This window comes from Pipra filicauda, unplaced genomic scaffold (genome assembly GCF_003945595.2).
Source record: "Pipra filicauda isolate LSUMZ 115617 unplaced genomic scaffold, ASM394559v2 scaffold2_size9829703_pilon, whole genome shotgun sequence".
Taxonomy (NCBI): Eukaryota; Metazoa; Chordata; class Aves; order Passeriformes; family Pipridae; genus Pipra; species Pipra filicauda.
In genome coordinates, this window is record NW_024104421.1 from 9,723,904 (window position 1) to 9,829,276 (window position 105,373).

Sequence of the window (105,373 nt, forward strand, 5' to 3'; positions counted from 1 at the left end):
TGGTATAAGAGCAAATTCTATTTGGTTTTGGTTCCTTATACCACATTCTTCGTTGTGGTGTCTGAGTACAAGGCAAAAATTTCCAGTTATTATATAGTAACTTAAAATGTATAAATATTTTAATATATACTTTTTTTGTAAAGAAATGATTTTTTCTACTATTTGTAACAAATATCTTAATCTTGAAAGATATCCCCCGAAAATTTAAAAGGAAAAAGAGAAACTTATCCATTGCTCTTATTACAAAAAACATAAATTCAATGTAAATGCACTACTAATATTTAGAATTATCCTTTTGTAGTTGTACAAATCTTGAACTTGTAAATACCAATGTTTACAAGAGACCTTTCTGGTCTTGTATGAAAACTTCCATGAGATTCATTCTTTTTTTTTTTTTTTTTTTTTTTTTAATAAATCCATATGCTTTGCTTTTAGCATATGCTTGCTTTTTGCACTAATAATAACTTACCTCATTCCTGTGTTTGTAATCACTTGTGTTGCTTCCATAATGTTTCTGTAAAACTTCAATCTGAAAATTTTAACCAAAGTTTAGAATACATGGTAAGCAATTTTGCACATATTATATGGCAACTTTCAACATATTTATTCCAGTTAATCTTCTTAAGTGCTTGTTTGCTTTACCAATATATTCTACCAATCAAGTTCAGTATCTCCCTTTTACTATGCATCATTTTACATTAACTAGCTAGCTGATAAAATCAACAAGCATTACTTCTAGGAATAGGTTGATCCATTCCTATGCTAAAAGAAAAAATTTGTTCACAGTAGTGAAATAAAGGTAAACATTTTAAATGCTATTTATATATCTATATGTAAACCTGTGTTTACCAAAGTGTAGAGGAAAATGGCTGAGTTGGACAAGGTCACTAGGTGAATAGATTGAGGCACTTAAATAAGATTTATTTTAAAATAAAATCTAAATTATTTACTGTGCAATGAAGTTTATACTTTGCACTTTAATTTTGCCCCAAATGCCAAAAGACTATACATCAAGGTAGAATTTCTTGCCTCTTCCAGTTAAATTTGTCTTAAGAGCTTTTGTAAATATATAAACTAAAATAAATTATGTGCCTGGTTTGGTGGGAGAAGTATCACTAAAATATTAGAGATTTAACAGCTCAAGTATCCCAGAGCAGATTTAATAGCCAAGTTTTGGCTACCCTGAAAATCAGGGTTATAACGAAAGTGCTGGTACAGCCTTAATTATCGCAACACATCACATGCCACAATAGCATATGAGAAGTGCTGGGGACCATAAATCACTCTGACAGTGTTAATTGTGGCACAGGAGTAATACGTGTGGTTTGACTCCAGAGGAAAACCGTGTGTTTGTGATAATAACAGATATCCCAGATTCACTTTAAACAGTGTTTATAGTATGAATGTATAGGACTTTTCCTGAAGTTAACTGGCTTTAAGATATTTGTGTTTTAATGGTCCATTTTGTCAGGTATGATCTCACTACCAATACTGTCTGATAACTAAAATATCATACACAGGAACTGTTAACTAGAAGAGTAGAACTTGGTTTTTCTTATTAGTACTGTGAAAGAAGCCTTTAGAGAAAACATTTGTGGCTTTGATTTTGTTGGTTGATAGCTGTGATTGTAGAGTCGTTATTTAAGAATAAAACCTGTTGGGTATGTCTGGGTGGAGTTTTTTTGCACTTGGTTTCACCTGCTTTGCACAATTTCTTTTTCAGTGGGTATGTCACAACTACCAAAGGGTAAAACTGTGGCGTTTTCAATGAAAGTGTAATTTCCTTGTAAGTGTGCTTTCTTCAGCTGACTTGACATAAGATGTCACTTTCTCTTTTTGTCCAAGTTGGGTGATGTTGAATAGTGACCATAAGCAAACCTTCAGTTCCTCACAGTTTTACTTTAACCTGAGATTGTGGTACACACTGTAAAATACACTTTGTGGTCTGTTTTTAGAACTGTATTTATAATGTCTAAATCCCACCTGTTTGCCTATCAACTAGATATCAGACAAATATTGATTGTTCAATTTTAAATTTGTTTAGAAGACTGTTGACACCAGCTCTTTGAGAATTCATGTTATACATTTATTTCAGATACCGCTAAAGGAGATGTAACAGAAACTGAAATCTATCAGATGACAGTATCCATATTGTAGAAATGTCTAGGTTTACTAAACTCCTTAGGGAGGTTGTGACTGTGTAAGTATAGGACAGTCGTGCCATTTATGGCCGACACTGCTACAGCTTCACCTTAAGAATGTTCTTGTGAAAGTGGAAATGAAATGAACAATAACCTATACTTTGTGTTTTCAAAGTAATTATAGCAATATCTTTTGAATGTAGTTTGGAGTAGAGCACATGATCATGCCATAAACTCTGAAGATATAATAAGTATTACTGTTGTTATCTGATATTTCAGGATAGCGAATTTGACGTGAACTTAGTCTTACAGCCTGTTACTTAATGACCTCTACAAGGAAACTGACATTTTGTACAATTGAAGTTGATTAGTCTTATTTCAAAGCATTGTTTGTTCTTTGTAATAAAGTGGTTGTCCTATCAAATGCATTGTAAACACCGTGTGGGGCTGTTTTTTCAAAGGTGTACGTGTACAAACTTCAAATTTCTGATACAGAGAAGAGAATGAGTGTGTTTGTCAAGGCAGGGAAGAGGATTTAATGATAATGTAATACTATCCCTGTTTCAGGTTACTTCTTGGTTACCTTGTGAGCTTTTTCCTTAGTGGAGGCTCTCCACTTTCCTTGCCCCACCTTCTCCTACAGTTGCTGTGCCCTCACCATTACTCTTGCCCTTCCTTGCCTTTGTGCCATGCAGCTTGCAGGCTGTGGTCTCTGAAGTGAAATTTTGAAATTACTTCCCCTGCCTATACACTAGCCATGCTGTTCAAAATGAGTGACAAAGAGTTTGGTATTGCTTTGTTACAGTTTGTTAAAAACATGTGTCAGTACTTAGTGTGCTCAGAAGGCTTCTGGTAAGGACATGAATTGCATTCGTGTCCAGCTCTGCTCAAAATGACATCATCTTGGGCAAGCTGGTAAACTTTTATGGCAGTTGACTATGGGGAACTACTGAGGAAACAAGCAATACATGTGGCCAGAAGCAGGGGAGCAGAGACAAGCAAGTGAACTGGAAGGTCTGGATTGTTTCTAGACCTCCTTAAGAGACTTCATACAAGAAACTGCTAAAAGCTGTCTGCTCCAGATTTATTCCTTCCTTGTGTTCCTAGCTATTTTAATAACTGTTATTATTTTGTTATTTGTGATTCCTTGCATTAGTGGAAAACAAATGGGAAAACCTAAACAATCAGTGAAGAATTCCCTCATGCTGTTTTCTTTCTGTTAATAAGATTCTCAGAGTAGGAGTTATTTTCTCTTGAAGGCAAATTTGAATTTGCTGTATGAATTTATCTTAAAAACAACTCAGGCTTGTTTTTCTTTATGGCATTAGCTGGTCCTCTGTGTATTTTTATATTTTCTAATGAGCTAAACATCAGGGGTTTTATTCTGTGGCTTCCAGTTCTGACACTGAAGCATTCCAGATTCCCAGGGCAGGGGTGGAGCACACTGTGTGCAGTGGGCGTGTTCCTCCTCCTGTTAGTAGCTGTGAAATCTTCGTTTTGGTGTGTTTTGCACTGATCTGGAAGTGGAGATCTCCTTTATTTATCCAGAAGTTAGCTGAAAGGTATCTGGACGATGAGCTTAAAATGAATTCTCTTGTTCCATGAATGAGTCTGTAGGATACTGCATCTCCAGCACTGCCCCCAGAGAGGGGAAACCCCCAGGGCGTGCTGGGAGGCAGGTGGGGGTAGGTTGGGCATCCAGCCAGATCGTAGAATTTGTGTCTTGCACCTGCAGCCCCCTGGAGGGAGGATGGCAGGAAGGCCCAAGAGATCTCTGTAAGCTTGCGGGCCCGTTTGTCTAACTCCATCCTTATGTGCCTAAAGGTATCTGGTAAAAATCTGGCATCTATAAAGCTGCTAAATGAAGCCTTGGTCTGTTCCCTAAATCCTTCAAAAGCCTGAAGCATTTTACAGTACTTGTTGGACTTACAGCCCTGACAGTAACAACAAAAATGTCTACCAAATTGGGGCTGGGCATAGTTTGCTGTCATTGTTTTTTTTCAAGGGGGTTCTTGCCTCTCACAAGCATCTGCTTTTAATATATGACATAATTGCTAAGTTGGTACAGCAGCTCCTTAAAATGAAAACTAAGGCTTGGATGTGGTATCTTCAAAGGGAAAAAGAGACGAAGCATTTCAGTGTGTCCTGGTGTTCAGAGAGTTATTTCTGTATCTGTTTAAATTACGAAATATTGTTATCCACACATGGAAGTTATCAATATAGTTATTTCCAAGTGATTCTTAAAAGAGGCACACTGGGTATAACACCATTTTAGAAGGTTCAAAAGCAATATTTCCTTAGTTTTGATTGCATCCTCTTTTTTTGTCTGCATTCACTAATTTAAATGTTTATTGTCTAGGGCTCTTAACTGCCTTTTAGAGTAACCATCACTCTCTTACGTAGAGTGCTGATAGTTCTCCTTTAACAAAAAATTATTTAGTACAAGTAGCACCTTGCAACTTTGAGCAGTATTAAGAAATATCCCAAATTTTCCTTTTTAGTAGCAGCTTTGCAATTATTTCTTCATTGTACTTTGCCTGACTAGAGAAGAGACTTTTATGTCGACCTTAAATGCTGTCTGCTACATAAGGAAAATGGGAGTCTGGGAGCAACTCTCTGAAATAACTGTCTTGAAAAAAAAAAGGCTTGAAATATCAACGTAATAGTTTGAGGTTTCACCTATTTATGTTACAGCGTAAATGTTTTAGTGTAAATGCAGGATATTTATGTAGTTATTATTGAAAGATTACCGAAGAAAGTTAGGAAGATGAAGTTGCTGTAGAAAAGTGCTGCTGAGTCATCTGAAGCAATGTGGGAGCTGTCAAGCCAGACGAAATGGCCATTTATTGTTATTATTTCTTTTTCTGATGGGTACAGAACTTGATCCCACTGCATCCACCCCAGAGACATTTGGGATGAGTTTCAGCTGCTTGGCTTGTGAAATGTGGCTGTTGCTCATGGTTTTCAATGGAGTGAGAGTGGACTCATCCTCTGATGCAACACTCCCCAGGCCCTGTTTTCTCATCACAAAGTGATGGAGCCTGTTTCCCTGTAGCAGAAATGTTCTCCAGCTGGCTGGAGGTGAGATTTTTGGATCCTTTCTTTCTCCCTCAGTGCTTAGCCTTTCCTCTTAGCTGGCTCTGGGCATCTCCCTGCTCATCGGGTTGCTTTTCCTGGTATGTTACATTACACAGGGAACTTGGGTGTTTGGCTGGCTTTGGATTTCATGGCTGGGGCCAAGGAGTTGGATGCTGCAGAAACAAACCTGTGCATCCCAGCACCCTTTATTTGTGCTGTGTTGCTCTCGACAGTGATGGGACATAAGCTTTTCTGGGGTTGACTGTTTGTCTTCCCACAGGGTGCAGAGAGAAGTGAAAATATTATATACTCTTCCTAATTTGCTGTTGCATAAAATGGTGGCCATGCTCTAGCTGCAGCTGTATTTTGAGTGACACAGCACTTACACCTGAACTGTGAGTCTCAGGTGGGCTGTTGGGAGGTGGTTTTATTTGCTGTTCATGTTACTGTGTGGGCTGTGCCAGATTAAGTGTAAGGCACACACAGATCAGATTAGCAGCCCCAAGGATGCTCCTCTGCCCAGCAGATTTAAACCCTCAATAGTTTTCTTTCATACAAACACAAATCAGGTGCCATTGCTCCCAATAAACAGATCCCCTGGCCAACTGTGCTGCAGTAAAATATTCCAGGAAATGACCCTGGAGATTTGCCTGGAAGATTTCTTATACAAGGGTAGCTGACTCAGTCTGAGCTGCTGTGCACAGCCTCACCTCTGGCCCTGCCTCCACAGCCATCCTTGGAGACTCTGATTTAATAAACTCTGCAGCTGGCACCAATTTGGAGACCATTGTGCACAGGAGCAAGCTGCCCTCACTCCCAAGAGCACGTGGCCTCGGATGTCACCACAAGCTGAACTGGCAGTTTCCAGAGAGCTTCCCATTAAACTTTTACATACCGAGGGTCAGAGGTGACGTTGCATTCCATTATCATCCCACTTTCACAAATCAATAGGTAAATGGATCAATATTTGGTTGCTTGAATGTATTTTTTCAGCCTTTTAAAGGACAAAAGTGTGAATTATTTTGCCAGAACAGCATATCTGATTTTTGAAAGGGAGAAATTGGTTTGTATTTTCAACAAGGTATATTTAAAGTGTACCACATCCAAAAGGCATCCTACCACTGCTCCTTCCACCAAACCACTCTGACAGGAGAACAGTAAGAACCATGGTCCACATTATCAATATTTAACTTCTTCCTCTAGGGCTGCTTGGGCCCTGTATAAAATATAGTTTTCCTATAGTGTTATTAATCTTAGAATCTACATACAGGGGTGTGGTTTTTTCATCTATAGGCACAAGAAAATTCACTTCAAATTTAGGTGAAAATCTTCCTTTCTTTTACTTTACTTGGTACAAATCAAAACTGAAAAACTCAAGCCTGCACCATTTGGGAGTACAGTGACTTAAAAGCAAGTTGTCTTATTGCTGTAAATGTAACTGAAGCAGCGAGCCTACGTGACAACTAGAACATTAATCACATTCAGAGCTCTGCAAAATGAGGAACATTATAGCTATAAGCAAGGCTGCTGCCAACTCTTATCATGACAGCAAGGTGCTGGGGAAAATACTAGCCCTTGGCTCTCCCCCTTGCTTTGCACTGAGGAATCTCCTCTGTGTGTGCAGTTGCCCATATGCTTCCTCTCCTGCCAAAGGCAAGAGAGAAATCACCTATATATGCTTGCAACATCTTAATGAGCATCATCCTGAAACTGCAATAGGGATCATCTACTAATCTGACATGATTCACAGCATATCAGGGTGCAGTTCAAGGAGGACAGCTATTTGAAGTACAGCCCACATAATTCAGGCTGATTTTTACCTACAGGCAGATAAGCATGGGTCAGTAGATATTTAGAATGTACCACCTCATGCCAGGACTCCATCTGTGTTCTGGCTACATCATCCAGCCACATATTTTAGCATTCAGTAGAGATCAGAAGAGAGGAATAAATAAAATAGTAAAAAATGCATATGTACATCAACAAAACTGGTAAAGGCAGAGCCTCAGCTCCCATTAAGCCTGTAATGAAAAGGGGATGTAGAAGAGCACCACCTAAATCAGCTTTTCTCATAACTGCAGTTTGACCAGAGATAACAGCAATTCTGTGCTTTTAAAGACACCACAAGCACTCTATAAAGAAATGTCAGAAGGATCAAGTTACACAGAAATTCATTTTAAAAAAATCACTGTGGTAAAATTTGCTTGTGTCATGAAAAGACACCTAAAAAAAAGTCACTGTGCTTGGAAACAGATCTTTGAACATCACTGCTGTTGCAAGCAGCCTTTCTCCAAGTCTCAGCACAGGCTGCCACAGCTGTCTCGAGCACAAGCTCAATTTGGGGTTATGTCAGTTCAAACAAAACATTCAGAGAACCAAACACAGCAGTTTTGTAGGAGCACATGGGATGCAGCAGGAATGGTCATTCTTGCTTTGGGTCTAAGCTACTTGTAAACTTGGAATACTTAAAAAGTGAGAACATGCATCAGCAGTTGTTAAACAAAACTAAAGGCTCTGCAGTGGTTGTGCTACTCCTAATATAAATTAGGCAAGTATTTTTTCAGACTTTATTAGAATGGTTTCAAAGAGAGATGGAACAAAGTGTTGCACTATTACTTCTGTTTATGCAGTTTCAGAAGTGAATGAGCAAGTTGGTTGCAGTTTTGTGCCTGGACCTCAGGGGGTGAGGAAGAGAAGAAAGAAAAAAGAAAAACACTCCTTTGCTCACATGATGGTGTATAAACCACAAACTCAAAATACTTTAACCTAAACTCACAGAAGAGGGGGCAGACTGAAAAATGTTGCTTGTTTCAAGCAAATGTGTGGAGCGGGATGACCTCAGCCCCCTTCCTGCACTTCCAACTGCCAAATCTCTCTTAGCTTCTCCTTAGCTGGTATCACAGCTTTTTTCCATTGCAGATCTGGGAACATCAAGAACAGGGTATGCTGCCCTGAAATAAATGGAATACAAACAGAAGGGGCTCATGTAGGGATTGTGTTATTCATTTTTACATTTAATGAAAAACTCCATTTGTTCAGTCATAGCTGCTGAAGAATGACAGGCTGCCACAAAACCCAGAACATCCATCCAGACTGCCACAGAATACACTGGATCACCTCCAAAGGCTCTGCCAGCATGATGTTGACATGTAAGAAACGCTGTTTAAATCTGCACATACATAACATTTTTGTTTAGCAAAGAACTGCCTATTTCAGGCTTCCAGGATGTCTTAGTTTAAGCTATTTTCCCCAATACTGAACTGTTACTTTTTTTTTCCTTTTTTTTTCTTTCTTTTTTTTCAGAAAAGACAAAACCAGCAAGAAATTATATGGCAACAGTTGCAAGGTGCGGTTTGCTTAAATTAATGACACGTAGGTGGAAAGATAATTATTATATTACATTGCAGTCCACTGCAAACAGTAAAAATATCAAAGGTCCCAAAATTCAGTCTGAGTAAGATATATTACTGAAACCCCACCATTACCCTAACAGGCTAAGACATGGCAACAAAATTACCCACCCAATTATTAAAGAAACAGAAATGTTACCAAGAACAGCTCACTAAATATACAGCACTACATTACCCAGGAAGAGTTTATTGCAAAACCAGGAAAGAGACAGCAAACTAGAAGTCTGTCTTCCATTTCAGGTTTGTATCACTTGTTCAAGTTTCAGCCACTCCTGCACACACACACACACACACACACACACACACAGAGGCAGCCTGCACACAGAGTCACTAACACATTTGAGTTCCCACAGTCTCACAAGAAACCTTAAAACATTTCAGTAAAAAGTTAAAATGAGATCTTTTACCACAAGGACTATAAAATCCCCCCCTCCCCCACTAGCCTTGGATTTCTAAGTTTTGGATTCTAAAAACCATAGATAAAAATGAAGGCAGAAAGACCACCTTAAAAATATCAAAGTAAGTTAAAGGAGAGTTAATGCAACTAAAAAAAAACCTGCATCACACACAGTCAGTGCTTTCAACACTGTTGATAAGCTCTAAGCCCCTAAATGTAGTAGAGCATTCATTGGTTTTGATTAACTTTTAATTCAGAAGTTACATTAAAAAACAGTTGTAGCAATTCTTTTGAGCTGCTCATTTCATGAGGAAAAAGTCCCTTTCAAAATTTCAATAAATATGCTGACATGTAAAGTTAGTTGAGGTTGTCATGCAAGACAAGTTACATAACCAAGACCAACTCAATCTTTATAATAAAGGCAACTTGCATTCAAAAATGAACTTTACCCTTACAATTCAAAGGGTAAACATGAATTAACCCAGCTGTTTACCTGAATTACAAAAGTAACATGATTCAATATGAAAATAAGAAACTGTCTACAAATCTCTGACAGTAATAAATTGCAATATACAATGCATACAGGAGTTATACAGAGCAACAAACTCTTGTACAAAACAAAAATACTTTAATACCTTTAAAATCCAATTATTTTTTTTAAAATCATCATGAAAAAGATTTGAGTCAGAACTCACACCTCAATTAGTCAAGCTTCTGGTAGCTACATTACAGCTATTTAATATACAAAGAGAGAAATCTCTTCACCAGTCATTAAAACTGCCTCTTCATTAGAGTTGCACAGGTTTTCCGTCTCATGTTCCCAGATAAAAAGTTTTCTTCAAAATCATGAGAACTGAATTTGTTGAACACCGGAGATCTAGAGAAAGAAAATGCAAGTTTACATTCAAATGCACCTTTTCTGAAACTGCATTGCAGCAGCAGCAGCCGTGAACTGTCGTGGTGTTGAAATGGCAGCACAGCCACCACCAAAGGACTAAATGAAATCCATTCTTTCAGAACAGAGCAGCTGAATCAGTGCTTGAGTTTTAGCAGCAGAAAGGGAGAGTAGGGGATGGGATACAGTACCTGTTGATATGATGTTGTGTAGACCATAACATTCTGCTGTTGGCCATCTGTGGTTATTAAGCCTGCTGGCAACTGGTTAGCTGAAAGAAAGAGTATTTTAAAAAAGTTAGACAGGAGCTGCTGGATATACAGAGCCTTGTGTCCATTAAATAACCTTTGTGTTCCACTCCATGGCTACAGAGCCATTCATCTCCTGACAGCTACCATCCCACACTGCATATAGACACACTTGTTACCCAAGTGTTATAAGTAAACAAGTTTCTTCCCATTAAGAAGAAACACTTAAGAAACAAAATTCAACTTAAATTTGCATCAGATAACCTAAAAGACAGCACCTTGTTTTTGCCCTGCACGTGTCTGAAGCAGAACATACCCAGCGGTACCCTGGCAAATGGAGCACAGTGGCCATCCTGACCACTGAAAAAGCAATCTCCAGCATTTGATATCCCAAGAAACGTGGGAAATTCAACTGGGTTTGGTTAGCACTTGAGCATACCCATGTGTGAGGAACTCAATGAAATGGTTATGCTGCTTTATAAAACAGAATCCATCAGGAACTCCATAATATGGAAGCCTCCTGGGAGGCAGCAGAGATGAACAGAGACAGGCAATGGCAAAAAATAAAAGGCACTGCCAGAGCCTGACGTTACACTGGTTGACTTCGGCATGTCCTTCAGGGTATGCACAAGAGCTCTGAATTTCACACAGGAGAGAGGAGGCCAACAAAAAGAGTAAAAAGTATTTCTGAAATACAGAGAGAAGACATGGGGAGCGATGCTATAACAAACCTTCACAATAACATGTACACTGAGCTCTGTGAGGAAGTAGGTATGTTACAACTGCTACTTGGCAGCAAAGTAGCAGAACTCTTAAACTGTAAGTTGAGTCACTGTAACATAACATTTTCCTCTAGGATGCAAACAATGGGGCTTTGTTTTCAGTCATTAAATATAGACAAGATCTATAACCAACAAAAAATTTTGAAAACACAGTATAATCCTTAACAGTTTTCATTTGAAAGCTGACACTTGATGGCTTCGTAATTGGATTTTTGGTTGGTTGGGGGTTTTGTCACCTTTTTTTTTAATTTCCTCCTTGGTTGTACAAGTTTTCAGTTACTTCAGTTGCAACTTAAGAGCTGCATTAAGATCATAGTGAGAGTGGCTCTGGCAGGTCTAAAATTTACTGCCCTTCAATCTGCATGTTTCACATCCAACACAGCTTAATGGCAAGACTCTGACCCAGCCCTGATGTGAGGCTAAAACAAATAGCTGAGGGTTGTGCCACAGCAGCACAGCAGTCACTGCTACTGCTGCAGTGAGACCATCATTCTGGACAGATCTGTAGCTGCCCCTCGGGAGAGAAATACCTGCAGCACTTGACATGGTCAGCTATTTCACATAAATCTTTTCTACCTTCTTCTACTACTGCAACATCTCCTTTGCATCTTGCCAGGACTTAATATTACTTTTAAAGTTGCTCTTTTCAAATCACACCAAATTGAGGTTTATTTCATAGAGTATTCTGAGGCTCTTAAGCCTGAGATATTTGAACAAGAACTAGGAGCAGCCCTTCAGCCTTCTGAAGCTTAACAGATCACATCAAATCTGGGAGGGGGACAGAGGATCCATAGAGTAAGTTGATTTCTTGATTCCAGTTTCTATTTTCTGGTGAGCATTGTACTCGGGGCTAAGCAGCCCATGAGCATCAAGAGGAGAAACTTTTTGTGAATTTGCCTCTTTGCCCTATAAAACAAGACAGTGGACACAGACACAATGAGAAGTTTCCAACTACATATTCCCCCTCAATTCCTGAACAGCAGTTTAAATGCTTGAAGCAAAAATCAGAATATACACAAATACAAATCAGTATTTACATGAAATAAACCTTTTAGAACAATTTCTATATATTGATTCAACACACTTCCAAACTGGACAGACTCCAAACAGCTGCAATGTAGAAACCATTAGCAACATACCCAAGGTAAAACAAGTAGGGCCCATAGTTGTGACAGTCCCTTACTACTTCAGAACAAACAGAGCTATTACCTATGAGTGACTACAGATAAGATTTTACTATTTGTATTGCCTAATCTTTAATTATAAAATTAAAAGGGTCATATTAAAAAAAATAAAGCTTTCTATAAGTCCACTGCAATATTTAAATTTTGATTCTTAGTTTTGAGCCAGTTTTACAAGCTTATCTTCCAGGCTGGAAGAGACCTGAAGAATCTGTATTAGGTATCCAAAGTCATCAAACTGGGAGCAAAGTGTGTTTCTGACCCTGAATAGTTCGTTTTGGTCCTCGGGCTTTGAATTTTTACTAGTTCAGCAGTGACTTTAAACAGAATATTTATCAGATACTTGAAAAACTAAATCTTATCAGTAGATATGACTAGAGCTGCGCTTCCTAATTCTTCTTGTATCAGCTTCAACATTACCAGCCCCTAACATTTGAAAGCCAAGGTAAAGACTACATGCAGGAATCCCACATCAACAAAACCAGTGCAAATCCCTACAACTGTTACGCTTTAATTCACAGTATAGGAAAGAAGAACTACAGTGAATTCACACGATGCTCCTTGCCCTATACCTTTTATTTGCCAATCTGTGTATTCTTTCAAATGTAAGAAATACTAAGTATTTTAGAATTATATGAAGATGACGTTCTTCTCTGCCTCAAAGATGAGCTCCTCAAGTCCCTTTTTTCCCCCCACAGTCTGGCAAGTAGAACAAATTTGGCCTAAACATGTAGCTGCTAGGGAAAAAGAAAAAAAAAAAAGAAAGTGTAGAGAAAAATACTAGCACTAATATATGCATTTAAAAATCATCCACAGTTGATATTAGCTATTACTGGAGTGTTATCATTTACCACTATATGACTTCTGACCAAAACCCTACTCAATGGTAGGAGTTTATCTCAGCACAGGTTATCCTCCAGATATCTCAAACAAAAATCTCAGTGGATTACAGGCATAACATGTGGCCAGTCCAGGATATATTCCTCAAGTAAGAATTCTGATATCTAAAGGAACTGCTGTTTTTATGAAAGCTGTAGTAATAATATAATAAATTAAAAATTATTACTTACTAAATGCTTCCTCTGTGAGCTCCTCACTTAGACCGTCTCCAGTTGTAACTGTTCCCGCAATTCCCTTTTCTCCTTTCATTGCCTACAGAGAGAGATAGCACAAAAAAACAACAACAAAAAAAAAAAGCTTGAGATTTTTTCAAAGCCCCACAAGCTCTAGCCAACATTTGGAACTTGCAGAAGAGTCACTGTGCAGCAACTGGAGCTTGACATCTAAGACCTGTAAACTCTATTGGATTTGATAACATGCATACTACAAGTGTCTTTCATCTTAGCCATACTCCTGAAACCAAAACCTGACAAACTAGGACTGTGTAGTTCTAAGAAAGGCTTTTCAACTTCTGCAGAAAGCCAAAGATCTGTGGTAATCCAAACAGAGCTGTTAAGAGCATTTACAAGAAATCACAGAATCTCAGAACTACCAAGAATGTGCAACATTTGCTTACCAACCACACACAGGCGCCATCATCATACAACTATAAGAACTGACATTTAAAACCAAGATATTGAATTTCTCTTCCCACATCAAGGACTACAGCCAGAAAGGCTATTGGCACAGAAAGCCAAGGCCTCCAGTCATCTGCATGCAGGTTTACAAGTATGAAGTTCAATGCTTTATGCTATTACATAAAAACAGCTAAGAAAATAATATGGGCATAAAAAGTATTCTCTGCAAGTGCTTGCTGCAGACTAAATACTCAGTTACAAAACAGAAATATTTCATTGTATATGGTACCCTGAAGACACTCTAGCTGGAATGGAGATTTAAAACTGATGAGCAAAGCTATCTGATTCACCCATCCAATTAAAACCCAATCCAACTACTCTGCTACCACAGCATATAAAATCTGCAAAAACAGTCAATTAAGAATGAAAGTAGCATAGACCCACTTCAGACTTCTTCAGTAGTACTGAAACTAGCTAGGCAATATTTGCATTTTTAATTAAAGCACATACAGCACTATCACAGCATGTGCAACTGCTACACAGCACTGGAAAAAGACAGTACACAGCAGTACTTCAACTTTTAGATTACCCCTCCTGTTACTCAGTTATCACAGTAAATGACCTTCTGGGAAGGGGAAGCTTTAAGTGCTGTCAGCAAATCAAATATCATTAGCGAGTCTGACCCCATTAATTAAAAAAACCTTAGGTCTACAAAACAAAGTCTGAAGAGCATACTCATCTATAGCAATGCCAATTTAGATGGAGGAGGCAGAACAGAACAAAACACTCAAGCAGAAGCAACTTCCTTTTTCAAAAAGTCTAAATTGCTGAAAGGAAAACACTTACTTTCTGCTAGAGAAGGGATAAATTAAACTACTATGTATCAAAAGCAAACCGAGTGACAGGCTAAAAAAAATAATTAAAAAACCCATTGAAGCAGATAGGTTTCCATGTGAATCATTATTCTAGCACGAGAAAAACAATTTTTCTTTTGCAGATCTGAAGTCCAGACAAACAAAAGGCATTAGGCTACTTCCACAGAGGATGTAGACAAGCACAGTTTTATTGACTGAACCCAAAGAGCAAATCCAACATTCTTAATAGGCACCTTTAAAGAACAGAGCAATTTACTACCACGAATATATTAGATAATTTATTCAGTTGAAAGCTTTACTCTGAATCAGCAAGTCTAATCAAAATGCTTACTTCCTCCTTTTTCTCTTGATATCCTCTGAAGGCTTTTAAACATAACATTACTCCCTGCCTAGTGACTGTGAGATACTGTGCAAGTTACCTGTTACATAATTACAATGACAGAGAGCTAAACACAACTAGGTTAAATAAGTGAGGAAATACCCAAGCATATACCAACCTCTCTGAATTTTTGGAGGTATAACTTCAAAGGTTCAACATAGCTATCAAACCCCAACGTAGACATGGCAAAGAGAATATCCTCTCCATTGATGGTCTTTCTCTTCTCTTGGTGACACCTCTCACTTGCTTCTGATGTTATAAAGCTGATGAATTCACTTACACACTCTTGTACACATTCCTTTGCATCCTTAGCAATCTAGTAAGGAAAAAGTATCATAAAATTATTAATTAAGATGCAAGATTTAAAAAAAAACACCACAAAAAACTCAGGGAATACACCAGATAATAAAGGAAACATCCCAAAACCTAATGATAATACCAATTCAGGCAACGCTGCATAGGGAATCACTGGATGTCATCACTGCTCTTTGTAAGAACAGCTGCAACATGACTTTACCTATGTTTCACTATTTCAAGCAGCCTGTACAGACAACTATCAGGATCTCCTGAAGTCCTAACTATGTTCTGTACAAGCTTTTACACACAGAAGCACCTCAGTACTGCTTCCTTTGCTTACCTATGTCTCTTTAAATCTGTTCATTACAGTGTCATAGCCCACTTCCATCTTCCTTTTAAGAGACCCAGCAGTTCCAACCCCACTGCAGTATGTTCCCACAAATTCAGCAATGACAAGTATTTTTATCCTGAACAGATTCAGGGACTAGAATATATGCCTAGCAGGAAGCCTTTCTAATGCTTTAATATTCTGGTATAAATTTTCCAAATGAGAATTCAAATGAAGAAACATATGCCCCTGGCAAGAACGAAATAAGTAAATGTGATTATTGTTTTCAGCTGGACAAAAGTAATTTTCATGACTTAAAATTACAGCAAGCATTACTCATGATTACTTGGGAAGATTTTAATAATTAAGATCCTGATTCTTCACATGAGAAGAACCTTATTTGTATTTAAAAAAAAAAAAAGATGCAGTAATCATATGCAGAATCTTCACCAGTTCCTCTGATATTTTCAGACACATAGGGCGAGATTTTCAGAAGTCACCAGCCAGCAACTTCCTTTGCAGTTTTTCACAAAAAACCAGCCTGACTTTTCAAGATAGCTCTACATCCCATATGCTAAATTCTTGAGAAAAATCTCATCTTGATCACTAAAAATTTATGACAATATGGACTAGGGTAGAGTTTTTCACAGCAAAGTTATAAATGTAACACCCAGATCTCCAGAAAGCCCTTGAAAGTACAAGCAGATGCAAGTGAATTATGTCTTCCTTCTATTTAGAGTGATCCCAAAAAAACCCATCCCAGTTTTAGCTAGGCTGGAATTGGAATACAATAGAGAAACAGCAAGTAATAGGAGCCCTGCAAAGGTTTAAGATAAACAGGTAGAACAATCAAATAATTATACAACCACCAGCTCAGCAGAATGGATTAAAAAGTCTATTCTTAGAAGTAAGAAATAAAAACAGGGTTTCAATATCTGGCCTTATCTGCTACATGGTATAAGGCAGACTTCCTAGGTCACTTTGGCATGTGGGTATGTAAAAATCAGGGTGATGGAAGGCTAACCACTCTCTTTCCTTCAGGATGAGGATCAGATTTTTATTTCATCCAAAATGGTTCACTTATTCAAAATGTTATGCACCTCAATAAAAGTAGATTAAGTCTCTTGAGAGAATTGCATAGAAAATATTTTTAGTGATACAGGATTGTCACCAAGTCTCATCCTTTACAACAGTTTCAGAGAACACATCTTGGAAAAAGAAAGCTCTTGAAAGCCCTATGAAGAACACTGTTCTGGATGCTCTAATTATAGTGGTTACTCAAAGCTTCCAGAAACCTAACAAAAATGGACTTGGTCTCAATTACCTCCTGCTCCTATTTTTTTTCCTTTTCTTTTATAAGGTTTTTATCCAATAAACCGGCATCACTTGGAAAAATATACCAGCTCAAGTTCACCAAAAGGAAGGAATAAAACTCATTAACACATTTTCTTTAACAGACAAGGGTATTACCTTTCCTGTTTGGGGTATGGCATTTTTCATTATTCTTGCCACATTTGCAATTGGAAGATATATATCTTGTTCTCTGAAACTCTCTTTTGAGCCATTTGTATCTTCATGATCATTCATGCTGTCCTCTGTGTCTAATGAAATAAAGAAAAGTTAACAGAAATGGTATTTGATAGACAGCAGGCAATAATTAAAGTCAGTTTAAAATCTTACACTGAAGGACGAAGTCCTTTGAAAGCACAGTGCATTAACACCATCAAAATAATTAAAAAAACAGATGCAACATCAGGGTACCTTTATAAACATATAATCTTTATCTCATTATGCACAGAAATGTACATGGCTGCTGATCACCAGGCATTCTTAATGTCATGGCAAAATACAAACTGTTTCCTAGGAAATCAATTTTTTTTGTCATCACCTCAAGGTCTCGGTGCCAACATTGAAAAATCCAACCTCCACCCTTCAGAATGCAGAAAAAATGCTTTATATCTGAATACATTATGAATACAAACAACTGCAAATTCTTAGCTTGAGAAAAGATAGCAGAGAACTATACAAGAACTGGAAAGAAAAAAAATTATATATATCTATATATATACTCACAGAGAAATAGTACATTTACTATAACATTTCTTACCATCATGAGGCTGTATCACATAGTGACTGCCACCAATGTAATCTCCAGCAATTCCTAACTGAGAGGCATCTGTCGTGGAGCTATCACCATCCATCTACAACCAGAGGAAGGAAACCTTTCAGGTATGATTGTTACACTGTTAAGTACAGCTGCTACTGAAAACCAGCACATTAATCAACTTAAAACTGTTAGACCAATTTCTGCAAAGCATAAATACTTTGTCATTTGAGAACAGCATCCCCACCTTTGTTACTGAGCTTTACAGTCAGTGGAAATAGAGAAACTGTTTTGTAAGGCTTCCCCAGGAGCTCAGCCAGAGGCACAGGCCGTGCACAGAACCATTTGGTTCATGCAGCACATACACAGCAACCTTGTGTTCCCAGGAGGGCCTGACCAGAACAGGTCAAGGCGTTTGTTTCTCTGAACAACGCTCAAAACCTATACCAGGGCCCTGCTCACTGAATGCTTTTTCTACTTATTACCACAGAGTGCATCCTTCACTCACCTTTACGCTCCACACAAACAGCTTTGGTCAAGCCCACTGACAAACTTCTAGCCAGACCTCAGGACCAGCTCTGCATCTTCCTCCTCCTTGAGGCACCACTCACCCCTGTGTGCCTTCTGAGTTGTTTCCCTTTGCATTCCCTGGTCCTGCCCTGCCTCACCCCTCTGGGCATCCTTCAATGCTCCTCTCTCAATGTTCTGACAGGGTGGCCAACAAGAAGACTTCTTCTTGAGGCTTTGGAGATGGGGTCGCAGTCCAATAGTTTGAATGCCAGGAGAAACAGGGATGCCTAAAGAGCCAGTACTGCCCTCCTTTTTACTGACAAGCTGTGCACAGAGGCCCCAGGAAGGCAGAACTCGGCTGGATTCACTCTCTGTCCTACACCAACTGTACAGGTCCCTGGTGTCTTTGGAGAACAACCTTTGCCCCAAAGGGTCATGTGGTCATTGCCAATGAGACCACACAGCTCACTTATTTCCACAAACATTAGCCTGGAGAGGGAGAGGCAGGAAGAAGCAATGTGGTGTTATTTTTATACCTACCCAGAAATATGAGCATTTAACCTCTCTCTAATCTGCACTTTGCCTGTGGCAACAAGGCTGAGTTCTGCTTTCAAACCTTCAGGCAACGTCCGGTGTTGCACTTGGCCACAGATGCACAAGTAACCCGAGCACTGCTCACATTTCAGGCAATACTACAACAGCTGGATGTAGCCTTAGGAGCTGCTCAAGAGAAAAACCAACCCTTCTACGTCTTCTTTACTGTAGAGTATTACATACACACACACACACACACACACACACACACACACACACACACACACACACAGAGACTTTTTTAAAGAACTACTGGTCCCTTTTGATAGGCTTTTGTAGAACAGTTTCACTTCTTACACAGCATCTCTGCCCAAAGGAAAGGTAGTGTTTTAGGCATTAGCCTTCTATGTGCCAACTTTCACATAAATTCATTTCATCTGCATTTTGCAGATACTTTGTTGGGAGATTTAACTTTGCTTTTCAATTTTCCAAAGGATCTGCTGTTTGCTTACTCAGCTCACTGTAACGACAATGCAAGGATATCATAGTCCTGCACGTCAAGATTACCAAAACTGACATCACACAACATTAAGAGAGTTGTGTCCCTCTCTTCCTTCTGCAATTTGAAACAATTAACATTCTGCAGTCTGGTAAATCCCCAAAGCTACCTCCAAAGTTAAGTTAGGATTTTCTGGCAGTCTCATTCTCAGTTTCAGCTCTCTGATCCATACCAGAATTTAACACAGGATCTCAACAGTCTTTAAGCATTGAGTTTACTCAGCCCCAGGACCATTTTAAATACCTTGATCTTTCTTTCCCCCTCCTTCTTTAGTCTCCTATGAAACATATCTTCTAAAATATTTCCTTCCTTTATGATTGCAATATTCTTCAAATTTCTTCACTGGTTTCTGCTCACCCCTCCTGCAGGCTACCCCATCTGAACCTTTATTGCCAAGACCCATCAATATCATTTAAGAAACCATCTTGCTTTCATTAGCCCAGCCCACCTTCAAAAGACAATTTCTGCTTGAATCTCTTTTAAACCTCTGCTGCATCTGCAGACAGTTTTGGCCACATTAGACTAATACATCCTCAAGGTACCATCTTTGCTTCTATTCTTTTATGTGTGCACATTTCCAGATCTACTTACAGTGTTTATTATTTCACCATTAATGGGAATTTGTGTGAATGTTTATCAACATTATGAATCTAAAACAGTGATTAGCAAAATTGACAGGAAAAGGCTTGCAACAGAAGAAGGCAGATCTGACTCAGATAAAGAAAACAGGCACTGACAGCTTAATATCAACTGAAATTACTTCTGTCAGCATTACTTTAAGAAAGATTTTTAGCTGCCAGGACAACCTTGGGACAGGAGATTATGGACAGCGTAACACCCTTCTGCATAACCAGGCCCTAATCCAGGATCACAGGATAATTCAGGTTGGAAGGGGCCTCAGGAGGTCTCTGTACTTCCACTGCTGCTCAAAGCAGGGTCAGCTGCAAGCTCAGAGCAGATTGCCCAGGGCATTATCCATCTTGAAGACCCCCACAGCCAGAGCCTGCCCAGCTACCCCATGAGCCCCCTCCACAGCCTGTCTGGCCTCACAGTGAGAAAAGGAGCCGTATCCCTGCACACCACTTCAATCCAAGTAAGTTGATGGAAGAACTTCAGCCACATTTGTCATTTAATTCAAATCTAGACCTAGGCATCTGAATATAGCAACTGTAATTAATATACCATCTAGTCACCCTACTAGTATTTCTTTGAGCCTGATGGATGACACAAACATGACCTTGCAGAAAGCTGTGGCCACTGCTATCCTGGTCATCTCATAATCAACACACTTACACGCTCATGTACTACAGTTTTAATTTCAGATGTTCAAAACAAGTCAATCACATTATCTGATTGTCAAGCTCAGCACAAGGTCTGTAGTACACACAACAGGGCGCAGAAAACGAGAAAACACTGCTCTCAATACACTGTTGCTAATTAATCCCATTCCTTTAAACAAAGAGGCAAAAAACCCTCCAAAGCCACAAAATACACTAAACTTTGTGTCCCTGAAGTTACTCTAGAAAGGCAACGGTCCAATGTAACATACAAACAACACCCTGCCTACACTAACTGCAGTCACTGAGAGACTAAAAAGACAACAGTTCTTATGCTGGTACGTTTAGTAGGAAGAGCTACCACTTTGGATGGAAATAGATGCTAAATTTCATGAACAGGAGATCTCCTGGGAGATCTAATCCTAAAAGGTCCAGATGGGCAAGAACTCCCCACTCAGATTTTGCTTTAACCCCTGGAGCTGTTACAACTTGCTTCAAAAACAAGTACCCGTTTGCAGATTATACATGCCATTTGCATGGCAGTTTCAGCAGACACTGCAGTGTCTTTTAATACAAGACACTTTTAATCCTAGCCCTGTGTGGCCACTGAATTGCACGAGGGAGGAGGCTTCCAGCACCTGGTCTCAGAGCACATACTGTGTACACCTGCAAGAAGTACTTACTACATGTTGGACATTATCCTCTGCCTCCAGTACTAGGAAAACACTGAAGCTCCTCCATGCATACACATGGACTGAATCAAGACTGAGAGCTAAGCATATCCGAAGTGACATGTCAGTCTCTAAAATGACCATGCCACTATCTGATTTTTATCAACAATCAGGAAGAGAAATCAAGGAAGTACAGGACACAACCATTTAGTGCTACACTAAAAAAAAAAAAAAAATCTGAATACAGAGCAGCAGCACAAAGTTTTCTGCTAGTGGTTTTCTGTTCAATTTTGGTTTTTTTCATCTTTAATGAAAAAGAATATTACTAGGAATATATAAATTACTTGATGCATAGAAATTAACCTGAGAAATACGTTAAAAGAGAAACACTTCAGACATCAAAGAAAATTCAGTGATAAGATGCAAGTGAATGAACATACAGGTTTAGTCTGACATCTGGTATAAATATTTTGAAGGGTGCTTAAAAAAACATGCTCCTGTCAGCTGCCCACAACTCAGACTGTTCCTATAACATGTCTATACTAAACTAATAAAATCTCAGTATCTCAAAGTAAATCTTGCATCCTGTTTAATCTTATGAGCTCTCTTAAGAGACCAGTACCTGTGGCTCAACTAAATGATAACTGAAGAAGAATGCAAGCCCAGACCTGTTAGCATTGAGGGGGCAAAGGGACTAAAGCTTAGATCAGTATAAAAGGAAAAAAAAATTAAAACGAATCAAAGAAACATGATTTTTATCTTCAGAATGGGGAAGTTATCTGGCAATGATTTGCAAAACTGATCTCTTGACGGGGAACCAAAGGCCTCTTGCGATTTAAGTACTTCATGTGGTATTTATTCATCCCGTCTCCCAAACTGCTACCCTACAAGAGGGACAGCAGAAAATTATATGCAATGAACTGAAGCACTTGACACACATACCACACAGTTGTTTCTGCCAAAGAAGCAGGACAGAAATGATAATAAACTGTAGGTAGTAATCACATCAGTCACTGTAGATTAATTTTGCCACACCTTGTCACAAGATGTAAAGCTCTGAAGCAGTACATAACAGCACAGACACAACATGTTTTTTGAGCTTTCTGCACCCTCATTTGCTAAAAAGAAAAATTTTTCAATTGAAAATACAACTTTAGTTTCCTTTTATTTTTCAGTGACTCCTGGGGAACCTAACTCCCCACTGAATTCTCACCTGGCAGTGTCTCCTGCAGCAGGAAATGCCAGCTGGTGAATGCATTCATGAGACATTGCTCCAGCAGACACACAAAAGCATAAAGTTAAAATCCCTTAGCACATGCCTACAACACAAATACATCCTGTTCTCTCTCTCTCTCTCTCCATCTCAGGCTTCTCTAATCTCTCACAAAGTGTTTTCCCCCACAGGAGAATAACATTAGGAGAAGCAGACTGATCCTTAGAGAACCCCACAGCATCACTAAGGCTCATCAGCATTTCAGCTGTACCGGGTTCCCTCCCTTGGACCACAAACAGGGCATTGCTACCTTTCCACCTTCCCCCTCCTCGTAACAGCCTATCAACTTTACATCTTATGAGCCCCAATGTCACTGGCCCAAGTCCCCTCCACATGGATCCAGCTATGCTAGAGCACATGGTGGCTCCTTCCCAGGCTGGCTAACGTCCACAAGCACAGCTCCAATACATATGGGTGGACTAACAACACATGTATTTTCACATCAAGTAGGAGTGGATCAGGGATATGGAGCAAGCAGTTCCGAGTTTCCATGCATTCTCCTTTTTGGCAGCAGAAGAGAGAAGCTGGAGGGGAAAATAAACAAGATGAACAGAGGAACGGAGGCAGTTTTGTTGCTTTTGCATAAGCTGGAAGAGGGCAGCAGTGCTGAACAGACTGCACCAGCACCTCCTTCCTCCTGCAACCTGACTGAAATCCCCATATTACCTTTCAGTATTAAGTTTTTGATACTTTTCTAGCAATTTTTGTGAAAAACTAAGCTGTTCTGTTTATTAAATCAGCAGTCCACAAATCCTGCCTTTTTCTTTTGTAAGTTGGTTATGTTTTTCCTTCATTGCAGTAGTACCTCAAGTGTGCCAAGAAACTTTTTCCTCTCAAGCAACAGGACAAGCAAAAGTTTCGCTACTTCAGACCAGGCCAGTATTTTCAGCCAAATTGAATTTGCTGATACTTTCTTTTATTCTACTGATGTTATTTAGCAGGCATACATATAGTCATGTTTTGCCCTTTTTACAAGTATCCTGCCACTCAAACAGCAATTTCCAAATACTGTGTTTCTCCAAAGTACTATTGCAAAACTCAGTCAAACTCCTTTCTAAGCAAAATTTTAAAGGCAGAGTGACATTAGAGATCTGCATTTGAAAGCACCAAAGGAAGAGCCTTGCAAACCTTTTTTAAATGCCGACAAAACAAGGTATCAGACTTCAAAAATTTCAGTGTTTAATGTTACCTATCTTCACAGTATCTTGAACAATCTTTTTTATTCCACTTCTGAATGTTGCCTCCCTTCACGTAGTTATTACCACAAATAAGAGTTAAGCTTTGAACTGCTGTAACTGTCAAATACTGAAGTGTAAAGAGTAATATCCAGTGTTCTTGACTTCTCTCAAATATAATGTCATAGCTGTAAATGCTGGCTGCCAAGGCCATAAATAATCACCCACTCAATGCAGAGCTCAAGCGACTCAGGCAGACCTCATAATGATTCAGACTGAACCATCCTGGATGTCCTAGACAATTACAGATGGATCCTCCCTTAACATTGTAACTGTCATGCCACAGGCCACATAACCAAAGAGAAAATGAAAGCAATCACTAGCTCATTGTTTAGAAACACTATGCTAATGATTATGTATAAACACCATTTCTCCATTCCTGCAAATCCTGTGAATAATGCCTGAAGTGGCTTCTCCCATTTTACTTTTTGCTACCATTTTGCCAAAGCTTCTTTTGAGAAAGCTACAATTATTTTTTTTAATTGACAATAACTTCCATCTATCAGGATGACAAGCAAAGGTTACTGCATGTGACAGAATCCATTCAAAGGTTGAACCTCAAATTTCTATGTTCCTCACTGCCTAGAAATGTTCAGGTCATTGTTATCAATAATTTTGCACTCCCAAAAGCAATTCAAGCACAGTAGGTAGCTTTTACATGACAGTTCTTTGCAGAACAAAATATTTTTGGTTAAGCCTTGAAGAAATTGGTAAAGCTAGTTGTTGATTTTCTATTGCTGCTGTATTGCAGCAGGACCCACGAAGGGGATAAGTAATGTTATCTTTATAGCTGCAGAAACATTACCAGAACATACCAAATTTTTTTCCAATACGACTGTCTGTGAATAACCTATACAATAACTCTTCGGGATCGCCAACTACATAATTCCGGAGAGACAGAACAGTGGCTGGCACACACAGGTCTGCCTCAAAACACCTGCCGAACACACCCGAGTTGTGTGGACATTGATAATGGCAGGGTCCTGTCTCTCCCCGGCCTGCCACGTGTGTTTCAGGACAAGCGTCGATGCCACCCGGCTGTGTCTGTGCCAGCCGATCGATCCCACTTCCCGATTTCATGCCCTTCAATGATGCAAACGCAGCCAGCGCAGGGGCACGGGGGGGAATCTTCCCACCTATACCCACAGCCTCCAAGCCTTCCCGACACCTGGCTCGCATCTGTTCGATAGGCAACTCGTCTGTCGTGACCCCTTGTTTACAAATCGAACAAGACGAGAGTCCGCAGTTAATCAGCAACTTTATTGTTGGTCACCTTGGATGTGACTCCCGCGCTGGCCGCACCTGCGGGGCCGAGGGGCCGCTCACCCGCACTGCCCGGGCCCCCTGCAGCCAGCCCGGCCTCGTATTCCCGCCCGCACCGCCACCCGGGTACTCGCACATCCCGGGGCCTCGCCCTCCGCTCCTTATCCCTGCAAAACGCCGCCAAACCTTCCAGGAAATTTCTGTCCCGACAACGGCGCGGGGGGCACCGGGAGGCGCGGCCGGGCCACTGCCCGGGTCCCGGCCCGGGGCCGTGGGCGTGGTGGGGGTCCCGACCCTCGCCCCCGCGGCGAAGGGAGGGGGCTCGGCCGGGCGGACACAAAAGAGCGCGGAGTCCCCTCCGCCCGGCGCGGCCGCCACAAAGCCGCGGGAGCGGCGGCCCCGGGGCACAGCGAGCGCGGCCGGCGGGGACATCGCACACCGCCGTGGCGGGGCCGCGGGAGGCCGCGAGCCCCGGAGCGCCCGCCGCCCCTCAGCGGGCCGTGCGGGTGCCGGGCGGCCGCGGGGCAGCCCCGCCTGCTGCCCTCACCCCCGCCTAGGCCGCAAAATGGAGCCGGAGCGGGGGGGTGGGGGGCCCGCGCAGAGAGCGGGACACCGGCGGGGTCAGCGCCCCGCCGCCCCTGCCGCCGCCCCCCGCCGCCGCCGCCTCCCTCCGTCCCTGCCCGCCCGCTCCGCGCCCTCCTCGGCCGCCCGCCCCGCTCCGCTCCCCGGCCGCGCGGCCCCCGCGGCTCCGGCCGCACAAAGCGGCGCGCGGCCGGTGCGGGGCCCGGGGCGGCCGCCCCGCACTTCCTGGTGCCCGCGGCGGCGGCGCGGCGGCAGCGCCGGGGCCCGGGGAGGGAGACGGACATTTCATTCGAGCCTGCAGTGGAACCGGTTACCAATCATTGGCCGGAGCCAGGCACAAACCTCCAGTGCGGCCCTGGTTGGCTCCCTCCGCAAATCGGCTGTTTGGTTGGACGGAAAATGGCTGCGAAGGAACCAGTCCCAGCGCGGAGCCCCGCTTCCCGCAGCCGGGCTGCCCTCCCTCCGCGCCGCCTCCCCGGCACTCGCGCCGGCTCTTCCCTCAGCGCGCTCCCTCCCGCCGGGCCGGCCCTGCCCTCCTCCTTTATGGAGGCGCCCGGCCCGGGGGGCGCCGGACCCGCCTCCCCCGCGGCTGGGCCCGGGTACGGCCGGCGGCTGGGGCTGCCCGCGGGGTCCGGGCTGACAACAAGGGCTGTCCCCACCAGAAGGGCTCAGTCCGGCAGGGCTGCTGCTGGTGGCGGTGCTTGTGTAGCACAGTCTCCGACCAGGCACAGCTCTTCCCCGGGGCCGCGGTATCACAGAATCAAAGAATGGGTCAGGTTGGAAGGGACCACAGTGGGTCTTCTGGTCCAGCCTCCCAGCACAAGGCAGGGTCATCCTAGAGCATAGTGCACAGGATTGCAGCCAGATGGTTCTGGAATACCTCCAGCAAGGGAGACTCCACAGCCTCTCTGGGCAACCTGTTCCAGTGCACGGTCACCTTCACAGTAAAGAAGTTCTTCCTCATATTCAGGTGGAACTTCCCATGCATCAGTTTCTACCCATTGCCTCTTGTCCTGTTGCTTGGCACCACTGAGAGGAGCCTGGCTCCATTCTCTTGACATCCTCCCTTCAGACACTGATAGACACTGATGAGGGCCCCTTCGCAATTGTCTGTTCTCAAGGCTGAACAGGCCCAACTTCCCCAGCCTTTCCTTGTAAGAGAGATGCTCCAGTCCCCCAGTCATCCTCAATGCCCTGGGAGGTGGGCACCAGGGGAAAGAGTGCCCTTCCAGGCAATGTCCTGCTCACCTTGTCCCTGTCCTCACCCCTCATCACCTCAGTGGACAGTGCCTGCTGTTACCGGGGCAGACAAGGTTTTTATAGAGGTTTCTCAGCTCTATTCCAAGCTTCATCAGTTGAGAGGAGAACAGGTTACATCCCCCAGTGACTTCCTACATTTTGCACAGCCTTCATCAGAAGCTGATGAAGAGGAGTAGGTCGATGAAGGAGAAAGATGGCTCCTGGGATCCCGGCCCAACAAGGCATTTGGTGGGACAGAACCTTGGGGAGGGATCTGTGGGTCTGTGTTACTCCTTCCCTCTACAGAAGTAAAATCTCACTGTAGACCTGAAAAGATCATTTCCCTCTGGTGATATAGGGCCTAAAGAGCACGTTTTCCTTCTGCTTTTAAGCTTTGTTCTGAAGAAATACGGGCTGCTGAGTGAAGATGATAGTTGGACTGACTTCTCCACTGAGATTTATAAACCTCTCTTATGAAATATTTATATGAAACACTTCATAATCCACCAGTCCTGCCAATTTACCAGAATTGGAAAGAAGGATTTTCCTTCTAGGTGAAGGCAGCCAAAGACATTCCACACATCTGCCATCAACACATGTACGCGCAATCTCCACAACAGAGGTAACAAGAATATTTTTGTTTTGTGCAGTTCTTCATAACCTGTAGTCGTTCTTCATTACATGAGATTCTTAAGTATTTTAACTAAACTAGTGTGAAACTTGTGTTTCACAATAACCTCTGCTAGCATCCTCCTCTGATAAATACAGTACACTCCTTTCCTTGCTTTCTTCTGGTATTGGGATTTAAACCAAGAGAAACTCAATAAAGTTTACACACTTCCACATGGTTTCACGTAACAACATTAGTTTCATATGTTTTGGTATATCACAAAGATTTAGATACATACACTCATCGTCCATGTATTCAGATTTTTGAGTTTTGAGTTTAAACTGAAACATCAAGTGAGAAGAATTTTTCATGGCCACAGGTTTTTACTGCAAATGCTATTATGCAGCTTGATTCTGCCTCCTGGGTACCATAAGCAGTAATAAGTTATTTTTTTTTAAATGGCCAGAAGATGTCAAGTAATGCAAGAACACTAAGTTTGGGGCCTTGGGGAATGTATTTTCCCCTTTATCTATTTTATAGCTTTTGCTCACTAAATGCAATACCATGACAATGCTATTCATCTTACTGTGGAGTCTTAAGATCTTTGGATGAATTCTGTCATGTCAGCTCAGAATTTCACAAGTGAGTAGAAAGATGAACACTGACCAGTGTGCAGGTTCTTCAGGGCTCAGAGTAGACAATGCCCTTTTTTCGAGCCACTAGTCGATATTTTGAATCTCCTTGATAACACGGCCCTCAAATCTTTCAAACTTGAAACAAAAATATTGTTTCTCCCATGCTGTTTTTGCTGACATTTATCAATGTTGTTTTGATGGAAAAACTACTTATCCACTTGTTTTACTCAGTGCTTTTCTTTAGGACAGCACAGTAGGAACAAGCGTTCACTGTTATTGGAGACAGTGGTTAAACTTCTCAGCCAGCTGGGGCCAGGGAGTCCAAGCCAGGATTTCCCTTCACATACATTTTATTTTGTGTTCCTCCATAAGTAACAGTTTCTGTCACACATTTATCACTCATTCTTTAATTGGATTATTGTTTTATTCCTATCCTAAGTAAATTCTCAAATTCCATATTTCATGAGGTCGTGACCTATTTCCTGAGGCTGTCATTTTGTGTCTGAAATTTTCAGTAAGGAAATGAAAATCTTCAGATATCTTCTGTTCTATTTAGTAGATGTTAGCTAAGAAAGCTGTCAAAGGTGAGCAAGTATGCTTCTTTAAACAAGAACAGATATATCAGCTTGCTTCAGAATGTGCCTTCCTTGTGCTCTGGCCTCTGTGATTTGGAAAAGTATGTGTTTGAAATGAGAAATTACAATTTTTGTAGAAATAGCAGTGGATGTGTGTGTGTGTGTGTGTGTTATTCTTCTAACATTCTCCAAAGTTCTCAAAACTGTGAAATTCTTAGTGTAACAGATTGGAAATAGGTCTGTCCTAAAACTATGAACTCCATGGTGCTTCAGGATCTTATATTCATTCTTGATAGTGGTCTTTCTAATGCTTGTTATCATCCCTGTTGTTTTTTTTTTTTAGATTATGGAATTCTTATTTATATTAGACAATCCTAATTAAAAAATACTTGAAAGCTTCTACAGAGCCAAGCAATGCTATGTGAAAAAGACTGAATGCAGAAATCCAGAAGAAATTATCTACAGGTAATTAACCAAGTCACAGTAGGATGAGACCAGATGGAATTAAATCAATTTCAAGATATTTTTATTTTTCCAAGGATCACTATCTTTCTGTGGTGTTGAAAAATTCTTCAGCTACGTAAGTGTGCCTTCCTTTTAGATAGTATTCCCCCTTTAGCACTAAAATTCCTGCTACCCTTGGAAGGAAGCGGTTGCTCAGGTGACCTTCGTATTGTGCCACCCCAGAGCTGTGAAGGGGAGTCATGAACAGGGCCTGCACTGTGACAGTGCACCTGAGAGGCAGACCTATAAGAGTAGTCAGCTTTAACACCCACACCATGAGGGCCAAAGGATGTGTTTATTCACAGCAGACTGGTACCCAGCCAAAGAGGGGGCTGGGCAGGTGCAATTCTGAAATTACTACATCCCATTTAGAAAGTATGGTCCAAAGAGTGAGGTGCAAGCTTGGATTCATTTCCCAGGTCTACCACATGCTTCTTGTATGACTTTGGGCAAAGGACTGTAAATCCAAGCCATCAGATTTCAACAGAGAGGTGTTTAAATACCTGTGAAAGTCTGAATTTTAATTATATTGTGCCTCCATTCCCCATCTGCTGAATCAGTAGCAGTATCACTTTCCTACCTTGAGCTGAACTGTGAATGGCTTAGATACTGGGAAAGCAAGAGAGGTAAGAGGAAAGAAATGACAAGTGAGGCCACTTCCTGACAGCTTCTTGAGACCGAGCTCCTATAAGCAATCCCTTAGAAGAACTGAACTCATTTTTGAGCCTTTTCCTCACTACTACTTAAATTCTAGCCTTTCTTTCACAGGATGCACAGAAATGTAGCATGTTGAGACATATTCCACTAAGTAAATCTGATTAAAATTGACCAACATTTTGAAAATTACTGGGGGGAGGTAAGGCACGTAGCTGGTGCATAAATGCCTAAGTCTTGTTCCTTTAGAGAAAAGGAAAACCAACTTATTGCTTTTACCACAGGAACAGGTAGTTAAGCAAGTCAATATAAATATATCGCTGGAAGTGTAGCTGTCCTAGTTAATCTCAACCTGGTGGGGTTAAATGTGGCTGGCAGCAATCCCTTTGAAAGGTACCTGGAGCAGAACTGACTTGTAATCAGGTAATTTATATGTTAAAACATGTCTCAAACATCAAATATAAACATTCCACAAGAGCAACAGAGAACTTCAAAGTACACGTTCGAGATGTTGGTCCGGACAGAACCATTTGAAGGACTAGAAGAGATTTTGACAGAAGCCTCTAACGTGTCTATGAGTAATACAGCAACAGGTGGAGGTAAAACTATAACAATATCTCCTCTGCTTTGTTTTCAGCAGAGCAATGACAGAGTTTTGAGATGCAATCTGAGAAGGACTTGCTTTGCAACTGTGCCATTACAGCCTCCTGGATAAAACCATTTGCATTGGTTTTGGCTCTTTTGAAAACACAGGAGAAAAAAAATCAATTCTCAATTTAAATAGCAAAGGATGAAACCATTTAGCTTTTTCAAACCTTATGACAAGTAATATAAAGTATAAAATGGAAGGGCTAAGTAGCTCTGGTAAAACTTTATTTTTTTGTAGCTAAATTTATCACAAATTTCCCAAGTGTCATTCACGTGGGTTTGTTTGATATCATTGGCATTCAACTGCATTCTATGGATATTTTTTGGATTTTCTCCCTGTTATCAGCTACATGTGGGATTGAAATTTCTTAGTAGAACAAGTATGGTGAAAGATGCCTTATTTAATTCTACTGTGCAAGAGGACAAGCTGCTTAATGGTTATGCAGTGAAACCCTACATCTCCCAGGGGTGGGGATTCTGGCTTCCATTACGTCTCTGTTTTGGGTACTGCAGAGGGAGCTCAAAAGGCAGCTCAGATGAAGATGGAAAGTGTGGGCTTTTGCTCAGTCCAGTTCCGATGGCAAAGTTAGAGTTACAAAAACCCAGAGGCTGTTGGCCCTGACATAGTGGACTTAGGGAGTACGGACTCTGGAGGGCTACAGAACTAGATTTTGCTCTGTATCATGAAAATTTATCTTTATAAAGCCCATATTCTCACACTGTGTCCATATGGCTGATTTGCAAAATAGATAATAGGTTGATCTCTTCTTTTTGCTTGGCACGTGTCATGGTTTAACCCCAGCCAGCAAGTACCACACAGCTGCTCGCTCACTCGCCCCACCTCAGCAGGGAGGAGAATCACAACAAAAAAGTAAACCTCATGGATTGAGATAATAGCAGTTTAATGATTAAAATAAAATACCATGGTATTACTACTACTACTAGTAGTAGTAGTAGTAGAAAAAAAGAGAGAGAAGACTAGAACTCAAGAAAAACAAGTGATGCATGGCACAGTTGCTCACCACCCACTGACTCATGCCCAGCCTGTCCCCAAACAGCAATCAGCAGCTTCTGGACAACTCCCCTCAGTTTGTTTTCTGAACATAACATTCTATGGTATGGATTATCCATTCGGCAAGTTCAGATCAGCTGTCCTGGCTGTGTGCTTCCCCAGCTTCTTGTGCACCTGCTTCCTGGCAGAGCATGAGTAGATGAAAAGTCCTTGATTTAGAGTAAACACCACTTAGCAAGAACTAAAACATCAGTGTGTTATCAACATTATTCTCATACTAAATCCAAAACACAACACTGTGCCAGCTACTAGGGAGAAAATTAACTCAATCGCAGCCAAAACTAGGACAGCGTGAATGTAGGAATTCAGGACTTTCCTAGAAGAATCAGAGGTTTCCAGGGACTGTGGCAATTGGGAGTGTTTGTAGTTTTCTTCCTGTAGACATGGGATCCCAAACTGCACTGATTCAAAGGTCTGTGTACATTACCATTGTGTCATCAGCATCACAAAACCAAAATTTTCCCCCTAGAATCTGTCACACAGGTGAGATCTTAGCAGTGCCCCTTCACTGTCACTAACATACTGACTGACAGTATCGCATTTGCAGTGTAGGCAGAGACATAGATTTCTTCTGTCAATTTAAACATGAAAACTGGAATTCTTCTCACTTGAATTTGTCCAAAGTTAGGACTAGGGAGAGGCTCACTCTTTAGAAGTACCTGGCTCCAGAAGGATGAGTTACCATCTGAACATGCCTGTCTTTCTCTGTCAGCTACAGAAGGAGCTCAGATCCAGAGCTTGTACAAGAGGCCAAATGTTGAGGTGACTGATCTAAGGTAAGAAAATGAATCTAAGCTTGAAAAAATGACCAGTGGTATTTCAATTACATTAATATTCTGAAAATGCAAGGACTGTGTCAGCTAATATTTAGGTGATTTTGCATTCAGCACCGAGAATATTGTCCTTTATAAGAAGGTGGCACTGTGGGCTCTTCATTTACTGAGACAGCCTTCCTCCCAGTTTATATATAGAAAGAATATACAGAAATCTTTGTGGGAACAGAAATTCTAATATTATTTTAATGATCACTCTTATAATAGTCACAGGGAACTGGGAATCAATTATCTCAGAAACGACTGAGGGATTGGTCCCATTGATGCACTGTTTAGATAATCACAGCTCTGTCACAGATTCTTCAGTAGCAATCAAGCACCAAATACATTTGCTATAAAATGTCTTTATCGAGATTTCAAGACAGAGCAAAACACCTTATATTTCATCTTTGTGAAGAACATTATCAGTGACTATCTTAATGTAATTACTATTTTTATTAGTCCTTCCAGTATCTTATGGACTTTTTATGCATTAGTTGAATTTATCATGGGCAATCTCTTAATCCCAGCACTGGCAGTTCATGCAGTCTATGCCTTATAATAGTCCAATACTGAAAACAGGATGTACATGACAGATTTTCAGCACAGATATTTCTAATGAGACAGTCCTTGCTGTCCTGCTTCTTAACAAAGCAGTTCTGAAGATCTGCACTAAATTTTCGTGTAGGTAGAACTAACAGAAAAACAGACAAACCCACACAATCACAGAATGGGGCAGGTTGGAAGGACCACAGTGGATCATCTGGTCACACCTCCTTGCTCACACAGGGTCATCCTGGAGCACATGGCACAGGATTGTGTACTTGAATATTTTCAACAGTATTTCCACAACCTTTCTGGGCAATCTGTTCCAGTGCGCGGTCACCTACACAGTAAAGTTTTCCTCATGTTCAGGTGGAACTTCCTGTGCATCAGTTTCTGCCCATTTTGTCTTGTCCTATTGCTTGGCACCACCCAAAGATTTGGTACCAAACTGAAAGAGGGCTTCAGTCTCCTGGTGACTTCAGTAGACAGACTTACCTCTGACCCTCAAGAGGGGTTTGAATTGGTATCTGTGTCAGGGAGATACTACAGAGTGCCCTTCACCTGTATGCTCCTGAAGACTGCTCTCCAGTGCGTGTCCTTATGACTGGAAAAGGACAGCACGAAGATTATTTATGAGGAGGACAGCAGCAGAAATTTAAATATCAAGTGTTTTCTAAAGAGGAAGGAAGATACAGTCTCTCTCCCAAAGAGTCTAAATAGTGAGAAAAAGACAAAGACGGACAAAAATATGTGTAACATGTGGACAAGGCATCAGATCACATTATTAATAACTGGAATATACTGCATTTTTCTTCCATCCTCTTCCTTCCACTTTCCATTATTCTTATCATCATATTCTGCTTACATTTCAGGGGTCCAGCACAGGACCTCATGTATATGTGTAGTTCAGTCAACTAAGAATAATTTAAAAGATAAATGAATGTACTCAACTTTTCTTAAGCCTCATAAAAAGTGTAATTTCTAGGCAAAATTTAAATAGAAAGAGGGCAGATACTTTTTGAATGTGGCCAGAAAAAAAGATTTAATTTGGAGAACACTGAGAGAGCAAACAATAGGCCTCTGTGGAGAAGGATGTAAAGAAGTAGGTAAAACTGGAGAAATTATGATCTGACACAATAATAAATCACCCAAAAAAAAAAGTTTAATTGGTCCTTGGAGTTGATCACAACCTGTGATTCAGGAGAAAGCATGAAGCCTGTGGAAAACAACAAAGAGGAGTTATGAGTCCAAGATCAGTAATAGTCTGACTAAAATAAGAGTTAAGGAACATTAATTCTCCAGCTGTACTTTGAATGGCCTGAGGGAAGTGTTTGTGAGAAGGTTGTAACAACTTGTGTTAGAGTAACACTGCAGGAAGCAACCGATTAAGAGGAGTGGGGTAAAGAGGTGAAAATGTGTGCTAGTGTTTGGGTCAAGATCAACAGCATCAAGATTCTGTTCTGCAGCGAGACTCCTTGGTTATAAGTGACCTTGGATAATTCTGATTTTTTGATGCACTGGTTTTCAAACTTACAAAACATCTCAAATGTAGAACTTCATTTTTACCATTACTTCAGTGGATCTTCACCACAGCAATGTAAGACCTTTTTCTTTTCTTAATAAAAGGAAATATGGTTAGAACATAATTGCAAAAGAATAAGCAAAATGAAACACCGTGAATGAGGAACAGCACTCCAAGGTGGTTTTTTAAATTTGATTTTTTTTCTCAAATTGGCTGAATTGCCAGCTGGTAGTTCTCATTTAACGAAAATATTGAGATGAGGTTTGGTGGAATAGAGTTCCTTCTCTAAGCTTGTTCAGCAAATTATTTTAATAACTATGTTTTTGAAGCTGTAATAATTCCTGAATGCCCATAACAGTTATTATCCTCATTATCATAATAATTTTTGTTGCTATAGAGATCTATATTGAAGACATAATTTCTAAAATCATAGTGGTCATTCCCACAGTAAGTTCAGAGACTTTTTTCCACTTAACAGTCGTAAGTATAGTTGTGTGGTTTTTGGTATTTGAAACCCCAGCTGACACTGGAGATATCACTGCAGAGTAGAAGAGTAATACAGGAATACAAATAGGAATTGATTAAGTGTTCTGTGCAGAAAAGCTGAGGACGGGGAGGCAATGCCTCTTAAACATCAAGATTCAAAGTTACTATTCTGTTCTCTTTTTTCCCTTTGTTGTCGTTCACTATTACTCTTGTAGCAGAGTACTGAGAGCTGACATGATTGGAGTCCTGCACTGAAAGATAATCACAACTCTGGAAGGTTATAGGATAAATAGATGTGATGTTTACATTTTACACTGGGGGACTCTTAGGACTTACGCAGGACGACAGAGCAACTCAATGGTCACTGATACTAAGAGCTCCTCAGTCTATAGCATTCATTTCATTGCCGTGTGTTGCATCACAGCATCCTTCAGGTTTGCTCAGCCCCAGAGCCCAGCAGTCAATCTGAAATAGAGAGCCCAGCAGTCAATTAGCCCAGCAACTAAGAAGATCCATTGAACAACACCACTGATGATTGGTTTTGCATCCTTTTAAATCTTTTAAAACAAATGTCAGTATTTGAATGCCGATCAGATAAGTTGCTGTGTTTGGTGTAACAAGTCACGTGCTTCTTTTCATACGAAGAGTGAAAAAAGCTCAAATTGGACTGATAGCGAAGAAAGCTCAAAGTGGACCAACAATAACAGCAGATATTTGTGTGCAAGTTTGGTGGTGGTTTACAGGGTCACAGCTTTCATCTTGCCCTGTCCAGCTTCTCGGCCGATGCCAGAAATCCTTGGCAGGCTCTCCTCTTGCCAATTCACTTGAAAGCCACTACGATGGGGCTGCAGCCTCGGCAGCCCTGTGAGACAATGGTGACAAATTATGTCCTGAACCCAGACAAGAGAGCACGATAAGCCTCCTCAGGCTTCGTGCCTCACACAGTTAACGGTTCAGTTAGAGTGTTTTTTCTATACATATGTTTCTTAACATGAACCATCAAGTGTGGGGAAAAAACCCCGTTCCTGAAGCACGTCCTGAGTGCCCGCCTGTCGCCAGCATCGCACAGGAGGGAGAGCTCCGGGGAGAGCCCATCCCGCCGCCAGGGGGCGCCACAGCCCCGGGCTGGCTCCGGCGCGTCCGTCGCCATCGCGACGGGGCCGGGCCGGGGCGGCGCGGCCGCCAGGGGGCGCTGCCGGGGCGGGGGGGCGGCCGCGGAGCTGCGCGGGGACCCGATCCCGGCCCGGCCCGGCCCGGCCCATTCCATCCCATCCCATCCGACCCGCGCCATGGGCAACGCTCTGCGGAAGAGCCAGGCGGTGCGGCAGGCGCCCGGCGGCGCGCCCCCGGAGCGGCGGCGCCCGGCAGGTAGGCGGGCGGGCGGGGGGCACCTGCCTGTCAGCGCCTCGCACCTGGAGGGCTCCAGGCGCGGCTGGACGGGGGGGCGGGCGGGTAGAGAAACTGGCTCCAGCTTCCCGGAGAAACACCCGGGAGGGTTCCCTCTCTTGCTGCCCCCTCCCTCCGCTGTAGAACAACTTTGCTGTGCCTTTAGCAGGAGTGACCGCGGTCCGACCGCCGGTGCTGGTTACCTGTGCCCAAACACAGCCTGGCTGTCTCTTGGCTGGCTTTATTGAGGCCAGCGGGGCTGGGCAGGCTGTGCCATTGTCCCGCTCACGGGAGCTCGGGGGGATGCAGGGAGCGGGGCCCCGGCCCTCGAAATATGTAGGGAGCAGGACCCTGGCCCTGGGGAGTGCGGGCAACAGTGCTGGGTGACGGTCTCTAGCACACACCGTGACCTGAAGGGAGCCTGTGCTGGGGACCTGGAGTTAGACGGGAGCTAATGACCCTCTGGTCCATGGAGATGTTTTCTGTCTACCAGGACTGAGGCATGTTCGCACGACAGCATTGGGGAAATTTGTGTTTCAGCTGTCTGATTTGTCCCTCTTGTGAGTCAGAATTTCACCCTGAGATCCTCCTTGGACATAGCATTTACCGTGCTCTCACTGGGTCTATAAAAATCTGATGAAAGAAGAAAAATAATGGGCTTGATGTAATGAATGCCTGAAAATGAACCGATGCTTACATCTGGCACTGAACAGCAGTTCTGCTTAAATGAAAAAGCACTCTTAGGATGTAGTACTTCATTGAGCATCTACTACTGAAGGAGTTTTTTCAGCTCCACCACATCCTTGGGAAAGGGGACTGTTTTTAAAGATGTGTAATGATTTGAGAACATTGACACTAAAACACCTCGGGAGTTTTAAGGTATTATATAATATTTTAAGTCTTATTATGCATATGGAAATTGTCAGATACTTGGCAAACAAAGAATAAAGATGCCTGTGCAGAAGAATTTGCGTAAGGCACAGCAGGAGCTGGCAAATACAAAGATGGGGTTTATAGCAGTTAAAACTCTGGAGATAGGCTTATTGTTATGGCTCAATATTGCTTAGTATCTTTCAATTATACCAACACAAAATCCTCCAGTCTGAGTCAAAAGCCTGGCATTGGAAGCACTGGGTGTTCCTTGATCCTAAGAAGAAGGACTAGGAAAAAAAAGGAAACTCTCAAACCACTGTCAGGAAAGTCCGGTTGCCCTTGTACTTTCAGAACAGTGCAGTGACCTGATACCAGTTAGGGTTAACCCTCAACAGTTCCCTTACCTAATGCTGCCACTACCATGTTATGATTTAGAAATACCCAGTTTAGTTTTAAATCAGATACTGAAAGCTATGCAGGTGTGGTAGCACAGAGCCTGGGACAGAGTAAACTGCTGTGGAGTTATACCCAAACCTGGTTCCTCTAGCCAACAATATATCTGCTGACACAAACGCAGAAATGAAGCCTGCATCTTAACAAGCTTTTTCAGCCTTGTGAAGCTGACTCATTTAGGGTAAATGACTTAAAAGAACATATTGTTTGTGCTTTGGCTTATATGCTCTGCTGTATCTTAGGTTTTTCGATTTAAGACTTTCTGCTGCCTGTTCTACAACTCTGGCAGCATCTTAAAGTAATTCTCCAGGAAGGCTGGTTTAAAATGTGACATCAAGGTTTATATTTCAGCATGAAGGCAGCTTTGCTTCTGGGATAGTTGCACACAAGTAGATTATTATCTGAAACCCAACATCCATTTCCCAAAGGAACACGTCAAAATTTTTAATGTCTACCAAGGACAAGAGATGAGGGAAGTTGTGGGTGCTGTTGAAGAGGTTAAATAGAAGATTAAAACAAAAAAAAATAACAGAAATGTGAATAATTTACTTTAAAACGGAAACATAATTCAAATAAGCTAATTACTCATTGTTTGACTCTAAAACACAAGCAATCTAAAATTAACCCCTTTCTATAGTTAGTCATAACAGGCAGTAGTGTTTTAATATCTCCATACATCCCTTGGACAAAATATATCTAAACTTATGGACAAAATATATCTAAACTTATGTGTGTTGTAGGAGGATGAAATTGGGACATTGGTAGCTGTAAGAATTTCTTAATGGCTCTCTGGATTTTTTCCCACCCTTCCATCATTTTTTCAATGGCAATAATAAATTTAGTTATTAATTCACTGTAAGATCTAAAGATGTTTAAAAAAATAAACAGTGGGAAACTGGCAGTGAGCAAATCTGGCAAGAAAAATGGTGACTAGCACAGGAAAAAGTAAAAATGTTAAGATAAAGTGCTTATATATGGTTTGCATAAGGTAACTAACTATTAAATACATTCTCTTGTCCTTAGCTTGTGCTTTCAAAAAGGTTATTCTCAATCTTCAAATACCATTCAGTTTACTTCATCAATTGAGTTTTACACGTGCAGTGTTTATGGCATTTTGTGGATATAAAGGTATGAAAATTGGAAATAACTCAGAAGAGAGTGCTTTTCCTGATTTTTTTGTTGTCTCCACATCTTTTTAGCTTTCTGTATTATAAACAGGCATTTTACTGCAGAAAGAATTAAGGATAAAATTCAGAGCTATACAATAAGGGTCTAAACTTACACATCTCAGAATTAAGGTAGCCTGAATTGCAGCTTTTGCTTTATAAAATATATTGTTTGTTTCTGTTGGATTGTACCTTGGCATAGCCTCAAGTGCTGCTTTTTCTCTCCCAGACCCTCATGCTAGTTTGAATTTTGTGAGCAGCTGTGTTTCAGTTCAGTTTGACTTTGACATAAGTTGAAGTTGCTCAGCTTCTTTTAGGACTGGGCACTCAGGACACAACACATGCTTGCTGGTGGGCCTGGAAAGTTACAGTAGACGTGGAATGAAATTTGGGCTGGATTCTGCAAAGGGATTTAATAAAGTAGTGTTAAATTAATTGTTCCTCATTGCTAGTGCTAATCTGAGAGCCCCTGAATGCAGCATAACTGTGAGATGGAATAACAGGGGATCCACTTTGGTGGTCCTAGTTCTGTGCTGGAGTACAACACCAACAGTGATTAAGTTGCATTAACATTTACATGTGGTGAGTGTCTGAGTAATGAGGCCCCAAATATTTTTACTTTTGCAGTATTTCCTGGAAATGCCTTGACCATATAATTTACATGTGAGCTGCTCAGGTAACAATAACAGATGTGTCATAGAACTCTTTATGGAGAAGAGTAGAGTAGACTCAAATGCTTAATGTGGCTTAATGCCCAGGTACTTCCTCTGCCCTTGTTAATAGTTATGCCACCCCCTTGATTTCCACTGTGAACGGAAACAGTGCTTGGCCCTCAACAATGTATGGTACTTGTCTTCTTTTTTCCAGTCCTTTTTTATGGTTTCTCTATTTTCAAAACTCTACCACTTGTTCCTATCTGAAAGTTGTTCCTTCATTAAGCTCATCTTGGACACCCTTTGGTAGGGTGTCTTGTTATTGTTTGGATTGTGCCTGTAGAAAACAAATCAAATACCAGATAGAATCATGCACATTATGCCAAATTGGTAACTCATTATCCTTTTTCTTTATCACTGCTATCTCCTGAGAATGTTCTATCTTCAATGTCTTGCCTATTTTTGATACCTACCTGTTGCAATGCAACTGCCTTCCAGTTTGTAGTATCTTGACTCATTTTTTTCAAGTACTTGGTTATTTTTTCCTCATTCCTACTTTTCAGTGCCTTCCATTTTGAATGTGGTGTCACATTGTAAGTCTTCATCACAGAACTCGATTATATTTGATGGCATCTCTTTTTCCTTATCTTTGGTTTGGTTTTACCCTCTATTTTTCTTCCAAAAAGCTCACAGCTGTTGCTTTTCTTAGCATATTGCCTTTTCTATCTGTACCCTTTGTGCCTTATACTATTGAGTATGTAGTTGGACTCATTTATAGTAAACCCTGTCGAGTTGTGTGACCTCCTGTAATTTTTTGGCTCTTACAACCCTATCTGACCCAGCACTTTCATTTGCATAAAAGAGATATAAATGCAAAGGGAGGAAGTACGTAAAGCATGCAAATACTTTTATTTCCATAGAAAATAATGGTAGGTTAGTCTAGTCCTAGCTTTTCTTAAGAATCTGCTAATGAACTGGTTTTGCATAGTGAACCGAGATAGCGTCTCATTTAATCTTCTGTTCTAGTGAAGTTGCCTGTTTTGCTTGTCGAGTCAGCTGCTCGGGGAAGAAAGTGCTGTTTGACATGGTCACCTCACCTGCGTCCTGGCCTTGCATCCCCAGTAGAGTGAGAAGGAAACTCTCCACTTCCTTATCTCCTCCGCTGTATGCACAGCCTGACACAAAGCAAGCACGTCTCTGTAATTCTGGCTTACGAGTGTAACGTGTTTGTTGTTTTACACCCACCTTTCACAACCGTTTCCAGCCAGAGCTTTGTTAGAGCCTGTGTGCATCAGATTGGTTATGTCATATCACTTAGTTGGCAAGAGAGTTTGCAGGGCAGTGACCTGTTAGACTGTGCTGCTTCACTCACCTCACAGAAATGCTGTGTCACTGCTTGCTGGGCTGCTACAAGAAGGATTAAATTGTTCCACCCAAGTCCTTTTGTTTTTCAGAGACAAAAAACTTTGATTACTCTGAATTGCAATAAGTGGGGTTTCTTTCCCCCACCTATTAAAAAAGAAAAAAAATCACAGTTTCTTGAGCCAAATATCTAAGTACTATCCATGGTATAGTATAGTACCTCCTTAAACTACATGCCCTTTCTGGGACATCACCTACAAATAACTTTTTTTCCTTTAACAATGTTCACTTTTAATACTGGCTCTTTTGACAATTAACCTGATTTTGTGTGAGCTGTTTTCCACCATATTTTTTATGTTCTCCATGACTCAAATGCAAGCTTGATTACAAAGAGGTGTGTGGGGTTGAATTAAATGGCTTTAGTTGTGGTAGAGACAATAAAGGCATGGCTGGGGGCAGTAGGGATAATGAATGGCACCGGCACCTGGGAGATCCTGTTCCAGCCCTGCTGAGTATTGTTTTACCTCTCTGTGCCTCAGGTACCACTCTTGAATAAGTGTGGCTGGTGATGCTTCCTCCTCCTGTCAGAGAGTTATTTATTTACTGACCAGGAAAAAAAAAAGGGTAGCATGAGAGTATTAATCACAGTTTGTGGGAACCACAGGTTTGTGTTGGCCACACATTGGAATTTCAAGAAGAAAAGTCAGGAAGTTCAGCTTTTTCAGGTCATCTCAAATAAAGAGTGAGCCAGTATGGATGGCACTGTGAGCATGATACACCTACAGGTAGTCATACCAGAAATCAGCTTCCTTTGCTTTGATTTGGATTAGACAAAGCTTTATACTAATATGGGTAAATCCAAAAGCAACAGTGACTTTTGAAGGGAATAGACAAAAATCCATATTAAAATTACCAGTATTATAAGGTTATATTTTCCATAATGATTGCATATAAATCATTAAATGAGATGATGTAGCTTTTAGCACAGTTCCAGGGGCAGAGAAGCTTTATCTTAAGTTTTTCAAAGCCTAGTTAATTTAGTTCACAATGAAATAAAGTGGAAGATGGAAGTGGTCAAAAATACATAATTAATTTAGGATTGCTTTTCTTTTACTGAGGAAGACATAATCTGAAATTTACCATTTTTAAATTTATATAGCTTGTTCTGTTAGAGCTAACAGAGTTTGTATTGGAGATGTTCTAGAAATACGTGAGACCAGCATGTGATGTTATGCTCACAGAAAACATCCCTGTTCGTGCTAATTAGAGCAACCTGGCTAATTCCTGTATGGTTTGCTGTAAACAATTACATAAGAAATGAGGAATGGCTGAAGACTTTCAAGGGCAAGTACCCACTGTCTGATACTGCTCAGGACTTTGGTGTCAGAGAGCACTACTGAGAAAGTCTGTGAGAAAGCCCAGGTCTTGTTGGAGTGGGGTTTAAAGTTCCAAACTTATTATAGCAGAAACATGTCTTCCAGGGCTTTTCATGAAAAAACAAAGAGTACAACTGAACTGTTGAAATCAGTGAAGTAAAGTACTTTTTCATATCACATGGATACTTAAAAAAGCAAAAGAAAAACAAATGCCTGGAAGGAGGAAATTACTACTTCTGCTAGGAACTAGGAACTGAAACCAGTTTCAGAAGCCCTTTTGCAGACTATCAGGATGTGACAGGTATGAACTTGAGTGGTTGGTTGTTAGAGGCTGACAAATAGGTATTTTAGTGTTGAGTTTCTTGCCTTGGGTTAACAGCTCTTCACATTCTTCTGGGCTTTCAAAGGTGGTGGATTACAGCCTTCAAAACACAATGCTGACCTATCTTGAGTGAAAAGCAGATTGGATGATGTTGCTGAGTCAGTCCCCAGATGTTCATTAGAAAACTGAGCTGAAAATGGTGAATTTTGTCATTTAAGGGCTTTGTTTGAGTGGGAACTTTTCTGTTGTATATAGAGAGCTTTGAATCAGGCCCTCAGATAGATGTCACTTGAAAGTTAGTATTTTGTTTTATCTGGCATTCGTCATTCCTCTGTCAGTATTTCTTCTTTGGCTTGTCTTGGTTTTGTAATTCCTGCCCTGCTCTGTAGAGATTAGATTAACAGTTCTCAGTAGATTTTTATTGTCCTTTGAGAAAACAGTGCTGTTAAGCTTTCTGCCATTTTCTGCCTTTTTCATATGTTAACTGCATTTATTTTGCTGAGAATGATGAGGATTTTTTCTGCTCCACCTTAGGGAACTGAACACTTAGGTTACCAAGCTCCCAAAAGAAAGTTTGTATCTACATGTTTTGCTACTTTATGGAAATTATTTTAAAGGCCTTTTATACTCAAATAGTTGTGGTGAAGAAAGAATTTATGTTTTGAAGAAAGAGATGGGTGTTTTGGAGTAATACTGTGTACTACAGTCAGGATTCTGCTAACAGAAATCTGTGACAAAGTAGACTCCCTGCTTCAAGTAGATGGAAAGTTCAGTTATTCCACATTATGCCTTGATCATGATCCCATCCAACCTATCTGTTATTTAAATGGGAGAAGTTTTAAGCCTTTAGATATGAAAAGCATATTAACAAGAATACAATTAAAATTAAAGGACTTTGCAGCAACACACTGAATAAATATAAGCAAAAACAGTTCGAAGAACTTCTGATTTCTTAGGAAAATGCACTTTACTCTTTTGCTTGTCAGTCTCGAAGCTTGCTCGGTTTCGGATTTGAGAATGTCGTAATTTAAGCCCAACTGGCAGCTCAGCCCCACACAGCTGCTCACTCCCTCCTCCCTGGTGGGATGGGAGAGAGAATCGGAAGTGTGAATGTGAGAAAACTCGTGTATGAGATAAAGGCAGTTTAATAGGTAAAGCAAAAGACGTGCATGCCAGCAAAGCCCTAGGCTTCAACTTTTTTTCAGTTTTGTCAGATCAGCTGATTGCAAGGCATCCTGTCAGTGTGGATTTGTGATATGATCCAGGCTGGAGGTGTGTATTTTAAAGGCTTGTTGTTTTTCCCCTTGTCATCTGAATGATGTAATGGCTCTGTTCCCACCAATACCAAATGTTCGAGGTTACGCAAAGGAGGAGGTAGTGACCTGTGTTGACAGTGTGGAGATGAGCAAACCTAGAAGAGGGAAAACCTGAAAATTTCTCAACCTAAAAGGTTCACTTGGACATAAGGTAAATGTTCATCGTTGTATGAAATGACCTGTACTTCTCAGATGCCTGAAGAAAGGGCTGTAAAGCGAGTTACATGCTTATTTGGAAACATTACAAATTTAAAGTCATCTTCTGAACTATTGGAGTAGGGGCAGCTATTTTTAAAATTATAGTTTGTCAAAAATGTGAAGTTTATTCTTTTTGATAATGTTCTTCTGTGTGATACAGAAAATCTAGGTAAATAAGTGAAGACTTTTGCCTTGAAGTGCCACTTCCAGATCTTCACAGTGAGTAGTTGAAGCATGAGTGCTTTCCATGAGTCTCCACATCGTGCCTCAGCAGCCCATGGGATCCCTGGTTGTACACTTCTGCAGAATAAGGTGGTTCTTATCCTGCAGCAGTTCTGCTTATGAGATTACACAACCAACAGTCAAAAGTTCAGAGGTCTCAGTACCAGGAAGGACTTTGGTTTGTGTGGAAGCTCACTCCCAATAAGGAAGGATATGGATTAAAAATACCATAGTTGCTTGACTGTGTTTTTTTCCCCTCTGCTTGAGAAGTGAGGCTTAAAAGGTTGGGTTTTTTTCTGGTTCAACAAGCCACTGAGCAAAACTGGCAGTTTTGCTGCTACCAGTGAGGGAAATGTTGCTGCCCCCTCTTCGTCCCTGCCAATCTGTACAGATATGCCTTCTGCCTGGCACCAGCTGTGGTGCTTAGGGGATCCTTCCCTGGGCCGGCTGAGCTTGTTGGACTGGTGGGAAACTGTCCACAACTTTTCTTCTCCTGGGTTAATTTTCTCCTGGGTTAGTGAGTTGATTTAGCTCATGCAAAGGTCTGATGTCTGCCAGGGCTGGTGCCAAGTATGCAGACAGCAAGAAGAAAAAAACAGTGTGGTGAAAGAGAATAGACTTGTCCCATTTGATAGTATTGATTTGTGAGATCAATTCACACATGAAGAAGCACTTGGAGGGTCATAAGGTAGGTAGCACTCAACAGCCACCATCTAGACTGGGACTAACAAAAAACAAAGATGGTGGTAGCACTGGGCAAGAGCCTCACTGGATCTTTCTTTAGTTGCTGTGAGTTGCTACAAACTTGCTGAAGTAACACTGATACTTCAAAAGAGAGTCCTTCTCATCCTCACCACTATATCTCTGAGAGTTATCCAGAGCAGATCCGTGATTCAGGTTCCCCTTATCAGTCTCACTCTGCAAAAGGTGTCCGCTGATTCATTTTTTGAAAGTATTGATTCACAAGGACCATAGGTTATTGTAACTGCTGTTAAAGGATGGAATTTTATGGAGAACAAGCAGGTGACGCACAGAGCACTTTCTGCTTTGTCATCCTGCCTGTGGCAGGTTGCCCAAACCAACAAGGGAGAGGCCCCCAGCAGCAGAGGCAGCCAACATACAGAGTCTCTGCCAGAGGTTATGGTTGCCTTTGGGTTTTGGGGCTATTGCTAAAGCTTTGCACCTCTGGCACAGATCTACCTGAAAATAATTAGAGATGTTTATATAAATGCCTGTGTTGTCTAATGACTAGATTTTTATCTCATTGAAGATACGGTTTTAGGTGAACATTCCTGAGGTTGTTCAAACTTGTTGTAAGAATAAAGTATTCCTTCAGTTGCTTCAGATATACACTGAATTGTAATTTGATAATATATTGAAGCAAAAAATTATCCCTTGTGAAGTTTGTGAAGTTATTCTTTGTGAAGGCTGTTCAAAACCTGTGTTCTTGCTTTTGTCTTTTTACATTTGTATGTTCCCCAACTAGAAAAGGAAAAGTATTATCCATCACTAATATTACTATTAACTATTACATAACAATTCTGATCCTTAAATCCCTTTACCACCATCAGCAAAGTAATGTTCCCAATTCCTTTGTGAGATAAAGGAATTCTATCACCAAGTTTCAGAGAAGAAATCAGAGATGACAAGGTTATAAACCAGTTTTCAATGACTGCCTTTTTTCGTTTGTGTCTCTGTGTGTGAATGCTTTTCAGGTTTGTGGGCTCAGTGCCCAAGGAATGTATACATAGCATTCAGTATGGCTGTTTTTCTAAGTATGGGCACGTGTCAGGGTTTGCTAATTAATGCTGGTTGTGCAGTGCAAAGTGTGTGATTAAGTACAAACAAGTGTGTACTGACCCATTTATTGGAAATTAAGCTTAACATAACTCAGTTCTGTGCAGGAAGGTAGAGCTAATAATGGATTCCAATCAAGTATTACATTTTCCCTTGTTGTGTTTTTTGATGCCACATCAAATAAAGTTTCACCATGTGTAAATATGTTATTTTTTTCCTTTTCACTAATATGCTTAAACTTTAAATAGGATATATATATATTTAAAATCAGTTATGACCAGTGGGCAAGCTGATCTTTTTCAGACTTTGGAATATGTTTATTTAGAGGATTTCATAGTCTGAGCAGTGCCATGTGTCAGAAATTACTGGGGGGTGGGGGGAAGAAATTGCATGGAAAAAACCAATTATATCAATACTTCAAACTGAAAGAAGTTTCCAGACAACTAATTGCAGGAGAAAGATAAGAACCTGTAATTCAGTTTAAAATAGTAAATTCTTAAAAAAAAAAAAAAAAAAAGAAAAAGAGCACATCAGAATAAGAATGTCACTTTCTGGGCAAGAAAGCTGAAAATCATAATTTTCCCTTAAGACTGAAGTTTCAGGCTTAGCCACAGCAAACATGATTTCCTTGCTTTGTTACAAGCATATTGTTAGATTGGCAAAAAGCACTGAAATCTCAGCCAACTCTCATATGGGATTTTATTCAAGAGAAAAATATAGCAAGTCATCCTAACGTTGCAAATGACTCATCGGCCGCCTTAGGAAACGCTGCCCTGGGACAGGCATGCCGCTGATGAGGAAGCAATGAGGCTGCCAGGCCACTCCCCCAGACAATTTCCCTGGAGGAGCACAGCCTTCATAAAGGACGTCTCTCCAGACAATACGTTATTTTACTCTTTATTTCACAGAGGGAGCCCCAAAGCTGCGAGAAGGGCAGCGCGAAGTAGCAGCAGAAACTTCACGGCCAGTTTTTGTACAGGAGAAGCCGATAGGAGATCATGAGAAAACTTTAAAGGTAGGGGGAGATACATTTTAAAGTCTGTAATTTAGTTTTGCCATTGAAAAGTAATCAGCATGTAGGCTTTCTTGTAAAAATTGCAGTTCATGGAAGAAGAATGGAGGAGATCCGTTCCCAGGATGGATCATGGTCATGAACAAGTTCCCCTGGTAAATGGGACATAGAGCTTGTCAAGATCCTGGCTGCTTTGGAGCGAGGTTCTAGGAGGTGGCTTCAGAGGGAGGTTGTAATCTACTTTGTCTGATCTCAGCTTTTAGTATGTTTTCATACAGAATTATTGTGAAGAAGTAATGAAAGATGAACCAAACAGGATGGAATAAAAGCTGAAGATTTTTAATCCATGTGAAAACATAAAGCATTTTTCAAAAGTAGCATTATATAAGCAGTGATCTAATCAAATTTCATGAGTAGTTTTTGTGGTTTCTTTGCATGCATCATAAAGATACCGTTCTTGGTAGCTGGGTTTGATGACTGTGTAGGAGTTAGTCCGCCCTTAGGCTTCACACCATCCCGTTGCCACTAAGGAAACAAGAAGTTGTGCTTTGGTAAAGAATGGCACCCTTTCTCTAGTTTTACATCCTTAAATAGAAATAAAGTGAAGCTGCATATCATAATACAATATATGCCCCTTTTCCACTGTTACTCTGATTGCAGTAGGAAGTTTGAGCCTGGCTAGTGGCTGTGTTAGAAAAATAGTAATAAGGGAAGCGGGTGCAAAGTACATTTAGTGTTAGGGGTGAATGTTGGGATTGCAGAGAGGAGGAAAAAGAACGAGGTGTTTTTGGTTGCCTTCACAGCAGCCACAGGTGGTTTCTAGGTTTTGTTTCTACTGTTAACAGGCTTATGAAATACTATTAAAATCTAACTTTCTACAGGCAGATGCACAGCCTGAATTTCTGCTGACATTGCTGTGTAATTTTTCTGAGGGATAGGGTACTTTTGTCAGTGATATCTCTGCTGGCAGCCATCAGTAGAGTAGACATAGTTATAGAGAGGGACTAATGAAACCTCAGAGAAAGGTGACAGTAGAATGGTTTGAGTACAAAGGGCTGCTTAATGCAAAATGAAATTAAAATGAAAAGAAAAGGGAAACTTCTCTGGGCTTTTTTCTTTCCTTTGATTTGCCACTACTATTCCAGTAGTACTGAATCAAGTCCTATCTAGTCAGGCGCATGGAAACACTTGAATAAAAGTGAGCAGATTCATAAAGTGACAAAGCATGGGTTTCTTAATTTTTGGTCTTTAAAGTTTTTCCATGACTTTTGTTGATACTGATTTACATCAGCTGAGTCAATCCCAATCTTGTCCTGGATTCGAGAGTCATTTGAGGATTTTCTCAGCAACTCCAAAGACATGAAGGTTTGAAGCCCTGATAATCTGCAGCATCATGAATTAAGTACAAAGGCTCATTTTAGAAAGAGAGTGCTATGATCTTTGTGGCATACAGCTGTCAAAATGCATTTTAGGATTTATGGATTGTTTTTCTGTGGTAGTAGTTATGATAAAAAAAAAATCTCTTGTGAAACCATAGTGGCCATACTTGATCCTTTTGATGCCGAAGTTAAAGCGCTAAACTGGAGCAATAATATATACATACATGTTACAAAAATGTAGTTTTCAGAAATTTTTTTCTTAATTCAGTTCTGTTCATTCTGTTGGCAAGGCTGGGAATTACTGTGGATTGTTGCAATGTTGTATAGGGTTGTTGTATTTTCCTACTAATATATGCAAGAGGAGGGGAAAAATACTAATTAGGAAAGTCCAGGGCAGATGAAAAGAATAAAATAAATTAATGGAAAGCTTATGTCAGCAGTTATGTATCTCATCCTGGAGTGCAGTATGAGGAGGCACTGTGGTTGTATTTTCATGGAAAACTAAGCTCTGCAAGGAAACTCTGGGCTCCAACAAACAAGAAAATTCATAGTTCAGTATTTAACAGGTACTGAGCTATTCAAGGATGGATTAAGAACTTGAAATTAAAAAAAGCTAATTACAAGCAGAGCTCAGAGAATTCAGATGCAATTATGTTCTCTTATCACAATATTTGCTGCTGAAAATACTAATTTTTGAATGCTGCAGTAATGTTTCAATATTCCCTAATACTTTTTTTTCCTCTGTTCAGACACATAAGGAAGATAAGCCTCAGAAAGCGATGGAAATGAACGGGCTCGCGCCGGTGCCAGATTCCTATGACTATGATCTCATTGTCATTGGTGGAGGCTCAGGTGGTCTGGCAGCTGCCAAGGTATGAGAGGGAAAATACAGATTCTTATTTTCCTTGTAAGTAAGTGGGTGACATCCTCAGCATCTTGGATTTGGGTATCTTTAAGACACTGTGGGGGCATAACATTTCTGCCTGATCAGTGATATTTGTTTTGAGGTTAGTGCCAGATATACAATGTTCTTTTCTTTTTGTTCTGAAGAAGAAAAACATAAAAATCTCATGGTACACTCCCTAGTAGAATGAAACTTGGTTCCCACTAATGGGAGATAATGCTGCTGGAAAACAGCAGGTAGATACCTTAATCGTGTTTTTTAGTAGTTGAATTAAAACCTAACTCATAAATGAAAAGGTTTTTAAAATTATTTAAAATTAACATCAGGAGGCATCTAGTTTTATATAAAAATACTGCCTCTTCAGAAATAGTTGTGTATCTTTTTTTAAGTCTTGAAAATGGAAGAGATTTTGTGGTTTGTGAGCTTATATAGTTGCATAAATGGAGATTTTGCCTAGACTTAGGCAGAGTTAGGGTCTTGCCCTTGTGGTGGTGGGTTGACCCAATACAGCTCTTCATTTCTAGGCTGTGGTGTTTCCTGCCTGTAGCCAGATAAATTATGGGGTGTGTTGAGGATATTGCTTTTAGAGGCATATCTACAATTAATTAAAAGAATCCACAGTGGTACAAAATATACCAGCTCTTAGAATTGTCATTATCCCAAATATTTGAAACTTGCTGAAATTTAATGTAGGCCAGTAGCTCTCCTTCACATCAGTAGTCAGGCACATTTGGATTCTTCTGGCTTTGGTAAGATTAACTATTTATAAGTGAATTGAGAATTCACAGAAATAAAAGTGTTTTGTTGCGCAAGACCTGGAGCTGGATTATTCCTCTAAACAGAAGGGATCTCTTTTGTTCTCAGAAAGTGGAGAGGTCATTTAAGAGTGAAAGAAAATAAGGAGAAAATATTTCAGCATGACATTGGATTCACACTGAACCTTGGTCCCTTTGAAGTACTTCTGTTGTAATGGAATTGTACAGGGCTGAGTTGTGGATTGTACATCCGTAACTTATTTTGGTAATTTACTGCTTTCCTGTCAATAGAGGCACTATTGTCATGGCATAGGATTGAAAGTAAGATCTACAAAAATTCTGAGAATCACAAAGAGAAGCAAACACTGGTTTTCAGAGGATGAGGATGAACAGAAGAGAGTAACAAGAGTAAAATGGAACTTGCAGTAATGCAAAAACAGTTTTTAGTAATAAAAAGCCATCTGTTGAAGTTTCCATAAGGAGACTGGCTGCTTTGTTGTATACATATGCTATGTTGTGAAGCTACAGCAGTGATGTTTGTTGCATCATTTTTCAGTTGCGTGACAGAAAACATGGCAGCTGGGAAGATAAATTGCCTTATTCCTTCAAGTCAGTGTATATTGATTCTTAGTGTTTTCAAATGATTGTAGAGTAGAGCAGAAGATGGTAGATCAATGAAGTCATCAGTAGTTATCAGTAGTAAAGTGTATTTCATATCAGTTTCATGAAGTTGAAAAAAAACCTTTAAAAAATTTAAAAACAGCTTTTTAAAAAAAAGCTTTAAAAAAACCCAAAACAAAACAGAAAAAATCCCCAACTACACAGCTCTTAAACCAAGTTCCAGATATCTACAATCACGTTTGCAGTAGTTTAACTAGATTGGCTAAATGTGTGCCTTTCACTACGACACATGCAGCTTTGTGTGCACATCTTCCTCTCTATATTGTGCTCAGAGCTTGTTAATTTGGAGGCACGTCTCCACAGTGAGTGCAAACGCTGCCAAGTTGACTTTGTGCAACCCAACTGCAGATTCAGACCAAGGTGCCAGGCCCCTACTGTCAGTTCACACAGAACACCTCCAGCCTTGCTGTGTTTGTGGGGCACTGCACTGAGCCCAGCAGGGTTTGGAAGCCTACAGGGCAGGTTTTGTGGCTGTGCACATCACTCTGCAGAAGTGGTTTTATCTGTTTGTGATCTCTGCTGAAGTAGCAGTGGAATGCTCTGCTGTATTACATGAGTATACAGCTGAGTGTGAGCTTGGGAATCCATGCCTTCTACTTAGTTAACACTAGTAAAGCTGTTTTGAGTGGTGTTTAAGAGTTGTCATTGTAGAGGAGCTTTAATGACACATCTCAGTCCCTAAGCACCTTCCTGAGGAACCTTCTCAGAGGTACTGCTAACGGATAGAAATTAGCTTCTTGGACAACCTAGATCTTTATTGGAAGTGGAAATCCATTACCTCAGTATTTTCCAAAGGTGTCTACAGACTGCGTTGTTTGAATTATCATTTGCATTTTGCATGAAGCACGATACATTTAAAATTGAAATTCTTATTGTCAACTATTTGGTTTAACAAGTATTACTGGTAACATAAGGCTGAAGACTGTCCAGCTCCTCCCAAATAAAACCCAAGGCCTTTGAGTAATACCCTGTGCCTATAGTTGTTATTGCTTACATTTCTAAGAACTCATCATGTGATGCTGCACAGTTGTGGTTACTCCAAGTAGCAAAGTTATGTTGCTACATCTCATGGGGGGAGTCTGTCATTGTTATTTCTCAGCTACACAGGGCTTACTTATGTGTTTCTCCGTGGTAGCAGTTTTTGCTGTGGATTTTTACCTTTTTCTTAAAAAGCATGAAGGAAGCAATGGAATCAGTATAGAAATTTCAGTTCTCAGTGTCATTTACAGTCATTGATTATAGATTTGCTAATGAAACCTCTCAGGGGAAATATAGAATTGTAGAAACATTAAGTTTGGAAAAGACCTCCAAGATCATCAAGTCCAGCCTTTGTCTGAGTACCACCATACCCACAAACCAAACCACCAAGCACCATGTCTGCTCATTTTTTGAACACTTCCAGGGATTATGACTCCACTTCTGTTGAATGCTTAACCACTCTTTCAGTGAAGAAATGTTTCCTGATATCCAACCTGAACCTCCCTTGGTGCAACTTGAGGTCGTTTCCCCTTGTCCTGTCACTAGTTGCCTGGAGGAAGAGGCTGACCCCCACCTCACCACAACCTCCTTTGAGGTAGTTGTAGGGAGCAATAAGGTTCCCCCTGAGCCTCCTTTTTTGCAGACTAAACAGCTCTAGCTCCTAAGTCATTCCTCATTGGGTTTATCTTTGTTCATCCTGACAGTGAAGTCAGCTTGCTGCAGGTCACGTCACCCAAAAGAACAAGAGCTGAGCCTGACAACTACAGACTGTGCTCAAAATCTAGTGTTCCCTTCTCCTACAAGAAAAGAATTTGAATTAAGCACAGTTTTCATGCTTGGCCGTGTGACTGCTTATGTCATTGTGTGATGTGGTTTCAAACAAATGTTGGAGAAACCATCTTTGAAGGGAAAACTGGATTAATTAGGAATTCGTTAAGTATGTTAAAAGTAAATGGGCATGTTGGGAAATAGTCTGAACAAACTGACAGGATGGAAAAGAGAAGAGGAGAGTGGACTCCCAGAATCTTCTGTGTATCAGCTGGTACCATGCTGTAGTGTAGCAGGATGAATGCCTTTCTTTTTTTTCCCTTTTATCTTCTTTTTCCTGCTGAATGCACAGATGAATTCAGAAGGTTAATGACTGTCTGTCTGTTCCCTTGCAAATCGTTCATTGTAACTTAATTAAAAGTCACAAAGCTTTTCAGCAATGCATGATGTTATCATGTACTCCAAATTTAACCTCTAATATTTAGATGTGGGTCTTATATAATTTGTTTTGCAGGAGGCTGCCAAATATGAAAAGAAGGTGATGGTACTGGACTTTGTCAAGCCCACACCTCAGGGAAGCTCATGGGGTAAATTTCCTTTCATTGCAAACCTGTTATAAAGGTGCTTTATTCAGACTCTAACTCTCATCTTTCAGATCTGCCACACTGATGTGAAAACCATATTCTGTTCCTTTCTCTCAGGTCTTGGAGGAACATGTGTAAATGTGGGCTGTATACCTAAAAAATTGATGCACCAGGCTGCTTTACTTGGACAAGCCTTGCAAGATTCACGCAAATTTGGATGGCAGTTTACAGAAGAAGGTAAAGAAGGACACTTTATTAATTTTTGTCATTTGCACCAAAAATCCTGAGGTTGTTCTCACAATCAAGTGCTTGTTGCACTAAAGCATGTCTGCTTTTAACAATGCGGAGCAACTTCAGAGAGATTACACATAAACTTCAGTGCTTTTCAAGTCTAAAGCCATGGAGGTTTTTGTCTTCCAGCTTCTCATCTCTTTATTAATAACTTCTGATCATGTTAGTAATTGATAAGATTGTTGTGTGAATACAAGCAGTAAGGTTCTGCTTCATTTCTGAAAGTACCACAAAGTCTAAGGGAATACCCCAGAATATCCCTGTTAGAAACTTCATATAGCTGCAAGCAAAGATTTCCTTAAGTCTCTGTCAGTACTATGTAAGAAGATGAATTTTGCTTTATATTAGCTCCAGTGTGCATGGTTATAGGACTGTGATTTATTTAGGATATAATGCTGTAGTGGGGAACATCTCTCAGAGATGCAAAGTCCTCATTTGTCACCTTCTCAAAGCATCTGCCAATATAATACTCTCGATAATGCAGGAAGTCTGAATTTTCTATGTTTTAAGTCAAATCAGTTCCACTGTGACCTCTCACGTTGTCTATGCTGATGTAATTATTTGGATTTCAGTAGAGTTACCCTGGAATAAAAAAGGAGTAAATTAAAGGTGACTGGGTCATAAAAGAAATCTGACTGAGAATACAAGTTTCGCTATGGAAAAAGAAAATCTCAAACTGAAAGATGAACTTTCCTCTTTTGTTTCTGACAGTCAAACACAACTGGATGACTATGACAGAATCTGTTCAGAATTACATTGGTTCACTGAACTGGGGCTATCGGGTTGCGCTGAGAGACAACAAAGTCACATATGAGAATGCATATGGAGAATTTGTCGGGCCACACACAATTAAGGTACTCCCTAGCCTTGTTTGCTGTGTCTTCCTATAGTATGTTCTGAATAGAGATGCTTTTCAAACAGACTAATTTTTCCCATGGCAGGAGCATGAAACACTCACTTTGGATTAATACTTTGTCTGTAGGCAACAAACAAAAGAGGAGTTGAGAAGCTGTACACGGCTGAGAGATTTCTCATTGCCACTGGTGAACGACCACGCTACCTGGGTATACCTGGAGACAAGGAATACTGCATTAGCAGGTAAAAACAGGGAGGAATATGAAGTCATTCCTTGTGTGTAAGAAGCATGAACAGTGCTGCTTGGTTGCTGGTTTTCTTCCCTACGTAAATTTTTGTTAGGGGAAAGTAGGGGTAGGAGAATATCTATAGACAGACTTTAAGGTGCCAAAAACATCGGTGTCTAGTAGACACCACAGGACTGGAGTGGCTGGCTAGGATGGTTCTGTTCGTGACTAGTAACCGAGCAGTAACCGAGACTGTCTGAAGCCATGTGTGTGTTAGTCATAAAATGAATTCGTTGTCTCTACCCCAGTTACCAGTGCACTCACTTCCCCTCTATTCCTCATGGTCTTTCAGTTCTGAAACTGAAGAACAGAGTTTGCTTGGAAGAAACCTCCGTGCTCAGCTACCAAGAAAGCAGGAGTGGCATAGCAACTGATGTTATGAAGTTGTTAGAAATGTATTGGTCTTCATTCATTTTTTTTCCAGCTGCTCAGTGAAGTTAATTCAAATTTTGGGAAAACTGGTTTCAAATGGCTCGTTAATTGATAAGGCCAAGCAATTCTAGCATCATTTTGACCAAAAACATGTGATGTGCAGATGAAATGTGTTTTCCTATCAGAGTAACTTTGAAGTTATCTAATGTAGAAACAGAGGTTCGAATTACAGGCTGGCAAACCTATGGCAATGAAATAAATAACTGGCATTATCCCTGTGTAACCAAAACGCCATGTGGTATGTTTCCTTCTAATAAGTGGTAATGAAATTAAAGATAATAGATAATATAGCCTGTAAAGTGGTGCTTTAAAGTAACATTACGGTGGAAGAGTCAGGAGTTCCAGACTTAAAGACTATCAGATTGAGACTATAATTCCGTATAATCTTCACCGAGTTCCTTGGGGGATAGGAACAGCCTTTAATTACACAATGACATTTTATTCCACCACTCTGATGAAGAGACACTTATTTTAGATTTAAATCTTTGGAGAATTGTGTTTCCAAAATCTAAGTCTCTGTTGAGCAACTGAGGTGCCTCCATGAGTCCTGGCTTCCTTGAGAAGCCCTGATTTTATAGTCTGGGTCCAAAGTGTGGTAGAACTGATGTAGCTTGATGAAGCAGTTGAAAGAAATGGAAAGCTGGTAAATAAACATGTTTTCCTTAATTTCATACTTCTGTCTCTGCTTTTTTACTGTGGTTTGCATTAATGTGGGTTTTTGTCTGTGTGTATCTGACACTGCATATAATGCTTTAGCAAAAGGAATAAGTCTTCAAAGAAGTGAAGATGGTATTTTTATCCTGAAGCTGAACCCCTTCCTCTTTTAGTTCTCAGGAGCTAAAATTTACAGCAAAATACTTAAAGCAAGATTCAGAGGTGAAAAAGACCCAACAACCTACCTTTTTAACAATTTGTCCTAAATTTCTGTTGAAACCCTCAACATTTTTGTGATGATTCAGAATTTTCTTTTTTTTGTGTGTGTGTACTCCTAATTATAACTTTTTAATCTGTCGTGTACTGATCTTATATGCCAGATGAACGTCCATGAAATTAAGTTGGGTTTTTTTAGTGAGCAGGAAGAGGAATAAAATCCTATTGTTACAGAATAAATTAGATAAATATAAAGCGCGATACATTCTTCGGGCTGCCTTTAACTGTATTTTCTTTTTTCCCTCTATTTTTTTTTTTCTCCTAGTGATGATCTTTTCTCTCTGCCTTACTGTCCAGGGAAAACCCTGGTTGTTGGAGCTTCCTATGTTGCCTTGGAATGTGCAGGATTTCTTGCAGGCCTTGGATTAGATGTCACTGTAATGGTGAGATCCATCCTTTTAAGAGGATTTGACCAGGATATGGCAAACAAAATTGGCGAATATATGAAAGAACATGGAGTCAACTTTATTAGGGAGTTTGTGCCAACCAAGGTAGGCTCAAAGTGGTATATGACTACAATTGATTGGGATATACCCATCCTAATGTTTTAAGATGTAAATTATTTTAACGAATGCAAAAGCTGAACTTACAATACAGGATCTGCTATGATATAAAATGGGTTAATTTTTATTTCAAACTGAGTAAATCCATGAACCCTAATTAATTGAAAGGTACAATTTAATCTTAGTATTAAAATTTTGTGAGATTCCAATATTCATTGTTTTTATCAGAATTAGATGGGTTGGAGTATGTTGCATTGAAAATGTTACACCTGCACATCCTGGTCTTGCAAATGTTGAATATACTTAAATTCAGCAGTTGTCCTCAAATCTGTGAAACTTCTTGCAGGCTCATAGTTAAGCAGATATATAATTTCATATAAGATCAGGCTCCAGTGCATCACAAATAGTCATATTTTTCATTGCCAGTTCTCAAATTCTCAGCTGGCAAACACTGTTTATATGCCCAGGACTAGTGGACTATCCAGAAAAGTAAATTGGCTTTAGAAGTATCCACCTATATTGTTTATTTGGCAGAGTCCTTAAATATTTGGTCAATTTTTGTTAAATTCAATAAGAGTACTCCTGCAACTAGTTACACGTATAGGCACATGTACAGGCAAATTCAGGTTGAATTTGAATCAGATAAGATAAATTCTGGAGCTTTTCTAATTAATTGCTTTATCAAAGACTTCAAAGGGTGCTAACAGTATTTTCTTTATGTTTTTGTTTATTTTTTCCGCAATAGTTAGTGCCTAGTTATTCTGAAATAGGAAATCAGATATTAAGCAATTTTCAATTTGGTGTTAAACCAGCATGTTATCGAGTTTAAGACTTTGGGGATTAAAGCATTAAATTCAGTGAAGACTGTTCATTTTCACCTTTAGCAGTATCAAGAGTAGTTTTAAAAATGCTCTTGCCAGTTATCACACTGTGGGTCTGACTCTCACAGAGAGTTGCTGTGAGAAGTCAAAATGGATGTTTCAAGGAACTTAGTTTTTACATGTCTTTGTTGCATAAATTCCATGCTGTATAAAAAACAGGGATGATGATCTAGCTTTTGTTTCAGACATATATTTTTGTAAGCTCAGATGTGGGATGAGACAGAGGGAAGCACCAGGTGCACCCTGGGAAGAGCAGTCCATCACCCTAGTCACAAAATGCACTTTTGTCTATTTTACCCTGTCACTTCAGGACATGTCTTTGATTTCAATGGGAATAAAATATTTGTCCCTGTTTCTGGTTGAGAATACCCTCAACTTAAATTGCTGGGTATGTTTTTAGCAGGTTTTCTGATCTCTTTCAAACATTGTTTTTGAAGTTTTGTGCTTATTAAAACCTTTCATTGGGACGTTTGAAGGCAGACAATGAATTATTACAAATAATACTGCCTTTGAACAGGAACAACTTCTCACAGTGATTCTTTAAAGTTGGTAGGATGGCGCAGTAGGCTTTTTAAAATTAAGAAAATAAAGGACGGGTAAAAACTTTGTTAGAAACTTTACTTTTTCTCTCTCTAAATACTGAAAATGAGGTAGGAACTAGGGCAGGTGTTGAAAAGTACCTTTTCATCTGTAGGATGAACACTAAAATTATGTCCCAGAATTATGTTAAGTGTCACACACTTACATGTCTCTTGTATGTACAGCCAGACATTGGAAGCAGGCAGGTACCATACCCTTTCTTGGGAGGGCAAGGGAAGGACTGTAAGGACTGTGGCTCAGGATATCTAGTCCTTTCCTCACAGTCTATATATTAATATTAATGGAAATAAAGAATAACCCACCAATATAGCTTCAAATTCCATTCACTTATTTAGTTGAGAGGAAAAGGTATTTGGAAAAGAATCAGTGGTATTGCTCTTTCTGCTGTATTGTTTTCTGATACATTTGGGGAGTGGAGGGTGAAAGAAGGGAGTGTATTTTGGGTTTTGTTTTGTTCTACATAAACGGTCATTTTTTATTACTATGAGCAAAGAGCACAGTTGTGAAAAGCTTTTTTTCTTGCTTCGCTAGAATAGACAGTGAGCTGCTGCTTTACTTGAGAGAGAGTGTACATCTGGATCTGCAGCTAAAACTAGGAATATTTATTTCAGCTGACTCTGGGAAACTGATGAGGCTTTTTTCTTAATCTGATGGTGTTTTTTCAGCCATTTAGAGCCAGTTGCTGCCCTCTCCTGCAAGGCCATGGCACCTTGTATACTGGCCTAATGTAATTGAAACAGGGCAAAGGCCTGTAGTGCTGAGGTCTGAGCTATGGCAGTGGCTTCCCATGGGTGAAAGGGACAATGGTCGTCCAGAAGCAGTTGGAGAAAATGTCTGATGGTGTTTCCAGGCCTTGTAAGAGTTTCCTTCCTCCTCACCTCCTCTGTCTGCAGTGGACACCAGCAGCTCACACGGTGGACTTGGACAAGAACTTAGCTAGCAGTCAACTTTTATAAACAGAAATGAGGTTTTATTGAGTTGGTCATAAGAATAAATGCATAGACATGGAACAAAATGTTTAAATATACAAGCAGAAATGTAAAGAATCTTCAGAATAAATGCTTAATTTTAGATTATGGTTAAAACGCTCCCAGTGATATGTGGTGGGAAAAATATGCTTTTGTATATTTTTATTTGAAATGACACTTTTTTCTTTTATCCCCTCTCCCACTCAATCCTCAAAATGTTGTAGGTTGAACAGCTTGAGGAAGGAACTCCTGGCAGATTGAAAGTTACAGCCAAGTCCACAACAGGGGACCAGATAATTGAAGGGGAATACAATACTGTGAGTCCTGTCTATATATGTGAAGAATGTGAAATAGCCTTCCATTTAATGTTGGGATTTTGTGGGGTGTTTTTATCCACGTTAGATTTTTTAAAATTATTTTAATCATTATAATATGCTAATTGCACACAATCAACAAGTAATTAATGTGAAAAAAGTCCCAAAATCCATGATCATTGTGCCTTGCCAAATCACTTGCATGCTTTTCAAACCTGTTTCTTAGCTTAGAGATGTAAATGAGCTTGGTCACGTGGAATCAGTTGCAGGATTTTCCCCTGGCCTAATATTTGTAGTAAATGATAAGTAATGATTTATAACAGCTTTCATAGTAACTAAAGCATGTTTTGTAGTTAGCACAAAACAATGATCTGTGCAAGAGTTAAACAAACGTCATTTCAAGACCTGTTGTTGACACATCTTCATAAAAGCAACTAATGCCAACTTGTGGCAAGTCAGTCAGGAAGCTTCATTACCCACTTAAAACAGTAAAATTCCAGTGTGCAGGTATGCTATTGTATGTTTGATTGACTGTTTCCATCACACCTCAGTCCAATCATTTTCATAAACCTTGATGCTGAAAAAAAAAGTTGGGAATAGAGTAGTTGGAAGGTACATAGGATGCAAAAAGACAGTCACTTTCCAACCTGGGACTTTAGACTGCAAATACCGTGTGCCAGTGACCTGATGTACCTGTATAGTGCATCAGTCATCCTGTAACAAGGACATGCCTCAATGCATCTGAGAGCCAGTATTATGAAAAGGTTTAACAATAACAGCAGTGCTCTTGCACACTTGTAATACTGGGGTTTGTTTCTAGTGAAAGCTTTTTAGCAAGCAAATCAATACCATCCCTTCGTTAAGGAAACTTCTGATTTCTTACTGCTACATCTTTCTCTGAAGTGCTGTCACCCCTCATAGAAGCTGTGAGCTGTGTGTGATGCGTTTTAAGACCTTCAGCTCTGAAGATCTGGCATGGCTTGGTCATCTATAAGACTTGAAGCAGATCACTGATTCCTTCAATACAGTTCTTAGCTGTCACATGGGAAGCATTATGTAGTTAGCTGGGCAGTTGTCCCAGACTGCAAAGCATATAGCAATTTTCCTTGTGATAGCATAAGCTGGAACTTGATTTGCCTGTTAAGGTAGCAGAGTTGATAGGGTGGGTAAGAATTTGGCCTGGTCTGTCCATCATTCTGAACAAATGTTTTAACAAAAAATATTCAACAAATAATATCCTTTGACAGTGACTTGGCTGAGAGCCTATATATGTAAATAATATTTTCTGATCCAAACAAATATTATTTTATGATATTTTTATTTGATTTGTGTAAGCATCTGAGTTTTTTTCCTAAAGAGCCCTTTCCTTAGGGAACATTTTGAGGTAACCTGCTCTGGTAGGGATATGGTGTAACACTTTGGTATAAAACTGCAAGGAAATAGAGTATCTGTCCCTAACTGATTTGCTTAGAATACTTTTGGGGTACTTTTCTAGGGAAAGTTATTTGGCTGTTTTTAATCTTAGCATTAAAACCTGATATTGTTGTGTCGTGGTGGTGGTGTGGCTCGTCTTGGACTCTGTGGATGTACAATGGGTTACAAACGTATTCACCTTACTGTGACCAAGCCTTAGATAGTAATCTTCAGTATATAATGAAAATAATAGCCTAAACAAAATGTACTTTTGAGGTTTTAAAAAATCAGTAACATGCATTGCTATTTTGCAGGTGTTGTTAGCAATCGGAAGAGATCCATGCACAAGAAAAATTGGGTTGGACAAAGTTGGAGTGAATATCAATGAAAAGTAAGGACAGATGTCTCTATTCCACTCATTGCTAAGCTTGTGTCGTGTACTGTTGCAATGGTGGTGGTGCATAGACATTCAAAAGCTTGGAGGACAAATTTATGCCCTGTTTGTATACACTTGAATGAGAGACTGTTGCAGAAAGCTGCATTTTCTCCCACAGTGCTGCCACATTTGCTTATTTGATAATGAACAGTCAATTCCTAATTGCTGGGACTCAAAAGTGTCTGTTCCATTCTGTCTAGGTTCACAGCTTCTTCCAGTTACAGGGTTTTCCAGACTGTGCCAATTGTTCCTTGTACTCCTTTATTCTCATCTCCTTGTTTTTGTATCTCTCATCCCTTGAGGCAGAGATCTGTGTGTTCATACAGCCTTTTAGTGCAGTGAGTTCTGTTTATATTTTAATATGTTATTTTGAAAGATAAGGTCCAAGTAGCATTCCTTAAACTCACAGGTGGAGTTCTTGATGTGTTTTAGGTTTTGGAGGAGTTTATTTCTTGCCTTGGAGCAACTCTTAGGAATAATCTGTCTCTTGTAGAGGAGTATTTAATGTTTAATGTAGTGAGGTCGTTGCACCAGGGAGTGGAGCTATCAGTAACATTTTCAATATCAGTAACTAAAACATCTTCCAGACATGTGAGGCCTCGAAGATCTTCCCTTTGAAGAAAAGACACAGGACCGTGAACTTGACTGCTGCAGGGTTTTTATATATGAACATGGTGACTGATGTTGCCAAAGGGAACTGTTGTGATATTCCAAATAAGCAGAACTTTTGGTCCACTCAAAATTGGCAGACCTGTGTTGTCTTGCAGAACAGGGCACATCTTTCTGATGTCAGGACACCTATTACTAGCTTAATAGAATGAATTATAAAGTTACTAGCATAAACTATATTATTGTTAATGAGCAAAATTGAGGAAGTTGGATTTTTAATATGGGCATTCCACTGGTCTCTCAAGTGACTGACTGTTTCTGTGCCTGTCTGGTTTCCCTGTTACATGTGTTTCCTGTGGTGATTACTACACTACCTCATTTATTGATGAAGTAGGAAATATTAATAATTAAAACCTTCCATTAGCTCAGTACACTTACAGCTAAAAAGCTTGCTGGCTGTCCCTTAGGTAGGGTGTCTAACAGCTTGACCTGTCTCTGTGTGGTACCCTGAAGGATAAGTTTCTATAAACTGCTTCAGTCACTGGACTGGAATTTCAGTAGTGGAAAAATTCTTTTGTCCTACAAGTGGAGTGGGAGACTGTCTCTTCCTTTAATTCCTGAAAGTTGCCTGTACACAGCTCAGCTGGTGGTAGAGAGTGTTTGAGGAAAAGATTTATGCCTTACCTATGATTCAGGAGACAAATTGCAACTTCACAGGCTACTCCTTGTCCAGTGTGTGAATTCCTGTAGTTCTGGTCAAATTTGCACTACTTTACATTCTTGCTAAGTCTGTAAGATTGTGAATATGACTTCTTTCCCTCATACTTCACATATGTGTCTTTCTCTTAAAGCTAAAGGGCCTAACTCCTGCAAGGTTATTTACACCTCCAGTCTTCACAGCAGCACACTTAGATCTTTTTTTCTTATTTAATTCCAATTGCAGAACAGGAAAAATTCCTGTCAGTGATGAGGAGCAAACAAATGTGCCGTATATCTATGCTGTTGGAGATATACTGCAGGACAAGCTGGAACTCACACCAGTGGCAATCCAGGCAGGAAGATTGTTAGTTCGGAGGCTTTATGCTGGGGCAACCACTAAGGTAAGGAAACAGTTGCCACAAAACACTGTCACTGCTCTACTTCTAAGTGCAGAGTACAAACCTGCTTGTTTATGGAACACCCAGAAGAATTTAAAGGATTAGCTTTGATGATCATTTTAATTTTCCCCTGGCAAAGATATTACTGCAGATGTGTTCTGCTAATTGTGTGGAATGAAATTAATACTTTATGGATTAAACAGTAGTCTCTTTTTTTTTTTTTTGCCTTTTAAATGGGTTTATTTTTCTCTCTGAGTATAATGATAATAAAATTAACTGAGATCATTTAGCTTGTTTTTAATTCTACCACCTTCCCTAAAAGTCAGCAGTCTTCCCCATCCTATTAAATGCTTTAACTCCAATTCATAAGCAGTTTACTAAACCTACCTATGATCCCTAAATAGAGTATAATAGGAGTTTGTGATGCTCTTAATTTCCAGTGTTATTTCCACTAATTTTTTTCACCTCTCATCCATGTGTTTTCAATGTAATACACGATCTGAGTTGTAATTGAATAGGGACACAAAGGAAGATCAGAGGTACCGATGACTCAGCACATATTTATACCTGGGTAGTTGAAGTAATCAATTCGGTGTTTATGGTTCATATTAGTGCAGTTGTGGGTTTCAGCCAGGTTATGCTTGCTTAAATGGGAGCAGTACGGGTACTCATCTACACCTTATGTTTAAACCAGGAGGAAAGAAGAGTGCCTTTAAAGAACTGTTATCCAGGCACCACTGGTGTGGGTGCTTGTCTCAGCTTCATAACCACAGGGCATGAGCATAAGGGTTTCTTCTCTTTTAGACCCTGCTGAATTCACATCAGGTTCAACTGTTGGCCAGATTTAGAGCTTGATTGAGTTGTTTGTTTTACGTTGGCAGGTATTGTGGTAGCAGAATTCTGAATCAGTGTGCAGAAGTCATTGCATTAGCCAGGCAAAGTTTAAGGAACCGTAGCAGAAGCCAGGTTTTTTTCATGCTGCAATACTATGGATATGTCTTAATTTACATTTTATGCCAGATAACAGTCTCTCAAGGCACAAAAATCCTTATGCTGCCAAAGGAAGCATTATCTCATTCAATGAATTCTAAAAATGAGTAACTACTTAAATGTGAACCTGGCTTACGTTTATGTTGTAACAAATCTGGAAAAGGTGATTGTATGAAGCATAATGAGGTGTTATGGATAGGTGGGGAAAGGACAGTAATCAGCATCTTAGTTGATCCCCAGTCACAAAGGAGATTAATTAAAGTTGAAGTCTATAGAAAATAAAATTACTAGAAATTAAATAGAGCTAACCAGCCTGCTAGTCTGTTTTGGCAGAATGACTAATTTGGTGGGTATGGGAAAAGCAGGGGATGTTTGTTTACTTTGACTCTAGTACAGGCTTTTGACACTGTCTCCCATAACATTGTCATAGACAAATGGATAAAGTACAGACTGGGTAAGTGGGCAGTGAGGTGGATTGAAAACTGGCTGAACAGCCAGGTTTAAAGGGCTGTGACCAGCATTACAAAGACCAGCTGCAGGCCAGTCACTGGTGGTGTGCCACAGGGTTGGATACTCACTCCAGTACTGTTTAACATCTGAATTAATGAATCTGGATGATGAGACAAAGTACACCCTCAGCAAGTTTGCAGGTGATACAAAACTGGAAGAAATGACTGGTGCAACTGGTGTTTGTGCTGTCACTCAGAGTGGAGAAGTGGGTCAGACTGGAGAAATGGACTGACGGGAATCTCGCAGCGTTCAGCAAGAAGTGAAATGTCCTGCACCTGAGGAGGAATAATCCCATGTGCCAGCATAGGCTGGGAACTCAGCAGCTGGAAAGCAGCTGAGCAGACAAAGCTTCAGTAGGTCTGGAGGACAAGTTGACTGTGAGCCAGCAATGTACCCTCATTGCAGAGAAGGCCAGGGATATCCTGGGCTGCATCCTGCAGATGCATCCTGGCAGAGCATTGCCATCAGGTGGAGGGAAGTGACCTTTTCCATTCCAGTTGATTCTGGTGAGATAGATTTGATTTTGTGTCCAATTTTGGGATCCCCAGTACAAGAAGGACAAGGCAAGTCCAGCAAAGGGCCATGACTATGATTAAAGTACTGGAGCATCTGACACATAAAGAGAGGCTGAGACAGCTGGTAATTTAAATACCCTACAGAAGAGGTGGTTTGAGGGGCTCTTATATCAATGTGTATTTATGCCTGAGGGTAGGGAGTAAAAAAGATAGAGCCAGACTCTTTTCAGTGGTATAAAGTGCAAGGGCAAGAAGCAATGGATTCAGACTGAAACACAGGAAAATTCCATTTGAACATAAGAAAAAACTGCTTTACAGTGAGGATGGTCAGGCCCAGAAGTTGCCCAGAGAGGAAGCCTCTGCAACACTAAAGCTGCAGTGAAGTCAAGGATCAGTGTTTGCCTCTTATGATATCTGACTGGGCACATGGTATCAGCTCTTGTTCTAGCTGTCCCCCAGAAGGGCTGTAATCCATGTCTTTGGTTCTTTGATGTTGCCTAGGCCACAGTTGATAAAAAAAAATTATGATTTTTGAACGGTGGTGGTGCTTTTGCAACATCTCCAACTAAAAATAGCATGCTTTATAGAAATGGTTGAACAGTCTACTGTTCTACTGTTTTTATCTCCATTTTGGCCTGTATCTGGTACGTTTTTAAAATAGGGCACTGAATTTCCTTTTCCATTTAATCTGTGCACACTAATGTTAGTGTGGTTTTAAACTGTCTTTTTGTTCTTGCTCTAGTTAACACCTCTGGAATGGACAAAGCCAAAACTGTACCTTAATTTAAAACAATTTTAAAAAAAACAGAAGAGCTTTCAGAATTGTGAATAATCCAGCTTTTCTTCCTGTGTTTCAGACTGCTGAGTGTTGATTTTATTACTGATGTTGTATGTTTTTTTGTTTTGTTTTGAATGCCACACAGTGTGACTATGTGAATGTTCCAACTACTGTATTTACTCCTTTGGAGTATGGAGCCTGTGGGTACTCTGAAGAGACCGCAGTGGAGAAATTTGGGGAGGAAAACATTGAGGTAAATGCCTTAATTTCATCTGGGCTTTAGGTTTCCAATTTGTGATTTAAAATAATGTTAAGAGTCAATTAACACAGCATTCTGTGCTCTGATGTAAGGGCAGGAGCTGACTGGGTACATTTTTTGTCTTCTTTGGCTGTTCCCGGACATGTTATAAAAATAATCCTCAATTCCAATAGTTCTAATTGCAGATATGTTCTATTTTTGGCAAACAGGGACTTGAAGGTGGAATATTTGGTTTAAAAAAAAAAAAAGGGTTTCTTTGTGCCTACAAATACTTCAGGATAAATTAAAACTGGGTATGGGCTGGAAGCAATATACTGGTTTTAATGTGAAAGTGGAGCTTTTTGTACCTACAGTGGTGGCAAATTCCTTGCCATGGAGATTTTTACTTTATAAAGCCAAATGTTTTGCTCATTTTTCCTGTTTACTTTGACTTTGTGAAGAGGTATGTGCTTAATTTTACTCACATGAGTAATCCCTTTTCATTCACTGGGATTGCTGGTCCAGAGTGAAATTAGACATATATGAGCACTTAGTGCCTGAGGCTGTTCTTACAAAATACTGTACTGACCACATTACAGAAAGCATAAGGGGAGGAAATCTCACAATAAAATGAACTTTTGTGTCCTGCAAATGTCACCCGAGGAGCATTATTTGGAGGAATAAGCAGATAAGTAGCAGTTCATGAAGTTGAGAACTTATGTCCCTCTTAGCTGACGTTTTCTGAAATGGATGTGGAGAAAAAGAAGTAAATATGACTCAAAATGTCAGTGTGTAAAGTAATGTTAACCTGACCACAGGGCAAAGGCTTACATTCTTTTCTGCCCACAAAGTTTGCATATACCCAGTCAAATTTTTGTTATTGAGTGAAATTCTTGCTGTTATATGTGAAACACTGGACACTTTGTTGCGAAAAATGCATTTTTGATTTTCAAAACCGTTTTTTAAAATATGCATCAAGAAGCATTTGTGTTCTGCCTAAGTCCTCATTTAGTGAATTCTGACCTCTTTATCATGTCACTTTCTTGGCTTTTTTTGCAAGCCCCAGTAAGATTATTGAGCACATCTGTCATTCAGGCCTGTTAAATTTCAGTTTGATGGTGATGCTTATAAATGCTTTGTAACCTCATTAATGTGGCAAAATGTCGAACTGCCTCTCCTAGTTTGTGAAGGAATATATTTTTACTGGAATTGTGATCAATTAAAATTTTATTTCAACCAGCAATCGATTTGAGATTAGCTTATAATGGGAGCTGCCAGGAGTTCTCGGTAGAACTGTGCCTAAAAACGCCCCATCATTTTCTGATATGTGTGCTGTACAAGTGGGTGAAAAGCCTTACCTGCAATTTGGGATTTGTCCAGTTGGGGCAGACAGGAAAATATGTTGTCTTTAAGTACTTTCCATTTTGCAGTGATATTCTCATTTCTCCTAAAACCAGACTCTGAAGCTGTTTCTTCACTTTTTCTGCTCAGAGGAACATTTTTGCCTTCATTTCAAGTAGACCCAGAGACAGCACAGTCTTCTCTGAGGGAAGGTTGTGATTTTGTAGTTTAATGAGAGCATGGTGAACTGCTTCCTGGAACTTTATTATACTTATGGCTTCTCCTTTTTTAATTACTGGATGACACCAGCACTTGTTTTGCAAAGACTTCCTTCTCTGATGTTCATCAAGGGGAAAGAGCATCACCCTGATTTCAGATATTCTAAATGCTATGTACATAGCTCATTATTTAAGATAATCTGGCAGTTTCTGAAAGATCATGCTCTCTGCTTGGAAATTACATAACTCCTTTCTAACCTGTGTTGTACTTCCAGGTGTACCATAGTCATTTCTGGCCTCTGGAGTGGACTGTGCCGTCCAGAGACAACAACAAATGCTATGCAAAGATAATTTGCAATATTCAAGATAACGTAAGTGCATCTTTCTTTCCAGGGAAAACAGTATCTTTATGTTCATCATAGGGACCATTGATGATACAATGTCTATAAATAGGTTATTTTTAACAAATTAAAATTGATTTAAATTTGTCTACCTTTTGAAATATAGTAAATGTTTATAGTGATACAATACTCCTGTTTATACAAAATCAACCCTTAGTAAAAAAGAAAATTCTGCCATTGCTATTTGTATATGGTACTTCTTTCATACATGTAAAATGAGAAGTAGATATCTCTAAGACTGTTCATTAACTTTGAAAAGTGAGCAAATCAATGCATGTAGAAATGGTTAGATTTTTTATTGGTTTATTCTCTCCTCCCCAAGCTTGGACATTCTTTTCTGGGAGATTCTTCTCTCTGAAATGGAGGCGTCTCAGAAACCATCACAGCTTGTAACCTCTGCAAACCCACACGTGCTTATAAAACTCTTGAGCTTGTTCTAACGGGATAATGTATTTTGCCTGCACAAATCTCATTTAGGGTGATAATGCCAGGATTATCCATGGACTAGGATAAAATTTCCTGGCAGTGGAAATGTACAGCACCTGCTGAAGCAAAAGCAAAATTACTAACTGGTTAAAAGAATTGGTGTGTCCATCTCTGAATGATCACCATGTGTTTAATTGATGATTTTAATAATATGAATTATTATGAAGACTAATATGCTGTTAAAATGTATTCCTGCTAAGATAGTGGCATATCTATCTGTCCTTTATTTTGTAAAATTTGCAAACCTGTCAGGTTTTGACCATATCCTCTATCTGGAGGAGTTTGCACTAGTGTGGAAGGTATCTTAGAACCCATAGTTATGTTCTAATTCAAAGTTACTTAAGAAAATGAAAAGGCTTAATGGTGATTTAAAGTGTTTCATTACTTTGTTTTCATTTCTTGTCCTGAAAATTTGAAACATGTTTAAATATCTAGAGGTAGAATTGGAAGTTACCCTGGATGAAAAATAATTCAGCAACTATTTAAAACTCTCATTACCTTGGTTGCATTACTATGGTTTTATTCTTACATATGTCTCTATTTTTAAAGGAAAATAAGGATAATTCCATTTTAGTTATTACCCAATTATAGCTTTTCTTATTTAAATAAACCCTGTGGTAAATCTCAGTCCTCAGACTGAAAGAATAATAACTTTTCAGTGTACTGAGTATCCACTACATCCAATATATGTGATATTTAGTGGAAAGAACAGACAACTTTTGATACCCAACTGAGCTACATCTATGCTCAGCAAAATCTGATTAATTCCCTGAAGGCCACTAAAGCCCACAGCAGCTGGCATGTGCTAAAGGAGACTTACTTTTCTTTAAGAAAAGCAGGTCAAGTCAGTACAGCTCATTCTACTGAGTGTTTTCTGAGGATGCATGTGCAGTTTGACATATTTTGCAACTGAACAGTAGTATAGATATGAGAAGTGTGAATAGTGTCTTCCTTGTAACTGGATGTTTGTTTTGCCGGTCTCTAGGCATATTGTCTCCCAATGAAAGCAAACACTGCAACCAGAGTAGTCATCAGTTTAGTTATAACACACTTCTTGCCACCAGTTGTGTCTGATTAGCCACAACTTCAGCTTGTGGCCCTTTCCTGTAAACAGCTATCGAACTGAAAATTCTTCCAAAGACACAGACCATGTAGCCACCTACCATAGGCCATGCTGTTGAAAACCAGGGTACTTATCTTTACTTAGGCAAGCATTCTGTTAGAATAACTTGCCTGAATAAAATTAAAATTCATATTTGCAATTTGGACACACATAATCAAGCACAGAGCATGGGGTGTATTAAATTTGTATGCTGCTGATGTAAGTGCAGGACTCTTGTACAAAACTTTGCAAGGAAGCTGACTCCTGAGCTCCTAGTTGAATCTTTGCAGAGAGAGAACAAAATTATACCATCTCCCATCTGTTGGTGCTAATGATAGTTCACATTTTAGTGGTTACATTAATTTGTGATATATTTTGTGAGCTGGTTAAGTTATATACTCTGAGTAAGAAAACTTTACATGTTGTCTAAAGAGAACTGAACGCATGATTGTGCTTGCATTTGATTACCTTTGGCATTTAGGAGAGAGTCATTGGTTTCCATGTCCTTGGTCCAAATGCTGGAGAAGTCACCCAAGGGTTTGCAGCCGCCATTAAATGTGGGATGACAAAAGAACAGCTGGACAACACCATCGGAATTCATCCTGTCTGTGCCGAGGTTTGTATTTGAAGTCACCTCATAGCCCAGCTTTCATAGCATTCTGGGGTAGGGTGTTGGAATTCCGAATAACAGAGCTCTGTTAAAGCGGTCTGAATTTGGAGGAAAGGACAGGTTTAATATTTAGAATTCTAGCATTTAGGTTTAATCTGGGATATTTAATTTTTTTTCAAGTGTATTCATTTGTGAAAAGTTTATGGCCTCTCTACTGGGAAGTATAGAATTTTCTTCCCACTCAAGATTATGAAGGCTTATGATACTATTTCTGCTAAAGTGGTGGTAAAGCTAAATTGGGGTACTCAAAATAGGCTTATAAACTGGTGCTGTGGAAGGGGACTGGTTATGTGACAATTTTTCTATTAGATTCTGCCCTTTTAAAGATTTTTCCTTTATTCCGTAGGCCTTCACTTCATGAGGCCACACAAACATTTCTTCTTGTGTTTGTCTTGCTGTTCCTCTTTAATGAGGAGCTCAATTTTCTGTAGCAGGTGTGGGACAGCTCCTCCCAGATGTAAATCAGAGATGCTCCATTGACTTCAGTAGCAATAGGATGAGTTTATATTAGCTGAGGATCCCTGAAAGCATGTTCATGACCCAAGTCTTTGTACAGAATCTCTGTTTGCACCTGCTTGTGTGAGCTACAGAGTGTTGCAAGGGTGCACCAGGATGCTGCTCTGCAGAAGTGACGTCCACCTCTCGTTTTATGTTTCCAAGGTGGTACAGTGTAAGCAATGTAATATGAACTCCATTAATGGAATGGACTGCTAGCAATCTGAATCATCTTCAAAGCATCCACAATATAGATCCTGTTCTTCTCTGTAGTATCATCTGATGGTGTTCTTGAAAGCCCTTGGAGAGGGGTAGCATGTCCTTATCTTACCAGGGGCCCTGTGGAGGGGGATCTCTGAGGGAGGCATTCAAACCTGTGAACTCAAGTGGGATATTAGCATATGCAGTGTGAAGAGAGGATGACAGTCATAATTTATTCTGGACATCTGAGCTGCTAAAATTGAAACTGAATAGAATGATGATTAGATATAATTCAGGGAGGTAGTTTCAGATAATCATATTTGTTTGAGTGGGGGAGGAAGAAATTGGCTCAGGAGAAATACGCTCTTTAGAAGCTCCAGGGAACAGCGATCATTTCTAGTGGCAGTCTTCAAAAGACTTTTTTATGCTTTTACTTAATTTAATCTCTTGAGCAGTAAACAAAAATCAAAGTGCAAGATAGCAGTCTTTGATTAAAAAAATGCTTAAAAATTGTTTGGAATTTGTGAGGAATGAGCATATCTAGATGAATAGAATTAGGATAATAACGGTGTTATTTTTAACTTACATCCATGTAAAAGCTAAGGGAAATGAAGTCTGATTTGAGCAGGATGGGGCAGTGTTACAGGGTTAAATGCTGACATCTTCACTGGCACTAGTACTAATTCATTGCTGAGTCTTCTGTGAAATGTGGTATTATTCCACTTGAAGAAGACCTTAAGACTGAGGGTCCCATTCTCACTGCTTTCAAATTAGAGCCAGATTTCACTTCTCTTATTTGAGCAGCATTTTATTCTGCAGAAAACATGAGCTCAGAAGGAACTTCTTCCCAGGCAAAGCCCAAATAATTGCGAGCACAGAGTTGTTAGGACTTCAGCCTTACAGAGAATTACATCTCAGCCTTGATTGTACTGTGCTGCTTGAAATACAGGCAGGTATAATCAAGCATCTGCTGAGATGATTCTTTCAGCTAGCTAACAGTGGCTTTCCAGCCATTGGATCTAAGATTTTGTCTTCACTAAAATAATGAACAAATTCTGTCAAAAACCTCATGTTTCCAGTAATTATCAAATGATTCCCCATTGGCTTACTAGCCTTAGGGAGCTGTGTGGTCCCCTAGCACACCTGGAGCTTGTAGTCAGGCCAGGAAGAAAGCAGATAAATTTTGCACATTTTAATCTTGGTCTTTCAAAGTGAAATAACAATAAATGAAGATTCCCATACATTTTCAGCCTGTGGATCAGAAATAAAGAGTTCAAAACCCTGCCTCAAGCAATGCACTATAGTTTAAATATATCGCTGTTCTTCTGCCATATACATTAGGCTTGCATTTGTCTTCCTGATTTGTACGTAATGCTTTATGTGCTTATAGAAAATGGAAGAGGTTTATCATTTATTGATGTTGTTCTCTGAAGAGCTGCTAGCAGCCTTAATGCAGCAAAGCTTCTACTTAGAGAAATATAGGGCTTTCTGATCCCCATTATCTTTAGATACTCCAATGTTATTTGCATAACTGAAATGTGTATGTACTTTATTCTGTGCTAAGTTTATTATTCCTGAGAGATGGCTTTGATGATAGCTAATTATTGCAACTTTGAAGCATTTAGATAGCAGTGGTTTTGATTTCCTTTTTTCCTTTCTATATTATAACTATGCAAAACTATGCAATTATTTGCATAGTAAAGTTATAATGTTAAATAAGTTTTTGTAGAATTTTTCTTCCTGAATTTTGATATCTGTTAATTTTACAATAATTAGGTTTGAATATGTTGTTTTGTTTAAAGTGACCTGAAAGCAGTAAAGATTGGAATTTTTCAAAGTGGTTTTACTGAGTGTTTCATAGCTATTGTCAAGATACAATACAGATCCCAGACATAATACTTATATCAGCTGTCAGTTCCACATTTCTATAAGGTCTAGAAAGGCACAAAAGCAAAATTTATGTTCTCTCCAAATGCTGTGGCCTTGGGTTAACTTCATTTTCCCAAACAAAGAAGTTATCTTTGAGCTATAAAGACACTTATTCATTCAGTGCACAGACCAGCGTTTATTATTTCTGAGCTCTTTCCCACAGTAAAAACTTAGGGCATTAAGACATGAGGTGGTATAAAGCCATGTGACTTCCTTAATACATTCTTTTCCACTGTAAAAGGAAGACCATAAGGTGAATGAAGAGAACAAAGGTTATTTGTATGTGTGCGTGCTGTCTAGTGCCAAGGATTTTAAATGCACGATTTTCATTATTATTTCATTACTTGAAGAAATGGCTGCAGTTTTGAGCATCATGCCCAACTAAATCTTTTAGATTAAAAAAAAAGATTCATTTTAGCCATACTAAGAGTCTTTCTTTTTCTCTCTCCTAAGGTATTCACCACCCTGTCCGTGACTAAGCGTTCTGGTGAAAGCACCCTCGTGAGTGGATGCTGAGGTTAAAGAGCCCCATTCCTGTTATTGCCAGAGACTGGCTTTCACCACAGTGTCTGACTTGTGCAATTCAGAAGAAAGATTTGGGGAGAAGTCATCCTCAGACACCTGCAGAAATGTGTAGAGCTTAACCTGGACATTCCATGGTCCTAAGCAGAAGAGCACTGTGGAAGTTGGTCACTTGTGGTGATTGGCTGGCAATGAACAACACAATGGGAATATTGACTGTTGAGCTGGCGATTAGCAGGGCATTTAATGAATGCTTTCATGAAGTCATAGCCTGAAGCCTGCATTGTCTGGTGGGCAGTGATGGAAGAACTGCTAACACAGCTGGACAACAACTGTTTTGCTTTGGTTTTATTCCTCTCTAGTTTCTTTCCTGAACATTCCTTTCTAGTTCTTTCTGGAACAAAGAACTTCCCAACTCAGAAAACTTCTCACAGTTTCAGATAACTGTATAGTGCCCCTGTGTGCTGTGTTATGACACAACAACTGCAAGGTCTCCTCATGAGCATGCATTTTACCAGCTCATATGCTTATGGAGGAGAAGTTGTATCTACTTGTTTGATCGTGACGAAAAAGATAGCGTTGGAAAAAATTTAGCACCATCTAAAATAGCATATTTCTGGCCTTCCAAATGGACTCTGTTGTGACTTTTTATTTAGAGTGCCTTGTATGTGAAAACGTACTTCTTAGAGAGAAAGGAACGTACTTTTTATTAAGGCCTTTTTATACAGAAAGTTGTTGGGTTTTTTCCCTGAGAGTAACAGTCATGTGTATAACACAGATTTGATGATCTTAGCTTTTCTTGAAGCTTATGGGATTATAATTAATCCAATTTGGAACTGACAGAATGCCAGTGTTGAATGAATTATGCTTCCAGGAACTCTGTGCAACTGTATTAAATTTGAGTAAATTCCTTCCTCTGCAGGTGAGCTGTTGTAAGCTGCCCTGTTTCAGGTCTAAATTGGCCTCTTCAAACACAACAGTATTGAGACTTTCCCTGAGATTAGTGGGCCTGTAAAATAAAAAAAAAACCAAAAAAACAAAAACAACCCAACCAAACATCCCCTAAAACAACCAACTAAACAAACCCCCCACTCAACCTCCAAAAACCAATAATGAAAAGTCTGTTATGTAGATAGGACCTAAAAGTTGTATTTAGTTCCATGTGCGCTTTGTTTTATATTTAATTAAGAAAACAATACTTTTAAAACAGAGATTTCCGTGGAAAATATCAGATTCTTGCATATCCCTCCTGTATTGGATAACCTACCTACACATTTGTCAAGAAATGACAAAAATGCCTCTTTTAAATGGAAATTAATGTGCTTTGTGATCTGGTTTTCCATTTCCCTCTCTTTTTAGCAGCAAGGTTCGGATTACTTTTATTAAATGGTTCTTGGGAGTTTAGTATTGTGGTGTGAATAGGGGATGAATTCTCCAGCACTCTGGGCACAATGTCTTAGGCCTAAATTCCTACCTGGTAACAAATTCATGTATTTCTACTGAGATTTCTAAAATAGTGTTGTAAGTTATTTTTATAAACTCATACACAACTGAATGATTTTTAAACATGTTTTGTATGGCATCTAGATGGTCTGTGATGGTATTTTTCTGGCCAGTTTATTAAATAAATTGAATATTTGCACAAACAGATGCTCATTTTGATGCCTCTTCTAAGCAGACACCAGATGACAGCAAGCCGACTGTTTTTCCAAAGGCCAGAAGAGGGCACCATGATAAACCCAACAATCTCTGGAATTTTGAAGGTAGATACTTCTCTGAAAAACGGGGTTTGAGGCTGTTTCATGTGAAATTTTTTTTACATGTTAAACACTTGAGAAGGACATAATTAAAAACAAGAAATTAGTTAGGAAACAAATCTTCCACTGTTTGCACTAGCTGCCATCTGTGTAACTTCTGAAAGCCCAGGAGTGCAGGTTTCTGAGCTGTTGGGCAGTGTAGCTGCTCATATTTAAACACGTGAATAGCAGCATTTTCAATCAGGTCTGTAGGAAAGTCAGATCCTGGAGATCCGGATCCTTTATTTCTTGGAGGGAATAAAGACATGTATGAGCTTGGCTTTGCAAGGTTGGACCCACATGTATCTATTCGTATGGGTCATGTCATCATTAATGATGCGTGTTTCTACACTAGTGGCTTACAATTCTGTAGTTGTTGGTTTTAATTTCTTTTATTTTTACTTTAAAATTGTGAGGCTTTTTTGCTAGGGCTTTTTCTTTTATTTCTCCATAAGGAAAACATTTTCAGGTGTGTATGTGTGTTATCTGTGCATGATGATAGAGATATATAATATGATACCACATAAGGATTTAATAAATGTCAAAGCTAAGTGTTTGATGGTTTTATCAAATTAAGCATACATTGAGTAATGCATGCTTTGGAAGCACATACTAGAAAATTTAATAAGTTAAACAGTATTTACGTTCTGCTTGTATTTATTAGTTATAAACATTTTTTGATACTCTGGTTTACCAGGGTGTAAGAATCCATCCTAAGATACTACAGATACAAATGCTGGCAGCAAATTTCGCAAACTTTAACAGGGAATTAGTAGAGTTTCACTGCCAGCTCCCAGAATTACTTTTTTAAATTTTTGTTTCTTAAGCTCCCCTGACCCAGCTGTTCGTTCTCCCTTTGCCCCTCTCCCCTTGGTGTGAGTTGTATGAGCAATCCTAACTTTCCTGTAAGTCTTGTATTCCAACTTGCATCCTGCCTTGCTTCCTTCAAGCCCTGCTGCCTGCCCAGAGCCCCAGTGCAGGGGGCTCACTTCTTGTAGAGCCATGGATGGGGCAGGACCCCTGTCGGACAGGAGGGATCTCCTGAAGACGTCGTGAATGCTGAAGGTTTCCTGATAGGGTAGGTGTCTTGCTGTGCCTTGTGAGAACACCTTGCACTCCTAAAGCCTGCTAATGATCTTGTCTCTGGCTGTGCCACTGTGGCACTTCCCTTGCTCTAAGTTACCACGTGGCAGCGGGTGGATGGGATGGTGCAGGAGAAAAGCCATGGCTGTGCGCTGCTGGAGCACGCCGTGCCAATGCAAGGGTGTGAAGAAGGGGCCAGATGGCTGAATATCTTATGTAAGACTTGACAGACACCTTTCAGGTCAAAATATGGTATACATGTTTGTTGTAAATGTCAGCTCTGCACAGAGTGTAGTTTCAGAAGCCCTTTCTCTTTGATGACCACCTTTTCTGATTGCTCAGTTGTCCTCTGTGTGGGTTGGTGTGAGACTCTGCTTTTGCCAAGGCCTGTTTGGCCTCCAAATAGAAATTAAATCTGAAAAAAAATCCAAACTAAAACAACTCCCCCCCTCAAAAAAAAAAAACCCCAAACCAAACCAAAACAAAAAATAACCCAAAAACCCAAGACAGAAGGCAGCAGAGGATCTGCTACACCACAGGCCTCTGTTCTGCATGCACTAAACAGAAAAGGCTCCTGAAATATTTCCATCCTGGTGGCACCGTTTGTGCCAGCAGGGAGCTGCTGGTGGGGAGGTGAGACTGGAGAAAGGCTTTGGCATCCATCAGGAAGGGTGGGAAGGCATTGTGTGAGGCCGTGGTGTGAAGTGGGAAGTGCCATCAGTGGGGAAAGGCGAAGGCACAGTGCATGACAGCAGCTGCAATGCATCTGTGAGGAGTGCCAGAGGGCTCGGTGCGGTTGGATGGCTGAGAGTGCTTCTGAGAGTCCAGAAGCTTCTGAGGAGCTTGGGAGATGCAGGAAGGCCTCTGCAGTGAGGGGCTGCCTTTCAGCTGAGCCCATCCTGCAGGATTTGTGGGAGCCTGCAGATCTGAACCCCATGTTTTGCAAGGCTGGGATGTTGTGACCAAACCCAAAGGTGGCTCCAGAAAGTGCTTGTTGCTGAAGGGTGAGGAATGGAGCTGGATGTGCTCACCATGAGGCTCCCTTTCCTCCCCTCCCCATGCTGGGTGAAAGCTGCCACTTCAGGGGTGAGAGGATGGCTTTATTCTGAGGGACTGCAAGGGCTCAGGACTGGGTGTGTTGGAGGTGGCACAGGCAGACACATCCTGAGGATGTTGTGCTGGTGCCCAGAGGAACAGCCACGTCTGTCGAGGTGAAGTGCCCTCACCATGTCATCCTGGTGAAAGGCCTGGCCCTTGGGCTCCTGTGCTTCTCTCAGCCTCACATGGTGAGGGTCTGACTTGCCCATAAGGGTCACCTTTCTGCAGAGACTGTGTGCCAGGGGATGCCAGACACTGCCAACGGGTGAGTTGCATGTTGGTGGGGGAGCAGCTGCATCTGTGCAGGAACCTGGGGAGTCACCAGGCCAAGGGGACTCTTTTTCACCCCCATGGTCCCTCTTTTCATCCTTCTCAGTCTGCTCCTGTGCTCCAGCCAAAGCTCTGCTCAGTTGTTGGGGTTTTTCTTTTTATATTGGAGAAAAATTATATGCTTGTTTTCCTTTTGTTTGCCAAATGCTCCTGACCCATATTCTGTTGTGCAGAATTTGACTTTACAGATATAATTTCTTTTTCATTCAATTGTCCTTTTTATCTGTCTTTTCTAGAAACTAGAAATCTTCCCAGTTACAGACTTGTCTGAGGGAGTTCTCCCACAGCTTTTTACGTCTTAAAATCATGAAATAAGCTGACACACGGGATATATATCAGGGATTTATATATCAGGACAGAGAAGGAAGGCTTTCCTTTCCCCTAGCAAAGCTATGTAACTGGCCTGGCTCAGGACCACCAGTGACTCCTGACTTGCCCCATCATGTTGGCTGACCACTGGGTGCCTACAAGGGATGTTTTTCTGCCAGGGAGGCCATGCTGTGGCCAGACCCTTCGAGGGAGCCCATTCTCTGCTGCAGCTGGCCATCATGAGCCCAGAAAAGTATCCATCCCCATCTTTAGACTGGAACAGAAGCCAGCTTAGGCATATAGTGACAAATCTGCAGCTAAAACCTAGATTCTTCCTTCTTCTGTATAACTTGTCTCAACAAACGATTCTTTTCTTGAAAATAGGTTTTACCCCTAGGTTAGGCACAGAGTAAATTGAGCTCTGCCTATCACTTGCTTTCAAAAACAAATGGTAACACATTTAGCCTAAAGATCTGCTTTCCCTTTTAATGTCAGTTTTTTTGTAGCATTTGGCCCTTTCTTTGCAGTGGGTGGAAGTAAATTGTGGATTAGTGCTCAAGGGGATAGGGACAGAGTGAGACATACCTTGCCCTTGAAGATCTATGGTTTTACATCTTAAATAAAATTTTATCTGAATTTACATGTTGTGCGAGTTTGGCACAGAGAATCAGCTTTATCTACCTGATCCATGCTCATTCCTAATCACCAAACTTGACAGCAAATAATCAATGTCATTTAGAAGAAAGTCATACCAAGAGTCTGAATTTTTCTACTGCAAAACCACTTTTTTCTCCAGTGACACCAGTGGTATAAAACTTACACAGTTGAGAGAGGGTTTCTGTCATACTGGGGTGAATTAGAAATGGAATCCATTTAAATTCCATCCATAGTGCAGATTTTTGTATTATTTTTGTTACGGTTCTAGCATCAGCCAAGACCCAAGCTGGCTTGGCATACCATAGTACCAGTAGTGGCCCAAATTTCTAGATCATCCTGTGCTTTCTGCACAATTTGGAAACTGCAGATTCAAATGTCTAGGACAGGCAAGATGTCTTGCTGTCTGGAGATACTGGTATCTTTCCACAGGTTATAGTAGAAGTCACCACTACCCCTTAAGATAAAAACTTGCCATTCAAATGGCTAGAGTCATGAAGAGACAAATCCCACTCTAGAGGATGTGAAGCCTCAACAGAACTGACTGCTCTGGACTGTGATATAGTGATACATATTTCAGTGGAGGTGGGTTTCTCTGCTCTGAGTGGAGATGAGCCATCTCCATGGATCAGTTACTTAATCCTATTAATATAAACATCGATTTTTTGTTGTGATGGCACCAATCTTATTCCAGCTGGCATGAAAAGCTGACACTCTGGTGGGCAGACAAGTCAAGTTAGGAATAGCTACAGGAATTGATTTACCTCTCATGTAAGGCAAAACTATGTGTCACAACAGAGCATCATGCAGAAATACTCAGCTCCCTCTAAATTACACCAGCTTCTCGGGCTGGGCAGTGTGTTCAGCCAGCATGGCTGTACCACTGCTGCCACCCAAGCCTGAGGCTCTCAAAGACAAATCCAGTATCCCCACTTAGTGCTTCACTGTGCTGTGTTCCTTCAGAGCACAGGCAGATGGGAAGAGGAAGGCTGCGGTGTTGCAAACAGGAAAACCACATCCTCAATCGGGTAAATTGACTTAGTGATTTCTCTCTCAGCTGCATCAGATAAGGGATCTGGCTCCTGCCCAGTCTGACCCTACCATCAGTACCCAAGGCTCACACTATACTGATTTCTTCCAGACTTTCTTTCAAAACTTGCCTTTGTGGGGTTGTTAGTTTGTTGTTGCTCGTAAGAGACAATCTTTTTTTTAATGGTGTATAAAGACATAAAACGGTCTAAGCTCATATGACTTGTTAATTAAAGTCACAGTCAACAAGCGTAAAATTGTACGCAGCCACCCAAAAAGGGGGAGTGTGCCAGTCTGTGCAATTCAACATGCATTTTAAATCACATCTATTAATAGCCAACTTGTTTACGGAAACCAGACCAGTAGAGCAGTTTATAACTTTAATAAAAATTTACAGAAACTCTTTTTGACTTTTTCCTAACAAGCTGGTCTAGGAGCACATCAAAGCTGACACTATTAGCTTGCCTTAAAATTGCTGAAAACCACCCACAGTACCTGACTTTCACTTTTTTTTTTTTTGTTGGTGTTTTTCCTAGAAGAAATCTCATGTTTAGTAGAAGTCCAGAGTATTGCTGGTTATGCAGCTTGGCACATAGACAAAGTGTTCTGGGAGTAAATAGGCATTGGCTAACAAAGGCAGTGTCCCATAAGCAGCATCCTCCTCTTCCTTCAGCTGCTACATGGAATTAGAACTTTGTTTGCCTTTGCATGTGGAATTAGAGCTTTGGTTGCAAAGTCTATGAAATAGTTCTGTTTGAGTGTTAACTTTGCAGAATGAAATCTTGTTTTATGGAGGATATATTTGTATGTGTTATAAACAATGCTTCTTTTTCAAAAGAAAAAAATAGCATTACTATTCAAAAGTAGAAAATGGCATTATTATTTGCAGTGGAAGATGTCATTGCTGTGCTGATAGCTGTTGACAGGTACTTGTCGTGGTTGTGCGCTGTGATGTGCTAATTATTCTGAAGTTCAATCAGATGGCATTTTGTGTTTTTATTTCAACTGTAAAAACACGATATTTGTGACATGTTGACAAGTGCGTGTTTAATTGCTCTGTAGATATCTTCCAAGCTCATGTGCTTTCTACTTACTTTGTGGAGAAAGGTGCGTAATTAGCTCTCAGGCTACAGGGTATGTTGCTCATTATTGTATTTTCATTTCCTATGCAGTGATAAATCCAGAGTGGAGAAAACCCATCTTTGATGCTGAATGTTACCTCAACTGGATTGCGAAGGCGGAGAGTCATGGCTGATTTTGCAAATCACGATCATGAACCACCCATGGTAAGAGTTTCTTTCCCTGCTCAGCTTCTCTCTGCCTCACTTCCCTTCACAGATCTAGAGTCAAAAGAAAAGGATTCAAATTAATCAGATGTTTAAAATGTCACCATCTATCTCAGGGACAGAATCTTATATCTGTTGTCTTCCTTGCTTATTTCTTTGTGACTGTGCTCATTCATTTCTTCGGTGTCAGGGTTATGGTGTTCGGTGATGAAACAAGCCAAACATTACAAGTGCTCCAGTCCAGCTGAAAGCAAATTAATTGAGCAGGTGAAGCCCAAATGTTTTTTTTCCCTGAAATCAAGGGGGTCTGGATCTAAATACCACAGCTGTTGACTCTGAAGGTACAAAATGTACATCCGCTTTTAGACATGAATGTTGTCCCTTGTAGATGAATGGGATAGATGTTTTCTCCATGGTATATGAGCTCTTAGTCTGCAGCTGTGCAGGCCTGGATTCAGTGACTCTGAAACTACTTTCGGGTCCTGCCTCTTATGGACCTGCCCATGGAAAGGAGACAATTGACAAAAGACTGAACTCAATGGGAAAGTTACTTCCAGTTTTCACTGATGCTGAAAGCTGTCATGTTGAATCTTAGCAAGGAGAGCTTTGAATAAAACTACTAACCAGGATGAGATTTAGGAGAAAAAAGCATCAAGACTACTTACCCCTCCTCCCTTGCAAGCACAATCTTCAGTTGCTGCTCATATCAGGAAGAAGATGAAGACAATGGTCTTTGGGTGCACATATGCATTAGGTTGGCATTAATCGGGATTCATTACATGCAGTTGTACAGAAATTATAATTGTAACTCTTGGGCTTGTTGTTTTGCTTGGGGTTTTTCTTTTTCACAAATACATTATATTGATTGTTTTAAAGAAAGACACACAAATCTCTTCCCTTGCTTAGAAAATAGTTTAAGTGTAAATTAGGTTAATTTTTTGTTTCCTACTTGATTAGCAGAGCACCTAACCAGACCCAGGAGTATTCAGGCTCATAGACACTTGAGGGCAGCCAGAAAGCTACAACTCTGCAGCCTGGCTTGGTTTTGTCCTTTCAGAAAATGTCTGGAATGGAAGCATCATTTTCCCTTGCAAAGGGATTCATACTTGTTAACAAGCTACATGACAGGGATAAATTATGAACTGGTGGTAAAAATCATTCTTGTGACCTTTCCTACTTGATATGGAAGAACCATGTACGTGGTTATAACTCAAAGAACTTTCTTCTGCTCTCCTTCCCTGTACTGCCATCCCCTCTTGGCTTGGCCAGCTGCTCTCTGGGATCTACCTGCCTCTCCCTAGTATTGGTACTTCAACATGCTCTGTCACAAGAGGAGTTTAAACCTACCTGTTTGAAAGAGTGTCTGGTTTGGTATGGCTATGTGAAGGTGGATGCAGGAGCTTGCCTTATGTTTCTTGTGTGGTGTTCCATGATACAGCATTAACAATATTAGGGTAATTTTAATGTTGAAATGCAGTTCTGACTCATTAATTCTTGCTATATTTAGAAATTCAGAACAGACAAAGTGTTTGAAAGATCAGTCAATCAAGCTGTTCTCTTCTCTCTCTTCCCCTTTAACCTTATAATTCCCTGCCTTTCCTTGGCTAAACCCTTTATGCTCTAAGCAAGCTGGGAAGCAAAACAGGAACTCATCTGAAAGGGACAGTCTTTCAGCCTAAATTTCAGTATGCCTTCCCTGTAACTTGAGCTGGGGGAGGAACGGATCTGCTATTCAGGTTACAGGCTTATGCAACATCACAGTAAGCTTGCCATGATCCTTCAACAAAGAGTAGGCAGCCATAGTTTAATATTTACAGCCTATATCAAAGTGCAGGGGAAATAATTTAATTAAAAACACAACAAAGGAAAAATAGGACATATTCTCCTGTTCCCTTCTTTACTGGCGCAAAGACCAGCCACTGTGGTATGAGAGATGCCCTGATCTGAGCCTTCTGCTTTTCTTTCGAAATTACCATAAAGCTGTTCTGTGCTCCTTTTCTGCCTCCTAATGCTGTTTCTTTAAAAAAGGTTTTCTCCTTACGAGGCTAAGTCAAATGGTTTTGATATGTAGGCTTTTACACTGGTACCTGAGGGAAAATGCATTCATTTGTTTTCATACACTGATATATTGGCTATGATCATATTTTGGATATACAGTCTATTCCCTGCTTCCCCCTGCACTGTGACAAGTTTTGAGTATAATAGCTAGTGAAATGAGTATCTTGTGGTAGTATTAGGAAACATGAAAATAATTAGCAGTGCAATTGCCGTGACTCTCATGTAGCCTGTGGAGTTTAATATTTTTAGCTTGTTCAAAACTCTTTTATAGACTTGGTTGACTGTACATAAGTACATTTGCCTGTATTATTAGGCAAATGAAACAGAAACTCTCGTCATCTGTACAAGAATGACATTTTCCCTTCTCTCCAGTTTGATGGAAGGTAGCCAGTTCAGGAGCTGTGGACTTTTGCATATCTGTATTTTACATTAAATTTGTTTATTCCTATAAGCTCGTAGGTGTCCAGTGTCGTTCTTCTGAGCAGCACTGTGCATGAAAACAGACAGGCAAAGGTTCCCAAGTTTCCATATACACATACACACAGAGCCAGAGCAGGCAAACAAGCTTGGGATTAATAAAGTTTTATCTTGAATTTGCTGCAAGAGAAGAAAATATTACTGCTGTGTCAGAGAGCTCAAGGGGACCTGCCACACCCTGGAGATGGCAGGACCCCAAAAATAGATAAATTGAAGTTTGTGTTGCTACAGCTTGTGCTATACCTGTTCTGCATATGAATGGAAAGCTTGAGTCCCTGCCTTTATAATTTTGGCACCTTCCTTGCATTTAAATTTACTTTGTCAAGCCTTTCAGCTTTTTAAAATATAGCGATTGCTGTTCTCCAAGTGGCTAAGGGATACGGGGGGTGAGATGTCTCTTCCAACCAGTTTTTGTGTCAGTATTTTGAGGTTGTACTGGCACAAGCACTGATAAATATTTGTTTTTTTCAGAAGTAGACTCCTGGTTATGGTCTTTCTCTTGTCCTTGCTGGAGTGTTTAAGGAGGAGTCAGTGAACGAGGAGTCAATCTGGCCTTTGTGGTTATGGCCTGACCTGGCCACCCTTATCTTTTGAGGATTCAGCTGTCCAGTGATGCAGTAGATGCTCTCCAGCCCTGAAAACCATCACCTCTTACAAATGACTCATACCAACCATCCAATATGCAAGCTGGCTCTTTCAAAAAAACTGAAGGTAAGGACATTACCAATATTCTAAATTGATAATATTCAGTTTATGGGTTTTATTGAAAGTGAAGTAACCTACACAGTCAGTCCTTGGCTATATACAGTTCACTGGAGACATTTCTGGTGTTCTGAATCTGGCATATTTGCATTATATTCTGTCCCATAAATAATTGTTCTGTAACAAGTCAGGGTAGTTACAAATGTGTGCTCATATGTTTACAGTGTTTCCCTACAGAAGATTAGGAGACCTCACATATTTGTAGTCAAGGCTATAATACTTTCCTTCCTCATAAATATTTTATATAAGTTTGCTTAATGGGTGCATCGGCTTACTTTTATCTATATTCTCTTAACTCAGGCTTAACAAAAAACGTCTTCATTGACTTAGGTCGGGAAAGCATTTACTATATGAGCAACATTTATTATATGAAGCAATTTGAGGTCCATCCTTTTTTTATCAAGAAACACATTCAAACTGCTTAAGGGGTCTGGAAGATAACCCATCTGTATCTCACCATGCACATACTGAAGCAGAAAGGTGAACTCAGTGGTGGCTGTGGTTTGTAGGCAGCTATACATTTAAGAGTTCACATCTAGGTCCTCCTATCCTAAGTCCTTGTAATACAGCAACCCCAGAAATGCTTTCTTCAACAGAATTATCAATGGAAAAACCCAACCACAGCTGCAGTCGTAACTGTGGATTAATGGGAGGTTCCTAAAAAAATGTTACTGAGGCCTAGAGTTTTCAGCTGTGAAATCCAGGCATGGTTAGGGGTTGGGTGAAAGAAATGCAGTTAAGCCTGAACTTAAGCATGGGCTTTCTCAGAGGGTCATCCAGCTGTTGTCAGTGAATCAACACCAGAGCAGATTTTAAAGTAGTTGGATTGCATTTAATTAGGAGCTGATTGTTGCAATGTTCACAATTAACTTCTTCTGATCCCATTGTTCAATAAAAATATCAGCTGCACTCATGGTAATGTCAATGTAACATGTTGTTGGTTAGCGATATGAGGCCTGATTTTAATTCATTTTTTTCAATTTTCATGATTCTGCTAGTCAAAAACAAAACAAAGTTGTAATTACTGGGATACAAGGTTCTTTGCATTGATATAATTTATTTCTCCACATACAGTAAAGATCAACTAAGTGAGGACGAGCTACCTAAAAGATGAATCAAAGGATAGAGTTACAAAGACACTATGATCTTTTGGATTAGACTTCTGAACAGGTTCAAACCAAGTGGTAATGGTTTTATCAATGAGGTTAAAACGTGTATTACTGTTAATGAAGGTAGCTGGGATCCTTTCAGCCACACCAGTACGTGATGTACCTGTCAGAATTATTGGGACAAAGATTTGTACTTCAGATGGGGATTCATCTCCCCTTGCTTCAGGCATCTAAAAATGTGCTTCTGATCAAGGTTAAGCATCAGGCTCCCCTCTGCAGTTGATGCAGAGAGAGAAAGGGTGAGAGGTGACAATTCCACAGTTCTGAATTCTGATAACTGTAAATGTCTTACAAAGGACAATTCTTCCCACTTTCCTCAGACAGATGTCTTCAAACGGACTGGTGGATGAGGTGACTTCCCTTGTTCTGCTGATGCAACTATAGGCAGCTTCTTGGAATCTGCCCCAAATATAGGCTAAGTTTGATAAACAGCTCAACTATACCATTAAGCAATCTTTGGACTGCCTGTCTCAGGCATGAACAACGTCTCAGGCTCTTGAGGCAGGATGACACTTGTGCTGACCTTTTACAAAGTCACTGTTCATGGTATTGGGCACTGAGTGCCTTGAGCATCACTTTAGAGAGCTGGCCTCATCAGTGAGGGTCAGTAGCACATCCACATCTCTGCATACTTAATCTAATTCAGGATGCTCAGAAATGACAGTGAGGAAAGTCACGTACCTGTTCCCTGGTGTAGGAGATGGGGAACTAGATTGTGTCTTTTGCTTTCTCTTCTCATCTTCCCACCCTACACACTCGACTGATGCTGAATACAGCCCATCCCTTGGGGAATGTAACTTTCATTTTTAGTAGGGAAATGGTCTTGCAATCATAAAAAATTGATGGCTGTCTGAAGCAGAAATTAATCTTGCTTGAGAACTGCATCATTAACCTACAGCACAGCGTACACATTACGGACACTTATAAATGGGAGAGACTGTAGACTTCAGTTTCTAATTTCCTTCGTGCAGAGGCTCATAAAAATCAAAGGGAAAACACTGCTTTTGACATGTTGCCCTGCCAGACCTCTCCACTTCTGTAGTTCCTTTCAGAAGAAGGTTGGTTCTCTGTGGCCATGCCAGGGGACTAGGACAGAAGAGAGATCTTTTTGCTGTTCCTTTGTCAGGTGGGTGACTTTGGCATCTCTGTAGTGATGCCAGATGTTGTGGGACGTACCTATCACCACGTGCAGCAGCCCAGAGCTGGGTGCAAGCAGTCTGTAAGGCTCAGTGGGGTGAACAGCTGGGAAATTAGGCATGAAATGCTCAGCCTGTCAAGCTCCGATCACCAGATATCTTGACTGGCCCTGGACACCCAGGAAAATACTGCTTCTCACCCTTCAAAAGTTTCTGAGATGCTATTCAATTGGGATGTTGTATTTCCTGTCTGACCCTCTCGGCCCTCAGAGAGGGCATTTGCCAACTCGACCACCTCAGTCAAATCACTTTGTGAGTGGCACCCATGATGTGACCTGAAACAGTAGGTGTGTCCTGAGCCTCATGTGAGGTCATGTAATTAAGAATGGGAACAAAAGGTGGGGGACATCCAACACAATGTTGGGTTTTCCCTGCATCACATTTACTGTAAGCAGTGGTTTAATATCTTCACCCATAGCAGCAAGCCCACACATGTGTGTCCAGAAGCACCAGGTGTTCTGTGTAAGTCACAAAGACTTGCTCTACGTGGATTTCCTAGGTCAAGACAAATCTGTTTCCCTGTGATGGCCATTGTTATCCCTGTCTTGATGTTTCATTTCTTCATCTGTGAAAGAAGAGCAACAGCTTTTCCTTCACCTTTTTGTTCACACTAAACAAATGTTATCATTTATACATTGTGTATAGTTTATGTTAAGCTGATAACAAATGAGTGACTTTAGACCAATTTGCTCTAGTCAATGACTGAGACATGCTTCTTGTTAAAAATTGGTAAACTTTTCTGTAAGGCATGTTGAGTTTAGGCTTTTTATGAGCAACACATAAACAAGAATGTTTCTGTGTATTTCAAGTGAAAGGCATCAGTTTAAAAAAAAAAAAATCACCATTTCGTACATCCCAGTTCTTGGATGTGTTCAATCCATTTCAGTAGTACAATAGCAGAGACATGGCTAAATTTGTCCAGCTATGAATGCTCTTTGAGATGACTCCATAGCTTTGAATGGGACTAGAAGGTCACAGCTAGCAACCTGACTCTTGGTTACTCCTAAATACAGGGGAGTAATGGTTGCTTTAGAGGAATCTTGCAAGTTAGAGATAAAAATGGAAAAGATTCCAGTCTGTGGCAAAAGAGGAGTTTTATTACAGCTGGGTACCTTAAGCAGCACAATTTGTCATCTTCCACCTATTTTTCAGAGACAGCGACATTGGTTGGAACTGTAAAGAGTGAAAAGCAGTAGCTGAAAGCTTGCTGTCAACAAACATCTTGTTGATCTGTGTGCATGTGTCATTTACATATAACCTCAGAGGTGTTTCCTGATAAGGCACAATCTGCTTGCTGCTCTTGTAGTTTAAAAATGATGGCAAGAGTACTCTGGTTATGCTGTATCCTTATATGCTTTTAAAACACATAGGTGAGTGGACCAAAAAAATTTTTCCAGGCTCTGTTGAGAGCTTGTAATTGAATGTCTTATTTCTCAAGCATACTCCTAAAATTTCCATTCCTCCTTGTACATTCACTTTGGAAATTAATTTGGTACAGAAGGGTTATTCTTGGCAAAACAGAAATTTGTCTTTGGGAAGCTTCATAGTGCAATCAGTCACTAAAACCAGACTTTGCTGTCCCAGCAGCATACCTGTAAACAACTGACAGTGAATAGAGAGCTTAGAAATATCCCCCTTCCTAGTTTTTATTTTTTGTTTAGAAAACAAACAAACTGGAAAGATTTCTTTGCTCAGGAAAGGAGAGGACTGAAAGTTCTAGTGATGGCTGAGCTTAGCACTGGTAGGAAACACGTTAATTACATTCGGTTCTACTAAGCCCGGTGTACCTGATGTACAGAAGCCTGCTATTTAGCTGGACCACGCTTAAGCTCTAGCATAAATGTATTTTCCTTACACCCCCTCAGCTTGCCCTCTTTAACCGCTGACACTACAAGTTAAAGGAAGAATCCTACAAGGCTGTGCGTGCCAGTAAACAGAAAGGAGAACATTTTGGGCCCTAGGTCCACCCAAGAGTCCTCAAAAGCTCTGAGTGTTGGATTCAGGGTTTGGCTGGACCCACGTGTCAGCACCAGTGCTGTTTGGGGCTTGTTTCTTTGGGAGAGTCACCGTGAAAGAAAGCAAGGCTGCAAACTTGCAGCATCCACTTTGTTCTGCGCTCACTTGCTGTGCAAGCACTCTGGGTGCTCTGTGTGTGGGAGGCAGGTTACTTTGCTCCTCGTTCACTTCCAGCACAACCGTGTCAGGAGTTAATACGCTGTGCACTGTAATGCACCGTCTTGCTTGCTGCACACAAACTTCTTTGGAGGTGTTCTGAAGGTGATATGCTTATCGTCTGCCAGGGCTGAAGCGCCTGTTTCCAGCACGTGCTTGTCAGGAACATTCTGGAGTCCTGTTGTGTGCCTGAAGGTTGTGAGGACTACAATAACGCAAACTGCAGTGGGTCACTAGGGCTTTTCTCCCAGGCTGGACACTGACCTGCTGAGTGACTGTGGACTGTCATCTCATCCTGCCTCTTTACCTTGCTTTGTCTTGATCTATTGTGTCTATTTAGCTCTTAAGTACTGTAAGGAATAATAAATATTTTTAATCAAGTAATAGCGAACAATGAAAAATATTTTTCAATTTGTTAGTAAGGGAGGTCATGAGGGATTTCCCCTTTGGAGCAAACTATATTATTTTTAACTATATATTATTATAGCTCTATATATGCATCAGAAATGGACTCAGCCACTTGCAGGTTAGTGTCAAAGCTGTGCTGGGAAGACATGTCACGTGTCACCTGAACAGAAAGAAAAGCTCTGAGTTTGCCTGCCGTGCATTTTCACCCATTCATCTCTACTTTCAAAGCAGCTGAGGACATCTGAAGCTGACCTAAACTTCTGCGTTTAACAGGCTTTGCACTCTGCATCTGTGTAAATCATTATCAGAAATTCCTATCCCAAGAAAACTTTGGGCTACTAATCACATGAGCCCAGAGGATTGTCATCTCCATAGGTCAAGTGCTTTTGGGCTCACTGTTCCCCACTGTATCCATTCTCCAGGTCCAAAATATGACAAAAGGATTAATATTCCTCTTTTATGTTGAGACAGATCCTGCCATCTTTCAGCAGCAATACAAGCTCCACAATCGGACCATGGTAGAAGTCCTACCTGGGTCAAATCTATGATAAGTGGCAAGGTAGAGGATCCTGACTGTCCAGCTTGATGACACACTCCAGAGAGTGAATAAATTTGCTGTTGGCAAGGGGGGCTTCTATATTGCAGACAAATATCAGCTAGAAACCAAACTGGGACCAAGCCAAAAATAACTACTGGAGGTTTAAGAAAGTATGTCAGGATTTTGCCCTATGAACCTTAACAAGAAAGAGAAAACTGCTTTACCTCGCTCTAGATGGAAGCTTATTTTTCTTGTTACAAATTAAATAACAATGACAGAAGAAAGTATAGTGAGTTATTAGAGCTGGTAGCTCAGTCTGACCTTTTCCACTCCAAAATCTAATCCTAAAGAAGCAGGGTTCCTGGAAATCTAATTTTGCCTTCGAGGTTGATTAATTATTTGATCATGCAAGTGTTAGCCAGCCAAACAGTTTACCTTTCCTGCATGGCTGCTGTTCCAGTTAACAGTGTAGCCTCAGAGAACAGTCAGTTTAGAGTTTAAACTGAGAAGCTGTAGAGAATTTCACACATTATAGTTGGATTCACTCCCACACCTGTTTCTTCGGCAAAAATAGGTGTCTGTATAAAAACAAAGAAACACAGAGCTTTTGGAGGGCTGGGGTGTTATAAACAGCTATTTAGATTCCTGTTGATATGATGGAAATATTTATGTGGTAGATATTTTACATAGCATCTCTTGGTTTCAAACAATGTACATTTGGGACCTACAACAACTCAAAATGTCTTGGTGACAGGATGGCAAAGCCAAGTAGCACCAAGTGCTGAAGGGAGAAGGCAATTTAGGCACAGGTGACTGGCAGGAGACGACTGCTACATCTCTAACACAGTGGGAATAAGGCAAAGCATGAATCTGGGGGCCAGGGTAGCCCAGTGATGCTGGCAGCAGGAGCTGCCACTTGCTCTCTTCATTCCACTGCCAAGGTTTCAGACCGGAAGCAGTCCCTGCACCAGCCTTGAGGTGTCCTCCACATGGGAGCTGGGCCGTGCAGGTAAGATGGGCTCCTGTGCTTGCAGTCTGCAGGCACTCAGTCTACCCTGCAAATGCACAGGCTTGTGAAAATTCTATCATCTCTTCCTCAAAGTGTGTAACACTGGGTGAAATGGCAATTTTTTTGACTTGGCATCATGGTTTTCTGCACTGTTAATGGAAAAGCACAGAAATAGGTATATCATGCATTTGACATCCTTACAGTTTTTGTGCCCAGAAGTTTTGCCAGGTGGCATTTGAAAATTTTGACTATTTGTTTGGAGTTTTGAGATGACCATCATCCTTGCTGGATACAAGACCATGCATCACTACTGGCCACACTGCTTACATGTGCTTATTTCTGTCCCAGGAATTGTGCCTAGACGTCTAGAAATACTTTTCCCTGAATGATAGTGAAGTACAGGAAAAGTCACAGTATTATCTTCAGGGTCGGAAAAGCCTTTAAGAATCCCCTAGAAAACTGCCAGTCAAGCATGACATACACAAAGTTCATTCCTGCAAGGATCAGGTCCTTTCCAGTTCTGCATTTGTGAACTCTATGTACAAAAAATTTCCAGAGCAATGTGGGCATGACTACTGTAGCATGGGCATTTGCCCTGTAGCCTGCCTGAATATAAAATATTCTCTGGCAAGAAATGGCAATCCTGAAAAAACCTCTCACTTTTCAGAATAACCCTCTTTGTAACTTGTCACACATCCCTCTCGATGGCATTTCTCCATTTCTGCTGAGACAAGAGCTCATCTGTAATTCTCAGTAGAAGTCTACATTATAAATACTTCCATCTCCCCTGCCAGAAGGTAAAGGTGGAAACAGCAAACTGGTTCAGAAAGGGATTTTGTTAAAAGTGTGTTTCTGTGTATGGTAACGTGGTTTGGAGAATATTTTTTTAATGAAGAGGGCTTTCTCGCAAAGGGGAGTATCTGCCAGGGAGAAAAAACTGCTCTGGTGTGCGTTTCTCCCTCACCCCTTTCTGTGTCCTGAATCTCTTACATATCAGTTGTCCATTTCCCCTTCTACTCCTCTCTATTTGTGGCTTATTGGCAAATCTTGCTCATGTGCTATGAGCTCATGTTAAGTGTAGCAGAACATAAACCTCCAGCAAAGATTGGAGACACTCCTTACCTTGTGCGTCTCTTCCTGATCTCTGCAATGATCCACTGACAAAAATGCAAACAAGAAAACATTTTCAAAGGATTTGTAATGTCTAGGGCAAAGAAGAATTTCCAACCAATCCCCTCATCTCTGTCAAAACTCCCCCCAAAAAGTCACATGGATGATCATATTTAAATTAGTAATACAAGAGAAGGTTTACTTTGAAATTACAGAGAATACCAGCTAATTCCTTTTTCCTATACATGTGATAGGAAACCCCTTATCTCTAAAGCAATGGGACAGAGCCTGTTGAGGGGTTTGGTAAGAGCCTTTGGTGGGGGGTAGCAGAAATATGATGTTGATGGTAGTCTACTCGGGTCAAGGTCTGGGTTTAAAATTGAGGCAAGCATAAGATCACTGATGCTGCACCAACTCTGAGATGCTCTGGTGTGACAGCAAGGACCATCTGAGTGTATTTATCAATGTAAAATGACAAAAGGAAAAGACAGGATAAAAGAAGGTTTTACTGTAAAGATTTATTTATACAGACATGGTCACCTTCAGCACAGCATTGTTATACCACTGCTTTAGCAGCTTCAGCCTTTGTCCAAGTGGAAAAAAGCCCTCAGGTCTTCACCTCTGCAAAATACCACTTTGGTAAAGTAAGCAGACAAAGCTCCCATATCCCTGGAAAAAGTTTCAGATTGTGTATAATTATTTCAGGAATAAGGGAGGTGAAAGCAGGTGAGATAATTTTTTTTATTCCTTCCCTTTTTCATTCTTTCATTCTTTTTTTGCCCAGCAGCTCAGATTCAGGAGAAACCTTCTCGTGAACTACACTGAAGTACTTGCTCTTCTCTCCACTTCTTGGTGGTGGGACTCCCGTGAGTTCAACGCAGAACAAGATGCCAGTTGCACTCAACTGCCAGCTTCCCCTCACAGGCTGGTTATCCCGCACCATGGAACGTCCAGGAGCAGAGGGTGCCCAGCACTTCCTTCCTGCAGGCCTTTCTCCCACAGCTGTGTGATGTCCCTACCTGGAGCCAACTGCTCACATAAGTAACCCCACTCCTGCAAGAGGCTGGTGGCAGACTTGCCACGACTGCCTCCACATGGAGTGGGGAGTTGGATGTCCTGGTTTGGAAGTGATCCACAGGGATAATTGAGTCAAACTCCTGCCCCTGCACAGGACAGCCCCAAAAATCACACCATGTCCCTGAGAGCATTGTCCAAACATTTACTGAACTCGAACAGGCTTGTAGGGTGTGTTCAAGTACCCAACCACCCCTGGGTAGAGACCCTTTTCCTAACATTCAAACTAAACCTCCCCTGCCACAGCTTCAGGCCATTCCCTCGGGTCCTGTCACTGGTCACCACAGAGAAGAGATCAGTGCCTCCCCTCCTCTTCCCTCACAAGAAAGCCGTAGACTGCGATGTCTCCCCTCAGCCTCCTCTTCTGCAGGCTGAACACACCAAGTGACTTCAGCCGCTCCTCGTATGGTTTCCTCCTCTAGACCCTTCCCCATCTTCATGGCCCCCCTTTGGACCCTCTCCAAGAGCTTTACACCTCTGTTACACCGTGTCACCCCAGCCCGCGCCCGGTGCCGGAGGTGCCGCCCGGCTCCGTCCCTTCAGCGCGGCGGGACGGGCGGGACGGGCCGAGCCTGCAGGGCCCCTCCGCGCCGCCAGGTGGCGCCGCCACCGCGCGGGCCCGGCCCGGCGGCCGCGGGGCCCCCCGAGCGCTCCCGGATCCCGCAGCCGGGAGGGGTTCCTGCCGCTGCCCGAGGCGTCCGTCCTGTCCAACCGAGGTCAACGGCCACCCCGGCGGATTCCTACTCGTGGGTTTATTGATGTTATTGTATCTAAACCTGCGTACCTTCTTTTGACGCTGGAAAATCTCAAGTTCCACGTAATCTTAGGAGCTGATGCAGTGATTCAAAAAGAGCTGTATTTTAACACACATACACACAAAAATAATTATACCTTAACTTTTGGGAATGATAGTTAGTTGGCTTTTATTTTCCATCATCACAGCAAGCACAGAAGATGTTTTTTTCCAGTTTCACTGACATCTGCTTTGCACGCACCACATCTACGCATCTTTGTGTGCCATCTTTCTCCTCCTTGTCACAAGTGAATAGAAGACCTGGCCATAAACTTAAATATTTATGCAGGCCATGGGCCACCTTCTCTGTGCCCCACTGCACCTCAGAGGGCATGAAATCCTGCTGTCCCCTCTGGGGCTCTGCAGTAGGAGCAACCTGGGTTTGACTCATCTCCCACTCTTCAGGGCTGCAAAATTCAGTTTTGCTTGTGCCTTGATCTGTTCCTGCTTCACCATCTCACAAAGGAGGAGGAAATTGCAGTTTAGCAAAAGGCCACCCAGTTAGCTGTGATCCTGGGCCTCCCTTCTGGGAGCAGCTCAATGCAGGGGAATTCCTGCCCCTGCAGATGAAGCTCTATGTATGCAAAAGGGCAATAAAGAAGTTAATTTTCAGGCCTGAGTCCTTATTTTCTATTCCTAAGAGACCTAAGGAACTCTGTTTTTCATTATAGTTTTCATTATATGTAGGACTGGCCCTGGGAGCCTACAAAAATCCAAAGTGCCTTAAGAGTATAGAAAGATCAGACTCTCCTTCCTTTGTGAGAATCCTTTAGTAAGCCAAATTTTGCATCTGAAGTTCATCACTGATTTCTCCCTAAGACCCAGAAGCAGGACTTAGAACTCCGTGCCTCCAATTTGTAAATGTATATCTGCTTGGGGGCAGAAGAAAGAAGATGCTCATTTGGTCATCAGGAGGTAAATGAAGGGACAGCACAGGTCTCCTTACCTAACCTAGATCTAACACAGCATCCCCTCAGGTTGCATGGGTATTGGTGCCCTGCCTTCCCTTCCTTCCTCTCTGGTGGGGAGAGGGCAGTCTCTTCTGTCCTAGTGTGCTTTAATCCTAGACAATGTGATGGCTGCAGCAGCTGCTGGTCCAGGAGCTGCTGTGGCTGTCTGCCCTGGGCTAAGCAGGCTGAGTCAGTGTCAGGAATGTGCTGAGATGGTCCCTTATGAGGAAGCCAGGACTAAAGCTGTCTGGAGTGTTGTATGCATCAATCTGTGGCTGATATTCAGGAGAAGAAAAGGGATTAACCAGTCACACATGATGTCTGGAATTGTTGGAGTAAGAGCCATTGCCTAAACATCATTTTTACCTGAACTCTGTGCATCCACATATTGACTCGCGATCACCTGCAGATTGTCAACCAGCTGGGAGAGCTGCTGCTTTTTCATTCAAGATGTACCCAGTACAAGATGCTGTGGTGGCCTTTTTCACTGCTTAGAGACTGTAATGACACCATGGCTAATTAGCAATGATGGGCATTGATCACAAAAGCAGAGAGTGCAGAACACAACCAAGAAGCCTGTTGGAGAGTAGATGAGACAGACCACGAAGAGCTGTTACTGATTGTTGGTGAAACAGGGCAAGGAGGGAGGTAACTGCTTCTGTAGGAGAAATAGCTATGGTTAACATAAACAAAACATTGAAATGCTGTATTCTGGCTTGCTCTCTGGTTAGGCCAGAAGTCTTCTCTCTTTCCTGACATTGATGGCCCTGTATGGCAATACCCATGTTATCTGTACTTTGAAGGTTAAGGAGCTGAGGCAAGAAGATGAAGAACTGGCCTTACACAGCATCTTAGTAGTAGAGGTAGAAGCAGAATAAATTCTGCAGGTGAGAGTACTAGAAATACTAGCTTGCTTCTCTTCTGTAGGGAAGAAAAGAGTACCTGGAGGGCCTGATGGTAACATATCACTCTGTGTGAAGGATAGTGCTAGTCCAGAATTGGAGGTCCTCTTAGTGTGTACTGAACATAAATAATTTGCCTGTGAGTCAAATGGAGAAACAAAGAATTGCATCAGCTTGCCTTTGAAAAATTGCCTTTATTAGACTGGTCTTGCTAAAATTGCTGGGAGTAATAGATTCTAAAATTGAGCTACTGAATTAGTCTCAAATGGAAACTGTGACAGCCAGCCTTAAAGTGGAGAAAATTGGATTTAAGAATTGAACCTCAGGCATAGCAGGATGTCTAGGAAGTTGCTGTGCTGTAGCTGATGAACTCATACGGAGCATGGATTTCATGCTGGTGAATAGCAACGTAGTAAATGTTCTACAGAAACATTACAAACCCAGGCTGGAGAAAATCCCTTTAAAGAGGCGACCCAGGTGAGAAAATGCTTTGTAGACAAGTAATCTGCTGTGAGCAAACTGCAACCCTGGCGGATTACAGTCACTCTCACAACCGTGTGTGGTATGTTCCCAACTCATGAAGAAGGAGGAAGGAAAGCCTCTTTGAAACAGAGTAGTGAGAGTGGAATGGCCAGTCGCTTTTGCGTGATTTCATATGTGCAAAAACATTTCCAAGGGCAGGTCTCAGTGATAAAGACTCTTGAAGGAATGCAGCTCTGGTAAATTAGGAAGCCCTATAGCAATGATAACAGCTGTGCCCTTAGAGCATGGTAGGTTCTGGCTCCAGAGGAACAGATAAGGAAAAAGTGAAGGTAAATGTAGAAAGTTTTGAAAGGGTCTGACCACTTAGATAAGTTAGGTCTGAAAGGCTTTTCTGAGAAGACATAAAGGTTTATTAATGTCCTTCTAATATCAGCTTGCTTCATTCACACATGGGGAAAGCCATTACTACACAAACGATGGTTTCTAGTCTTGAAGAAAACAATTCTGTAAGTATTTTGCATGGAAGAAGAATCTCTTTGAGATTCTTTGGTTGTTGGGCATAAGGATTCATGGGTTTAGAACCTAAAAGGCAACAAAAACCCCTCCCCTTAACAATTCTACAATATTTTTTCCAATGGATATTCCTGCTGATATGCTGTATAAAGAAATGCAGCAGCTCTGCTGTGTTAAACTAAAGGTTGTTGCAGGTTTCCTGGAGACCCATATTGCCGTTCTCTATCTGCCTGCTGGTTTCTGTATTTATATTTGCTATCAGGACTCTCTCTAGAATGCAGAAGTCATTCTTGGCACTAGCTATCAGTATATTCCTTAAAATAATCAAATGAGGTCACTGTGTTGGATTTTTTTTTACTCTGGAATATAAATTAATAGTTTCAGCATTTTGTAGTTACTCTCTGTTAAAGGGTCCACATCCATTGGCAACTGCTGAGCAGAATCCTGGACAGCTGACAGTTTTAATGCAGACTTTCTGTGCACCTCGGGTGATTTAACTTAATCCATCTCCCTGTCTCAGCTCCTTATCAGCAAGATGGAGGTGATAACACTACTCCATAAGGGTGACACGAGGATAAATGTAATCAAGAGATTGTGGAGGCATTAGTGTACTAACAACCACAAAATACCTAAGATTTCTTATCTAAATATGAAGGTTAATTGCACTCTTGAGAGGTAGCTGGCTTGCATTCTTTTCAGCTGATAAAAGGGAGCGTGCTTTGTCCAGTTTGAGACCACTCATCAAGAGTGCAGTTGTGTATTATTGGACTTTTCAGCTGCAAAATGATTGCCACGGACATAGCATGTGGGTATGTAATGCTATCCGAAGAACCAAGGATTGGATTTCCAACAGAGCTGCACACTCTAAATGGAGATTTGGCATTTTCTAAGGGGTTCACCTCCCATTGAGAACAAGAACAGACTCTGGGAGCTTAAGCGCTTTTGAAAAAATGTGGCCTTTTTGCTGGAGCTGAGCTTTCTTAAGGCTGACAAAATGGATGAAGGGTGTGTGAAATCAAACCATAAATGAGCTCAGAGCAGTGGTGCCCTGTGACCTGGCTGGCAAATGGAATAGCACAAGTGTAATGTGCACGCTAATGGTGAGAGAGAGAATTATCACAGAACCGATGAGGCACCTGGATCAGAGTTTCAAAAGGTTAATATGCCTGTCAGAAGACAGAAGTTGGTCTCTACTGGCAGCAATAGCTCTTCAAAGCTCTTCTCACTATTTGTTTTACCAGTGCTGTGTGCATCAGTATTGTGCTTTTTAGCCACATATGTGGCCTTTAAGTCCTAATCCTGTTCTGACTAGGGTCAGATTCAAAGGCTTTTCTCTGCCCCACACCATTAAGCTTCTGATATGACTTTTATTGTGAGGCAGTCAAGCATTATACTGATTCTTGGGTATAGAAATGCACAGCTACATTTTCTTATTATGAGAGGCATCCTGCTCTGTTCACACACACTGGACACTCTGTACAACTCTTTTGGTTGGGTTGAAGAGCTTTGAAACTATCCAAATGATTTTTTTTTTCTGTTTCTTAATCCCTTTTTCTTGCTCCTATTCTGAAACATTCTGTCACAGACATGCTGGAATACCTGCACACATCAAAGTGTAGCTGTCATTCCTTTGTAGCACGCTTGTCTTGGAGCTCTGCATGCCAGAAAAGGACATGCCCAACCCTGTTCTTCTAGATGGTCTTCTGCAGAGGGAGCTACCTTGGATCAGTTGGTACTAGTGTGGTATATTCTGCCTTCTGTCAGGTAATGGGTACCCACGTCTCTTTCTGTAGGGATATGGGTTGTCAGTGGACTTTGCTCTCAGTTCCTCTCAGGATCCTGTATGGATCCTCCCTCCAGATACTGCTGAGTTAGGTCTATGTAGTTTTCAGGGGAAGGTTTGCCATTCTCTGTGTTGTCATGCTTCCTTCCAGCTCTGTCTTGCCTTGAAATTCTGACCTTCTAGGCTGTATAGTGAAATGCTCCATAGTACTGGTCACTGAGGAGTGTGAGTCATGGATACATTCCTAGGTGAACTTCCTGTCATAAATGGAGGAGGCCTCCCAAGCACCTTCCTTAAGGAGATGAATTTCGGTAGAGATTAAACAGTGGTGATGTCTGTCTCTTTTATATCTCTTCTACTGTGCTCCTCAATGTCCACTTCACAGGCAATACCACGGATGAGAAATCAAGCTATGAAGAGCAGGTGTATTCCCTCTGAGGTGCAGGCAGTCCAGTCTCATCTGAGGACACTTGCAGTGTGGTTTCACTTCTTTCTCTCTGTGCCAATCAGGTACCAGACCCAGGTACACCCTTTGCTTGTGGCCTGCAGAAGATCCAGCCCGATGTGCATATGGAGATTCTGACTTTACTTTCTTCTCTTTGCAACAGTCAGGTTTTAAATTGAAATGTGAGACACCATTAAACTGACACTTATTTGCCTTCTCTCTAGGGTAACTGGCAGATTAATATTTTGGTTGAGAATATATTTTATGTTAAACAAAATATTTTACAAGATAACTGACTGGAAAATATAGAAGAGTTTAAATGTTTTGCTTTTCAGGTTTCATGTGCAATAAAATGATGACTGGTATCAAATAGTGGTAATTTAATTTTTATGTGACTGTTTCTCTCTCTCCAGTTCTCAAATAAAATGCTCAGCACCTTTTAAAAGGCCCACCTGCACTAAGAGACTGCTTTTTGTTGGCCTCTAGAGCACTAGATTTAATTTGCTAACAGGAAAATATCTTTTGAAGGAGGATTATACAAGCTAAGGGACATTTTTAGAATGGGAGAGAGAAAGTGAAATAGCAGGCAATGAGCTCCTAGAAACAGACTCAAGCATAGGATAAATGGCTGCAGCCTTAACTGTGCATCATCTTCTGCAATGTGTGTTCAAACTGTTTAAATTCTGCCCCTTTTGCTTGCTGCACAAGGTGGGTCCTTCAGCCAGATCGCCCCGCTGTGCCTTGTGCTGTAGCTAGCAGGAAAAAACAGAATTGCTACTGGTCTTTATAAAGGTGATTTAGATTCTCTAAACCATTTGGTCCTGCTCATAGGAATCTCTCTGGTTGATCTTGCTCTTCATTCAGTCCAGGGTGACCTTCCTCCCTTGTTTTGTTTTTGTCAGCATGTCCAGGACACTGCACAGAGAGGAGTCTAAAAACATATGTATGGAAGTGCAGATGGGGGAGATGTTCTGAGTTCAGCAAAGGGAATCTGCTCTGCTCCTGGAGCCCTCCCTTACTGCCAGTGCCTACATCTGTGCCATGCATAAAGTCAAGCAAAGGTAGCAGAAGGCCTGCACATGGATGAACGAGAAGCTCCAGACAAACCTCAAATACAAAAAAGGAAGAATACAAGAAGTGGGAGCAGGGACAGGGGGAATGTAGAGATACTGTGAGTGTGTCAGCCCACCTAAACTTGAATGCAGTGAGGGCTACAAAAGGGCAACAACTTAACTGTGAGCTTCTCAGGTGTCATAGCCACAAAATGAAGTCATGGAAAGGGACAAGATGAAAGATGCAGCCTCGCCCACATCACCCTCTGAGGATAGCTCAGCGCTCTGCTCCTTGTCAGTCTTGAGCATCTCTCTCCCCTGAGAGTATGAAGATCCCTCTTTGAGGTTAAAACACCTAATTTCACAGATTTTCTCTGGAGAAGCTCCTGGTACACAGCTGTGGTAGCACTGTGTTACTTGTACATTACCTGTTTTTCTAACATGAGGATTTGCTGAATGTATTTCTTTGCTCTTTGAACAGTAAAAACCTGGAAGCCATCTTCTGTATTCTCAAAGGATATGTACCCACACAACACTCAATAATATAAATAGTGTTCCAAATAGTTAAGGATTGCTCACTATGAACTGAGCTCATAGGGTACTACAAATAGTAAAAAAAAAATAAAAAAATCTTAAATTTCTTGTTGCTGTTTAAATGGCTCAAGTAGACCATCTGCTTCTGAAACAGCTCGTGTATTTTTGTATTTGGTTACAAACTGACCACAGCATTGCAAACAGCACTGGTCTGCAGAGATATCTGTTTTTATATACAACATGAGACTGGCAAGAGAAATGTGTCTAATCAGTGTCAGACAGGATTGGTATGACTCTGACTGGCACAGCCATGTCCTTGTCATTTCACTTTGCTTCACTACCACTTAATTTGTATAAAAGAGGGAAAATTTTAAGTGGATGTTACCATAATAGGAACATCCAAGGAATCCCATGTTTGTGGCAAAAGAAAGCAGTCCGTCTAAGGTGACTTCACTCCAGCCTTCTGTGATTCACATGGAATGTAGAATTACGGCATTTGTTCTTAAGCAGAATTATGGATGAGGCCCAAGACTAACTGACAGCTCAGTTATTCCTTCCTGATGCATTTCATTAATAGCCCCTGCACATCTCACCTCTATGAAATTGGCAGCTAGTGAGGTGCCTGTAAGAGGCTAATTGCCTCCAGAGTCAATTGTCCTGGAGCCAATTGTTAATCTCCTGGTGTTAATTGCCAAAAGTGGGGGAAATCAGAGTAGGCAGGGGGCATAGGAGCTGCATGCATATTAGAGCTATGTAGCAAAATGCAGGTGTTCAACTGTGCTCCGTGACACCACAGCAGAGCTTAGCGAGTGGAAACATAATGAGGCACTAGCTGAGTGTGAATCCTAAATGTTTTGCTGCATTTTTTATTCTTTGCCTTCAGATTGCTGTTCTACTTGCAAGTTATAAAACAGGTGGGGTGAAATTTGGACCCTGAGGAGGTCAAATTAAAAATATCAGGGATCTGACTGGATGCCTGTATGACCTGATGTTAAGATGACACTAGCAGCATTTTGATGGGTCAGGAAAGAAAAAGAATGGAAGTGCGACACTTGTATAGTTTAGTTCTCTGTTTTGCCATGGCTTTTCAGTTTAGTGTTTCCAGACAGAAGACTGAATTTAACCCTAAATTTAATTGAATCGCTGGAACTCCTCTAGTAACTTCAGTGGAGTTGATCCCATCTCCATAAAGGTATGCCTATAGTGTGTTTTGAATCTGGTTTTCTAACATTAGGTGATTGAGCACCTTCTGGAAAGAGAGAAAACTGTGTTATTTTTTGGATAAGCTAAGATGCATAAACAACTATGAAGTAATACAGACTGTAGTGCAAGCCAAAAATCTGACCTGCGTTTTCCCTTTGTTTAGTTAATAGGAGCATGGTATGTTTGATAAGATGCCTATTATGCACATAATCTGTTGCAAAAAACCTTGTTAGGCTGCTTTTTCAGTCTGTCAGACTGATGACTTTTGAGCATCCCAGTTTACAGCTTCTGTCTAGACTATGGTTTGACCTTTTGGTCCTGGTGTCAGATGGTGACTTTCAAGAGCTGGAGTCTGCTGCCGTTGGGCAGTGATGGAAGTGTGTATTCTGTTAACCTGAGCAGCTGGAACATCTGTTGGGGGAATAAAACGGTCAGTTGTTTGTCTGGATGTTTGAGTGATAAGAGACTTTGGTTGGGGGGGTTTGTCAGCATGTGTGAAAAATATTTTATCTCCCAGTTTACAGTGTAACTCTTCTAAAAACATACAGATTAATTTAGATCTATTTTTTTTTTAATCCTTTTTCTTTTTTACCTGCACCCAGAGGAGAAAAAAAATGGAAATCTTCTATGGCTACTGTATATTGTAATGGACATTTTCCAAACTAGTAACAGCAGTGATTAAGTTAGCTTACAAATTCCAGTCTGGAAACTCCGTGCATAACTGAAGGGACTGAGAAACACTTGAGAAAAACCCCTCAAGACAAGAATGGGAAAATTAATGAAAAAAAAAAGGAGAAGGAGCTAGTATTACCACATTGACAGTGTTATGGTTAGTGAGCAGCATAACAGCAACAAATTCAAAGAGCATCTCTGTTTTGATTTGGTTTTCACGTTGGCTGCAAGCTGTACTTTTAACACACCATGTAGATGTGCTGAAGAGCCATCTACAAAGCTCTGCCCATCAGCATATTTTTTTCTTTGTGTAATAGTGCACTAACATGTATAGGAGCTGTGAAGGGAAGAGGAAATAAGCTTTATGACCCAGTTTTATATACAAATTAGAAGGCTTAATTTGAGGTACAATCATTTCATCAGGTATGTGTTACAGCCTAAATTGGGAGGATGATTGGGTCCCTCGAGAGAGAATTGAATTTTGATTTATTTTTTCCTGCTCCAGCTGCAAAGCTACTTGGTATTTGCTTTAATACATGTGGAATTGGCACCTGCAGCTAGTATTGTGACAGATAGAGGTAGTTACAAAAATTAACATAAATTTATACCTAAAGTAATGAAAAGCACATCTGCAAAGATTAAGCTAAAGGCAGGGCCTGCCACTGAACTTAATTATTAAAGGAATGACCTGCTTTTCCTTTCTTCCCTCAACATTCTACCTTCTGCATGGTCTGAAACTACTGAGTGTAACATCAAACCAAAGCGACCAAGTTTCTAGTATTTCAGGGAAATCTCTCCTATGGAATGGAGACTATCCTATAAGGGAGCTTCTCTAACTGTCCCTGAAAGCACAGTAAAGACAAGTGCTGTCACAAGCCTTCACTTGTTGCTTTACTCTTGCTTGCTACCCAAAGAGAAAAGGCAATGTCCTGGCATGCTGCAGTATATTTCCTCCTCATGAAAGCCTATGAGATCAGCAGCCCTCAGAAATACAGTGACAGCTGCCTCTACTTGAGTACCTGTGAGTGCATTTTACCATAATGGCCTTAAAGAGGACTCTCTGCCTTTGATGCTAGAAAAAACCTGCGGCTGGCCTTCAAAGGGAGGAGCTCTACAGAGAAGGAGCTACCCTGAAGAAGACCAGAAGCACTACTGCTACTGCTGAACCCTTCTGGAGGAAGGAAGGGATGGCATGGTTCTCCAGCCTCATGTGGGATTTGTGCCAGTGGCATGGAATGCTACCGGTTCAGTTCTGTAAAGCCTCAGATATCATTTCAGTAAAAGATGTGTTAATGCATACCCAAGCTGTGCACACACTGCTAAAATCCACTTCCCTAAAATGCTTTCTGATCATAGTTTATATTCTCCTTAGAATGAATCACAAATGTTTCATCGTTTTGGATTATTTCCCCTTAATCCCATCAGCTACATGGTAGAATAGGAGGCTGTGGTTTGAACTAGGTCTGTTTAATTTTTTACTTCACAAACAAACTGGTGGTAATGTGAGAAAGGGAGTGGAGGAAAGGTTTATAGTCCAAACACCCAAAGGATGATCATATCTACTTCCTCAATGTATTGGACTTATGTGTCCAGGTTTTGATACTGGGGGACTGTGGGGGTGGCCCCTGTCCAAAGCTGAGCCCATCAGTGAAGCTGGTGGCACCTCTGTGGAAATGTGTTTAATAAAGGGTGAAACATTCTGTATAGCAGTTGTGAGAGAGAGGAATGAGGGGAAAAAAAAAAAGAGTAACAGCCCTGCAGGCACCAAGGTCAGTGAAAAAAGAGAGGGAGGATGTGCTCCAAGCACTGAAGCAGAAGTTACCCTACAGCCCATGGAGAAGGCTGTGGTCAAGCAGTTTGTCCCCTCCTAGCCCATATCAGAACAGATATCCACACTGCAGTCTGTGGAAGACCCCATGCTGAACAGTGTGAGAAGGAAGGACAGGCAGAGAGAACTGTTATATGGACTGACCACAAATCTCAGTCCTCATCCCACTGTGCCACTTGGGGGAGGAGGAGGTAGAAGAGTCAGGAGTGAAGGAGTGAGGTTGAGCTGGAAAGAATAGGATTTGGGGGGAAGGTAAAGTTATTTTTGTTGTTGTCGGGCTTGTTGGGGTTTGGGGTTTTTGTTTGTTTGTTCTGTGGTTTTTTGTTTTGGTTTTGGTTTTTAGTTCTGCCCTTGTTTCTCACAATACTAGTCTATTTCTAGTCAGCAATAAATGAAATTAATCTTCCCCAAGTAGAGTCTGCTTTGCCTCTTACACTAATTGGTAACTGACTTCCATGTCTTTATCTCAACTCACGGGTTTTTCCGTCTTGCTATCCTGTTGAGGAGGGGGAATAACAGAGCAGCTGGGTGGGGGTCTGGCAGTTGGCCAAGGTTAACCTGCTGCACTCAGTTACAATATGGCCACACAAAAAGTTGATTTGGTAAATGACCCACACAAAGGCAATAGAAATATCCAGTCTTGGTGAGAATGAAAAGCTAGCACCATGTGGAGACACAAACTTCTGTGAATGGATCTCCTGACAACACAGTGATCTCTCCATCCTCCACAGGCTTATGTCCTCCAAGAAAAATCTCACTCTCCCTAGCAATGCCAAAAGCTGGCTTGATTGTATGGCATGATTTACTGGGGCACTCTGTCAATAGAAGTAGATCAGTTTGCTTTTCAATAGTCTGAGTTTGAAGTTCTGTCATTCAAATGGACCCTGTACCAGTAGTTATTTATAAAGTGATTTGAAGTCTTTTTTGTGTCATTGAAAATCAGGGATAGTTGACAGTTGCATTGACAGACAACTGTCTTCTCAAGGCTAGCTATATGATTTTTTGGGGAAAAACAATGTGCCTTTCAGGATGCATTCACAACATTATTTGATTTTGAGACCAGTGAAAAAGGAACTAGCACAGATTTGAAAGTCATCAGTCATAAACTTCTGCAGTCCAAACTATGTATATGCATTCTCTACTGGTTTTACTTACATACTGACTACAAGAGAATAATGAGGTAGCATGAAGCCTCCAGAAAGCGGTTCTGTTTTGTGGTGTTTTTTTTTTTTAAATGATGAATCGCATATAACAAATGGTCATTCTTCTTCCTGTGCAGGGTCAGACAGACAACTTAATGGTATTCGTTCCTCATCAGCCTTTGACAGATGTTGTAGAGTCAATACAGATGTGTTATCCTAGCTCATCTCCAGGAAGTGATAAGTTTTGATAGAGTTATGGCTCAAGTTTCATAAATCAGGTCTGAAACCATACCAGAATGGATTAGGAAAATGTATTGTAGTTGCTGCTGTTGCTCTGGCAGATGTTGTAAACTCTCTGTTCTGAAGAAAGGTGACATAAATATCCTTTTTTGCCTTCTAGACTGCAGAAGGAAGACTTGCCAAATTACCAAAATTGGGTAACCTTTCTAATTGTGCTAATTTTTCTCAGCATAATTAAA

The 105,373-nt window shown here is 40.8% G+C and overlaps 2 protein-coding genes across 5 annotated transcripts; one reads left to right on the forward strand and one right to left on the reverse strand.

Annotated features, from left to right (window-relative positions):
- Nucleotides 1-8,211: 8,211 nt before the first annotated feature.
- NFYB (nuclear transcription factor Y subunit beta) lies at nt 8,212-26,006 on the reverse strand. Of its 2 annotated transcripts, none has more exons than XM_027715136.2 (7): nt 25,879-26,006; nt 17,636-17,729; nt 16,999-17,129; nt 15,022-15,219; nt 13,203-13,284; nt 10,113-10,192; nt 8,212-9,903 (listed from the first exon to the last, which is right to left on the reverse strand). In XM_027715136.2, exons 2-7 carry the CDS (start codon nt 17,727-17,729, stop codon nt 9,871-9,873), a joined length of 618 nt encoding a protein of 205 aa, XP_027570937.1. In that variant the 5' UTR covers nt 25,879-26,006; the 3' UTR covers nt 8,212-9,870. The 2 variants fall into 2 exon arrangements, with proteins under 2 accessions (XP_027570937.1, XP_027570936.1); XM_027715135.2 differs by having other exon boundaries at nt 25,851-25,925.
- A 1,128-nt stretch (nt 26,007-27,134) lies between these two features.
- Nucleotides 27,135-74,591, forward strand: TXNRD1 (thioredoxin reductase 1). Of its 3 annotated transcripts, XM_039383248.1 has the most exons (17): nt 27,135-27,397; nt 28,939-29,060; nt 32,186-32,249; nt 46,872-46,978; nt 49,104-49,226; nt 52,955-53,027; nt 53,142-53,261; nt 54,027-54,169; nt 54,298-54,413; nt 56,085-56,310; nt 58,996-59,088; nt 60,813-60,889; nt 62,487-62,643; nt 65,579-65,686; nt 67,506-67,601; nt 69,701-69,835; nt 72,968-74,591. In XM_039383248.1, exons 5-17 carry the CDS (start codon nt 49,134-49,136, stop codon nt 73,028-73,030), a joined length of 1,500 nt encoding a protein of 499 aa, XP_039239182.1. In that variant the 5' UTR covers nt 27,135-27,397; nt 28,939-29,060; nt 32,186-32,249; nt 46,872-46,978; nt 49,104-49,133; the 3' UTR covers nt 73,031-74,591. The 3 variants fall into 3 exon arrangements, with proteins under 3 accessions (XP_039239182.1, XP_027570932.2, XP_039239183.1); XM_027715131.2 differs by lacking the exons at nt 27,135-27,397; nt 28,939-29,060; nt 32,186-32,249 and adding an exon at nt 36,103-36,207; XM_039383249.1 differs by lacking the exons at nt 27,135-27,397; nt 28,939-29,060; nt 32,186-32,249; nt 46,872-46,978 and adding an exon at nt 36,139-36,207.
- The last annotated feature ends 30,782 nt before the right edge of the window (nt 74,592-105,373 follow it).

Excerpts from the sequence above, each read along its gene's own strand:
- NFYB (XM_027715136.2), bottom strand. The coding sequence starts at position 17,729 with ATGGATGGTGATAGCTCCACGACAGATGCCTCTCAGTTAGGAATTGCT. Across the intron at positions 17,130-17,635 it reads TGTGATACAGCCTCATGATG|ACACAGAGGACAGCATGAAT; the intron begins GTAAGAAATGTT and ends TTATTTCATTAG. Across the intron at positions 15,220-16,998 it reads CCATACCCCAAACAGGAAAG|ATTGCTAAGGATGCAAAGGA; the intron begins GTAATACCCTTG and ends TTTCCTTACTAG.
- TXNRD1 (XM_027715131.2), top strand. The coding sequence starts at position 36,129 with ATGGGCAACGCTCTGCGGAAGAGCCAGGCGGTGCGGCAGGCGCCCGGC. Across the intron at positions 46,979-49,103 it reads ATCATGAGAAAACTTTAAAG|ACACATAAGGAAGATAAGCC; the intron begins GTAGGGGGAGAT and ends TCCTCTGTTCAG. Across the intron at positions 62,644-65,578 it reads ATGCTGGGGCAACCACTAAG|TGTGACTATGTGAATGTTCC; the intron begins GTAAGGAAACAG and ends AATGCCACACAG.